General features: G+C 40.4%; 2 protein-coding genes across 2 annotated transcripts in view; one reads left to right on the plus strand and one right to left on the minus strand.

The window, feature by feature from the left end:
* Positions 1-42,443: 42,443 nt before the first annotated feature.
* LOC122565053 (uncharacterized) lies at positions 42,444-90,369 on the minus strand. The gene is made up of 11 exons (XM_043720683.2): positions 90,230-90,369; positions 84,008-84,051; positions 83,089-83,115; positions 81,386-81,452; positions 75,019-75,133; positions 71,771-71,793; positions 69,546-69,586; positions 67,363-67,429; positions 61,094-61,220; positions 46,965-47,151; positions 42,444-45,466 (listed from the first exon to the last, which is right to left on the minus strand). The coding sequence occupies exons 1-11, from the start codon at positions 90,274-90,276 to the stop codon at positions 45,219-45,221; spliced, it is 993 nt and encodes a 330-aa protein (XP_043576618.2). The 5' UTR covers positions 90,277-90,369; the 3' UTR covers positions 42,444-45,218.
* A 10,804-nt stretch (positions 90,370-101,173) lies between these two features.
* Positions 101,174-144,179, plus strand: part of LOC122565375 (insulin gene enhancer protein ISL-1-like) — a 59,028-nt gene continuing 16,022 nt past the window's right edge. The window contains exon 1 of the mRNA XM_087975841.1: positions 101,174-101,288. Within this exon, the coding sequence (XP_087831967.1) occupies positions 101,174-101,288 (115 nt within the window). The remainder of the gene's footprint in view (positions 101,289-144,179) is intronic.

Consider the following 144,179-nt stretch of genomic DNA (forward strand, 5'->3'; position numbering starts at 1 on the left):
CTGAAGCTCCTCGGATGCTGCCTGAACTGCTGTGCTCTTCCAGCTCCATTGATCCAGAATCTGGTTTCCAGCATCTGCAGTCATTGTTTTTACCATGTTAAGGTGTAAGTCTATGGCCTTGGGGTATTATTGCTGGACTGTTAATCCAGAGACCCTGGTAATGTTCTGGGGACCTGGGTTTGAATCCTGCTATAGCACATGGTGGAATTTGAATTCAATAAAAATCTATAATTAAAAGTCTAATGATGACCAATGAGTCCATTGTCAATTGTCAGAAAAACTTACCTGGTTCACTCACATCTTTGGAAAGTACACTGCCATCTTTGCCTGGTCAGGCCACATGCGACTCCAGACTCACAATGTGATTGACTCTTAACTATCCTGTAGGCAATTAGAGGTGGGTAATAAATGCTGACCTAGTCAGCGATGCCATCACCCTGTGAATGAATACAAAAAAAAAGTTCATGTGGAATATGCCATTGTCTAATTTTAAGATCTTTATGAATAAAAATTACTTCCAAAGGATTGGAATTTTCTTTTCTGATAAACAGGTTCTGAACAGTTTGGGTAAAACAGTAAAGTTGCTATAGTTTCACTCCCTCATTAGAGAGCGATGACTGATAGTGAATTAACCTGAGGGTCACCATACCTCATGCAAGGGATGAGGTTGAACAGGTCGAGAAAAGGACCTGCATTTTGGTGTTAGTCTGTACTATATTGCAAACCTGCTAACCATCCAGCTAAACTAAACAGCCCCCAAACAGCGCCCAGAATCATAGAACCCCTACACTGTGAAAACAGGCCCTTCAGCCCAACAAGTCCTCACTGACCCTCTAAAGACTAACCCACCCAAACCCATTTCCCGTATTTGTCCCTGACTAATTCGCTTAACCTATACATTCCTGAATACTATGAGCAATTTAGCATAGCCAATTCACCTAACCGACACAACTTTGGATTGTGGGAAGAAACCCACACACATATATAGGGAGAATGTGCATACTCCACACAGGCAATCACCCAAGGCTAGAATTGAACCCAGGTCCCTGGTGCTCTGAGTCAGCAGTGCTAGCCACTGAGCCATTATGCTGCCCCCTTTAGGAATAGTTTGTAGTCATTAGCAGCAAACCTATGGAGCTTTGCTTTTCAATTCCCAGAATTTTCTTTCCTTTTAAATGGTATTTGTAAATTACAATTGTGAAATATAGTGAAGCAGACAGCATATAATAATAATTAAGTTGTGTAAAAAAAATAATAATTAAGTTAAATAGAAATAACTAACTTAGATACAATAAAACTGATGGCAAATGTGACAAGTAAATTTAGGTTAAGAGTTTTATTTGGTATTTTAAGTTATTCTCTTGAAGTACATATTTCTATTGTCATTATTTTTGGTAGTATAGTGAAGTGTCACTCCCACCATAATTTGCATGAAATCCAAGAATGTGTTCATAGTACCAAGCATCGATGATAATAAAACAGATGTCACTTCACGGAATGGCTCCCTGAGGAAAGCGCTCAACTATGATTATAAAAATCATTATGTCATAATTATTTACTTGTGTGTGGTTCCTGTTACTAGGCTTTTGTAAACATTATGATAACATTGCCATTCTAAAGAGAAACTCTTCTTCTCAGAGAGCTGCAGGTATTACCGAGATTGGGTTTATACCACAAGGTATCAAATAGGTCTCAGACTACATTGGGTCCAAACTGTGAACCAGCTCAGTTAAGGCAGGATAATTGAAAGTCTCACTTTAAAAATAACAAAGAACTGCAGATGCTGGAAATCAGAAGCAAATTCAGAAATTCTCAAAAAACTTAACAGGTCTGGCAGCATCTGTGGAGAGAAAGCAGAGTTAATATTTTGGGTCCCGTAACCCTTCAGCAGAACTGATTTTGATTCTGAATATTTCATTTAGCTGTCTTACATTTAACATTTGCATATATAAATTCAATTAACTGATATCTTCACTTACCACAAATTTCTAATAAGATAAAACGTGGTAGACAAACACCTTAATTTACAGCCACTCATTCATTGTACTACAAAAGCTTCTTATAATTCTTCTCCTGATTATATAAAAAGGAAGACTTGGCTTTGTATATAGGTTTTGTCACCACTGGACCAGTGAAACACATTAGAAGTATGTATGATCTAGAAGTTGCAGTGCAGCAACTCACCAAGACTCCTATGACAGCACCTTCCAAACCTAAGATCTCTACAATTCTGTTCACCCTGCGAGAAGAAGGAAATTATTAAATTGGAAAGAGTGCAGAAAAGATTTACAAGGATGGTATGGGGACTAGAGAGTTAGTTATAAGGAGACAATGGATAGGCTGGAACTTTTTTTCCCTGGAGAGTAACAGGTTGAGGGGTGACCTTTTAAAGGTTTATAAAATCATGATAGACAAGGTGAATAACAAAGGTCTTTTCCCTAGAGCATGAGAGTCCAAAACTAGAGGGCATACTTTTAAGGTGAGAGGGGAACCTTTTAAAAGGAACCTGAGGAGCAATGTTTTCATACAAAAGTTGGTTTGTAAATGGAATGAACTGTCCGAAGGAGTGGTAGATGCAAGTACAGTGGCACTATTTAAAACATATTTGGACAGGTACAAGAATATGAAAGATATGGGCCAAGTTCAGCCAAATGGCACTAATTTAGTTTGGGATACCTGATCCGCATGGATAGGTTGGACCGAAGGATCTGTTTCTGTGCTGTTTAACTTTATGACTCTATGACAAGGGCAACAGATACATAAGGAGACCACCACCTGAAAGTTCTCCTCCAAGCCACACGTCATCCTGACTTGTAAAATATCGGCTATTTCTTCAGTGCGTCTACATCTTCTAAACAGCACTGTGGTGCACCTGACAATCCCTTCCCCAAATATACAGCAATTCAGGATGGCAACTTTCAGCGTCACCTTCTCAAGAGCATAGAGTCATAGAGTCATCCAACATGGAAGCAGACCTTCAGTCTAACCAGTCCATACCAAACATAATTCCAAACTAAACTAATCCTACTTGCCTGCTCCTGGCCCATATCTCTCCAAACCCTTTCCTATTCATGTAATTATCTAAATATCCTTTAAACACTTTAATTGTGTCTACATCCACCACTTCCTCAGGAAGTTCATCCTACACTTGAACAACCCTCTGTGAAAAAAAATTACCCCTCATGTCTTTTTAAAATCTCTTTCCTCTCACCTTAAAAATGTGCCCGATAGTTTGAAATCCCCCATCCTTGGGAGAAAACATTTACCATTAACCTGATCTATACTGCTGAAGATTTTATAAAGTTCTATAAGGTCGTTCAAAGTTTGTGAGAAGATTTGTAGCTCGGGTGGTCGTTGTTGTGGTTCTGTTCGCCAAGCTGGGAATTTGTGTTGCAGACGTTTCGTCCCCTGTCTAGGTGACATCCTCAGTGCTTGGGAGCCTCCTGTGAAGTGCTTCTGTGATCTCTCCTTCGGCATTTGTAGTGGTTTGAATCTGCTGCTTCCGGTTGTCAGTTCCAGCTGTCCGTTGCAGTGGCCGGTATATTGGGTCCAGGTCGATGTGCTTATTGATTGAATCTGTGGATGAGTGCCATGCCTCTAGGAATTCCCTGGCTGTTCTCTGTTTGGCTTGTCCTATAGTAGTAGTGTTGTCCCAGTCGAATTCATGTTGCTTGTCTTCTGCGTGTGTGGCTACTAAAGATAGCTGGTCATGTCGTTTTGTGGCTAGTTGGTGTTCATGGATGTGGATCGTTAGCTATCTTCCTGTTTGTCCTATGTAGTGTTTTGTGCAGTCCTTGCATAGGATTTTGTACACTACATTGGTTTTGCTCATGCTGGGTATCGGGTCCTTCGTTCTGGTGAGTTGTTGTCTGAGAGTGGCTGTTGGTTTGTGTGCGGTTATGAGTCCTAGTGGTCGCAGTAGTCTGGCTGTCAGTTTGGAAATGCTCTTGATGTATGGTAGTGTGGCTAGTCTTTTGGGTTGTGGCATGTCCTTAGTAGCCACACACGCAAATGACAAGCAACATGAATTCGACTGGGACAACACTACTATTATACGACAAGCCAAACAGAGAACAGCCAGGGAATTCCTAGAGGCATGGCACTCATCCACAGATTCAATCAATAAGCACATCGACCTGGACCCAATATACCGACCACTGCAGCGGACAGCTGGAACTGACAACCGGAAGCGGCAGATTCAAACCACTACAAATGCTGGAGGAAAGATCACAGAAGCGCTTCACAGTAGGCTCCCAAGCACTGAGGATGTCACCTAGACAGGGGACGAAACGTCTGCAACACAAATTCCCAGCTTGGCGAACAGATCTATAAGGTCGTTTCTCAACCTCCTACGCTCCAATCAAAAGAATTCCCAGCCTGTTCAATCTTTTTTTATAATTTAAACCTTTCAAACTCGGCAACATGCTGGTAAATCTCCTTTGAACTGGCTCCAGCTTAATAATATCCTTCCCATAACTGGACAACCAGAACTGCACACAGTAATCCAGAAGAGGTCTCACCAATATACTGTACAAACTCAACATAACTTCTCAACTCCTATACTCAAAGGACTGAACAATGAAGGCAGCGTGATAACTGCCTTTTTAACCATTCTGTCTACAAGTTGCAAACTTCAAAGAATTATGTACCTGACCCCCTGGATCCCTCTGTTCTACAACACTACCTAAGGTCCTACCATAAATTATATAAGTCCTACCCCTGTCTGTTGTAACAAAATGTAATACTTTGCATTTATCCAGATTGAACTCCATCTGCCATTTTTTTAGCCGATTGACCCATTTGATCAAAGCCCCTTTGTAATCTTAGTAATTTTCTTCACTGTCTACTATGCCACCAATTTGGGTGTAATCTGCAAACTTACTAACCAAGCCTTCTATATTCTCATCCAAATCACTTACTTAAATGACAAACAAAAGAGAACCCAAAACTCATCCCGGTTGAATACTCCTGGTTACAAGCTTCAGGTCTGAAAAAACAGCCCTCCACCACAATTCTCTGTCTCCTGCCATTAAGCCAATTATGCATCAAATTGGCAAGCTCATCCTGAATCCCATGTGACCTAACTTTATTAATTAGTCTACCATGTAGAACCTTGTTGAAGACATTCAAGGGTGAACATTGCCTTAGACAGTGACACCAACTTTCCACAAGTCAATTTTTAAAATACAGCAGTTACTTTACTATTCAGAAAATTGGCAGCTAGTCTGTTAATTTAGCTGTTAGCCAGTTTTTGCTCATCTGGGAATTAGTGTATGTGGTAATATTATGCATATGTCTAAATCATTTGCCCTATAATTATGAAGAAGTATAGTAGTAGGTAAGGGTTTAATGGATTGATGCAAAGTTCACATGGCACACTACCCCACATGACCTTGTTAAGTGTCAAGGATGCCTTGTAGTCAGTACAGACGCATCTTCTGTTAAATCAGTAATATTAATACCTGTATTGATTTTCCTCAGTGATTGCCTGCAAATCTTTTAGATGAGCAAACATACATGGCTCACAATGCTTTCAAAAGCTTTCATTATTTCCAAAATAACTAACATACTAAGGGGTCTAATCTGCATAACTTTATCCCTTCAGCAGCCATTTTACCATCTCTTTTATTACAGCTTGCAAACTATGCTACAATAACAGTTTAAAATTGTGTAACACACTCAATTTCCATGATATCATTGTTATATAAGCATTGTCTAGTTAGCATTAATGATATCCTAATTATATGGCTAAGATACAGAGGTAAAGGACAATGGGTTAATTAATTAAGCACTGGCCAAGTTACATCCATTCCAAAGGTACTTTTTCTTTTCATTCTTTAACATGGTTGAATCTAAACGGAGCTGAGATATTTGGTAATCACTTTCTTTTCTTCGGAGATGGTGCCTTTGGCCAATTTCCTGGCTACACTGAGCAGAAAGTGCTCTGGATCTCCCTCGCCAAGGTGATCTTGTGCTTGTTGTAGTGAATCAGGCACAAAGTCTTGGAAGCAGTGCACTTAAAAATGTTAACGATGAAAGACTTAATGACATACATGGAACACATTTTGTTAGTGGCTAGGGCCAATCTGAACTTCTCCACAGACAATGCCAGACCTGAGTTTCTCCAACATTCTCTATGTTTGTTTCAATACTCCAACACCTGAAATATTTTGCTTTTATATCATGTCCTACTAGTTGGTATGCATGATATGGGGAGAATTGCTAAATTGACAACATAATGTTACACATGTTTCTTGATATATATATGGAGCCAATGAAGCAAACCCCCAAGGATACCATAAATTAAATGTTTGGTTTCAAATACTTTCTAAGAGGAGATGTAAGAGCAGGATTATTTTATAATTAAACTCTTGAATACATAGTTCCTAAAATATTGGTTATCAAAGAAGCAGTTCTGTGTTTTGACTATTTGACTCGGCATTGCTGTGTGTTCTCTGGGACTTAATGAGCTTATTTTTACTAAAAGGGTGCTTAGTAATAGAACACTTGAGACGGTTGCTCACAACATTGGTTTTTGGCAGCTGTCAGCTGGATCTGTGTTATCATAAATACAGTAAAGTTGGTGAGTTTTATCTTTCACACCACCAAAGACAAAAGAACATAGCCCTCTCCTTATTTTCATTCCTTTTCAGTAATGCTATATTCGTCCTCCAAATTTAATGCTTTCTTTCTAGAGAAACGCTTGACATATGCTATCCTGTACCCAGGAAATCATTCTTGCAGTGAAACAAGGCATCGAAGGGGCAGTTTATCAGTTTCATTCAGTCCCCAAACATTTCAAACGCTTTACCTTCTATCCTCCTTCAAGATACTCCTTAAAATATACCTCATTGGCCAATCTTTTGGTCATCTGTCCTAATACCACTTTATGTGATGAAATAAAGGGAAAATACTGTGGATGCTGGAAATCTGAAACAAAAGCAAAAAGTCCTGCGAAACTCAACAGCATCTTTTCTCTTTTGTGAAAAGAGAAACAAAGTTAACAATTCTAGTCTGGTATGACTCTTTTCCTGAACTAAGTTTCTCGCTCCATAGTTGGTGTCAGATCTGCTGAGTTTCTCCATCATTCTTTGTGCTCATTCCACCACATATGATGTAGTGACAGCTTTTGTTTGTCAATAGTTTGGGGCCATTTTCTACAATAAAGGCACTATATAAATACAAACTGTTACTGATTTTTCATTTCCAACAGATTATCTGTCATTGGAGGAACTCAAAAAAGTTTAATCTGGTCCCCCTCTGATCAGCCAAAGCACTTCCAACAAGGTTACTGAGTCTCCATCCAGAAAAGGAACACTGGACAATTTCCAGGGGTACTGATTAGTACAAACTGAAGATCCAATGAGAATCTTTTTATGGTCCCATTCGCCATCATCTCTGCACTCATGGACCTCTCATTCCAGCCACAATGCAATTTTAAAATTCTCATTATTCTTTTTGAATCTTATCGTAACCTCATTCCTCTCAACATCTTTCACCTTATCAAACCCAACAACTCAAAAGGACCCTGTGCTCCTCCACTTTTGGCATTTTGTGCACCCACAATGTTAATATCACTTCCGCTGATGACAGCTGTTAAGTCCTTAAGGCTTGCAATGCCCACCCTTAGCTCTCACCTCCCCTCCTTTAAGATCCTCCTTAACAGTTTCTTCTTTTAGAAGGCTTTTAATCACCTTTACTAATAAAATTTTAGAATTAGATTTTATTGTCATGAGTTCTCAAGTATGGCAATATGCAAGTCACGTGAAAAGTGTATAACGTCACCATTCTCTTGCATCGTCTTAAATTTAAAAAGTACAAAACAAGAATTTCAAACAAAACAAGAGAAGACATTAAAAAAAAAACAGAATAAGAGAAAACGTAAAAGAAACAGAACCAAAAAAAAATGAAAGAACGTCCAGGTCGGTTCTATTTGCTGATGTTTCTATGCAACTACTTACACGTTTTGCTACGTCAAAGATGCTTAATAAATACAATTTATTATTTTGTTGTGTGGCTATTCAAGATGCTTTGTTCATTCCAAAGAGTATACTGTTCATGTTGAAAGGCTTTGTTGAACATACACAACCATGCATTTTTTTGCTACAAGAATTAACCCAGTTAACTTGAATGCACTAACAACTGGTGTAAGGGAGTACATGGAAAATCTTCGAAGTGGATGAAACATTTTTACAGGAACAATGTTGGTGGTGCCCGTCTACACAGTTTGAAATATTCTTTGGCACCATGACTACTTGAACCCGTTAAAAAGATTAATGTTTATGAGTAATAGCCAAAAATGATAGACTATAACAGAATTGATGTTAAATTAAAACTTTTGTCTGGATTTAATGAAATAAATTTTACTGCGCTAATTAATTATTCCTAAGGCAGTCATATGGTCATGAAATGGACACCCTCCATCCCTCATTTGCTCCTCTGTTGTGCATTGTGCTCATCTATTAAAATTGCTGACTGCTTATGTAGCTTTTAAAATTAAATTTATGGGTTTAAAATTAAGTTTATGTGTTCGCAATTCATTTGGTGTAATAACATCGCAATAAAATCTGTAATTCTTTATGGAAAACAGATGAAATGCATCTGTGAAACCAATCTGATGATGAAAGGTTTACGTTATGTGGAGCATTTTGAAAAAGACATGTTGAACTAATTACCACAATATATGTTAATTTATACCATTCGTATTACAATGTGATAATGGATCTCATTTACGAGAGGTAATATAGAAGATATTTGATTAGTGATTCATAAATCTAATGCTGTGATGCAATTACTCTAATGATCATGCAAAATGTCGTGTTCGCTATCCGCAGGACTTAAAAACAAATGTGTTAGCAGCTAGTAGTCTCTAAAGAAGCAGATCTGGAAAGGCAATTATCCACTGGTAGACCCTAATTGACCCACGACTGCATGCTACCACATGTTATTTGCCAATTTGTTTCATATCTACTGCCCACCTGTGACAGTTCTCACATCACATACATATCTATTTCACAGAAGTGCTCAAGTACAAGATGCACTTTACAATTGAAAGTCTTTTGCCCCACTCAAAATATACCAAAGGCATCATCATTCAAATCATTGTTGCACAATCTAAAGAGAAAAAGAAATATTTGAATTTGTATAGTACCTTTCATGACTTCAGGCTGTCTCAAAGCACTCTGCAGCTCATAAAGGACCTCTAAATTGGAATGAAGTGAGAAAGTTTGCATGAAGCATTGTCACGTATTGTACACAGGTGGTTTCTTCAAATTTCAGGACTGGCCAACTCCATTTCAGTCTTTGCCAGTGTGACACATTTGAAGCTGCATTTTAGTGAATACTTTCGTACATTGGCCCCAGACTGGAAAGTGGCTTTGGAACCTACATTTACTTGTAGCAGGACTAATAAAGTGATGTAAGCCCAGGTGGCCTCCTGAAGGTCCGCCATCCAATTAAAGACACTGAGTGGACCCCTGATGTTGTTGGTCCAATCACAGGACCAGCAGTTCTGAAGCTTCAGCAATCCCAACAGAAGATGGGTACTGCTGGGCACCTTGGACTTCTTGAGCTGGTGGTATCATAACATGGAGACATCTTCATGGAGGTAAGAGCAAACTAAAATTCAGGACGGCCAAAGATGGCCCCACAGATCGCATGGGAAGTTGCAAACCCACCCCCTTGGGAGGGGGGAATTAGAGTTGCTTTTCCTGCTCATGGCTCATTCATTGGGCATCAAGTCTCAGGCTCCTACTGTCTCTCTGGGTCACTATTATGCCACAAGCCTCTCCATAGGCCAAGAGGGTTGCATGATCCACAGCGCTATACCTGCATGCTTGCAAGTGCAAATTCTGTCCCAGAATAAAAAGGCACCAGTTTGAGACTGAGATGAGGAGAAATTTCTTCTCTCAGAGAGTTGTGAGTCTTTGGAACTCCTTCCCACAGAGAGTCATGGGGACAGGGTCCTTTTCTATATTTAAGGCTGAATTAGATAGATTCTTGATCAGTAGGGGAATCAGTAGGGGAACGGGGAAAAGACAGGAAAGTGGACATGAGGAATGTCGAATCAGCCATAGTCATATTGAATGACAGAGCAGGCCTACTTCTCTGAGGGGAGCCTACTCCTGTTTCTATTTCTTATGGACTTAAGGATTTATAATGGACTGACAATAGCTATGAGGTACAAATTCTACATCTGGCTATTTTGGCTTGTTTCCTTTTTAACGTGATATCACAACAATATGAACATGTCTGTGGGTGCATTTTATGACTGCTTGACATCCCAGAGCTCCATGCTGTAATGGGTGCCATACAAAATCAGTATTATTACCTCTCTTTGTTACTGAGCTAGATTGAGAAACAGGATAGTTATCAGACATAATAAGGAGGCCCGTGATTGAATGACTATGTATGCAAAGTTGGCTAATCTCAGCAGGAGTAATGGCAGTGGTGACATTGCAATTAATTTATGGGATAAGGAAGGATGAATAACCAGAACAAAACCAAAATACCATAGATACTAGAAACCTGAAATAAAACCAAATACTCAGCAATTGTGGAGAGAAAAGTTTGAATAACCTTCTCTGTCTCTATCCCATCAGACTCTGATTTTGTCATTTCCAAATCTATTTTATTTTCAAACTCAATCTTTCTAAAGTTGAGCTTGGGAACTTCACTGATTTATCTTCAACTAAAAGCTTAAAAAAATTAAAGAATCATAGAATTTTACAGTACAGAAGGGAGTCATTCAACCCATCTTGTATGTACCAGATAAAATAGGATTTTTATTCAGATAGAACTTTGAATATGTAACACAGCTCCCTCCACAACCTTCCTCCCATCACTTTCCATCTGCAAACCCATCTCATGGGGGCAGGGTTATTAAATTCTGCTCAATGTGGAGGCTTAGACATACAGAATGAGTACTTGACTGAGGTACTGTAGGGTGGCTGATGACTGTCAGAGCTTCTGTCCCTTTAAGAATTCATGCTGAAGGTAAGGAAACTTGACAAAAACAGAAATTAAATGGACAGACATAATTTTTCACATTAAAACTGTCATATTATTTTGTTCATGATCCAAGTTCATGATTGAATTCTGCCAAATAAACTACATGTTTGGTGAGTTGGAATCCCTGTGGTCTTTTGAGTGGGATCATAAATATTTCAAGCCCAATTTGCCCATATGTCAATTTGCCCATATGTCAATTTATCATTTTTAACCATCCTGCATTCAATAAAGGCACAGAGTATATCAGATACTCTTCCACTTGGAGGGAAGAAACCACAGATTAACAGTTAAATGAAACCTCATCATATATGCAATTTCACATATTTAAGAAGGAAAAGGAAGAAATAGTCCCCTGATGATTCAATGAATTGAGTTGTCCACTCAATTATTTTGGAAGTATAATTATTCTAATAATTCTCTTTTTTAACTTTTAAAAAATTATATTATCGTGGAAGGATTGCTATTCTGAATTTTGTTTTGTTACTCTAACTTATTCTTATGATTTTGTACTTTTGAAAGTCTGAAATGCTAGACTTTCCATTTCTTTATTTTAAAATTTTTTTTTCCTAAGAATTTGTACTGATGAATCTGTACCTAGGTGACACCATAGGTAGCAACTCATAAACTTTTCAATGTACTCATATTACCTTTGGGGAGGAAATGGCCGAATGGTATTATCGCTAAACTGTTATTCCAGAGACCCCGGTAATGTTCTGGAACCCAAGTTTGACTCTCTCAACAGCAGATCATATAATTTGGACTCAGCAAAATACTGGAACTAAGAGTCTAATGATGACCATGAATCCATTGTTGATTGTTGAAAAAACTCATCTGGTTCACTAATGTCCTTAGGGAAGGAATTGCCATCCTTACTTGGTTTGACCTACATGTAACTCCAGACCCATATCAATGTGGTTGACTCTTAACTGCCCTGTGGGTAATTAGGGATGGGTAATAAATGCTGGCTTGGCCAGCGATGCCCTCATACATGTATTTTTCTTAAATTCATTCATGGGACATGTGACAATAAAGCTAATTTAAATTAAATACCACAGGAATTAAAACTCCTGCCATTCTTCACAACCATCAAAATCCTATCTGTATAAATCTGCTTATTTCAAATTGACTTGTAGCAGATCTTTTTCAACTGGTATCACCATGGTTACAGTGATATCTATGAGGCCCTTCAAACTCTCACTTTTGCACATATATTAATATCGTAGCCTTTAAAATAGATTGGACCACAGTTGAGCACAATACAAAGCATGATCAAAGGCACAGCTTATCTTGCTGTGGGAAATGAACAATTTCTACCATCTCTGGCTAGTATAATTGAGTCACTAAACCCTCAACAATACTTCACAACCTCTGACCGGTTTTTATACTTTAAATATAAATACTTGATGAAATGTAGCATTTTAATTGCAAGTGGCGTGGCTATAATAAGTTTCATTTATACTCTACATACTTTTAGTGCTGAATTAAAAATGTATAAAGTATTCATGAGTGAATATGTTCTATTTATATTTCCTTTCCTGAAAGCTTACAACAAGATGTTGGGCTGTATTTACAAATTCTTGTGAGTACTTACCAATATCAGTCAACTTGGATTGGTGTTAAATAAATTTTTTTGCAATGATTCCTTTCATATATGATCTACAAACGAAATAGTCATTGAGACATCACAGTGTCTATACTGCAAGGCTCCTTAATTGGGGTCAAACAATAAACTGACCATTTTGTACCTAAAAATGGATAACAGGCCAATTCATATTTGAAACATGACAAAGGCATACAGGTCATTCAGCGCGAATTGGCTATAACATAATTGATGAATTGTGGACGTTGCTTGGATAATGCAAACTTTTTTACTGAATAGGTACAACAATTTTCTATTAGCGATCTTCTACGGTGTGATTTTTTTTAATGGTGGTTTACCATAGAGTGATTTACTATAGCATGAGGTTGCAGAGGAACACAACTGTCGCATTTATTACAGAATGACCTGTACTGAAAGAAAGAAAAGAAACGGAAAGAAAAAGCCAGGAAGGAAGAAAGAAGTAAAGACTGAACTTTGACTAGTGCAATGGAATCTTTTGTTTTCACCTGAAACAGCAGAGAAGGCCTTATCCAAAAGACAAAATCTTGAAAAATTCAGCTCTCCACCAGCACTGTACTGAAGAAGAACTCTAGGTTATTTGTTCATAGCCTTCTGTTTCTGCCACCACTGGACCAATGACAGCACAAGTTATGATGAACCTGCAACAGTTAAGTAGGGGTAGCCTCTCTAGAGGATTTGGAGGAGGCAGTGTTGGACTGGGGTGGACAAAATTAAAAATCATACAACACCAGGTTATAGTCCAACAGGTTTATTTGAAATCATTAGCTTTCGAAGCACTGCTTCTTCATCAGGTGGTTGTAAAACAGGACCATAAGACACAGAATCTATAGCAAAAGATTACAGTGATACAATGATACATTGAACAATCCTAGATTGTTAAGTCTTTCATGTTTTAGAATGGATTTGCTGGTTTCTGTTCTTTAATATGTAAATCCCAATGTAATCTTATAAAAGAGTCAGATACATTCCATTCATGTTTATTTTATAACGTGCTGAAAGTCTTTCCAATGTACATCTAGCTTGGAGGACTGTAGCCCATACAATAGACAAAGTTGGAGTTTTTAGTTGCTGGTTTCAATCAGGTTCTGAGAGAGGATTCTCCAATACTTCCTACAAAAACACAATGAATATCATGCAAGTGGTGATCATTTTCACTATGGTTATTCCATCTGTTAGGACAAGGTATTGGGGTAGAGGAGAATCAACTTATCTCTTTGTTCCTGCTTCAACTTTGTTGGTCGAAGGGCCTGTTCTGTGCTGTACTTTTCTATGTTCTAACTTGTGCTTTAAGCCAGTGCTGTTATCTGCATATTGAGCTATCTGTGTGGAACACCCTGGGTGATAGCTGTTTGTCCCTGAGGTTGCTTGCTCCTTATTTTTATATAAGGCCCTTCAAATGTTATCAAGTAATATAGAGAATAAGACCTCTCTCTTCACATCTTCATTCTGTACTGGGGATGTTTCTCTCTCACTGTTGTAAGTATGATCAGTTGTATTATCAGAAACAGCAAAGAGCAAAGTTTTCTAAACACATGCAATTGATTGCATATGGGGAATCACCCAGGCTCCCTGAAGCTTCAATGGTCATTCATTTGTTTTTAAACTCTGAGACCAAAGTCCTGGATCACTTTAACTGTCTAATCCTAAATGTGTTAGATTCTGTGGTCACTTTACAAGTTAACAAATAGAGTCATAGCGTCATGGAGTTGTACAGCACGGAAACAGACCCTTCAGTCCAACTCATCCATGCCGAACAGATACCCGAACCCAATCTAGTCCCACCTGCCTGCACCTGGCCCATATCCCTCTAAACCCTTCCTATTCATATACCAATCTAGATGCCTTTGAAATGTTGCTATTGTGCAAGCCCCCACCACATCCTCTGGCAGCTCATTCCATATACATACCATCCTCTGCGTGAAAAGGTTGCCCCTTAGGTCTCTTTTATACCTTTCCCCTCCCACCCTAAAGGTATGCCCTCTATTTCTGGACTCCCCCACCCCAGGGAAAAAAACTTTGCCTGTTTACCCTATCCATGCCTCTCATGATTTTATAATCCTCTGTAAGGGATCCCCTCAGCCTCTGACGCTCCAGGGAAAACAGCCCCAGCCTCTTCACCCCCTCTCTATAGCTCAAATCCTCCAACCCTGGCAACATCCTTATAAATCTTTTCTGAACCCTTTCAACTTTCACAACATCTTTCCAGTAGGAAGGAGACCAGAATTGCACACAATATTCCAATAGTGGCCTAACCAATGTCCTGTACAGCCGCAACATGACCTCCCAACTCCTGTACTCAATACTCTGACCAATAAAGGAAAGCATAACAAATCCTATCCTATCTTCAATATCCTATCCACCTGCGACTCCACTTTCAAGGAGCTATGAACCTGCACTCCAAGGTCTCTTTGTTCAGCAACACTCCCCAGGACCTTACCATTAAGTGTATAAGTCCTGCTAAGATTTGCTTTCCCAAAATGCAGCACTTCACATTTATCTAAATTAAACTCCATCTGCCACTTCTCAGCCCATTGGCCCATCTGATTAATTGGCCCATTGTAATCTGAGGCAACCTTCTTCTCTGTCCATTACACCTCCAATTTTGGTGTCATCTGCAAACTTACTAACTCTTATGCTCACATTGAAGCTTCACCTGTTTTCATTAATGATTGGATTAGTACAAATGTTTTCTACTTCCTTTCCAAAAGTGGTCCATCTATCTTCCTCAGGATGAACCTTGTCATCTAACTGGCTGCTGTGGACGTTCCTGTATTTTCTTAGCTTTCTGTGGAATAGGAGGACGGTTTTTCTTTCTCTTTGCTTTCTTCAAGAAAGGACATATTATTTTCAAAAGCTAAATTAGATTTTACAGCACAGTGCCGTTTGATTTCAGAGATGCAAGAAAGTCGAAGTCTCAAATTCTAGCAAATAAATGGTCTGACTAATGGTTTCCTTCTCTGTGACTATATGCTGAAAAAACAAATCAAAGTGTGGAATACCCGTTGGTACCAAGTTAATACCTTTGTTGGCACCTTTTTTCTAGCAATTTTCTACTTCAATTTTTAAGAATGTTGAGAGATATTTTGAAAACCAGGAAGGACTCTCTGGATTTTGTAAAATATTTTTTCAATAACGTGACAGTCAGATTACAGCCAGTATAGCTTTGATTTCTGTATTATTGCATTTGCTTTTAATATTTGATAAACAATGTTATAAAGAAGCCAAGCCTGAAGACAGTTGTCTTTTGCAGAGATCTTATGCATTATTCTTAATCATTCCAATTCTTTACTAAATGGAGCTGTTTTGTATAGTTTTAAACATTCTTCAGTTAGCAGATGCGACACATGATGAGATCAACTCTGTTCACTAGGGATCACCCCCATTATAGACACTCCGCCCTAACATTGTAAAAAGATGGGAAAGACCCTCAATATGTCTAAAGTGTTGTCAGTGGGGGATTCTGCGATGGTAATGCCATTGAATTTACCCCTTTTGCCATGTGGTTTTTATGTAAACATTCAAACATTTGTATTAAAGACAGACTGGTCAAGGAGAAGACAAGATCTTCAGACCTAGGCTTCCTTATAATACTGCTTATTGTATATTAAGACTAACTGCAATAACATATATAAATCGGAGATGTACTTGGTTCTCACTTTTACAAAATTGAAAGATTATTCCATAAAATCCACAAGCTCCAGCCTAAGTCCTGTATCTCTTTAACTCTCCAATCCTAAATGCGTCAGGTTCTGTGGTCACTTTACTGGCTAGCTCTTTTTTCTCAATCTGCGCAACTGAGAATAGAATAGAATGAGAGTAGAAAAGCAGTTTATTGTCATGTGTATTTTTACAAAAAGAATGGTGAAAAGTTTTATAAGTCACCATACACAGTGCCTCATTTCATGACAGAAGTCACAGATAAGAAAAGAAAAGTAAAAATGAAGACAGAGTTCAGCTCAGATCAATTTCAGTTTGGGGCAAGTCAATTAAGACGATGAATGCTGGGATACATGGGAGCTGCTGGTGATAAAGACTTCCACACTGGGACAAAAACCGCCAAAGCAGGAGACCTCCATGCCAGGCTGAAACCAACCCTTTAGCACAAGGCCACCACAATAGGAGAACATTGCTCAAGGCTGGAATACAAGACCTCCACACCAAGATGAGACCTCCACACAGGGACCAGATCTCCACGCCAGGACCAGACCTCCAAGCCGGGACCAGACATCCACACTGGGATCAGACTTCCACACTGGGATCAGACCTCCAAACTGGGATCAGACTTCCACACCAGGACCAGACCTCTCCACTCGAATGAGACCTCCATGATGGGAACAGACCTCCACAACGGGATCAGACCTCCATGCCGGGATTAGACGAGATTGCGCACTGGGTCACTGAAGTACCCAGAAGATACTGCTGAAGAAGACTTCCACTCCAACGAGACCTCCACAGCAGGACAAGACCCTCAAACCTGGAGACTGCCATGCCAAGTCGAGACCAATCCCTTGGGATAATGCCACGGTGCCAAGCTAAGATCACCTCTCCGAAATGAGACCACCGTGCCAAGTCGAGACCATCCTTCCAGGATGACACAACGGTGCCAGGCCAAGACTACCCCTCTGAGATGAGACTGCCATGCCAAGCCGAGACCATCCCTTTGGGCTCAAAGCCTCTTCTTTGCTGGGCACAGGCTGGGAGAACATTCTTTCTGCCGCAGACGTTGAAAAGGATAAGACAATAAAAGGAAACATTAGATTAGATTAGATTAGATTAGATTAGATTAGATTACTTACAGTGTGGAAACAGGCCCTTCGGCCCAACAAGTCCACACCGCCCCGCCGAAGCGCAACCCACCCATACATTTCCCCCTTACCTAACACTACGGGCAATTTAGCATGGCCAATTCACCTAACCTGCACATCTTTGGATTGTGGGAGGAAACCGGAGCACCCGGAGGAAACCCACGCAGACACGGGGAGAACGTGCAAACTCCACACAGTCAGTCGCCTGAGGCAGGAACTGAACCCGGGTCTCTGGTGCTGTGAGGCAGCAGTGCTAACCACTGTGCCACCGTGCCACCCTGTGTGTAAGCAAAAGCAGAGAAAGGAAGAAATAAAAAGCGGATGGAGAAGAGGAGCCCACAAGCTGTGCTGCTACACTGCTACCATCTCGCTTCAAATAGTTCAGTCGCTGCACTGTTATGCTGTTTTCCCACAAAGAGAAGCAGATCTGTGACATCTTTGCAAAGTTGTCCCAGGATTCTAAAGCCTTTATGCAACAATATCCATAAATGACATTTTCACTGACTCAAAATGTTATCTAGGTATTTCATATCCCAGGCCTCCATTGATTCCCAAGCCTCTCCGTCTGCTTTACAATCACATGTCAATCCTTTTAACTGAATTAGCCAGCAGAAAGCTACCTACATTTCATGGGAGTCCATCCTTTATGTGTCATATCCTGCAAGAGAAAAAGAAGTTGCCAGTAAATTGACTAAAGTAAAGCATTATTAATTTTTTTAGACAACTATGGTATATTACTAACGAGATTTACTCGTCAGTGTTTGGTTCAGGTTAAGCCGACTTTGATCATTTGGATATTTATGCAATAATGCATACATTGAGCACAGATCAATGCTTGTTATACATCTCTCCCAATTTTATTTTTTATAACATCTTAAATTCTCAAACCAAAAATTATGAAACTTGTCCCTTTCTCCTTTATCACAAGTCAGGCATGTGATTAATTATTTTCCACTTACCTGGATTGGTGCAGCTCCAACAATCCTCAAAAGATTTGCCACCATCCAGGACAAAATGGATTAACATTGATTATTTGATTAACATTCCATCTACCTCTTTCAACATTCAATCTTGATCTCATGACTGACACACAGTGGGAGCAATGTGTGCCACCTACAAGATGGATTGCAGTAATTCTCCAAGGCTCCTTAGGCAGCATTTTCCAAACCCATGACCTCTAATATGTAAATGACAAAGGGGCATGAGATACGTGAAAAACCATCATCTGCAAGTTCCATTCCAAGCTACAAATCACCTTGACTTGGAACTGTATCAGCATTCTTTCACTGTCACTGGGTTAAAATCCTGGAAGTCCCTCCCAAAAGCACTGTGGGTGTTCCGACATTCCAAAGGCTGCAGTAATTAAATAAGGCAGCTCACAACTGCGTTCTCAAAGTCCAATAGGGATGTGCAATAAATGATGGCCTAGCCAGTGACTTCCATATCCTATGAACAAATAAAAAAACATGAAGTGTGATATCTGCTGTACGTCAATGCTTTGGTACTAACACCCAATGCTGTGGAGATCATAACTTTTGCTGCACTGATTTCTTTGACCTTTTGATATCCTTAATGGGGAACCTCTAAATCTGGAGATTTGTGTTCCTTTAGTCCCATTATGCTATCTCGTACAATATTTCTGTTCACACTATTTGAATGTAAGGTTCTCCCCCTCACTCATAGCTAATCTTTTTTGAACATCTGATGCTATATTTCCTTCTCACTGTTAAAATGACTACAAAACTAATCACTTAGCAATTCTGCTGTGTACAGATCATCTGCTGTTGCTGTACCTAATTCAGTTCTGAAGAGGTCTATCTCTAGTTTTTAACATTATTCTTCTTGGTTTATTTATGGAAACACTTGCTTGATAGAATTACAGAATTTATAGTTGGAAACATCATTCAATGAGAGCTTTATAACGTGATTTAGATATTCACATGAACAGTTCTTAGCCTGTTATCTTCAAATATGTCAATATTTAAATTCCATTCATATACAAAAAGGAAACTTAATGTTGTAAGTAATTCCACAACTGCAGAATCCTGCTGTGATCATTATTAGTGAAAGCTGGGAACTGCACAAAACAAGTTGACAGCATATGTTTCTTTCTCCATTTTATGAATGCATTCCAAATAATTACATGTTTCTTTTTTACAGCCTAGCAGAGCTCCTTTGCCACTGATTTTGTTAAATTAGAAGATACTGTTTTTTAAAGATAGGTACTGGTTTGAGAATGGGGGATCATGGAAGGGATTTCTGATCAGATCTATCCTCTATGTCTGGATTGATTTATCCCTTTTGTCTGTTTTGTGCTGGTTTGGCTAAAAACCCTTGTAGTCTTGACTCTATGAGCAATGTGGACATAGGAACAGTAAGTTAATTCCATCTCCATATTCACACAATCTGCATTATCACAGTCTAGATCAGAACCATGTCACTCCAGGTACAGATTGTTGCTTCTCTCTCAGCCTCCAGCTCAGACATTTATCTTCTGTTTATGACATGCTTTCATAAGCATTTACACCACTGACAGGGTTGGAGGATTTGAGCTATAGGGAGAGGCTGAACAGGCTGGGGCTGTTTTCCTTGGGGCGTCGGAGGCTGAGGGGTAACCTTATAGAGGTTTACAAAATTATGAGGGGCATGGATAGGATAAATAGACGAAGTCTTTTCCCTGGGTGGGAACTAGAGGGCATAGGCTTAGGATGAGAGAGGAAACATATAAAAGAAACCTAAGGGGCAACTTTTTCATGCAGAGTGTGGTACATATATGGAATGAGCTGCCAGAGGAAGTGGTGGAGACTGGTACAATTGCAACATTTAAAAGGCATTTGGATGGGTATATGAATAGGAAGGGTTTGGAGGGATATGGGCCGTGTGCTGGCAGGTGGGACTAGATTGGGTTTGGATATCTGGTCGGCATGGATCGAAGGGTCTGTTTCCATGCTGTCCATCTCTATGACTCTATGACTGAACTACATTAATTCCAAACTGTGCAGGTACCTTACACCAATGCATTATCCTGCTCTTCCAGGTGTAGCTGTGAGTAATGTGTCTCATCTCTTTAAGGTTACCAGATTAGCTATTCACTCCCATTGTTGAAATTAAGAATACTTTGGAGTCAGTTGGCTCAATTGCTGGATTTGCAGTGCAGAATGATGCCAGCAGCATGGGTTCAATTCCTGCACTAATGGAGGTTACTCAACCTCAGATTACTGGTTCCTTTTCAACTTCTCCTCTCCCCTGAGGTGTGGTGATCCTCTGGCTAAGCTACATCAATTGTCTCTCTCTAATGAGAGAGTGGAACTATGGCAACTTACCTTTATTAGCTGTGATAGGAAATGGAAATGTGTTTAAAGAATGGCAGTATGTGTAACCTCCTAAAACAGGTGGGTATGAGGATATGGTGGAAATACATGAAGTTAAAAATCAGAAACAGGGGAGCAGTCAGCCTCAAACAAATCTGCTTCCACACTTTAACAGAGGCAGTAAGAGAGGTGGGTGACCAATCAGGTTTTTAGGAGGCAGGTCAATATTAAAACCTTTAAAGAGAGATGTGTTTTTGTATTTTTACTTTTAACTCATGCTTCTCAGACTTAGGGTCATCTGAAAAGTGATCAGAGAGTAGGGCTGCAGCATTATGCAAATATTACATGTGTGCCAGGACAAGCAACAATGTCTCCTCCACACCCAACAAACTTACCTGGAAGTCTAACCCTCCCGTCTTCAGGATGCCCCGTAGACAGCCCCACCTGCCCCTGGATCCCAACACCCTTGAGCCTTCGATTCACTCCCCTTTAATGTCTGATTAATCACATTGTTCAGTTTGTAAATGTCTTTATTTAAAGCTAGGAAGAGACTGTAGTGATTGGAATGAGGTCAGCCAGGTGGACCTCATAGAATATGAGTTCCCTAATTGGGGCTGTTAACCTGGTCTAATCAGGGAGCATTGGCTGACAGTTATAAACAGGAGATTCAGAGCCCTCTCAGTTTAGGGGATTGACTCTGTGCTGGCTGGTGCTACAGTCAGTATGTTACTGTTGCAGTTGGTTTATGATCCTTTTTTCTGGGGTGGAACCTGATTCCTGAACTGGCTGAATTATTTAGCCAGTTTGTTAAGTGGCATTCCTTTTATGAGGACTGACTGTTAAACTCCTGATGCACATAATGTGTTTCAGGTGTAACTCAGTTCTCATTAGGAGATTGTTGTTTCACAGGCTGGTTACAGCTTGTGTGTTACTTTTTTCTCTCCATTTTACTTTTGAGAAAAGACAATGTTAATTTTGTGGTAGAGTTTCGCCCTTGAACTCTAGTTTCCTTTGTTTTTTGTATGTGTCTTCACTTTTTTTGGTGTTTGGACTGAGCCCTTGTGGAAGACATACAGTTTACCAGAGGAGCTGTTCCTGTGGGGAGGCCTAGCCCTGGGACCGGGCCTCTGAAGATTGAACACCTGTGTGCGTGCTGGGAGGTGAGCACTTGCTGTATCCTGGAGTTTGGGAGAAGACCTTGCCTTCAGGAGTGGACCAAACCCCTGTGGGTTAACTGCACCTGTACAATGTAATATGTTCCTGTGAGTGGGCCTGGTTTTCCAAGGCTGGGCCAGGACTCCATGGAGACTGAACACCTGTGTGCTGCGGGGTGTGCATTTGTTGCCTTCAGGAGTGGACTCAGCCCTTGGTTGTGGACCCTGTTTTTAGCAACGGACTCTGCAGTTGGAGTGGACTCCACATCTGACAACGCACATCGTAAACTGGAGTGGACTCTATATTTTTTAAAGACTCTATTTGGACTCTGTGTGTCCCAGAAAGGACTCTGTTTGTTCACAATTAACTCTACCATGTTTCTTGTTGGGTTATCACCTGCATTGTCTTGTGTGTCCCTGGGTCTGGCAGGACTTACTGTGAGCTGGGAGGCTCCTGGGTCATCCTGAAAGCTGTCACCCAAGAGCCAGAGGGTGGGTAGGCCATCCTGTGAACCTGAAGGTTGGTAGGCTGTCCCGAAAGCTGGAGGGTGGGTAGGCCACCCTGATATCAGTTGCCCTGAGAGCCAGATGGTGGGTAGGCCGCTCTGAGCGCTGTCGTCCGGAGAAGGGTAATCGGGACGGGCTGTCAGAGGTGGTCAGAGGATGTGTCAGAGCAGCCGAGAGCCAGAAGGTGCATAGGGGAAGGCTTGTGGGCTATCCTGCACGCTGTCATCCCAGGGAAGGGGACGAGCTGTCCTAGGGGTGGCCGGAAGGTGTGTCAGCGTAGCCCACTAGCCGAACAGCGCATCGGGGTGGGTGAGAACCCAATGGTACATAGGGGCAGACCGAGAGCCAGAAGGTGGGAGGCCATCCTCAGCGCTGTCACCCCGGGCAGGTATCGGAGCGAGCCGCCCCAGAGGTGGTTGAAAGGTGCTGAGGGTGGTTAATGAAGCCGGAAGGTGGGTAGGCCATCCTGACCGCTGTCACCCCGGGCAGGTACCGGGGCGGGCTGTCCTAGAGATGGTCAAAAGGTGTGTCAGGGCGGACTGAGAACTGGAAGGGGCATGGGGTGGATCGAGAGCCGGAAGGTGCGTTGGGGCGGGCTGCCTTAGAGTGACCGGAGGGTGGGATGGACGGGGGCTTGCTGGGTCTGTATTGCCTGCACTTTTGTATGCAACAGTATTGTCTCATGTACAAATGTCATTGCCGCTGTCTTTTCATATTTGAAATTGGGATTTGAGGTTTGTCCTCATCTCCCTGTAAACTGGTTGAACGGTAAGGTTTGGGGCCTAGCTTTGCTTCTCCTCTCCCTTGTAAAATTGCTGTTGTATACAGCTGTAAATGTTAACTTTTTTTTTTGTAAACTGTTTTGTAAATTTTTAATAAAATAATAAAAATAAGCAGGAGTGTCCCCCTCTTCTGCAGTTATATTTGTGCCCGGGTGTCCCTAGAGAAGGAGCATATGGTGTGAACCAACACCCTCCAGATTTTCAGGGAGAGGTTGGCACTGCGGGGTGTGCAGTGTTTTATTTCCTCTTCTGACTCTATTTTGATTTAATCCCTGCCCTCCCTTTCACTTTTTTGATCCATCTTCCTGGTGGTGGAGCATGAATAAAGATTTCTGCACTCGTTATTCTTCACTGTGTCCTAAACCTGCACGCACACAACATGGATGCTGGGGAAAAAATAAGCACTACCGCTATTAGGTGGTAGTATGGGGGTCATAAGAAAAAAATGAATAAACAGGAGATTTAGAACCTCAAAAAAGAGAGACGAAGAAAAGAAAATAGGAGTGTCATAGGTTCTGCTAACTCCAGGAGCTGGCTCTGTGCTAGCTGGGTCTGTATCTTGTACAATGCACATGTCAATAAAAGGTGACTCGATGACAGGATTCTGGCCTCTGTGGAGTTATTTCAGAGACATGCAGTGGCTACGAATTGTCTGAACACATAAGGAAACACCAATAACAATTGGGGATTGAATGAATTATAAGACTGGTTAGTTAATAAACTCTATCCACAAAGAACGGTATCTTGTTTCTCTGTCTCACTGACCACCTTAATCCATGTTGACACTCCCTAACACATTCTACTCCTTCGTATCAGCATCAGTTGTGCAAGTAAGGAGAAACTGTCACCATTGTTAGAAGACTTGGTAACCAAGGATTACACAGATTTATGATAAGAAACAGAGGGAACATGAGGAAGAAAAATTTCCATAGCTAGTTGTATGATCTGGAGTATACTGCACAACAGGTTGAAGCAGACTCAAGATAAACTTTCAAAGGTGTATTAGATAAACATTTGAAAAGGAAAATGTTGTAGTGGTCTGAGAAAAGACCAAGCACATGGAATCAATGGGATAGTTAGTCAGCACAAACACAATGGGCCACAGAACTTCTTCCAGTGCTGTATCATTGTATGATTAGATTCCCTACAGTATGGAAACAGGATCTTCGGCCCAACAAGCCCATACTGCCCCTCCAAACAGTAACCCACCCAGACCCATTCCCTTACCCTACACTTACCCCTGACAAATGCACCCTAACACTATGGGCAATTTAGCATGGCCAATTCACCTGACTTGCACATCTTTGGATTGTGGGAGGAAGCCAGAGCAGCCAGAGGAAACCCATGCAGACACGGGGAGAATGTAGAAATTCCACATAGACAGTTGCCCGAGGCGGGAATTGAACCTGCGTCCCTGCTGCTATGAGGCAGCAGTGCTAAGCACTGAGCCACCACCACCCCATGATTCTACATTATTATTAACAAAGCATTCCTATATTTTTGTGGTCTGTATCCTAACCTCCTTTGGGACGAAGAAACACTGCAGCCACTGCAAATATCAAATGAGATATACTAAACTTACAAAGGAGCATTTTTAGTACAACTTGATTTGCTTGGTTGGTCCTCCTTCTAGCTCCCTCAAGTAGGGGGAGGTCTTTGGAAAAACCAATGCAGGAAGGTAAGGCAAGAAAATTTGGCAGAAATGTTCATGAAAATCCTCAGTAGAAAGAATGGCAAAAATATAATTAAAAGTAGTTTAAATAAGCTGAAATAATCTGACTTACCTCCTACTTACTTTTGGAAATTGAAAATGTCAGAAATGATGGGAATAATCTTATTGAAATATGAGGATTCTCACCAGCCAGCTGGAGATCCAATGAGCTGCCTCTGCCAGAGAATAGTCCAACAGGTTTAATTGGAAGCACACTAGCTTTCGGAGCGATGTTCCTTCATCAGGTGATAGTGGAGGGCTCAATCGTAACACAGAATTTATAGCAAAAATTTGCAGTGTGATGTAACTGAAATTATACATAGAAAAATTGATTGTCTGTTAAGCCTTTCATCTGTTAGAATACAGTGATAGTTTCACTTCTTTCATGTGTAAATCACAATACCTTTTTTTAAAAGTTGCATTCTCGGGTTAGCTGTTAACAATGGTGATAGCTAGACAATATGTTGAAGGTGTTAGCCCCCTGTATTCTAACACCTTCAACATATTGTCTAGCTATCATCATTGTTAACAGCTAACCCGAGAATGCAACTTTAAAAAAAAGGTTTTGTGATTTACACATGAAAGAAGTGAAACTATCACTGTATTTTAACAGATGAAAGGCTTAACAGACAATCAATTTTTCAATGTATAATTTCAGTTACATCACACTGCAAATTTTTGCTATATATTCTGTGTTACTATCGAGCCCTCCACTATCACCTGATGAAGGAACATCGCTCCGAAAGCTAGTGTGCTTCCAATTAAACCTGTTGGACTATAACCTGGTGTTGTGTGATTTTTAACTTTGTACACCCCAGTCCAACAACGGCATCTCCAAATCTGCCAGAGAAGGCTGACTGAACCAATCAGAGTGTGGCAATGCCACCAATGGGGTTTCCCCTGCAATCAAGACCCTGCAGTACTGCCCAGCCCAACAGAGACAAGTAGATATTGCACTCAGCAGCACCACAGAAGAAATCACCTCAGAGTCCCAGGATAGTGAAGGACGTATGACTCATGTAAGTGACATGGAGGTGGAGTTTCTTTTTGTTGGGAGTCACAGGGAGAAGGGGTTAGAGTTGGTCACAAGTTGGGATAAGGGATGGGCAACAGCAGATAGTATTTTATTGAGAGCCTCCTTGCACCACCCTCTATGGGATATCTGCTGCAGCACAAGCTGCCCACAGGATAGCCGATATCACGAATGCCACGTGGTGACAGATCCACCTACAACTTGGGTTCACCCCAATGGTGGGTGCACTGAGCGTCATAAAATGGTCTGCGTTTCTAACACTGATAACTACAAATGTGACTGACTTAACAAGGAGTTTTCCCAGATTTCAGGAGAATGTTCATTTAACCTAATACAAGACTGAAGATTAACTACACCAGTGTTTGACAACTCTTTGCAACTGAGATATCAAAAGGTACCACTGATTTCATAGATGTAGAGGAACTAATCAGTTGTCTTCCAAACAAAAGATAAATCTTCAAACTCTAATGATCAGATGTCTGTAACACTTTGACCATCAGGATTTAGTAGTAGACTCTAGATAATCACGTCAGTTGTTTAGAACAGTTTCATAGTCACTTAGTCTGATTTATCAACCAAGATTGAACCTAATCAAATGACATTAACAAAAAGAATACGAGAAGAACAGAAAGAACATACCAGTTTAACTTGTTGCTGCACCAAAAGGCAAAGATTAATTCTTTCAGAAACATAACCATCTTATCTGATACGGTTTTGAGGAAAGTAAAAATCGGCCATGAGAAGTAAATTTTCAACGTGGCGTTGATTCCTGAAGATATTCCCAACAAGGAGTATCCAGGAAATCAAAGGCCCACCAAAGTTCCAATGAGACAATAAATTGTACCTGAATGTTCCATTCTCAGATGGCAGACTTCCAAATCAACCAAATTATCAGTCATTTATAAATCACAAACTTGGTGGGTGGTGAGGATGAATATGATAATGATAATCTGGAAACAATTTTATATAGAACTTAATAATCAGATAAAAACTTGTAGGAATATGTTGTATAAGGAAGTTAGTACTTTCAAGGTTAAATGATATCACAAGATAAGCTCCAACCAACAGGATATGATGGATGTTCCTGGGATGAGCCAACCAGAACCCTGTGGGTTCTTTTTCTTTCATTTGTTCACAGGATGTGGGTGATATTGGCTCGACTAGCAGTTTTGCCATCTCTAAGTGCCCATAACAGATGAATAGCCATCTTGATCTGCTGCAGTCTCGATGTGAGGATACTCACAATGCAGAGAGAGACAAGGAGTTCCAACATTGTGACCCAGTGATAGTGAAAGAATTGGGATATTGTTCCAAGACTTATAGCTTATACATTTCGAAGGTGCTATTGGAGGGGCTGTGGTGTGCTACTGCAATGCATCATGTGGATGGTATGCACTGCTGCCTCAGGCCATTGGTGCTGAGGTGAATAAAGTTTGAAGATAATGGATTTGGTACTAATCAAGTGCACTGCTTTGTCCTGGATGGTGTCAGGCTTTTTGAAAATTATTGGAGCTACACTCATTCCATCACATTCCTGATTTGTGCCTTGTAGATGATTGGCAGAGACTGGGGAGACAGGAGGTGAGTTACTCACTGCAGAATTCCTAGCCTCTGACCTGCTCTCGTAGTCATAATATTTTCATGACTGGTCCTGTTTATTTTCTGGTCAATGGTAACTTCCGGGACATTGCTAATAGGTAATTAAATGTTAATAACGCTACTGATTGTTAAGGGTCGATGGTTATTCACACTTGTTGGAAATGGTCATTGCCTGGAATTTGGGGGTGTGAATATCACTGGTCACTATCACTCTGAGGTTGGATGCTGTACAGGTCTTGCTGCAAATAGGCATTGACTGCTTCAGTATCGGAGGAATCATGGATGGTGTTGAACAATATAATGAACTTATACAGTCATCTGATTATTTCTTTAATTCTTATAATGGAAGAAAGTTCATTGATGAAGCTGCTGAATATAATGTGTCCTAACTAGTATTTCAGTAATTGTTCTTAGTGTTATCAGAATGTAGCTAAAGAGAACCATGTATCAAATAAAATGTAACTAACTATTAAGTAAAATGTAATAAATGTTTAATATTTAACTAATTGTTATGACACAGTGGTGAATCCTTCTGTTAATTAAACCAAGCACCCAGAAAAGCTCACCTCACCTCATAATCTGTTAAAATATGAGTGACAGAAAACTCCCAAATTCCACCATTTAAAGAAAAAAAAATCCATTTATTCTTTAACTCTAAAAGTGAACATTAAGCAACAACTATGTACAATTCTAAGCCTCCTTTCTCTTAAATGCTTGTTATCTGCCTCTAACTCTATAACAATATACTGTTCCCTCAAAAACCCATATTAATGTGTCGAGTCTGGTATGGCCCTTCTTTGGAAGTGTTAGGATGCCCATGCCTTCAAATTAACATTTAAATAAAGTCTCCACCAGTTTGAAACAGCATTTAGACAATGGCTTTCCTGGCCCATGAGAAATTCCTCTGCAGTGCATCCCTGCCCATTTTCCCAAATTGGATATTCTGGTAAGTCTGGTACACCTCACTGGAAAACCTTCAAAGTTCAAAACCACACAGCAGCTGTTGTCATTGGTGTCTATCTTCCTCTGGCTGAAGATTTCCCTGGGTCATCTTCAGTATTTTGCTGCAAATATGTTTCCTATGAAAAAGGTACCTTTGATAGAGAGTGTTTTGAATGGCAGTCTCTCTCTAGATGGTAGTTACTCTCTCAATGGCAGTTGGTCTCTGTAAAACTTTCAACATGCCTGCTTTTTATATACTGGGAGAAAGTAAGGACTGCAAATGCTGGATGCTGCACACTCTCGACTGTGTTTTTTATACCCCAAATATCGAATCGTCTCATTGATTCAAGGTTGGCAAAAACAATAAATTCAAGCTCGACAGGGTTTTGGTATCCTGGGGCATAATTTAAACTGATCGGTTAGATTCGAATTATGGTCAAAACAACTCACGTTTTTAGTTTACAGCCAAAGTTACATATTTTCAATTTTCCAGTACACTCTGAGACTGTTAGTCAGTCACATGACAGTTGCCTGCAACTCTCAGTGCAAAACAACTTTCATTCTCTCTTAAAGATACAGTACATGCTTTCAATTTCATAACAGTAATACAGAACACACATTTTCTAAGCATGAGTATCCTCCCCCACATAGTATCATGACTGATACCAGCAAGGATTGTCAGTGCTGAATCTACCTAAGGTACCCCAGATGGTTCCAGCAGGAACTAACATTTACGAACACCATCCTACTTAAGCAAGCGTCCTTCATGCCTCCAACCTTGCCACCTCCAGGGATAGAAGCTTCCATCTGATGTCTTGCATTCCTCAACATTGATTAATAATGATATGTGGGATGTAACAACAGAAGGTACTGAAGAAACTCAGCAGATCTGGCAGCATCTGTGGAGAGAGAAATAGAGTTAATGTGTCGAGTCTGGTATGGCCCTTCTTTGGAAGTGTTAGGATGCCCATGCCTTCAAATTAACATTTAAATAAAGTCTCCACCAGTTTGAAACAGCATTTAGACAATGGCTTTCCTGGCCCATGAGAAATTCCTCTGCAGTGCATCCCTGCCCATTTTCCCAAATTGGATATTCTGGTAAGTCTGGTACACCTCACTGGAAAACCTTCACCATCAAGACTTGCACCTGAACAATGGACACATGTGGAAGGTATCAGAGGTTTACTGAAATCCATACAAGGGTATTCAAATAGGAATCAAGTCTTTTGGGAGAGTAGACAATGAGAAATGATACTAAGTGAAAGTGAGGACTGCAGATGCTGGAGAGTAGAGTCAAGAGTGTGTTACTGGAAAAGTGCAGCAGGTCAGGCAGCATCTGAGGAGCAGGAAAATCGACATTTCGGGCAAAAGCCTTTCATCAGGAATGAGAAATTATATTTTGTCTCAACTTTTTGTCCTGATTAAAGTGAATGCTGAAAGTAGAATACTTCCCTGATTTTTTTTGTACGTCACTTGCATTACTTTTTAAATCATAGATTACCTTGTTCTTCACTTATACTGAAGTGACGTATATTTTGTTTCATTGCAAAAAAGATTTTCTGAACTTAGTAATATGTTGGTTCTGTTTCATGCTTTGCTGCCTACATAGGTGATAAAGTATTAAACATTTGCTGTTGTTTACCTTTATAATATACCTTAGATTATCTGACTATCGCTGATGTTCATGTTGGTAGCATGAACTATGTAAAATTATTATTTTACCCCAGTGAACAAACTAAGTTTATGTTTTATATTTATTGTGACATTGAAAGATAAAGTTTGTGCAATTGGATGTATATGTTCAGCTTGTTTGTCTTCTGTTATTTTGTCTCTAAATCACTTGAAAAGAGAATACTTCATCTCATTAATGATGGAGAAAAGGGAAATTGAAAACAACCTGCAAAATATCATTTGTAGTTTGAATACAATGTCAAATTTTAATTTTAAGAGAAAATTGAACCATATTTATCAACTTAAATGTATAATGTATGTTAAATTAATTACAAGCCTGTTGGTGAGTTTGAAACCATGACACCTTTTTGTTAGGATTATAGTTTACCAATTACTCAGTCTTACTGCTCCTTCCATGTACCATGCACACTTGTTCCCTGTTTATTACATTTCCCTTAGCCTTTTTTTAAAATCAATCTGCTCAGAGATGCTGTGTAGCAAATGGGACTTGAACCTGGGCCTTCCAGTTCAAAGCTGAAAATGTGTTGCTGGAAAAGCTTATGCCCGAAACGTCGATTCTCCTGCTCCTTGGATGCTGCCTGACCTGCTGTGCTTTTCCAGCCACACATTTTCACCTCTGATCTCCAGCATCTGCAGCCCTCACTTTCTCCTTCCAGTTCAAGAATAGAGACAATACCACTACCCCACAAGAGGACCCTTATTTTCTCTTTATATCTACTCAATTAATGAACTGATTAATTCCTTAACCTTAATCACTTGTTTAACTACTTACTATTTTAACCATTTACACCTGTGTGCAACGTAGAGATCAATATCAAGGTAAAGAAACTCACATGAGGGCCCTCTTGTTATGCCCTATCCCTGGATCACAAGGCCCAGGTTCAAGTCCCAGCTGCTCCATCCCTGAACTAGGGTGGCACAGTGGCTAGTACTGCTGCCTCATAGTACTAGGGACCTGGGTTCAATTCCAGCCTTGGGCAACTCTCTGTGTGGAGTTTCCTCTGCGTGCTCCAGTTTCTACCCACAGCCCTAAGATGTACAGGTTGGGTGGATAGTTCATAGTGACCAGGGACGTGCACATTAGGGTGAGTTAGCTGTGGGAAATGCAGGATTACAGGGATTGGGTGGGAAGCTGTTAAGCGGGTCAGTGTGGGTTCAATGAGTTGAATGGCTTGCTTCTACACTGAAGGGATTCCATAACCAGTTGATTAGTAAAATTAAAGAAACTTACATTGGGAAAAATAGCTACCAGGTCCCAAGAAGGTCATAGCTTTATAAACATGCCATTACATTCTTTCCCTATGGTTTTATCATGACAGTGGTGGCAGGCTCATTTACAGGGTGATAATGTAGCTTCTTGCAGCTCTTTTGTATGAGTTGAAATGAATTGACCACACACGATAATATGTGCTTAACGACAGTGCTTTATCTCCCCTTCCAATTCCATTTTAATTGCTTTGACAAAGGGTCAGTTAGACTCGAAACATCAGCTCTTTTCTCTCTTTACAGATACTGCCAGACCTGCTGAGATTTTCTTAGCATTTTCTCTTTTGGTTCCATTTTAATTTATCCCCTTTCCCCTATTCCCTCACTTTTTATGGTTTGCATTGCCCTGAACGGCCTTTGCATGAAAATATCTAATAAAATCTAATCGGCCCCACGGTGATTCACTGGTAGTGGTCAATAGTTAAAAGCAAAAAAAAAGTCATAGTGATTTGGTGATGGGAAACAAAATCAGTTGTATGTAAGAGCATTACTGGATATATTTTAAAAAGTGTGTGCGTAATGTATTTCAATATTTCAGTGGTACTCTTGCCACCTCGGTTTTTCTATGCGTAAGTATGACAGCACAGGGTTCAGAGACTGAAATGTCAGATACCAGAAGCCCTGTAAAGATTGCTGTTAAAAGCTGTCATTTACTTTTACTAAATGCTAGAGATCACAGTGAGTCAGGCAGTAACCATGGAGAGAGAACAAGCTAACGCTTCGAGTTTAGATGACACTTCAATCAGAGCTGATGTGACGCTACGCCGTGATAATGGATCATCTAGACTCCAAGCTTTAGCTTGCCCACTCTCCACGCATGTTGCCTGATCCGTTCAGACCTCCGGCATTTGTTGTTTTCAATACAGATTCCCGCATCTGCAATAATTTGCTCCTACGTTTATTGAAGCTGGCTGTAAGAAGCCAAGTGAATATTTGGACATTAAGGAAGGGCTACCCTATACCAAAATTGTTTCACTGACACCTGTTTGGAAATGGGCAGTCAGTAATTTGATTCAGGATTAGAGGTGCTGGAAGAGCACAGCAGTTCAGGCAGCATCAGAGGAGCAGTAAAATTGATGTTTCGGGCAAAAGCCCTTCATCAGGAATAAAGGCAGAGAGCCTGAAGGGTGGAGAGATAAGCTAGAGGAGGGTGGGGGTGGGGAGAAAGTAGCACAGAGTACAATAGGTGAGTGGGGGAGGGGATGAAGGTGATAGGTCAGGGAGGAGGGTGGAGTGGATAGGTGGGAAAGAAGATAGGTAGGTAGGACAAGTCATGGGGACAGTGCTGAGCTGGAAGTTTGGAACTGGAGTGAGGTGGGGGAAGGGGAAATGAGGAAACTGTTGAAACTCTGGGGTTGAAGTGTTCTCAGGCGGAAGATGAGGCGTTCTTCCTCCCGCATTTGGTGGTGAGGGAGCAATGGTGAAGGAGGCCCAGGACCTCCACGTCCTCGGCAGAGTGGGAGGGGGAGTAAAAATGTTGGGACACAGGGCGATATGGTTGATTTGTGCGGGTGTCTCGGAGATGTTCCCTAAAGCGCTCTGCTAGGAGGCGTCCAGTCTCCCTAATGTAGAGGAGTCCGCATCGGGAGCAATGGATACAATAAATGATATTGGTGGATGTGCAGGTAAAACTTTGATGGATGTGGAAGGCTCCTTTAGGGCCTTGGATGGAGGTGAGGGAGGAGGTGTGGGCACAGGATGGGAGGGTGGGTTGTAGGGGGGCGTGGACCTGACCAGGTAGTCACAGAGGAAACGGTCTTTGGGGTAGGCGGAAAGGGGTGGGGAGGGAAATATATCCCTGGTGGTGGGATCCGTTTGGAGCTGGCAGAAATGTCGGCAGATGATTTGGTTTATGCGAAGGTTGGTAGGGTGGAAGGTGAGCACCAGGGGCGTTCTGTCCTTGTTACGGTTGGAGGGGTGGGGTCTGAGGGCGGAGGTGCTGGATGTGGACGAGATGCGTTGGAGGGCATCTTTAACCACGTGGGAAGGGAAATTGCGGTCTCTAAAGAAGGAGGCCATCTGGTGTGTTCTGTGGTGGAACTGGTCCTCCTGGGAGCAGATACGGCAGAGGCGGAGGAATTGGGAATATGGGATGGCAGTTTTGCAAGAGGTAGGGTGGGAAGAGGTGTAATCCAGGTAGCTGTGGGAGTCGGTGGGCTTGTAAAAAATGTCAGTGTCAAGTCGGTCATCATTAATGGAGATGGAGAGGTCCAGGAAGGGGAGGGAGGTGTCAGAGATGGTCCAGTAAATTTAAGGTCAGGGTGGAATGTGTTGGTGAGGTTGATGAATTGCTCAACCTCCTCGCGGGAGCACGAGGTGGCGCCAATGCAGTCATCAATGTAGCGGAGGAAGAGGTGGGGAGTGGTGCCGGTGTAATTACGGAAGATCGACTGTTCGACGTAGCCAACAAAGAGACAGGCATAGCTGGGGCCCATATATGTGCCCATGGCTACCCCTTTGGTCTGGAGGAAGTGGGAGGATTCGAAGGAGAAATTGTTAAGGGTGAAGACCAGTTCGGCCAAACGAATGAGCGTGTCGGTGGAAGGGTACTGTTGGGGACGTCGGGAGGGGAAAAAACAGAAGGCTTGGAGGCCCTGGTCATGGCGGATGGAGGTGTAGAGGGTTTGGATATCCATGGTGAAGATAAGGCGTTGGGGGCCGGGAAAACGGAAGTCTTGGAGGAGGTGGAGGGCGAGGGTGGTGTCTCGAACGTATGTGGGGAGTCCCTGGACTAGGGGGGATAGGACAGTGTCGAGGTAGGTAGAAATGAGTTCAGTGGGGCAGGAGCATGCTGAGACAATGGGTCGGCCAGGTGGTCAGGCTTGTGGATCTTGGGAAGGAGGTAGAACCGGGCAGTGCGGGGTTCCCGGACTATGAGGTTGGAAGCTGTGGGTGGGAGATCTCCTGAGGTGATGAGGTTCTGTATGGTCTGGGAGATGATGGTTTGGTGATGGGGGGTGGAGTCATGGTCGAGAAGGAAGAGGTGTCCTCGTGTTGGCGTTTGACTTCAGTGGTGTAGAGGTCAGTGCGCCAGACTACCACTGCGCCCCCCTTTATCTGCTGGCTTGACGGTGAGGTTGGGATTGGAGCAGAGGGATTGGAGGGCTGCACGTTGTGAGGGTGAGAGGTTGGAGTGGGAGAGGGGGGTCGACAGGTTGAGGCGGTTAATGTCCTGGCGACAGTTGGAAATGAAGAGGTCGAGGGCAGGTAATAGGCCAGCGTGGGTGTCCAGGTGGATGTAGTGTGTTGGTGGTAGGCGAAGGGGTCCTCAGAAGGTGGGCGGGAATCCTGATTGTGAAAGTAAGCTCGGAGGCGGAGGCGGCAGAAGAAATGTTCAACGTCACGGCGTGTATTAAATTCATTGATGCGTGGACGGAGGGGGATAAAGGTGAGTCCTTTGCTGAGGACTGATTATTCGTGAGTGGGAGGTCTGGAGGGATGGTGAAAACTCGGCAGGGCTGGGAGCTGGGATCTGGTTTGGGTGTGGAGCTGGGAGTGGGGGCGGAGCCGGTAACTGGAGTGGGTGTGATGGTGGCGGGAATGGGGGTGGAGTCCACCGCAGGAATTGTAAAACCTGTGCCCACACCTCCTCCCTCACCTCCATCCAAGGCCCTAAAGGAGCCTTCCACATCCATCAAAGTTTTACCTGCACATCCACCAATATCATTTATTGTATCCGTTACTCCCGATGCACCACCAAAACATTCCACCCTGACCTTAAATTTACCTTGATCGTCTCTGACACCTTCCTCCCCTTCCTGGACCTCTCCATCTCCATTAATGATGACCGACTTGACACTGACATTTTTTACAAACCCACCAACTCCCACAGCTACCTGGATTACACCTCTTCCCACCCTACCTCTTGCAAAACTGCCATCCCGTATTCCCAATTCCTCCGCCTCCGCCGTATCTGCTCCCAGGAGGACCAGTTCCACCACAGAACACACCAGATGGCCTCCTTCTTAAGAGACCGCAATTTCCTTTCCCACGTGGTTAAAGATGCCCTCCAACGCATCTTGTCCACATCCTGCACCTCCGCCCTCAGACCCCACCCCTCCAACCGTAACAAGGACAGAACGCCCCTGGTGCTCACCTTCCACCCTACCAACCTTCGCATAAACTAAATCATCTGCCGACATTTCCGCCACCTCCAAAAAGACCCCACCACCAGGGATATATTTCCCTCCCCACCCCTTTCTGCCTACCCCAAAGACCGTTCCCTCTGTGACTACCTGGTCAGGTCCACGTCCCCCTACAACCCACCCTCCCATCCTGGCACCTTCCCCTGCCACCGCAGGAATTGTAAAACCTGTGCCCACACCTCCTCCCTCACCTCCATCCAAGGCCCTAAAAGAGCTTTCCACATCCGTCAAAGTTTTACCAACACATCCACCAATATCATTTATTGTATCCGTTGCTCCCGATGCGGTCTCCTCTACATTGGGGAGACTGGATGCCTCCTAGCAGAGCGCTTTAGGGAACATCTCTGGGACACCCGCACCAATCAACCACACCGCCCTGTGGCCCAACATTTCAACTCCCCCTCCCACTCTGCCAAGGACATGGAGGTCCTGGGCCTCCTTCACCGCCGCTCCCTCACCACCAGACGCCTGGAGGAAGAACGCCTCATCTTCCGCCTCGAAACACTTGAACCCCAGGGCATCAATGTGGACTTCAACAGTTTCCTCATTTCCCCATCCCCCACCTCACCCTAGTTCCAAACTTCCAGTTCAGCACTGTCCCCATGACTTGTCCTACCTGCCTATCTTCTTTTCCACCTATCCACTCCACCCTCCTCCCTGACCTATCACCTTCATCCCCTCCTCCACTCACCTATTGTACTCTATGCTACTTTCTCCCCACCCCCCCCCTCCTCTAGCTTATCTCTCCACCCTTCAGGCTCTCTGCCTTTATTCCTGATGAAGACCTTTTGCCCAAAACATCGATTTTCCTGCTCCTTGGATGCTGCCTGAACTGCTGTGCTCTTCCAGCACCACTAATCCAGAATCTGGTTTCCAGCATCTGCAGCCATTGTTTTTACCTAGTCAGTAATTTGAGCACTGTTCAAGGCCATGAAGAAGCCACTCTTCATAACAAATCATGCCAGTGTTTTAATGAACCATGTACAGAGGACCTAGTATGCACTGCCCATGAGGATGTGTATCATCTCCCCCACTTTGGTTACATTTACAGGCCTCAAATCTCTTCCACCTAACAATTTGGAACCCTATATGCTTCTTGCATCCTACACTATATTATTGTCCCTACAGACTCATTTATTCCAAAAGCAGAGAAAACACCTAAGGTTGACTGTCCAGTGACTAGTAAGCTTGTTTCTTTGAATTTCATCATATATTGGAAGAATGCTAAACTGATTATAACAGTAGTTTTTAACTACCTTGATCAAGTATATTTATTGATGACTTGAAAAGATGCTGGTCTAGATATTAGACTAGATGGAATTGAGCTGTAAAAGGAGGAGGTGTTAGCAATTTTGGAAAGTGTAAAAATAGCTAAGTCCCCTGGGCCAGATGGGATCTATCCTTGGATTCTCTGGGAAGTCAGGGAGGAGATTGCCAAGCCTTTGGCTTTGATCTTTATGTCATCATTCTCTACAGGAATAGTGCCAGAAAACTGGAGGATAGCAAATGTTGTTCCCTTGTTCAAGAAGAGGAGTAGAGACAACCCTGGAAATTATACACTTTGGTTGTGTGTAAAGTGCTGGAAAGGATTATAAGAGATAGGATTTATAATCATCTAGACAAGAATAAATTGATTAGGGATCATCAACACAGTTTTGTGAAGTGTAGGTCGTGCCTCATAAACCTTATTGAGTTCTTTTGAGAAGGTGACCAAACAGGTGGAGAGGGTAAAGTGGTTGATGTTGGTGTATACAGATTTCAGTAGGGCACTTGATAAGGTTCCCCACGCTAGGCTATTGCACAAAGTACAGAGGCATGGGATTGAGGGTGGGTTAGCAATTTGGATCAGAAATTGGCTAGCTGAAAGAAGTCAGAGGGTGGTAGTTGATGTGAAATATTCATCCTGGAGTTCAATTACGAGTGGGGTTGTTTGTCATTTATATTAATGACCTGGATGAGGGCATAGAAGGATGGGTTAGTAAATTTGCGAATGATACTAAGATCGGTAGAATTGTGGATAGTGACAAAGGATGTTGTAGGTTACAGAGAGACATAGATAAGCTGCAGAGCTGGGCGGAAAGGTGGCAAATGGAGTTTAATGAGGAAAAGTGTGAGGTCATTCACTTTGAAAGGAGTAACTAGGCTAATGGTAAGATCTTTGGTAGTGTACATGAGCAGAGAGATCTCAGTGTCCAGATACATAGATCCTTGAAAGTTGCCACCCAGGTTGATAGGGTTATTAAGAAGGCATACAGTGTGTCAGTTTTTAATGGTAGAGGGATTGCATTTCAGAACCATAAGATCATGCCGCAGCTGTACAAAACTCTGATGCATACACTTTTGGAGTATTGCATACAGTTCTGGCCATTGCATTATAGGAAGGATTTGGAAGCTTTGGAAAGAGGTCAGTGGAAATTTACTAGGATGTTGCCTGGTATTGAGGGAAGGTCTTACGAGGAAAGGCTGAGAGACTTGAGGCTGTTTTCGTTAGAGTGAAGAAGGTTGAGAGGCATCTTAATTGAGACATATAAGATAATCAAAGGGTTAGATAGGTTGGACAGTGAGAGCCTTTTTCCTCAAATGGTGACAGCTAGCATGAGGGGACATCGCTTTAAATTGAGAGATGATAGATATAGGACAGATGTCAAAGGTTGTTTCTTTACTCAGAGTTTAATAGGGGCATGGAATGCACTGCCTGCAACTGTAGTAGACTCGCCAACTTTAAGGGCACTTAAATGGTCATTGGATAAGCATATGGATGAGAATGGAATAGCGTAAGTTAGATGGTTCCATAGGTCGGCACAACATTGAGGGCCGAAGGGTCTGTATTGCGCTGTAATGTTCTATGTAAAAAGTATCCAAGAAGGCGAAGGTAAATTATACCATTATACATTGTTAACACAGATTGAAAGTAAAATTCAAATCAAGGAAAGGATTAGCTAAGTAATGAAAAGCTTTAGAATTTGCCAGCTACTTAGCATTATTCTGGGTCATTCAGATTTAAGGAGTGCAAATTCTTATTCACTCATTAAATTTCTTGCTTAAAGTGTGACTACTGAGGGAACAGCTTGTTAGGGCACCGTGCACAATCCAATTGTGTGGTAGAATATTGAATTATTTTCTACAGTGATAGTCCAGTGTAGTACCATCAACAAAGTACATTGCAACAACTCACAAGGTTCTTCAACAGTACCTTCCAGGCCTGTGGCCTTCAACCAAGAAGGACAAAGACAGCAGATAATTGGGAGCACTGCCACCTGCAAAGTATCCTCCAAACCATCTTAACTTGGAACAATATTCTCATTCCTTCAATGTTACTGGGTCAAAATCCTGGAGATGCATTCGTAACAGCACTATTGGTGTACATAGTGCCCATGAATTACAGTGATTCAAGAGAGCAGTTTGCTACCATCTTTTTGAGGGTGACTAAAGATGAGCAATAAATACTGGCCTATCAATCCCATAAAGGAGTTAAAAAGGAGTCCTGGCCATGCTGCATTTTGTCCTTTAGATGAGGGATTGAACTAAAGATTCCATCCATTTTCTCTGGTGATTCATTCCAATGTCAAACATCTCATTCAATAACTGAGGAAAATGTGAAGGTCTCCAAGCGCCCTAACCAATATTCCTCCTGAAGTCAACAACATCAAATAACAAGTAATTAATTTTATTGTTGTTTAGGGCATTTTCTTACATGTACATTGTTTGTCTTATTTGCATACATAATAACAGTAATTATAGGTGTTGCATTTCTCTGAATCATTACAAGACACTGCACAAATGTAAGATTTGCATCAGGTTCATGCTAAGGTTCCAATCGGTTAAATTATGTGTGGTTCAGGTGAAATCAGTGGGTAGGTCATCACCAGCTCACTCTTGCATATCAATGAGGAAGATGCAAACCCAGTTCTTTTGCACTTTTAATATTCTTCTCTGAAATTCCTCTAGAGCTGAAGATTAGTGAGTCCTTAAACCCATTTCAGTATCCATCATAGTTTTTTCTATATATACTACTGAGTGTAAGGTTCTCCCCTCACTAATTGTGTCTTTGCTGATTAAAAATCCTGCTCTTCCATTGGGATACCTAAACCAAAACTGTTCATTTAGCAATTCTGCCATGTACTGATCATCTACTATTGCTATATCTCTAGAGATAAATCTCTATTTTTAGCCATAACTTTGCTTGGTCTATTTATAGACATATTTGTTTGATAGCATTATAGAATTTTGATCGGGGAGAGTCATAGATTTTCTTTGGGTTCATGCTTCTAATCCCCTCAGTTGAGTTAAGCATAGGCCAGGCAAAATCGGTGGGAACATAGAAACATGTGAACAGAAGTAGGCCATTCAGCCCCTCAATTTAATGTTCTGCAATTCAATGAGATCCTGTCTGATCTGTGGCTGAACTCAGTATTCCTGACTTTGGCCCATATCCCTCAATATTTTTGCTTAAGTAAAACATATCTATCTCAGATTTAAAACTAGCAACTGTGGAAGAGAGTTCCAAACCACAATAAATTGCTAAATAAAATCACACTTACAATCAGTTCCTACTTTACTAGCCAGACTAATGCTTGTGTGTGTAGAAATGCTTCCTAATATCTCTCCTGAATGTTCTGGCCCTAAGTTTTAGACTAGTACTAGAGTCAATGGCTAGATTAGAGTGGTGCTGGAAAATCACAGCAGTCAGGCAACATCCGAAGAGCAGGAAAATCGACGTTTCGGGCAAAAGCCCTTCATCAGGAATGAAGGTGGGGAGCCTTCGGGGTGGAGAGATAAATCGGAGGTGGGTGGGGCTGGGGAGAAGGTAGCCAAGAGTACAATAGGTGGACGGACGTGGGGATGAAGGTGATAGGTCAAGCTCTTCAACCATGTCCTGAAACAGACTCGCTACTTCACCAGTTTCCTCATTTCCCCTCCCCCCACCTTACCCCAGTTCCAACCTTCCAGCACCATCCTCATGACCTGTCCCACCTGCCAATCTTCCTTCCCACCTATCCGCTCCACCCTTCTCTCTGACCTATCACCTTCATCCCCACCTCCATCCATCTGTTGTACTCTTGGCTCCCTTCTCCTCAGCTCCACCCCCCTCCCATATATCTCTTCACCCCTGCCTTCATTCCTGATGAAAGGCTTTTGCCCGAAACATCGATTTTCCTGCTCCTCGGATGCTGCCTGACCTGCTGTGCTTTTCCAGCACCACTCTAATCTAGACTCTGATTTCCAGCAACTACAGTACCCACTTCTGCCTGGAGTCAATAGCAAATAGTTTACATTTATTTGCCCTGTCTTTTCCAACTGATATCTTCAAGACTTCAGCCAGATCACTCCTTAACCTAAATTCCATAGAAAATAGGTGTAATTGGCTTAATCTCTCCTCATAATATAACCCCTTAAGTCTAGGTATCATTCTTGTAAACCTATGTTGTATACAACTTTTCTTTCCAATCCTCCCACTTTCTCCAAACAAAAGGAGTAGCCATGGGCACCCGCATGGGCCCCAGCTATGCCTGCCTCTTCGTAGGGTATGTGGAACAATCCATCTTCCGCAACTACACTGGCCCCACCCCCCATCTTTTCCTTCGCTACATTGATGACTGTATCGGCGCTACCTCGTGCTCCCACGAGGAGGTTGAACAGTTCATCCACTACACTAACACCTTCCACCCCGACCTCAAATTCACCTGGACAGTCTCGGACTCCTCCCTCCCCTTCCTAGACCTTTCTGTTTCTATCTCAGGCGACCGAATCAACACGGACATCTACTACAAACCAACCGACTCCCACAGCTACCTGGACTACACCTCCTCCCATCCTGCCCCCTGGAAAAAAGCCATCCCATTCTCCCAATTCCTTCGTCTCCGCCGCATCTGCTCCCAGGAGGACCAGTTCAAAATACGTACAACACAGATGGCCTCCTTCTTCAAGGACCGCAATTTCCCCCCCGATGTGGTCGACGGTGCCCTCCACCGCATCTCCTCCACTTCCCGCTCCTCCGCCCTTGAGCCCCGCCCCTCCAACCGCCACCAGGACAGAACCCCACTGGTCCTCACCTACCACCCCACCAATCTCCATGTACAGCGCATCATCCGCCGTCACTTCCGCCACCTCCAAACAGACCCCAGCACCAAGGATATATTTCCCTCCCCTCCCCTATCAGCTTTCCGTAGAGACCACTCCCTCCGCGACTCCCTTGTCAGATCCACACCCCCCACCGACCCAACCTCCACTCCCGGCACCTTCCCTTGCAACCGCAGGAGGTGCAACACTTGCGCCCACACCTCCCCCCTCACTTCTCTCCAAGGCCCCAAAGGAAACTTCCATATCCGCCACAGATTCACCTGCACCTCCACCCACATCATCTACTGCATCCGCTGCAGCCGGTGTGGCCTCCTCTATATTGGGGAAACAGGCCGCCTACTTGCGGAGCGATTCAGAGAGCACCTCTGGGCCACCCGGACGAACCAACCCAACCACCCTGTAGCACAGCATTTCAACTCCCCCTCCCACTCCACCGAGGATATGCAGGTCATTGGACTCATCCACCGCCAAACCACAACAACGCGACGGTCGGAGGAGGAGGAGCGTCTTATCTTCCGACTGGGAACCCTCCAACCACAGGGAATGAACTTGGACTTCACCAGTTTCTTCATCCCCCCTCCCCCCACCTTGTCTCAGCCGAATCCCTCCAGCCCGGCACCGCCTTCCTGACCTGCAGTCTTCTTCTTGACCTCTCCGCCTCCATCCTACTCCGACCTATCACCCTCACCTTGACCTCTTTCCACCTATCACATTTCCAACGCCCCTCCTCCAAGTCCCTCCTCCCTACCTTTTATCTTCTCCTGCTGAACACTCTCTGCTCATTCCTGAAGAAGGGCCTGTGCCCGAAACGTCGAATCTCCTGTTCCCTGGATGCTGCCTGACCTGCTGTGCTGTTCCAGCAATAAAGTTTCAACTTTGATCTCCAGCATCTGCAGACCTCACTTTCTCCTCTATGTTGTATACCCACCAAGGCCAATGTATCCTTCTGAAAGGAGTGTGTGTTAGAACCCGAAGTGTGTTCTAACCAGCTTTTTGTATAGATGCAGCAGAACTTCCGCATCCTTTATTCCAGTCCTCTAGATATAGAAGTCAGAATAACGTTAGCCTCTTAATTATTCTTCAAACCTGTTTCTGTCATTTTAAAAAATCTGTGCGTCTGAACCGCCAAGTCTCTTTGGACATCAATTTTATTTAATTTCTTACCATCTAGAAAATACACACTGATCTATCCTTTTTCAATCCAAAGTGCACACATCGAACTCCACCTGCCACAGTTCATTACCAGCTTTCTTTTGCACATCAACTTTGAAGAAGGGGTTTGGAAGCCGATTCCCTCTGTCACTCCTCACATTTTTTGGAGGTGCTGGTGTTGGACTGGCGTGGACAAAGTTAAAAATCACACAATCACACAAAGCTAGTGCTTCCAAATAAACCTGTTGGACTATAACCTGGCATTGTGTGATTTTTAACTTGTTCCTCACAGTGTAAGACCAGAAAGAAAGGACAAATTAACTGGAAAAAAAGGAGTTAATATCAATATGCAGGAAGATTTCAATTCTTAAAGGGCATTCTTTCAAACTTCCCTTTTAGTGCGAAAGTCAGAAAGCATTGACTGCAACTTGAAATTTTCTACACATGACCTGTAGATCCCTTCAAATTTATTAAATTGAATATCTGATTATACTGTTAGACATGCATTATTATTTTTCCTCTGATGATAGCTAAACCATTAATAAAAATTGGTTAAAATAATCAATTGAAGGAAAATAAAACCCAAAATATACACATTGTCATCTCACTGTAAAAACTATCTCAGTAGTTAACCAGAAATGATGTCAAGCCATTCTGTAGATGGCCTTTAACATTTACATATAATAACACAAAAATACAAGTTCTAATTTTCAAAAGCAAAGTACTGCGGATGCTGGAAATCTAAAATAAAAGCTAAAAATGGAAATTTGCAGCAGTTCAGACAGCATCTCTGGTGGTGAGCCGGGAGGCAGCAAGAGCATTTATTAGGTGGAGTGATGGCAAAACCAATCCCTGAGGTGTTCCTGCCTCCATCAGACTTAAGTTCTGGGCAGGAAGATCCATGGTTCAGCTCCCTCCCCGTGTGCCAATTGCAGCATTTGTGGTCAATTAAAGCCTATAGCATTATAGAATTTTGATCGGGGAGAATCATAGATTTTCTTTGGGTTCATGCTTCTAATCCTCTTAGCTGAGTTAAGCATAGGTCAGCAAAGTCAAAAGGGACATAGGAATTATCTGACTGGTTGACAGCTCGCAATAGGCAAGACATCCCCATCGCAGGGCTCTTGGTTCCATGGAAGGCCTGCTGGTGGCCTTACCACTGCCTGGTTGGCTTCAGGTTGGGTGCCCTGTCCCTGGAATGGGCAGTGTGGGCCTCTTGCTGACTGTTCAGCCAGTGGATGAGATAGACACCTAAACAAGATTTCACTCGGGGTTTCAGGTCGTGATAACCTTTCATCAGAATGGATACTTTTTACTGCTTGAAACAGGAAAATACTGCTTAGGTTTTTGAATATTAAAACTTAAATTGAACTTGATCAAGATACACCTGCAATAATATAAGTTTATCAAATTTTGGTGTAATTCCTAAATTAAAATGAAACTTATAATCAGATTTGCTGTCAAAATAACAATGAGATAAAAGGTTCTTCCATTGCTTATGTGAAAATTGTACAACAGCTTCAAGGGTTCAGTTAATCACAACCAACCAAAATGGACTCTTGAGTCACACCATCAACATCATGAAAACTATATTCCACTTGCTTCATCATCAAAATGTAGCAAATGGCTTGAAATAGCTGTTTCCCTTGTGGCAAATATACCTGGGGATGTTAATGAGGAGCATAAACTTAGAGCCTGGTAAATTTGACAGCTGGAAATTGTCCCAATTTCTGTTTCTCAACCTCAAAGGGAAATTCCTGACCATAATAGATGTGTCTGAGTAATGGGGCTGGAGCAAGAAATGAACCTGTTAGCAAAAATGGAACAAATACACATTGAAAATATTTTTAAGTCTATCTTCAAAAGGTTGACAGAAATTCAATGCTGAATCTCATGATTTTGGCTTCCTTACTGAATTGAATAATGTGTAAGCAACATTATGAACAGCTTCAAACCTGATACAATATGCATTAGGCAAAAAAAGTCTAATAGACAATAGACAATAGGTGCAGGAGTAGGCCATTCTGCCCTTCGAACCACCATTCAATATGATCATAGCTGATCATCCTTAATCAGTATCCTGTTCCTGCCTTATCTCCATAACCCTTGATTCCACTATCCTTGAGAGCTCTATCCAACTGGTCTGAACACTTTGAAGGAGGAAGTAAAGATGTTCAACACTTGATCAGCCTCATGTCTACAAATCAGATCTGCTTGATTTCTCAGCACTTCTACAAATCCTATTTGTAGGAATAAACTTTGAATTTGTGAAACTTCACCTACTCATTAAATAGACTAACCCAAAGATGGCTTGCTAACCCATCCCAACAGTTGTGAGATATTTGAAGGTGAATTAGGTAATACTAAATTAAGAACATATGAGAAACACTTAGACAAGATGACTTTATCAAAGTTTCTTGCGCGTCACTTTTCTAGGGAGTGGAAGAGCGAGTTGTTCAAGTCTGGGAGTTGCAACAGCATTTTTAGCAGATTCTGATATTACAAAGGGATTTTCAGACTTGGTTGCTGCAGCACGGATCTTTGGTTTAGCAAGTTCTTCGACTCTTTCTGTTGCTGTGTAGCTCATTGCAGCATCAGATACAGGTTCATCCACTGGTCTGCTGGGAACATACCCTGCATAGTCTCCTTTAGGCTCTAGAAAATAAGAAGCATTACTTATGTTATGGCATTAGTATTGGAAAATGTAAGTAAAAATTGCATAGCTTAATAGCTCTTTAATCTGTTCAAAATACACATTTGAGTTGCTAAGGTCACTTGATATACATGGTTAAAAATTTAAAAATCACACAACACCAGGTTATAGTCCAACAGGTTTAATTGGAAGCACTAGCTTTCAGAGCGACGCTCCTTCATCAGGTGGTTGTGTAGGACATAATTGTAAGGTACAGAATTTATAGCAAAAATTCGAACAAATGAAAGATTCAACAGACAATCAAGGTATTTTTCAATATATAATTTCAGTTACATCACACTGTAAACTTTTGCTATAAATTCTGTGCCTTACAATTGTGTCCTCCCCAACCACCTGATGAAGGGGTGGTGCTCCGAAAGCTAGTGCTTCCAATTAAACCTGTTGGACTATAACCTGGTGTTGTGTGATTTTTAACGTTGTACACCCCAGTCCAACACCGGCATCTCCAGATCATGGTTAAAATTTCTATCTGGTTTTGTAAGCACAATCCTGTGATCTAGTTTGAGGTTTTCCATTTGTGTAACACATTTTCACTTACAGCCCTGATTTTCGTTCTGAGGTTGGGAATGATTGTCAGGATTGTTTCTGGTTGCCAATCCTGACTTCCATGGCAAAAGCCAGGCTCTTAATTCTGGGTTTTTTTGATGTGTGGGGGGAGGGGAGTTTGATTTATTTGTTGCCTAATCAATCCAGATTTTATTGTGATTAGTCTAAATTCCAAATCTTACACTGTTATATTGGAGTTCATATTCTTTTGGATTCTCAGAGCAATAACATAATCACCATTATGAGCTCCAGGACAGAGAGATTTGAAACAGATGCTGCCACCTCCTCTCCTGTGTGGTCTGTGTTGTTTGATGGGATGACTGTTTTCCCTGAGATTCCAACTCTCTTTCCTTTAATTTGGATTTAATGCAATTGTACAAATATAAGACATTAAATGCTCACATTATCCCTTTTCAAGCACCAGTCTTATCAACTGCATTTCCAAAAGCCTGTTCAGACCTTTGATTACATGTAATACCTTAAATAACCAAACTACACTCTTCCTTTAAACCCTTCCCCATTTTCAACCTCTCTTCCTCACGCAACCCAGAACATCTAGCATCCTGCCAGAGGGACACTTGCTTTGTCCATTAATGTTGTTGGAATAATCTGATTTCTGAAGGTGTCATCAATCCTACACCGCTGCAAGAATAACACAAAAAATGTGCAGATAGCACATCTTCCGTCTCAGCTAAACTAAGTTCTTCTCAGAAATACATTTTGAGCCAGCAGTCTGTTTTCTTCATTTGGGTGGATTTAGAAGTTTGAAAGTGAGCTTTTTTCCCTTCTAACATTTCTCTGGAAAGATGCATTAGAAAGTGCAATTTCTTTTCTTTTAAGTATTACAATTAGCATTGTTTCACTGTTTCATGCTTAAATTCAATGATGGCTTACTTGCTAATTCCACAATCCTTTTAGTTGGTGATATACTCTTAGCTTCTTCACTGATCTGATGATCCCAGAAGGGGTAGTCCCACAAATAGGATTTTAGAGCAGGCGGCTCATGGTAGGTTTTATGCTTAGCAAGATCTTCCATTCGACTTGACATTACATCATACGTCATATCATCATCCGTCTGGATCTAAAATTGCAAAACAAAATAAGGCTATAAAAAAAAATGACCATTTGATGCTGACAACAGTAGACCATGAATAGCTTGTATTTATATAGTAGCTTAGACATACACCACAAAATGCCTGATGCATTGGGACGCCTGCGAGAAAGCTTGTGCATTATGTTGTGGAGCGTGAAAGAGTTGAGCTTTGAGCTAACATATGGTTTTATCCATCCTTTTCAATTATTGAATTGCCAGCCAAGGTACTCCGTACAGATGTGGAACATACTGTGATGGTGTGTTTAATGATGAATCTGACAGTTTCGGTTGCAGCACAGGTACAGTTTTGTCTTGGGTGCTATAGGTGAAAGAACCTTGCAATACGGTGGCTTGGCACCCATCAGAGGCTACCTTCACAACACTGCCATTGACCTGCTAGCCAGCCAGCCTGGACAACTACTATAAGACCATAAGACCATAAGACATAGTAGTGGAAGTAAGGCCATTTGGCCCATCAAGTCCTCTCCACCATTGTAATCGTGGCTTATGGACATTTCAACTCCACTTACTGCACTATCCCAGGAGCACTGAACTCCTTGCGAGATCAAGAATTTATCAATCTCTGCCTTGAAGACATTTGACCTCATGTAGCCTTCATTCCCTGAGGCGCCACCCAGGTTCAAAAGGCCAATCAAGGCCAGTTTGCACAAAAACATATAACCAGATACTCCCTCTAGGGCCAGAGTTGTCTCTAAAGGACATCTGCAATCTCCTCAGTGGAATTCCAGCACCCTGGCACATCCTAGATCCTTGGCAAGTCTCTCTAATTCATATGAATTAATATTCATATGTTAATATATTAATTTATACTAATATATTCATTCATTTTTAATTTTATATTGTTTTTGTCCTTGTAGTTAATGTGGGAGATATCAATGAGTTCTCCTTTACATTTGGGGAAACAAAGCGCAGAGTGGCTGACCACAATGCAGACACCTATGTTCTCTTCACAAAAATGACCCCGAGTTTCCAGTTCCCTGCTAATTCAACAGACTACCATGTTCCCTGGCCAACATCTCTGTCCTGGGTTTGCTACAGTGCTCCAACGAGGCTTGGTGCAAGCTGGAAGAACACCTCATTTTCCACTAGGGAACCCTGCAGCCTTCTGGACTCAATATCAAGTTCAATAATTTTAGGGCTTCAGCACCTTCTTCCATGTCCTTACCTCGACACCCACACTCATATATCATATGGGCTACTACCGCAACCAACCCATTATCATCTACTAACGGTCCCCAACAGCAGCTATTCATTCTCCCAGGCTGACCTCTACCTCCTTTATCTGCCCAACTGTTTCTCTCTCTCTCTGGGCTCCATTTCCATCTATTGTTAAATCCTATCCCCTCCCCTCACCCCCTTCTCACGCATATGTACTAACCTTTTCTCAGCTCCAATCAGTTCTGAGGAAAGGCCACTGGACCAGAAACATTCACTCTGCTTTCTCTTCTTAGATGCTGCCAGACCTGCTGAGTTTTTTCAGCAATTTCTGATCTTGTTGGGAGATATCAATGTTTTGATGAAAATAGGATAATTATTGGAAGTTAAGGGGTGAGGAGTCTGAGAAAGCTGGTGATTTGGAGGTGCTAATGAGATTAGTGGAAGAAACTCTTAATGAATTTAAGGACCTGTTGGTTCTGCACATTTTACATCCAGATATCAGCACACTGTGAATGGAATCAACTGGAAAGAGCATACAAGATGGTAGAATTTAAAACATGCTATTTCCAAAAACAGTCAGTCCTCTTGCTTGATTTTACTTTGATTTAAAAGTCATTTTGCCTGAAGCAATCTTGCCCAATGAAAGTGATCATGTTGTAAGTTAGCATGATGAATTTTCACTAATTGTGCCCATTTGAAGTTGAGTCCCATTAATCCATCATTAATGAGCAGTAACCAGCAATTAATTAAAGCTTCACACAGATCACTTTCTCATACTGATTTTAGAATAACATAAAGTTCAGTTGAAATTAATTATAATTCAATTCAATCCTGAAATTATGATCATGCATGACCAAAGATATTCCCTATGAACTAAAAAACAGATTGTATTATAAATTTGAAGGCAGATTTCAATTTTGGACGTGATGGTGTTAGGAGATGTGGCAAAAGGAACTCCTATGATTTTCTAAAAAAATTGATAGAATTGTGGATGCTGGAAATCAGAAACAAAAATCAAAATAGAAATTGCTGGAAAAACTCAGCAGGTCTGGCAGCATCCATGGAGCGAAATCAGAGTTAACGTTTGGGGTCCTTTCTTCAGAATTTCCTTATTCTAATACTTGGGCTAATTTCTATTTTATTAATGGATTTCCCTATTGATTGCATCAGAATTCGGCCAAATGCCTACCAATGTGTACAATTTCCAAAGTGCTAACCATGGTATATTTAAAGTAGGGAGGTACCCTATCCCTGTAACCCTGCATTTACCATGGCTAACCCACCAAGCCTGCACATCCCCGGACACTACGGGCTATTTAGAATGGCCAATCCACATAATCTGTACATCCTTGGACTGTGGGAGGAAACTGGAGCACCCGAAAGAAACCCATAGAGACATATGGAGTATATGCAACTCCACACATTCACCGGAGGGTGGAATTGAACACTGGTCCCTGGCACTGTGAGGCAGCAATGCTCACCACTGATTCACCGTGTTGTCTATTGTACAATGGGTAAAGCCCTAAAAAAGCTGCTTGAGAATGCCATCATAATATTAAGTTCTGCTGCAAAACTGAGTGCTGGGAAGTAAATAGTACAGGTTTTTGACAACTAAATTGAAAAATAATTATCTTGGAACTGTTTCAGCAAAGGAAGTATTTTCCATGACCTTTCACACCGTTTTGACGCCTGTATCTTCAGTGATCTAGATCTTAATTGTTGAAATTCCCTCTCAAATCCCTTTAAATGGTGAGTGGCAAAAGTGTAATCAAAGAGAATGACCACTATTGTAATCAGTTTCCATGTTCCACTAGGCCGGTGGTTTTAAAATCAGAACTTGAATATTGTGAACAGCAAGTATTGTCATACCACCAGCATACTACCATTAAATTACTGTCATCTTTTCACCACTGATTAATTCCATTCAGATTCATGCAGACTTATATTTTCATGCTGCTGGGATAGTGAATAATGAATATTGACTGATGAATCAGTCAGGCCATTGCTCCAGAATGTTTAATAAAATTATTTTTCTGATTATCTCTGGATGGACTAAGAGACCTGTTCCATCTGTATTTCTTTTGTGATCTTCAAAAACCTCAATCCCTGTTACACTCAGTAGAAATCATTTATATAATCAAACATAAACTGTGCAGTCTCTGGAAAATTATTGCTGAAATTTAGCCTGTTAATCATGTGACTTTATTTGTACAACTTCAAAAGGAAAATAAAAATGTGTATTAATTCTGTGCATTTGATGACTTAATGGCATCTCATAGTGCTTTCCAACCAAACATCTTAATCTGTTGTCACTATTGTAATGTAGGAACTATGGCAGCTAAATTATGCACACCAAAGTGCCCACAAACAGCAATTTAATCATGAACAAATAATCTGTTCTAGGGATGATTGAAGGATACATATTGACCAGGAATAATGTTCCCTTTAAATTTTTCTTGTAGTGCATGATCAAATTGTTGAAATATTTAAGTTTTTAATGTTTTCATGTGGTCTGCATTCACAGTAACTTATAGGGATCAACTTGCATGCGCTTGCACAAGATCTTTCAAATTGCTGTGTGGCTACACAACTGCAGATCTTAGAAGGAATGTTGGTCAGGATGCAAAGTGAGAATAGTCATGGCCTTCAAAACAATGCCAGGGTCAGTCAGATAGGACTTTAACCATAAGACAAGATTTTTAGCAGTGCAGCACTCCCCTGGTGTCTTAATCTAAATTACACAGTCAAATTTCCGGAGCAGGATTTGAACTGACAACTCGCTTACTCAGAAGTGAGAATACTATCATCGAGCTGTGAAGTACACCGAATAATTTACTGAAATACTGAGATAAATAGCCAAGGGCTGTTATATAAATTATCATCAAGGTTGAAATATATAAAAAGGAGAACAAAGCAAATCAAAAAGTAGTGGCTAAGACTGATGGACTAGAGATGTTACGATTTGAATATTGTGTGAAGACAGAAATGCTGAAGAAAGTGTGAAATTCTTCGTTAGAATCCTTGGGAAATGATGAATGAAGGAGGGTGCATCTGCATGCAGTATTTCAATCATGCTGGTTTTAATGTTTTAAACCAACTGAACAGCATATGAATGTCTCAACTGAAATGATAAAATGTGGAAAATGTTTATTTAAAGAATCTTTATAATTGAAGAATAAAAATGAGGTAAGCTCCAAAGAGGGGGAAGTTCAGACTACAATTTAGGATTCTGTGGTCGATGATGGTTATCAACTCCATGAGATCTGCTGGCATGGTCTTCAATGCTACCAAACATTTGCAACTGAATTGCAAACTTAGAACTCCCTAGCCAGCTTTCATTACTCACCAATTCCTCAATTCTGGCCTACCAGTGTTATTGCAATTCACTGCTAGATTCAACACTTTCACCCATGACGCAGAAATAAACTCAACTCCTGAATAGTTAAAAGCCCGGAGAATCATAGCTATCAGATTATGAAATAGTATAGGCATATGAACAGATAGCCATACATTTAATTCACCTGCATAATTCCTCCTTCTCCCCATATACTTAATGGTTTATGTCAGGAAAGTGCATTTCTCATTATCAATCTCAGACCCATGATATGAACAACATTGTTACGTTAGTCTTGTATGTCACAACAATTCTCTGGAGTAAATGAGCTTGGCCTATCAACCAATTTCAATAACATTATTAAGCCCATCAATTGTCATTGCTCCAGACATTCCTGTTTTAAGCTTGGTTATGTCTTTAGAATTATTCTGGTCATGCATCAACGATATTGGAAATGTGGATCAAATATCTGTAAAGTACCAGGTTCTAGAAAGTGCACGGAAAGCAACAGAACTACTATGTGCTGCTACAAGAACAAGGATAAAGACGTGTTATCACAAATGGCTAAATGCTCAATCAGTTATGGTGCTGAGCTATACTAGACCAGGAAGACCTGAAGTTCAATTTCTGGTCATTACTGATGCAGAAGATGTCAATTGAACTAAATTGAAATAAAACTAGAGTCCACATGGTGGAAGAAAACATTAATTTGCCTGGATACCTACTCTTCAGCACAGTGCAATGGCTTCTCCTACGTATGTAGCTTTCTGAGAAGAATATCCAAAAGAATCTAAACAAGATACTCAAAGACCATTGCCCAGCAGGTTCTGTCATGGTGCTGACAGTGTCTATGCCATTGATTGTTCTGGTATTATTGACTAAACTTTCTGCTCTTAAGAAATTCAATATTCTCCCTCTGCTGCTATGGCAACGTTGAACCAGGGACTAAACAAGCATCCCCAGTGTCCAACATATGTCAGAGGATGTCATTTTTGTATTTGAATATGCTCTATCATAAATGGGAGGGCAGATTGCATACTGCTACAGCCTGTCTAAACTCAGGATCGATGGAAAGATGGGAATGTTAGCCAGTAACACATCCTAACCCATTTTCTTCACATTCTTGCCCCAAATCAATCAAAAGGATTTTAGCAAGACGTCAAGATATCCCAGCCCAGGATTTAAATCTTAAATAATGCTTCAGAAATAAAAGATTACTGGTACATTTTCATTTGACAGATTCAAGCTCAGGGCCTTTACTTCATAGGAAAATAAATTCAGCCCCAACCATGGAAAGCCTGTCATCATTCCCTGTGTAAACATACATATAATAAGTGGCCAGATGATAAACCATGAGATTTTCTCACAAGTCCCCAGTATGGATCCATAATACTTTATTACCAACACCGCTCACTTTCTGTGAGAATCTGAAAAATCTCAGTTTTCGAGGGGAGCTAATTACAGGATACTTGCTGACAGAATTATACACAATCAATTTTGGGGAGATGGGAGGAAAGAGGAAGCAGGGAAAGCAATACATGGGGATATAAAGCCACCTTTAGTTTAAACTCTATTTTATTTCAGAAGAAACAGGGCTATAATAAAACTGATTATACAGACTTGAATTTTTTCTGTTGTACAATGAAATTGACTGCTGACTTGGTAGTGTCCAATTCGTATTACTGCCCAAGGTGAGTTTCACCCTACAATCATTGCAGAATGTCTTTCAAGATGAATTTATTCACAATCTCCTGCTAGTGTTAAGGATTATTTGCTTCCATCTTTTTTTTTCATCTCTCTGTGGTCCCAAGGAAAAGCAGTAAGATCTAGGACACTATGGTGGCTCAGTGGTTAGCACCGCTAACTCATAGTGCCAGGGACCCGGAATTTGCACGTTCTCCCTGTGTCTGTGTGGATTTCTTCTGGGTGTTCTGGTTTCCTACCACAATCCAAAGATGTGCAGGTTAGGTGGACTGACCATGCTAAAATTGCCCATAGTGTCAAAGATGTGTAGGTTAGGTGGATTCGCCAGGGAAATGCAGGGTTATGGGGGAGAGGGTGGTGAGTCTGGGTGGGATGCTCTTCAGAGAGTTCATATGGACTTGTTGGGCTGAATGGCCTGTTTCCATATTGTAGGGATTTGATGACCTCTGTGATGCTTTTCCTTTGACTGCATTTGGCTTCATTCTCAGTAATTGCACAGAAAGAATTGAATGATACAGGGTCCAACTACGATGCTCTCAAGATGTAGAAGATCTATCATTCATGTCTAGAAAGTATCGAGCAAAGGTTCGAACTTCTTTCAAAAACTGGTATGATAAACAAGGATGATGCTTCTTTCACACAGCCTGATGGATTAATTTAGTCACATGAATTAATGGAAATGAACTTCACATGAAAATAATGTACAATGTGTTTTCATACCCTCCACTGAATATCAACAATCTATGTATAAAGTTTTAAAAGCAATCTAAAGTTAGCATCATTCAAATATTATGGCCTTGCAATAGAACATCAATCATAATGAGGATTTTGCAAAACTCCCCTGGGAAGCCAAGAGTAGGCATGAGTAGAAACCAAGACTATGCAACCTGCCCCTGGGAAGCCAAGAGTAGGCATGAGTAGAAACCAAGACTATGCAACCTGCCCCTGGGAAGCCAAGAGTGGGCATGAGTAGAAACCAAGACTATGCAACCTGCCCCTGGGAAGCCAAGAGTAGGCATGAGTAGAAACCAAGACTATGCAACCTGCCCCTGGGAAGCCAAGAGTAGGCATGAGTAGAAACCAAGACTATGCAACCTGCCCCTGGGAAGCCAAGAGTAGGCATGAGTAGAAACCAAGAGTATGCAACCTGCCCCTGGAAAGCAAAACATTATTCTTTTGGAAACCTGTAAGCATTTTTCATTTGTAGCTTTTTTTACAGAGATGGGTGGTGGGATGGGGTATTTTGGGCAGGGTGCACTTGTATAGTGGAGAAATAGCTACCTACTTGTCTAGTCTAATTGAACTTCCTGCTCTTACGCCAGGCATAAAAGGATAGAAAAGATCAACAGAACTGCCAATAAGATAAATCTCATGTCTGGATAGAGCTAGAATAGAAGAAATTCAATCTGAATGAATTAAACATTCTTTCTGTTTTAGTTTGTTAATGTTCATGCAACTATAGTAATATTTCCTTTTATATGTTGTGTGGTTGAGGACTTGGCCAAGTTTTATTGTATTATGGGCGTGGTTATCCTTTTCATTTCCTTCACTCTGCAAAATTCCCACTTTTTAATGTTTGCTGATTTGTGGTGTGGGTAGTTTTATAGTGGATCATAGTAGGAGTCACTGCAGCAAATTGTCTCTCCTTTATTTTTTAAGAGTGAGACTCTGTTCTCTCCATTTGACTCAACAGTCATTTAATTGTTTTTGATCTTCTCTCAGTTTATGATAACCTTCTTTATTCTGGTTGTGCTCTGCTGGATTTTATTAACAATGTTCTCCGATTGCTCCAAATAGAAATATCTCGATAACAGATGAAAAAGTGCTTGTGTCTTGTTGCTAATCTTTAAATATTAATTGCTTTCTTGCTCCAAGTTGAAAACTTGCTTACTTGAAATAATTGGCTTTATGCATTTGTGAATTGAGCATTTTATTGTTGCATAATTCTTCAGCAGAAAGAAAATGACTTGCATTTACTCATACCAAATGATGTTAAGTATTAGCATGCTTTATTTTAAACTATTATTCCTTATTAACACCTTCACTGGTTTATCGAACAGTAAGATTGTGTTTCCACTTCCTTTCAACATAATATTCACCACTGGAACTCTTATTTTAGCCCCAGTGACAATGTCTTCAACCGTACTTCCAGTTATGTTGTTCATCCATTTTATGTTCTTAGTAGTTATGCCATTGGTGTTCATAGTTCTTCATATATCCATTTGGGAACTCACAGAAATGCTTCAAGAAGCCATCCTTAATGGACAGGCTGTCAATATTACAAAAGAAAGAGGTTAGAGCAGTAATGATATTCTGCCAATAGAGGTCACTAGAACACTTTGTACAGAATGCTTACTGAGGGTGAAATTACTCTGGGTGATGCGTGTACTAATATGGAGTACTTTGATTGGTTGGCATTGATAACATATTAATACATTTTTTAATCAATTTACCAAAGTTCCTGACTGGATTAACATACATTCAGACATAAGCCTAGTATTAATAGTTTATATAAACTTATTAATCACCGATTTAAGGAAATGATGCAAATTATTTTAGGCTTTCCCTCCATTTACTAAGATGGCTATTTAACAGGCATTGGGCTGGAATTTCACTCTCAAGGTGTGGAGGTTGAGTCAAACTCGGCTTGGCACCCTGCCTGGTGCTAGATTTGGAAAGGGGGAGGTGAAACGAGATTTGGGTCAACTTGTACACTAGTCACTTAAAGTAAGCACGCAGGCACAGCTAGTGGGGAAGAAGGCATAGCTAGGGATTTTGAATACAGAAGCAATTGTCTTGCTGCAAGTGTACAGTCCTTAGTGATACCACGTCCAGAGTATTGTGTGCAGTTTATGTCCCCTTCTCTGAGAAAGGCTATTCTAGCTATAGGGCGAGTGCAGCAAAAACATTTTTTCACATTCGTTCACAGAATATGAGTATTGCTGACTGGGCCAGATTTCCAAGAGCGCAGTCAAGAATCAACTACATGTTGCTTTGGGTCTGGAATTATATGTAGGCCAAACCAGTAAGGATGGCAGTTTCCTTCCTTAAAGGACATTAGTGAATCAGTCATGTTTTTCCAACAATCATCAGTGGTTTCATGGTCATTGTTAGACTCTTAATTCCTGATTATTGTTGAATTCAAATTCAACCAACTGTCATGCCAGGATTTGAACCTGGGTCCCCAAAAGTTAGCAATAATAAACCATTCCCCTCCAGACTGTTTCCTGAGATGGCATGACCGACATATGAAGAGAGACTGCATTGATTAGTACTATATTAATTGTAATTTAGAAGAATTGGGGGGAGATCTTTTAGAAACCCATAATATTCTAGACAAGGTAGACAGGATAAATGCAGGAAAGAGATCCCCTATGAAAGGGGAGTCCAGAATCAGGGATCTAAGGGTTAAGGGATCGAAGGGTATGGGGACAAAGCAGGATCAGGGGACTGAGTTGGAAAATCAGTCAGAATCATATTGAATGGTGGAGCAGGCTGAAAGGTCTACTCATGCTCTTAGTTTTTATGTTTCTGGAAAAAGTTACTCAAATGACATAACTCTGGCTGGGGTGGGGGTTGGCAGGCTGCAGATGGGAATGCAGTAGTGTCGGGTGACGCAATGTGGATTGGATATGGTCGAGGGCTGCAGCGTGACAGGGTGGGCTGGTTAAAATAACCATCTTGTATGGCACTTTGTCCCAGTTGTTTGGTAAAATTAGATCCTTTAAGCCTCAAAACCCACCCACCCCAATCGGCCCTCATATTCTTCATGTGCCCAAACTCACATCCCCTTATATCTCCTATGCTGACCCAGTACCTGTTTGTGATCCTCACGCGTCCCTATCGACTCTCATCGTCCATATGCCAAAGTGCAAACTCATGACACCACCACTCACCCTCCTGGCCCTTTACTGTCTCATGCCAACTTATGAACACCAATTGAGCTTCAAAGCGCCTTATAATCCCTATACCAACTTACTGCCAACTCATGCCCTTACCCACCACTTTTTACCTATACAGCCTGCATGGCAACTCAACCCTGTATCCGTTATGGGTACACCTCAGGAGCCATATTGAGGATGGACTAAAGTAAAATTCTCAATGTCTACTACAGAGTTCACTATATGATGAAAACAAATGCCATTCCGGGAAACCTCTTCAATAAGATTAAATTCCCTTCAAAACTTAATCTCTCATTAAAGCAAATACATTTGTATTTATAACCCTACATCAAAGACAGTTAATCCTTTAATAAATTCTTTGACTGCCAATCAAACTGCAAATTTACAACCCCCCGCAGACATAATGATCGACTGTGAAAAACAGTCAAGTATCAATAATGCTATAATTATAGCACTTAGGGCTATGTCAATGGACAGCTGTTGACATTGCTAGATTTTTTTTAAATTCACAGACACAGGCAGGCATTTTATTTCATAAAAGGGGGATTATTAAATAACTTGACAGCTTGACAGTTCTACACACTGTAGCTGCCTTTCATGAGCTTTTACATCTCCTCCATGAGATCATGGAACACACCCTGTGGGTTGAGAACATTCCTTTTTTGTGCATTGAGCTTAAAAGCACAGCTGGTCCATAATGCACATATGAGCTTCATCACTCACCCCCTTTTCCCAGCAAGCAAAATGGGATTTGCAAGAAATGTGGACTGGACTTCCAGATATAGGTCCCATCCACCACTTTTAAATGTCTGCAGAGTCTTCATGATTCTGCAAATCTGGCCGTTCCTGTTTAGAACAAAGCAGGAGACGCTAATATCTTAAAGGACTTTAAGTTTCAATGTTGTTCTTCCAGTCTGACTCAATCCAAACAGTGTCCCAGACTCTCCAATGTGCAGATTTCATATTCAATGATATGCAATGTGTTTGTCATCCTCCAGGTATTGTTAGGCACATTTATATCAACTATCATGGTCTGCAGATCTTGATCCATAAATCTTGCCATGCACTCCATACATGGAATAGGCCAGTTTGCCGTTCAGATGATTACGTGGTGTGTTTTGAGCTCCTTTGTGATTGTCCCTTTGCTTACATGTCTTTTTTTACCGCGTCCTTATCTATGCTACATATAGCAAAGCTAGGTATCCTGCCAATGCATTAGAGAAAGGCCAACGTTTAAATTCCTATGCACTGGATAATTTCATTTCCATCATAAATTGGATCTGGCAAGCATGCTATCATTATCCATTCAACAAGATTTCTTAAGCTTGACAATTGGATGCAATGCTAAAGGTGCAAAAAAGGGGCTATGGGATTCCAAGTAAACTCCTTAATGTTTATATTGTAGATCCAATAGTGAATTCTGGTGAAACATTCATGTGACGGACAAGTAATACATCATCTTGTCATTAAGCTTTTGTTTTCTAAATATAGATGCTCAAAGAATGTCATCAGTTGTATATTAACAGTCTTGAGTATGGGGGACAAGCAAGTATATCACCAAGAGTTAATAGTCTACACATTTTTGCCAGTAACTTGTGAGATTTCTTGTGAAGTTCAAAGAATATACAAAGAGGAGGATTATTGAAGTTTCTTCTCAGCACCTCCATTCATTAAATGTAAAGTATAAAATGTGGGTGAGTATTACAGCAATTAGATAGGGCTTTGGTGAGACCACACCTGTAATACTGTGTACAGTTTACCATTGTACCTGAGCAATTACTTCTTTGCCTAGACTGATTCCTGGGATGAGGGAATGTCTGATAATGAGAAACTGTGTAGACCATACCTGTACTCCCTAGAATTTGTAAGACTATTACGGGATCTCATTGAAATATATGAAAATTCTTAAAGGCTTTGATGGTAAGGTTGATGATGAGAAGATGTTTCCCCTGGCTGGAGAGACTAAAACTAAAATATATTTTCAGAATAAGAGGTTGGCTAGGCATTTACAGCTTTGATTAAGATAAGTTATTTCCTTCAAAATATGGTAGACCTTTGGTATTACTGACTCTAGAATGCTGTAAGTGCTCAGTGAGTATTTCAAAGACAGATTGATACATTTTTGAGTACTAGTGAGATTAAGGAATTATTGATTGCATATTAATTGTTTTTAAGTGTATGCAGGTGATAGGGCATTCACTGGAGATTCACATCTCCTATAAGTAGGAACAGACTCCAACTGTGGTAATTGAGTTTAGAGACGGATGTTTATAATCTATAACTTTGTAAATAGAAGCTTATAAAAGAATGTAAAGTCTGGCTTCAGTTCTATCCATTGTCTCCTGGCTTTCTGGAACATACCAATTATGGGGATAGCCCAAGATGGTGAAGTTGAGGTGAAAGATCGGCCATGATGCTACTGAATAATGGAGCAAGCTTTTTAAGGATTGAATGGCCAATTATGTTCGCATTTATTTATTTTAGTGTCTACAATTTGGCAAAGTAGAGAATGATTCTCAATCCATTAGAGCAAAACAGTGATTCTGATTAGGAATGCAATTTTCATGTGTAGAGATGTGCATTGAACCAGAAATGTTGAGGTAGATTTTCCCCAGAGGTTCTCCAATGTCCTGCAATATTTATGAAAATCCAGAGAAATAGAATAAATAGCTAGTTGCAGCATTTCTTTGGGATGTCTGACAATTTTTCATCAATATAACCTTAAGGTTGTGAAGAATCATCCCTATTTGTCCAAACTTCCTTGGAACATCCTGCTGGTACAGAACAGATCAGGTGTCAAAATCCAAGCTTATTACAAAGTGGTGACCAGTGTCACCAGCAAGAATATTTTTTCATTCCTGAGAATTCTTAGACCCTGACATTGGATTCAGGCTCTGCACTGATGGTCTAACTGTTATGCAATTACAGCATAAAGCTAATTTGAAAATCGTGGTTCCTAAATTTTCTTCATTGAGGTTATAAAAGCTACAAGCAGTCACTGGGTTCTTAAAAGTGACTTTTAGGTTCAAAGCGCTTTCTGCATCATGATCAATGTTTCATCTATTTGCTCACAAATTCTAATGAATGGTATCAATTTCTGGATGGGTGATCAAACTTTAAAACAATTAACCAGAGATTTTGTTGAAAAAAATTGACTTGGCTGTAAATAAATGGTAAAGTCTGTTTCCTATTTTCTTTCTAAGCATGCTTTTTGCAAAATTATCTAAAGTTCACTTCCGATTAGAATTACAATTAGATGATCTGTCATGTAAATATTCTTTGGGATTTTCAATCTTTTGGATGCTCACACTATGTGTTAGGTGAAGTCGTGTGTGTCAATGGGTAGCACACTGTCTGAGTCAAAAGCCTTAGATTCAAATCTCACCATAGGATTTAATGGCCAAGGGTGAAAATGAAGCCAAACAGTTTGAGTATCATGTACTGGAAATAAAGTTGGAACCTCTACAATCACTATCCATAGCTTTAGATGACAATGCCCACATAAAACAGCATCTGTTATAGCTACTGCTAAATAGACAGTAACATACCACTGTATAGCAAAGCACTATAACAATCAAATGTAATAGATATGCTATGCTATGATTAGGAAGCAACGTTTGGAAAATACTGAGTAATGTTATGAGCTTATAATAAATCCTTCATTATTTTAACAAACAAAACCAGATCAATGCTTTATGTAAAATAATGAAGTATGGAATTTCAGATAAACATATTAACATTTATTGCTTCTTAGTATAATTTTGGGGCTAGTATATAATAAACAGAATTAAGTCAAACTGTGGAAACCTACCGTAGAATAAACTGATTTGCTTGGCCGCCAATCCTTATGAAGCTGCTTTGGTTTGGCAAGTTCACGGATTCTGGAACTGGGCCTGGCTCTCATTGCTTGACCTTTCACAGGCCAGATGGGTGATACTCTGTATCATAAAAGATTCATGTTAGCATTGGATAACTCTTTATCAATATTTGAATAAATTGCATTATCTCATATACTTTGGAGCACAGAACGTCAATCGTCAAGGAAATTTTTGATAGCTAAAATTAATGTGTAGATATGTTCACATTCATATCTATACCTATGACATCGAGCACATAGAAGGACAAGGGCAGCAGATGCAAAGGAACAACACCGCCTTCCAGTTCGCATCCAAACAAGACACCATCCTGACTTAGAGCAATATCATTATTTTTTTCACTGTCATTGAGTCAAAATTCTCGAACTCCCTTCCCAATATCACTGTTGATGTACCCACACCACATGGACTATGGCACTTCAAAGAAGTTACTCACCACTATCTTCTCAAGGGCATTTAGAGTTGGGCTATAAGTGCAGCCAGCAGCGATGCCCTGATCCCCTGAACAAGTAAAACAAAACTGATACATTCACATACAAATTATAGATATTTGTTGCCAGTTTATGTCTTGCATATGGTATCAAGGTTCATTGAAAAATTTATGACCGTTTACCTGTTGCGAGACATAGCCCTCTTTCTCAACCAAACTTCATAGGGGTCTATTATAATTGGATAAGTTTCTGATTTTTATTCAGTCGTTTTGTAAGGATTGATCGTACACTTGAGTTGCTGTGTGCGTAGAATGTTCAGTAGGAGAATTTTATTTTTAAATTTTCATTCATGTGCATCGTATTTAAGACAGATGCTTGGCTCGTTGTCTGCTGATGCTTCACCCTGAGCTGTTTTTATCACTACGCTTTTGACACTGGAGATTTGCCATTAGTGCTCTCTTAACGGGAGGGTAAGGAGGCTTGTCCCAAGTCTATCTCAGCCAGAATGGAAATTGAACCAGCACAATTGATATTCTGAACCACACACTAACCATCTATTCAAACCAGCATCTCCCTCTTTATAAATATAATGTGTGCAAAAAAATTATTGATGATGTTAACAAATGGCTCATGGAATGGTCATAACTTATAAGTATATTGGATTAATTTGTTTTCAGGATATTTTGAATATAATTTAAGACCTTGAATTTGCTTGAGCTGCTAGCATGGAGTCATCACTGCAGGAAAGCATGGCAGATAAGAACAACTTCCATGTGCTCCAGAACAAGGATTTCCATGACAATCAGGACAACTTGACCACAAAGGATGTTCCAAAACTAAAAAAATGCAAATATTTTTCTCATACCTAGGAAAGCTTGCTGTATTACACTACACTTTGCAGATTTTGACATAACGCAAGAGAAAGCATTTTAAATTATAGCTAATCATTAGTCAATTCCAATCAACTCCTTCTCCATTCTATGATTTCAGGACTGAGAGTTTGGGGCAATTCTAACACTCAGGCCCCAATAAATGCTTATATAAGTTGTCCTCTCCAAGGTGTGGTTGCCCTGAGCCTGCATCACCTACTACGATCAAGAGGACGGGTGAGTTAAGAGTCATTGAGGTCTACAGCTCAGAAAAAGACCTTCAGCCCATCCAGTCTGCATCAGTCAAAAACAACCACCTAACTATTCTAATTTCATTTTCCAGCAGTTGGCCCATAGATTTGTACGCTACGGCATCGCAAGTGTACATTGACATTTGAATTTTTATTATTTCTGCCTCTATTACCTTTATAGGCAATGAATTTTGGATTCCCAATATCCACTGGGTGAAAAAAGTTTCCCTCACATTCTCTCAATGTCCTTTCCCTTACCTTGAATCTATGCCTCCTGGTTCCTCCACAAAGGGGTAAAGTTTCTTTGTATCTACTCTATATATGCCCAACAAAAATGTATACATCTCAATCATGTATTCCCTTGGTCTCCTCTGTTCCAAGGAAAACAACACCAGTCTATCCAATTTCTTTTCACAACTAAACTCTCCTGCCAAGGCAAAATCCTGGTAAATCTCTTCTGCATCCTCTCAAAGACATTCACATCCCTCCTTTAACATAGATTCTGGAACTGCACACAATACTCTAACCAACTTTTGACATTGTTCCAGTGTATTTACCTGTCCTGCTATCTTGAGGGACCAGAGAACATGCATACCTAGATTCTTGATGCTTCATCATGTATTGCCTTGCTTTGCTTGTCCTTTCCAAGTGCATCATTTCACAACTTTCCAGATTTCATTCCAATTGCAACTGATCTGCGCATCTGACTAGCCCGTCTAAATCCTTTTGTAATCTAAGGCTATCCTCCTCACTACTTACCACCTTACAAATTTTTGTATCATCTGTGAACATATTGATCAACCCTCCGACATTTAAGTCCAAATAATTTCTAAACACCAAAAACAACGATCTTAGCATTGATCCCTGTGAGACCAAAGTGGACACAGGCCTCCATTCACAAAAACACCTCTCGACCATCACCCTCTGCTTCCTGCCACTCAGCCAATTCTGGATCCAATTAGTCAAATTTCTTTGGATCCCATGGGCTCTTACCTTGACTGTCAGTCTCCCAAATGGGACCTTATCAAAAACCTGGCTGAAATCCAGGTAAAGGTAAAGTTACTATAGTTTTCCTAGACCACAGGCTGCTCTCTCATTAGTAGATGGTCACCATACCTCAAGCAAGGGAAGTGGTTGAGAAGAAGAATCCTTCACTGTAACCTCAGCTACTGCAGGGGATAAACCCATAATATTAGCATCAGCTCCACAGAGAAAAACCAGGTGCCCAGCCAGCTGAGCTAACCAGTCCTCACAAAGTCCATGTAGACCAAGTCAAATGCATTGCCTTTACCAACAAATCTGGTTACCTCTAAAAACTTCAATCAAGTTGGTCAGACATGACCTCACTTTTACAAACTGACAGTTCTTAGTTAATTCCTGTCTCTCCAGGTCCAGATTATTTCTGTCCTTCAGAATTGCTTCCAATAATTTCGCACCACTGAGGTTAGCCTGACTGTCCTGTTTTATCCTGTTTCCTGGTTTATCCTTGTCCCTTTGTGAATAACAGTACCACATCAGCTATCTTTCAGTTCTCTGACACATCTCCTGTAGACAGAGAGAAATTGGATATTTTCATCTATTCCCTTCTTTGCCTCACTCAACAGCCTGGAAAAGATTTCATACCACCCTGGAGATTTATCTACTTTTAAGACTACCAGATGACTCAGAACCTCCTCTCTATCTCTGCTAATTTCTTTAAGTATATCATAGTCCTTCTTCCTGATTTCTATATCCATATTATCACTCTCATTAGTGAACACTGAAACAAAGAAATCATAGATTCTGGAACTGCACACAATATTCTAACCAACTTTTGACATTGTTCCAGTGTATTTACCTGTCCTGCTATCTTGAGGGACCAGAGAACAAGAACCTAGATTCTTGATGCTTCATCATGTCTCAGAACCTCCTCTCTATCTCTGCTAATTTCTTTAACTATATCACAGTCCTTCTTCCTGATTTCTATATCCATATTATCACTCTCATTAGTGAACACTGAAACAAAGAAATCATTTCGAACGCTACCTATGTCCTCTGGCTTCATGCACAAATTACCATTGTAGTTTTAGTTAGCTCTACTCTGTCCTAGTTATGTTTTTACCCTCAATTTACTTGTAAAATAACTAAGGATTTTCCTTTATTTTACCTACCATTATTCTTCTAGGCCCTCTTTTTGTTCTCATAATTTCCTTACGTTTTCCATTCTGTACTCCTCCAAAGCTTTTGCTGTTTTGAATCCACAGTATCTATTTATCCAATCGTGTAAATCCTTTGATATTCTGGGTTCACAGGATTTGTTGGTTCCCATCTTTTCAATTTATTGGAACATCTTATCTGACATTCCACTCTTCCAGCTACTATTTCTATGCCATTGCCTCCGATACCCACCCAACACTGTTTCTGCTACCAGCCTTTATTTCCTGTCTGTCTCATTCTCAGCCCTAACTTATCATCTCCTGATATAGTATCAAAGTTCTTATAATCCCTCTTCCTGGTAACCTGGTCCAAAGCTCCACTCTTTTGGGCAAAACAACATCCCATTTTGTGGTCTTTGACCTGACCCTAGGTCCCGATCCAAAAAATATACCCAGGATGCAAATAGGAACTTTGCATCACAGAGTCACAGCATGGAAACAGATCCTTCGGTCTAACTCGTCCATGCCGACCTGATATCCCAACCCAATCTAGTCCCACCTGCCAGCACCCGGCCCATAACCCTCCAGATCCTTCCTATTCGTATACCCATCCAAATGCCTTTTAAATGTTGCAATTGTACTGGCCTCCACCACTTCTTCTGGCAGCCCATTCCACACATCCACCACCGTCTGCGTGAAAACGTTGCCCCTTAGGTCTCTTTTATGTCTTTCTTCTCTCATCCAAAACCTATGTCCTCTATTTCTGGACTCGCCCACCCCAGAGAAAAGACCTTGTGTATTTACCCTATCCAAGCCCCTTATGATTTTATAAACCTCTGTAAGGTCACCCCTCAGATTCTGACACTCCAGGGAAAACAGCCCTAGCCTATTAAATCTCTCATAATAGCTCAAATCCTCCAACCCCAGCAACATCCTTGTAAATGATTTCTGAACCCTTTCAAGTTTCAAAACATCCGTCCAATAGGAAGGAGACCAGAATTGCAAGCAATATTCCAACAGTGGCCTCACCAATGTCCTGTATAGCCACAACATGACCTCCCAATTCCTGTACTCAATACTCTGAACAACAAAAGAAAGTATACCAAATGCCTCCTTCACAATCCTATCTACCTGCAACTCTACATTCAAAGAGCTATGAACCTGTACTCCAAGGTCTCTTTGTTCAGCAACACTCCCAAGGACCTTACCATTAAGTGTATACCATTAAGATTTGCTTTCCCAAAATGCAGCACCTCGCATTTATCTAAATTAAACTCCATCTGCCACTTCTCAGCCCATTGCCTCATGTGATCAAGATCTCGTTGTAATCAGAGGTAACCCTCTTCGCTGTCCACTACACCTCCAATTTTGGTGTCATCTGCACGGTGGCACAGTGGTTACCACTGCTGCCTCACAGCGCCAGAGACCTGGGTTCAATTCCCGCTCAGGCGACTGACTGTGTGGAGTTTGCACGTTCTCCCCGTGTCTGCATGGGTTTCCTCCGGGTGCTCCGGTTTCCTTCCACAGTCCAAAGATGTGCAGCTCAGGTGAATTGGCCATGCTAAATTGCCCGTAGTGTTAGGTAAGGGGTAAATGTAGGGGTATGGGTGGGTTGCGCTTCGACGGGTCGGTGTGGACTTGTTGGGCCGAAGGGCCTGTTTCCACACTGTAATGTAATCTAATCTAATCTAATCGAACTATATCTCTTGAGCTCACATCCAAATCATTTGTATAAGTGATGAAAAGTAGTGGATCCAGCACCGATCCTTGTGGCACTCCACTGGTTACTGGCCTCCAAACTGAAAAACAACCCTCCACCACCACCCTGTCTTGTACCTTTGAGCTATTTCTGTATCCAAATGGCTAGTTCTCACTGTATTCAATGAGATCTAACCTTGCTAACCAGTCTCCCATGGGGAACCTTGTCAAACGCCTTACTGAAGTCCAAATAGATCACGTCTACTGCTCTGCCCTCATCAATCCTCTTTGTTACTTCTTCAAAAAACTCAATCAAGTTTTTTTTCCCACGCACAAAGCCATGTTGACTATCCCTAATCAGTCCTTGCCTTTCCAAATACATGTACATCCTATCCCTCAGGATTCCCTCCAACAACTTGCCCACCACTGATGCCAAGCTCACAGGTCTATAGTTCACTGGCTTCTCCTTATCACCCTTCTTAAACAGTGGCATCACGTTAGCCAACCTCCAGTCTTCCGGCACCTCACCTGTGACTATCGATGATACAAATATCTCAGCAAGAGGCCCAACTATCACTTCTCTAGCTTCCCACAGAGTTCTAGGGTAACCTGATCAGGTACTGGGGATTTATCCACTTTTATGCATTTCAAGACATCTAGCACTTCCTCCTCGGTAATATGGACATTTTTTAAAGATGCCACATCTATTTCCCCACATTCTATAGCTTGCATGTTCTTCTTCCGTTGGCACTATTAAGATAATGCTATGTGTTTGTGGTAATGGATAGGAGTGCTGCTAAAGAATTTTATTTTGCATTTACCTGTTTGTCAGGTATCCTTCAGGCAGTTTCTTGGGCTCACTGAGATAAATGAATCTTGGTACTTCAGCTATGAACACAAAATTGTTCAAATAAGAAAATACAGCAGATGTTCACTTTGCCCTACTAATATCACCTTATTTTAAAATAGGTTGAAATTGATTTCAGGTAGCATTTTTTTCATAGTCAGAGTTAAACAGGACACAAACAGACCTTCAGGCCAACTTATCCATGCTGATCAGATATCGTCAACTGATCTAGTACCATTACCCAGCATTTGGTCCATCTCCCTCCAAAATCTTCCCTTTCCATGGAAAACAAAATTGAATAGAGGTAAAACCTGTTCTCAATTCCTTATAGCCCATTTAAGCTATTGCCCAAAATCAATTTCAACATCCCATTTTTTTTTCTCACTGCTTATTTCACATGTTTCTTAGAGTTCTGTGCAGGGACCTTTGTTGAAAAATGCTATGATGATCTCAGATGGGAGATCAGGATCAGCTGTAATAGTCTGTACAGTCTGCCAAACTTCATTGACCTGGATTTTGTGATGGTAATGACAGTGAAACAGTCAGCATTTGTCATCATCACTTCATTGAAACTAATAGCAACATGCAGTCATTAATTTCCAGACAGAGTGTTATTGAGGCACCCCTAGAATGTAAACAATATGAATTGATGAGAATTTTTAACTCTTACACTTGTTGAATGAGATATAACTGAATTTCTAACAGTGCATTAACTTCAAAGTTACTGTTCAACAGCCTCATTGACCTTAAAAAGCGGATTTTATATTTGTGACATATCAAGCATATCCATTACAACACAAAACATTCCTATTTTTGAATAATAATTCATTAAAGCTTATGGTATTTTTACTTCTATCTTAATCCAAGCATTGTCATTTATTTCAATATATAAGATATTTAAATTAATAATGAAGGAATTTTGTGTTTCAATGTTCTGGTTCGCTTTCTGAATATGTCAATTACGACCAAGTTAGAAGAGGTGGATTGATTCATTTCCTTGTCCTATCCCTTGCTGGTCACAATAAAGTTTGAAACAAAAAATATATATCAGACTTTGTTTATAGCCCAGTATCAGAAAGTCAGCTTTAATTAATAACTAAAGAACTAGTTTGTTGGAAAGTTTTGTGTCCGCTCTCTGCAAAAGAAACTCAGCTAGTCCCACTGGACCATTTTAAAAAAACTCTATTATATCTTCTCTGATAGCATGCTTATTCCTGCAATTAAAATAGCTCCAATCTCACACCTCATTGTTCATAACTGTAGTTTATTATTATTGGCATCATTGGCCAAATTAATGCTTTATGTTCTCTTATATCACTTTTAAACTGGAATACTTAAAGCAAACAATATTTCAAATGCGGTTTAATTATTGGGCTTTGCACAGAAATATTATTAAAAAGCTACCCTCGCTCCCCCTGCATATAAATCCTGATGTGTTGCTGAAAAGGAATATTTTGGTTTGAGGATTCAAGTAAAAGAACCTGTTAGTAAGTGGTGATTATACAGTGAGAGGGGGCATGTTGTCATTGCACATTGTAGTCTCCCTACAGTTGGGAACTGCCACCATTTTCTTCTTATCAAATGATTGATTTCTGCTTTAAGTTGAAGCAGCATTCTCTGAGGTTAAAGACTAAACAATCAAAAGCATTTGAGCATCATTTCCAAAGCATTAATGCTTGCTAAAATAATGGAACCTAATGGGAAGAAAGTACAATTAATAGCTTAAAAATAGAGAAGTGGAATAGTACCTACTGTACATGATAAATATACGTAATCAGGGAAATGCTATGTCCAATAACAATTTAATTTTACATTTAATTTTATACAATTAATCACCTCAACATGTATTTGCTTCTCTTCTGCTTAGGCACAGTAACATAAGGATGAATTCATCAAATTAGCTCTTAGTGGAGATTGCTGCAAGATGGGAGGGGCCTTTATATACTCCCCTCAAAATTGTTGAAAATTTACCTCTCTGTCTCTATGAGCTTCTTTTAATTATAATCTCACGAGTCATATATTTAATTATACAGTTCAAACATGAGCCTAAGTCTAACATTCATTGTGCCATCCAGCTTTCTTGTGTGCTTTGTACCACCCCTTCAACCCTCACACCTCTCATTACTATCCTCCACCAACTTTATTTTGCTAACATACCGTAAGTGATGGATTCTTTATGTTTTCTTGATCTTTTGCCTCTAGGATATTGATGTTAAAACAGAATAGCGATTTTAGTGAAGAATAACAATGCAAGAAAAAATTATTAAACAGTAATATTCTTTGTCCAATACAGACTATAAATATTGGTAATTTCACAACATTTACCTTTCAAAGTCTATTAACAGTTTCTTTGTAGCGATGCTGGGAACTGATGGCAAGTGAGACAGGGAGAAAGGAAATCTTCCAGGAACCTAAGACTTGTCCCAATTTCTTTTCTATTATTTGCATTTGGTGGGCGAGGAAGGCAGGAACATCCTTGTTGTATGAGTGAACTAATGGTAGACCTCAGATACATTAATTGTCCTCAGTCAGTGTGCTGTGTTGATATAGGAGAAAGTGAGGACTGCAGATGTTGGAGGCCAGAGTTGAAAAATGTGGTGCTGGAAAAACACAGCAGGCCAGGCAGCATCCGAGGAGCAGGAGGATATCTGTACCCTAATTGCACTAAGTTAGACTGTATGAATACAATAGGAACTTTTATTTAATTTTCAGCCTTTTAAATTTGTCAAATATGGCAGGGAATGAGGAAACATTGGGGTAATGAGACCAAGTACCATTGGCCCATGCAGAATTTGCTATATCTTTAAAAAATATTGACAGCTATTGAGAGGATAAGATTCTAAAAACTTGCTCCTACTCCTGCCACTCAACATGGCAGGTAAGAGAACACTCTGGAAAGTAGCAGTAAATATCTTGAAGTCCTCCTATGAGGGCACAGGTCTCATTGCATCCTTACTTCCCTCCAGTTGGCTCCAAACCCCTGATCTGCTACACAGCCTGGTCTCACCAGTCCTAGTCTCAGGCTTGGTCCAATCTTTAATGTTCTCTACTCTTTTAGTGCCTTTTGCTGGCAATATTGTGGTGAAACATTGCTGAACTCATCGTAGCATCATCAGGATATTCCAGCTTTGTACTAGTATGCTTCGTCTTGATGGCCCAAATCTCACTGGGAGCCGTCTGTACAGACCTAGTGTTTTAGGGCTGAGCTGAGCTGAAGGGTGGGTAGGTCATTTGCTATGCTGGAATTAGACTGTGAAGGAGTGGGGAATGGAGTCTAATGGCATATAATTATTTTAATGCAGATTCATTCATTCATTCAATTCATTCATTCATCCATTCATACTTGAACAGAAGACTAGTATTACAAAATATATTATTTTATGCTTCAATACACTTCACTGGATCATGATTTCAAATTTAATGATTTTTACCGAATGGGAAATAAATAGACCTACTGTGCCAAACCTATTTTGTGCAGCTTCATAAAAGATTATATTATTTGAATGTTAGTTTGCCTATAGACTCTCAGCAGTGTCTTTATTATATCAAGCTTATTGGTTGTCTAGTGTGTCTCTTCCTATGCCATTTAACCTTCCAGGAGACTCTGTTTTTTCCTGTTCCTATCCTTCCATGCTCCATTTGGCTCCTTGTAAAGATGTGCATGCTAAGCAGATGGCCAGCCAACTGAAGAGCATTTGTTTCACAATTTGGAGACTGGATTATAAGTTAATATGATCCAATAAGATCATAAGACTATTAGACATAGGAGCAGAAATTAGGCCATTCAGCCCATTGAAGCTGCTCTGCCATTCAATCCTGGTTGACATGTTTCTCAACCTCATTCTCCTGCTTCCCCCTGTAACCTTTGATCTCCTTGATACTCAAGAACCTACCTATCTCAGTCTTAAATATGCTCAATGATCTGACCTCCACAGCCTTCTGAGACAATGAATTCCATAGATTCAACACTCTCTGGCTAAAGAAGTTTCTCCTTATCTCCGTTCTCGAAGGTCTTCCCATTACTCTAAGGCTTTGCCCTCAGATCCTTGTCTCTCCTACCAGTGGAAACATGTTTCCATCATTTACTTGGTCCGGGCCATTTAGTATTCTGTATGTTTCAATTAGATCCCCCCTTCATCCTTCTAAACTCCATCGAATATAACCCCAGAGTGGTCCAAAGTTCCTCATACGTTAAGCTTTTCATTCCTGGGACCATTCTAGTGAACCTCCTCTGAATACGCTTCAGGGCCAATACATCCTTCTAGAGATATACAGCCCAAAACTGCACTCAATACTCCAAATGTAGTCTGGCCAGGTTCACTTGAAATGAATCTACAACCTTTCTGACCTGTATCTGGAGATTATTTTTTTTTAAATCTTACCTTTTAGCAGCCTTTGACTTGCCCTAGGAAGCAACCATGAATTTAGTTAATAATTCAAACAAAACAAATATTATTCCTTAATTATTTGAGTGTACTGATAGCTATGTTCTTCTTCAATGTGACTGATGTAACTTTTTCAGAGCCAGCAGATACCATGTGGAGAGGACATCTAGCAATAAGGAGACACAGAGCAGAGAGCTAACAATCATCCTGTTTGCATAGAAATTTTAAATACATGCCAAAAGAACTGGATGTGCAAGCTTATCATGCCCAACCATACCACAGAATAATGAGAAAATACAGCCCAGTTATATACATTCTAAACCATCAAATCATATAAACAACCTCACTTAATCTTCAAAATTCATTTTCAGTAAAATCATCTTCACAAAAGATAATTTGCAAAACACATTATCAGTGTTAGCAAATACATTACTGTGTTCCAAATCACAGCGAAGAATATGTAATATCAGTTTGACAAAATAACTATGCATTGGAATCATCACATTTACATGTATCAGGATGGGTAGATCAGAAAAGATGCTCAGTTAATTATTGCTAACTAGATTAGATTACTTACAGTGTGGAAACAGGCCCTTTGGCCCAACAGGTCCACACTGAACCTCCGCAGAGCAACCCATCCAGACCCATTCCTCTACATTTACCCCTTCACCTCACACTACGGGCAATTTAGCATGGCCAATTCACCTAACCTGCACATTTTTGGACTGTGGGAGGAAACCAGAGTACCTGGAAGACACCCACGCAGACAATGTGCAAACTCCACACAGACAGTTGCCTGAGGCGGGAATTGAACCCAGGTCTCTGGCCCTGCGAGGCAACTGTGCTCATCACTGTGCCACCCATAGAATCATGAAGTCGCAGTTCCAACCTTACGATCAATGCTTGATTGCAACATGAAGTTTAATTGTGGGTTTATAGCTTTTAGATTAGATTCCCTACAGTGTGGAAATAGGCCCTTCGGCCGAACCAGTCCACACTGACCCTCTGAAGCGCAACCCACCCAGACCCATTTCCCTCAGACTAATACAGCTAACACTACAGGCCAATTCACCTGACCTGCACATCTTTGGACTGTGGGAGGAAACCGGAGCACCCAGAGGAAACCCACGCAGACACAGGGAGAATGTGCAAACTCCACATAGATAGACACCCGAGGCTGGAATTGAACCTGGGACCCTGGTGCTGTGAGGCAGCAGTACTAACCACTGAGCCACTGTGCCGCCCTAGCAAAAATCAATTCCCTAAATTCATTTCCTGTCTTGTGTCATGACAGGCAGAGAGCAGGAGATGAAGATTGGTATGTGCAGTCACACTGTACGTGGTTTCAAAAAGACATTCTCTGGTTGACATTCCTTGTGAAATTGTAAACATTTCTTTTCTGTACTCTTCAGGGGTTTTGACTACAGAGAGAGACAGTTCCTGAGCCGATAAAAATCTGATTGCTTCTCCATACTTTATTCTCAACTCCAAGGTCTTCAGCTACCTGGGAACTAATCTCATGGTTGTTGGCAGGCAACAAGTCTTTGTCCTCAATGACTGGTCATTAATCCACAGAACAATCAACTGCTTGTTGCCAACCAAAACTCCATCTGTGGAAAAAGCCCCTGGATCTGGTTCATTTGCAAACAATGCTGTAACACATCACTATATAAACACTGCTTACAATTTATATCAAATTACTTGCTTTCAAACCATGCAGCAATCTTTAGATTTTCAAACAGTCCATTCTCATTTCAGTCTGTAATTTTAAAAAGCACCAAAGTAAAAAGACATAATTTTTACACGTAGTTTATTTGGTACCAGAGATGTTGAGCTTCAGTTAACTGGAAAAATTTAACAAGTTGAAGTTGTTCACTTTGAAGCAGATAAACTTGAAATGAAGTTTGATAAAGGTGTTTAAAATTATGGGGGGCTTTGATAGAGGACATAAAGAGAAAACCCACCATGCAAGCTGGTAGAATTAAAATGCAATTCAATTCTGGAATATAAAGATGGATTGTTGATTGTTGTAAAAATCTGTCTGGCTAACCCTTGCCTTTAAGGGGAGGAAATCTGTTGCTTTACCAGGTCTGGCTTGCATGTAACTTCAGCAATGTGGTTGCCCCTTAACTGCCCTTTGAAATGGTTCAACAAGTTATTCAGTTTAAAGGCAATTGGGAGAGTGGCACAAAGGCTGGTCAGTGAGCTTCCATCCCATGAAAGATTAAACAAAAGGAAATGAGTTGAATTGCTTCCTCTGAGTTGTTTGATTCCGAATATTATGATCCTTTGAAAGGGAGCATGCTTCATGGATTGGAAGAAAATACATAAATTTAAGATGTGTTACCTGTTACTACACTGAGTGCAGGATTGCTAGATTTATCATAACGTTAAAGGCAGGAGATGTATGGCAGTACCTAATTAGTCTTTCTGATAATATGTTATGACTAACCACCCTATATTTATGCCCTTTAAGTTTTTGTTATTATTGACATAAATTACATGTTTACCCTATTATACTCCATGCTTCCACTGGTCACAAAATTAATTTGTGAGGCCCTAATCTGAGTGTGAATACTTACTAATGCAGAAATATAGGTTTGAAAATTGGGCCATAATATATTAATCTATCACAACTCGCTTAAAAATATCGCAGAACTATTCCCTGTGTCTTTTAGTTAGGTTTCGTTAACTGAACTCCTGGAACAGATTCATTTTTTAAACAAAATTTGTGCACAGAATACTTTTCACAAATCTATCTGTATAATATTTTTTGGTGAGACACAGAGGAATGAATAGCTATTTACATGCTTTAACAAAGGAAATTTGGGAAAATGTTATTTACTTTGTGAAAAATTTCTAGTCATTTGAATAAAAAAATCAGGCATTCAATTTTTGAATAGGGCATAAGACACAAATAGGATTACAATTAAAAACTAAAGGACAACTAAATGAAAATTTAATTTGTAAGCTTTTTTGATCTTTACAACCTGATGCAGGGGATTAAAAAATGAGTATCATTTTCTCAAATTTGGCCGAGGTATTATCTGCTGTAATGGCTAGAGTGTTTATCAATAGGTTTTCTTCTGCATGCTGAGTGGAAAGATTTAAGACAATAAATAAGTTCAGCAATGTTCAATAAGTTCAAAGTTTCCCACTTACATGTTTGGGTTAGTTTGAAGAAAATGATGAGTGTAAACCAATCCTAGCCTTATGATAATTAACGTTAAATTATTTATATTTACCTCAGTGTAAGTTGGATTGCTGTCTTGATTAATTGACTTTGGTTTAGCTAGTTCTTTAGTTCTGTATGAAGCCTTAGCTCGCAATGTAGCAGGTTTCACAGGCCAAATGACTGGTCTACATAATAAGCAAATATGTTACTATTAACTGTTGATTTAACAGTTTACAACAGTTTACAACACAATTTACAAATGTATAAACAGTACAGAATACAGACAAATAAAAGCTGGTCTCTGCTTTTCACCATTAATCTCACGAAACCATAGAATCCCTATCTTTGTATCATTAATATCATAAACAAATACTTCAGTCAACTAGTAAAATAAATACAAAATGACATTAATAACCTTGTGGAATGGGTGGATAATGACAATTTGACTAAATATCAGTTAATTTGAGAAGGTGCATTTTGGCAGAAAAATAAAGTGTCCACACACTCCTTGGCGAATAAGATTCTAAATGGGATGGAGCAACAAAGGAATCTATACATACAGATATAAAAGCCATAGAAAAGGAGTGACATGTTACCATGAAAAACATTTTTTTTACATTACTGATTTACACTCTTGTCTTTTGAAAGACAATTTGATTCTTAAGCTAACTCAATTTATAAATGTGTCTGACACAATAAAGTGGCTGTTCAACATGGTGCCCTCTGGTTAATGCTTGTTTAAGAAATGTAAAATAGAAATCTTAACAGCCAAATTGCTGTCATTTGAACAAGTGCAGTTTCATAGGAATAAGTTCCATCTGCTGTATCACAAAATTTACCATTGGGATCATCACTGTATTAACATACAGACTACTTGACAAATGAAGTCTATTAGCACAACATCACCCCAAGAGATCATTAACACTGGGATCATAAACTAGTTAAATTATAGATCAATGTGGGGGACAGTTAATTCATGCCTATCTCTTCCTGTCCAAGATCATGGTCAACATTAACACAGAATCCCTACAGTGTGGAAACAGGCCATTAGGCCCAATAAGTCCACACCAACCCTCTGAAGAGTAACTCACCCAGACTCATTCCCCATTACTCTACATTTACCCCTGACTAATACACCTAACCTACACATCCCTGAACACTATAGTCAATTTAGCATGGCCAATTCACTTAACCTGCACATTTTTAGATTCTGGGAGGAAACCGGAGCACCCTAAGGAAACCCACACAGATATGGGGAGTATATGTAAACTCCACAGAGACAGTTCTCTGAGGCTGGAATCGAACCCAGGTCCCAGGCGCTGTGAGGCAGCAGTGCTAACGACCAGGCCACTGTGTAGAAATTCTACAGTAACACTGTAGAAAGAAAGAGGCTATAAGAAAGAAACCATCTCAAAGTATCAGTTGGAGGTAGAATTAGACAAATGTACACTAAGCTAAAGAAGGAATAATTAAGAGGAGTTTTCAATTTCTGTCTTAAATTGGAAAAAGCAGTTGGAGAGGTTGTTTTATTTAGAAAGGGAATTAGTAGATAACTGAAGCTGTGGTCATTCACCTCTGTCTATTGGGAGGAGAACTTGTACAAGAATCCAGAGTCATGGCATTCGCTTTCAGGGAGGGGTATTATAGATTTGGATAATCTCATGAAGATGAAGAAATGCAAGGTCATGGGAGTTCTTCAATTTTAATTTAATATGGCAAATGTAGGCTTGCACAGAAGCTGGTATAAAACAACGTACAGATTTCAAAGCTATAGATGAGCTAAAGTGTACACAGAGCAGTTGATGGATATCCTGAAGCAAGAGATCATTGAAATAATAAAATCAAAGCAAAATAATGTGGATGCTGAAGTTCTGAAATAAAAATAGAAAGTGTTGGAGAAACTCAGCAGCTCTGATGGCATCTGTGGTGAGAGAAACAGAGTTAAAATTTTGACTCCAATATGACTCTTCTTTAGAACACTCAGGGTGTTCTGGTTCTGAAGGAAGATTTGGATGCTAGTGTAAATAGTGTGTGAAAACCCAAGTATTCCACTCATCTGCAACATCAAACATCAGCTCCACCACCTGTGGCAGAGTATGAGGCTCCAGGAAATGGGTCACCTCAGAACCCATAACTTTTGAGTGGAAGAAAATCATCTTTGACCCCGAAGGATTGCCTAAGAAGATTAACAAAAGAATTAATACAGAGCAGTAAACTCCATTTAACAAAGCAGATTGCACCAGGTAAATTGCTTCAACGTCCTGCTGTTATAAACAACCATTTTCATTAGATTGAATTCCAGATTTATCGGGTGTCACAGGATGCAGTGTATGGTGAGAAAGATGCACTTTGGACATAGATGGTGCAATTTAATATTGGTGACTAGGAATCTCATCCAGGAGAGGACAAATCTACTCCTCTCACGAAGGTTCACCACATTTTGAGTTTTAATGACATATTAACTGGACAGCAATAGGAAGAACCTTTTGGACAGAGGTCCAGCTAACTTAGAAGCCAGCACTCGTAGTAGCATGGGGAAGATCATGGCCACTGTCTTTAATGTGTCCATGTAAAGTCCAGGATGACCAAAGTATCCAAACCACAGTTGAGTGATTGCTTTGGTGGAGCGTGGAGTGGAAGTCAAGGGGATGGGTTGGGGGGTGAGGGTTGGGGGGTGAAGGGCAGGGAGTGGATCTGCAGGAAGGGCAGGGCAGTGTCTCTACCCCTTTGATGAAGGGTCCCTTGATTAGGCACTTTTAATGTAACTTCTCTGGAAGTTTGCAAGGTACTCATTCACTTGAATGTTCCATTTGCCTCTGGATTAATACTGTGGTGGGATGCAATCCTTAAATTGGCATTCATAATCTAAACTTATGTAAGTTCTGCAGAGATACAAAGGAAGTACACAGGTAGGTGGTGAGGGTTCCTTTGAATGTCCCCTTGTAACAAAATGTTATGTTATACGATTTACGAACAGTCCTCCTTAATTTTCTCTATCTTTTTAATATGATTTTGTGATTTTCAATCTGTTTTATGAATCTGATGTTCTCTGTCTACAGAGGTCAGCAAGGTATTGTGGTGAATTCTTACTTGGAAGCATTTGATGACAAGTAAAATAAGGGTTTTGTTATAAGAATGCTAATTAGTATTTTAATGGCTGCTTAGTTGGATATCCCTTCCTGACCACTTCCAAACAAGATTTTTTTCTGAGAGATTTTAGTATCTAGAACCCATATTAATTCCAATAAACCGGAATTCTATTGATAATTTTTTAACGGCTGATATTGGCGGTGCTTCGAACTTTTTAACTGGTAAAACCGTAATAAAGATAAATATTTATTTCTGAGATGAAGGGATCCAAGGTGGAAAACTTAGCCTAAAACAAACTGTCCGATAATGAGATTTACTAAAAGATATTAATGTTTAAAAATTTGTGATGGGACTCAAACTGTACAATTTAGAATTTCACTGCAACTACTGATCAGTTTTTCTTTAAATACAACATTCTAAAATGTTAAAGTATCTTTTAATAATTGTAATCACATTAAATTGCTAAGGCTCAGGGAACCAAGGCTTCTAGGCCAGGGAAGGCATAGATAGATATATGCAAATTCGCAGGAGTTCTTGATTAGCTGCAGTTTTGAAGAGCAGAGGCAGAAAGGCCACTGAGGAAAGTTTTCAAGTCCATTGTTTTGATGATCAAGGGCTGGATTCTTTACGGTTCAGTGGATACTATTACAGGCATTAGGAATATATAATTATATGCATGTGGAAACTGCTAATTCACTAGGTGTCAAAGTACTAATCACCATACTAATTATATGGCATCAAAACAGATATTTCTACATTGAGACCATTTAAATATTGATAAAAAGATGATTTTGTTTCAAGTGAGTATATTTAATTGTAATCGAGAAACGTACATCAGCGCAATTACACTGATGAATATTTCTGCGAAATATAACAGCTATAAGCTGCTGTCGTGCCAGTTATTGAGATCACACCACATGTTGAGATCACACAGACATATGAATGTTACCAACCAATGCATACACAAAAAGAACAAGTCAGCTTATGGATGTTGTTTGGCACAGAATGTTGGAAAACTGTGCTTTTAATGCAGGCATGTATCCAGAATTCAAAATTAATTAATTGATCTGTCTGTGGAAAGTGACAACAAATGGAGACTGTACTGCCTAAAATCATTATTAGAGAAATAATTGTGATGTTCTATGATGATCTCGGGTCTATGGCTGCTTAAAAATTACAAAGGAAACATTTATCATAAAAGGGTGTTGTAGTAATGCTTGTGAAAGATATTAAAATGCTGAAACACTGGAAAATATTGGAATAAAATAATTCAATGACAGCATCAGAAATTCTTTAAAAATGTGTTAAATTTCCAGATGAAATTAACAACAAACTACTAACATCATTTCGTTGGCTAAGGTTGAGATACTGACCATTAGTGAATCTTCAATTAATCAACATTTTCCAAATAGCAATCAGAAATTGTTCTTTAAGTAATTTGAGTTCCAGACACACTGTACCAATTTCTGATACTATGCACAAACAGATTCTTGTTATTTATTCTGGTTATCTGTTCTGAAATTCTGTACTACGTAATGGATGGAAAACTCATGATATATTAACCTGCGATACGATACTCTGCTAGAATGCTAACATCTAAAATTTATCTCACTACTGATTTTCATAAGTAAAATTCCAATTGTATGTAATACTGAATAATTTTTAAATAAAGTTGCAAATGTTAATGTCACTGACAAATTGCTTTTCAGTTTATCTAATAGCACCAAATAGATTGCCTGGAAAACTTCAAATCTAATTCATAAATAGGTAGAGCTTTGTGAATATAACATTATACCTTTGATAGCAAAAGAATTTGTTTTCCATACTAACTTGGATGGGACCTCGAGGTAGAAATTCTGGGATGTTCTTCTGCACTCCCACCATAACGTTGGTAGAATATCCAGGAAACCCCAGAGAAATAGTGTAAATAGTAACTATATTGCAAGTTCTGCTTAAACTACAGCAGGAATTTGAGAGAAACAACAATGGAAATCCTACTTAACAAAAATCAAAAATTGCACGACAAATGTTCTTGATCACATTTCTCAAATCAAAAACAAAGAGAAAAGAAATTATGCAAGCAACAGGCTGAGGCTTCAATTTAGGCATATGTCCAATTTACCAGTTTTAAGGTTCTCATCCTTTGTATGGTATAAGGATCCGGGTAGTACTGGCATAACATTTTTGCTTGTGTTCAGGACAAAATTGTACCCATTCTGAGCCAATGAGCCAGAGAAGTTGCATTCGGTCATACTTCTAATATATATTTGAAATGGAAACATAACAAAGTTATTTCTGCAATACATTACTTATTGTCATGTCTATATACATGTTTGTGATCTTCGCAGTACATCTATCTGTAATTGTTAAAGCATTTCCTTGGATATTCTGAAAGGTCATGGACCTGTTTCTCCAAACACCATAAGACCATAATAGGAGCAGAATTAGGCCATTGAGCCCATTCCATCTGCTCACCATTTGATCATGGGTGATACATTTCTCAACTGCATTCTCCTGCTTTCACCCTGTAACCCTTGATCCCTTTATTAATCAATAATCTATCTCTTGTCTTAAATACACTCAATAACTTGGCTGCCACAGCCTTTGCGGCATTGAGTTCCAGATTAACCATCCTCTGACTGAAAAGATTCCTTCTCAACTCAGTTCTAAAGGATTGTTTCTTCACACGGAGGTTGTGCGTTTGGACCCTGGTCTCTGCTACTAGTGGAAATATCTTCTCCATGGCCACTCTATCTAGGCTTCTCAGTATTCTGGAACCTTTAATGAGATCTCCCCTCATCTTTTTAAACTTCATCGATTGCCAACCCAGAGTCTTCAAACAGTCCTCATACGACAAGCCCTTTATCCCCAGGATCATTCCTGTAAACCTCTGGAACCCCTCCAATGTCAGCACATTCTTCCCTAGATACAGACCCAAAACTGCTCACAATATTCCAAACACAGTGTGGCCAGTGCTTTGTAAGCTGCAGCAGTTCATTTCTGCTCTTGTATTCAAGCTCTCTTGAAATGAATGTTAACATTGCATTTGCCTTCCTAACTGTCAACTGAACCTGCATGTTAACTTAAGAGAATCCTGAACTAGTACTCCCTAGTTCCATTATGCTTCAGAATTCTGAAGCCTTTCCCCATTTAGAAAATAGTCTATACTTCTATTCTTCTTACCAAAGTGCATAACCTCATTCTTTCTCACATTGTATTCCATCTGCTGCTTCTTTGCCCACTCACCTAATCTATCTAGTCCTTTTGCAGCTTCCCCACATGCCCTTCCACCAAAACCTAACCTGCAGGTTATCCCCAGCATTTTCTGTTTATACTTAAGTATTTACCTGTCTGGTTGAAATCGTTTATCAAGACGTTTATGTTCGCTGAGTTGAACGTATCGTGGAACATTGCCTGAAGGAAATGAAATAGTTGAAATGAATAAAATTCTGACATGCATAATTTAAATGCTGCCAGTTATTTAATTATTTAATGGGGCTCATACAATAACAAATAGATTCTAGCATGACCCCATCAAATTTTTCTCCAGTATCTATTTTGCAGGGAGAATTAGGAAACTAGCTTAAACGTGGTACTCTTCAAATGAATTAACTGAAGCTTTGTTAATAAAAGTTACACTGTAAGTCATGTTTTAATATATTTAACTATTCTGATGGCTGTCTAGACTCTGACAGCATCATTACATGCAGAACTCAGGCGTGACTCAGGTAGATCTGAATTGGTTGACCTGAGCTGGCATATCAAAGGGCTTCCTATGACTGACCATTAACTGCCAGCAAATTGCCTCCTCCTCCAACTCTGCAGAATGGACCATCGGTCAGTATTCTTACCTGTGGGTGGTGAATTTCCTTGGAGGTGCTCCCACCCCTGTGCTGAAATTGATTTAGGACAGAATTAAAGTTTTCAATATTGTCTTTGGAAAGTAACAAATGCCTGTGAAATTTGAAATCAACAAACTAAGTTTGGGATCACCTCAAAGTTCTCAAAACTCTCCACTCTAACTAACTAATTTGACTAGGGGAAGCAGCCGCACCCATTTTTATATAGGCCTATCTTTCCTAATGTACAGCAGTGGCATAAAAGTAATAAGTGTCTAGGCACAGTGCCAGCAAAAGATACTTCAATGCAAATAAACTCAGTTGAATCTGCCTGAACAGAACATCAAAGCTGAGGAAACCAAAACAGAAGAACTCATGATAACATTCTGATGTCCTAAGCATACATTTGCTCATCTATTCCTGTGTACAAATAAGGGCCATGATCATGTTGTTGTTCCATTAAGTGGCAAGACTCAATCTTCTCCAAATGAAGTTGGAACAGAAATTGACCATCAATGAATGCATGTGAAACACCATAAAAACAGCAACTGAAATGATTGGTAATTATTTTCAATTCTGTTTGTAGTAACTTGAAGGATCTTATTTGAAGTTCCTTGAAGAATATGCAACTATATACTGGAGCACATGATTTTCTCACTTCAGGCATTCCAGTTGAGCTCATGTAGGGTGGTATCAAGGACAGGACAAGACACCTCCTCCCAAGGATGTCAGAAGAATTGAGTAAATTCTTTGTGGACTGCCAGGTTTTTTCAGACTGTAAAAGTGATAGCGATCTGGGTTCAAGCTACTCAGAAATCAAAATTATAACAGGATATGTATGAGTTAGTAGAAGCTGATCTGTGGGATAAAAAGAGTTATCATATACACGGAGATAATTATAAAGCTCTGGTCCAAGCACAGAAGATTACCATTTATGAAATGCAATATGCATTTAGCATTTAAAACCAATAATAAAACGAGAAAGTGCTAAAGAAACTGAGCAGGTCCAGCAGCATCTGTGGAAAATGCAATACAGTTAACACTTTGAGTCCGGTATGATTCAGTCCAATATAACTTGCTCCAAAGAAGAGTCACCTTGGACTCAAAACAATGCAACCAGCCCTACTGCATTTCTCCAACACTTTTTTAAAATTTCTGATCTCCACCATCCACAACACTTCGCATTTTTTCAGATTTCCTACCTTGTCCACTTTGTGATTCACATGACACTTCAGACTCTGTAATAGAAATTATAAAATAGTTAGTTTCCTCATGATCTTCAAACATTCTACATGTCATGAACAGAACATGGGTGGGAATTGCAGCCCCAGTCATGGCTGAAGAATGCCGGGAAGTGAATTTAATCAGACAAGCAGCAGACAGATTCTTACCCTCAAGATGAACTTCAGGGTTTTAGCCAGTTCAGAGACATATTTTGCTCCCACATGTCTGGGGATCATTGACCTTCAGGGTCTGGGAATGTTATCAAAGTATATGCCACAATATAATTCATTCCAAGGACAACATATGCATGGGTTCGTTTGGAGGGGGAGTGGTGAATGGTGCTGATGAAATGGATGGAATGGCTGGGATGGGACAATTGGGTGTCATGGTTTGGTTGGAAGCAGAGCTACGAGAATCATGCAGCCTTGTGGGAAGTCTCAAGGGATGTCAGGATGCAGATAGCTTTGATCAGGAGAGGGGTAAAGTTTATCTGGACAATAGGGTCTTGATCTTGAGAGGCTCCCAGAGAAGGTTGGGGACCTCAATGGATATCGTGACTGCCAGCGTAGCAAGTCAGGGATGGATGGTCATAGGGGCAAAAGAATGATACACGAGGATCCAAAACGAGCAAGCTGAATCTCACCATGCTGAAAGTCCCTCAAAATAACAGCACAAATACAAACAGAGTAGAAATGGCTACTGTATAAGTGGAAGGATGTTTCATTTGAGGGGAATGGCAGTTATATCTTGCATGTTTTGATCAACTGAAGGGCCATCTATCAATCAGGAATCCAATGGATGGACAATCAGGTATAGCTATCCAATTGTTGCAGTGCTGGATCTCTCAGGCATGAAATAACCTTTCTTTATCTTTGGATAGAGTTTATATCTCTTTACAACACATACCAGCATTTCTGGACAGCCCTCTCCTGCCTTTGCGCTTTGATTGTCTGCCAAAAGACAATACTGATGTTACACACTTTACAGTAATGTTGTCAAGTAATATCAATCATCCCAAACATAATATTGATATTACATTCTTTATGTGCCTGCATACCACACCCACTATATTAAAATGGGTGCTAGCCTACATGTTCTTCTGCTGAATCAGCAAGAAGTGAAATGCCATCCTATACATGCATGAGTTTTCATCTGCTATTACCATCATTGGCATTTACCAAGTTCACCTGTTCCAGGAAATAATTGTTCCTTGGTATCATGTGTGCTGTTAATTGAAATTTACATTGCTGGGTTGACATTGTAAGTGAAAGCTATTTAAAAAGTTGACCCTGTCATTCACTAAACTCAAATCAAAATTCTTCATTAGCGTGAGTATAAGATAAATTAATATCTTCAATGGAAATTTTAGGTATATATGTTAGGATTTAGAATTCCAGCTGATGATGTTATTGGACAAGTAAGATCCCAGACTGAAACCTGGCTTGATTGATTATATTTTGTTTTGTTTTGGTTTTAATGAAGTGGTCTCTTGCTGAAATAAAGCATGCAATGCGGACGATTTAGTTTTAACAATAAAAGAGAAAATTATTAACAATTGAAATAATGATAAAATAGAGTAAACTAAAGAGTCTAGTTACAATGGGTCTAAAAAAGATTTCGCAATTTGTGACAGTTCCAGATGGGATACCCTAAATTGGTAAGGGGGAATTAAATGGTTCCCTCTTCATAATTCACCCACTCTCTTCGATAATCGCAACAAAGCTAATTTGAAAACATATACTTTTCCTTGTATCTCCCAGACTGAAATGAACCTATGTTTTAAAAGAAGATAATTTAACAAGACTTTGTTAACAAACAGTAAGTCTATTAATTACTAAATATGAGAAGGAATACACATAAATACAGCTTTTAAATATACTGTAATATAAATATTATAAATATAGACAGATTATATATTATATAATTATTATTATATACAACAATATAAATATATTATAAATATATACAGATAATATATAGTCGACAGGTGACATGATGGAGCAGCGCTCCGAAAGCTTGTGATTTCAAATAAATCTGTTGGACATAACCTGGTGCGTGACTTCTGACCTTCTGTCAGACAAAGATAAATGATATCATCAACCAGCATCAGTAACTCCAATGTCTTTCAATATCTTTATTGGTTTGCCTCTTGATTTAAAACATGACACAATACCTGCCTTTTTGATATACAAAATTTAGAACCTCCATTGGTCTGATTCACATCATCTATAGTCAAAGAAGAATTTTCATGACTGTCAAGAGTCATCTCTCCCTTCTTCAAAAAGGTAAAGTCGCCATAGTCCTGCTGGACCATAAGGCTGCACTCTTAGCAGACCACAGGTGGCGGTTTCAACTGAGGATCACCATGCCTCAGGTGAGGGTAGAAGTTGAAAAACAGCCCTTTGTGGTCGCGGTTGCATTAATCTGCATTGCCAACTGGCCAATTGAGTTAACTGACCAACTACTTAACACATACTAAAGAAACATGTTCTTTTTGTACTAGTGTTCCAGGTTTAATAACTATTCACTTTTTTGATGCCCCCTTTTTTGAGGATTTCTTAGACATGCCTACTACTGCAATCAGTCTCCCATTCAGCTTTGATATGTTCGGACTTATTACAATGAAGAACATCATATTTTTTAATATTACTTTTTTGTTCTCGGCTTTTTGCTGTGTAATCTTGATGTCCTTGTTTGTTCTTTAAAAAACATACACCTTCTGGCAACACGTTTTCTATTTCTCCAGTTCTCTTGTGAATTCCCACATCTCCCCAACTGCAAGAGTCTGTGTGAGAAATCACACCTACTGCCAGATCTGCTGTTTCTCTGATCATTGATACATGCCCTCATCTAAATAAGAGCTTAGCTTTATATGAATGCTGTTTTTGAATTCCTCCATAATCATCATTTTGCACAATTTTCTCTAACTTCAGTGATTAAAGCCACTGATGCCGCAACTTTTAATTTTCTGTTGAAAATTCTACATATGTCTGATTAGATTTATTTCTTGTGTTTCTTTCTGTATTCTGAAGGGTCATTGGACCCAAAATGTTAACTCTGATTTCTCTCCACAGCTGCCACCAGACCTTCTGAGTTTTTCCAGCAATTTCTGCTTTTAGTTCTGATTTCCAACATTCGCAGTTCTTTAGATTTTTTTAGATTTATTCCTTGTTATTTTTAATTGATTATCTTCAGGGACAAGCTTTATACACTGAGTATTTCTTTGTTAACTGTTTTGTAATCTGCAGATTATTCTGGCAAGTTTAAAACAGATCTTTATTACAAAGAAAAACTACTTAAATATAGAAAATGGTTGGAAAAATTTTGAAACACACAGTGAAATAAAATTTTCCTCTATTCGTCGATTCCATTACTTCATAGAACCAAATTCAGAGATTTCATCTCAATCTCAGATCTTTAAATTAAACCCAACTGATTCTTCCAAGATCTTCCCTGTGAATTATGAAGTCCTTTTACATGAAAACCCATAAAACTGAAAGCTTTTACTTTCTCAGTCTTGTAACAAACTGCAAGTAACCACTCTTTGTCTGGATGTTACTCAAACTAACAGTCTACTAAGGTAACTTATTCTCTGAATTGTTCTACACTCTCTTCCAGCAAAGAAATTAAACCATGCTTCTGACCCCAGTGAGATCTTCTCTAAAACTACTCAACCAGGGCCATCTCTTTGGAGTTCATCTCAGCCTCGCCCAGAAATCTCCACCATAACAGATACTAGTCTGGGTGGCACAGTGGCTAGCACTGCTGCCTCACAGCACCAAAGACCCAGGTTCAATTCCCACCTCAGGCGACTCTCTGTGTGGAGTTAGCACATTCTCCCCGTGTCTGCGTGGGTCTCCTCCAGGTGCTCCGGTTTCCTCCCACAAACCCAAAAATGTGCAGGTTAGGTGAATTGGCCATGCTAAATTGCCTATAGTGTTAGGTGAAGGGGTAAATGTAAGGGAATGGGTCTGGCTGGGTTACGCTTCGGCGGGTCGGTGTGGACTTGTTGGGCCGAAGGGCCTGTTTCCACACTGTACATAATCTAACTTAATCTAATCTAATTCAATTCATTCCATGATATAAAAGAAACAGATAGAAGTATTGAATAAGTACTGAACAGCTAGAAGGCTATGGGGTCTGAGAACTTTTCAGCAATTAGTACTGAAAACCTGTGCTCCAGAGCTTGCCACACTTCTAACCAAGCTGTTCCAGTACAGTTACAACATTAGCATCTACCCAACAATGTCGAAAATTGCCCAGGCATGTCCTTTACACAAAATGTAGGACAAACCCACCCGGCCAATTACCACCCCATCAGTAAAGTAATACCATTACTAATTCTTGCAGCACTTGCTCAGCAATAACCTGCTCAGTGATGCCCAGTTTGGGTTGCATCAGCTTTTAACCTCATCACAGCCTTGGTTCAAACATGGGAAAAAGCTGAATTCCAGAGGTAAGGTGAGAGTGACTGCCCTTAACATCAAGGTTGCATTTGACTGAGTGTAGAATCAAGGAGCCCTATCAAAATTGGCATCAAGGGGGAAAACTCTCTGCTGGTAGATTAGATTAGATTACAGTGTGGAAACAGGCCCTTCGGCCCAACAAGTCTATACCGACCCGCCGAAGCGCAACCCACCCATACCCCTACATTTACCCCATACCTAACACTACCGGCAATTTAGCATGGCCAATTCACCTGACCTGCACATCTTTGGACTGTGGGAGGAAACCGGAGCACCCGGAGGAAACCCACGCAGACACTGGGAGAACGTGCAAACTCCACACAGTCAGTCGCCTGAGGCGGGAATTGAACCCGGGTCTCTGGCGCTGTGAGGCAGCAGTGCTAACCACTGTGCCGCCCACAAAAGCAGAAGTCATACCTGGCATATTGGATTGAATTAGATTAATGGGGGTTTTGCCCTAACTAGTTGGAGAATCAGCAAGGAACCTCCATCCATTCCATACAAGAGATCTGATAGTATTAAGCATAACTGAGGGACTTGATTTGGGCACTGTAATGCCTTCTCTGGTATTCAGGGTCTTGGTGGTAGAGATCCTGCCTGGCAAGAACTGTCAACCTCACCACTAATAAATTGTGTGGGGCTCATTGGCCGTGGATGTCAAGTTGCTGATTAACAAGCCTATCAGTATCATGCCAGCTGAGACTAGGAATCTTGCGTTAGTTCTCTGACTTAATGGAGGAGGTTTTGCTGCCATTGAGAAACTGACCTGGCCATTGTCCAACGATTAAATGAGCTAGGCTGCCATGACTCCTGCCATCATGAACTCCATTAAATTCGGTCCCAGCTCAAACCACAAACACAATTTTAAACTTGGGACCTTGCTTTTATGGGCACCTCTATTCTATTTTGAACTTTGAATTAGTGGCATGTTGGGTTTTTTGTGTGTCCTGTAACCATGATAATTTCTTCTGTTAAAACAACCTGCAAGAGATAGCTCAGGGAGGTTGATGAAGATTTGTTTACATTGGGAATTTTTTAGGAGTTAGCAAAGTAAACAGTAGTGCATTAAAGTTTTCACTTTAGAAGATTTTGCTCTTTTGAATGCTATAAACACCTATACCTTGAAGGAACCAACATGTTCCTATCTCAGTTTGGGCAGTTTGCAGAAGTCTTGGTTGAAGCTGAATGTGAAAAGCATTTACGTCTGAGACAGGGAAGCAGTTCAGGCCTGTTAAGGAAGAATTTACCTCAGGAATTTAGTTTAAAAACTCCAGACCAGAAGTATTTGGTTAAAACCCTGAAGAGGTTATGTGAAGCTGAGAAAGTCCAACTTTGGTCACATGATAATCAAGGATGAGGCTATCAGATCAAGAATTGTTACCATAGCTAAGTCAAACACTGTGTGTAGAGAAGGGAATTTTCTCTGGTGTTTGAGCACTATAATGGGATGTTGTTGAGATTAATGGATTGTATTTTACTGCATGTTTGAAATTTTTAAATGTGTGTTACTTGGCTTGTTCTATTTTATCTTCATTTCTTTTCCATAACAAACTTTTGTTTTGTTGTTGAAAACAAATGTGTAGCTTTACAAGTTGTGTTTCAATCAAAGACTACCTTGTTAAAATCAAAAATGAGCAAACTATGATCTATCAAGCCAGTTAAGACGCAGTTTCATTTTGGATAATGTGGATCAATTCTTATCACTTGTTGGAGACCAGCCAGGAATGCATTCCAATAGTCAATTCTAAAAGTATCAAAGGCAAGGTGAGGGTTTGAACAGCAGATTAACTGAGCTGTCAAAGTTGAATGATATCAAAGTGGAAGAAGACAGTCTTAGAAATAGTGTCTGAAGCTCACTTCAGGATGGCTTAATTGTAAACTGTTGCCAGGGAGTTGCATTTAGTCCATAAGGACGGAATGGAATGAGGATTGAAAACAATGGCTTGCTTAAATCTTATCAATATTTAATTGGAGGAAATTTCTAGTCATGGATTAGTGAATGGGCGCACCAGTGTTACTATTCAAAATTCACTTATACGATTCTGCACATACCATTTTAACACTTCAAATTATAGTCGTGCCAATGTTATATAGCACATGTCTGTTCTTGTGCCTGAATTGCAGTGTTAATTAAAGATATAATTTACAGGCATCTGATGCAGTGGAACACAAAACAAAGTGGTTTACAGTTACATTATTGTTCGTTCCCTTATCTCTACTTTTATATGATTGTAAAAAAACGTACGCTTTAAACCTTATCTTGCACCGTATCAGTAGAAAAATGTACAGACGGTCAACACCCGGCAATAAAGTAAGCAGATAACACCGGTTAATTGCTATTGGAGGTCCAACGGGCAAATTCAAGAACAATTCTTCTCATGTGACATTGTAATAGATTGTGGCATTGTGGGTGTAGCGCTAAAAATTATCCATTGCCCTAATTCGTTTTTCTTTCAAGGTTGGGACTACAGCTGCAGTGTCATACATCGTATTAAAACGGCGATGAGATGAAGCTTCGAATGCCAAAGCACTTTGGTTCGTCAGTGCTAACATTACAATTAGCCCGATCTGCAGGTGGGCGCTAACGTTCATCTTAAACACATGCATTCACTTCTCTGAGGATAGGGAAACATCAACGGCTGTTAAATTTTACTTATCTCACCCATTGCCAGCCTGTGGGCAAACAGAGGGATCTTTACGACGAGCCATTGGCTGCTGGAGTGAGCGTAAGAAACAACCACCGTCAACGCGGTTATTTCACTGGTGGTAGTCAGTCTAGTCTTTTTTTAAATGCTTTCTTCATTCCTGTCCGCCGCCACTCAGTGACTCAGTAAAATCGGCGCAGACACGATAGATGAAACAGAGATGTGTTGCCCAGCAACAAGCAGACGCACCGGGGGTTGCTAGGTAATGGACGTTGGAAAAGATGTCATGCCAAATGTAATCAACCGAAGTTTTGTAAATGTACCCCTTGCAAGTCTCTCATTTGCAGCAGATAGGGATAAGGATAAGTTGCACGTTTACGCTATTTAAAATGATTAGGTCAGGTCACGAAATAATCCAACGCCTGAGCTTGACCTCCAATAACACATTGTACTTAGAAAGCAGGTGCTGTTGTCCAAGACTGATTAGCCATATTTTGTGTGTGTGCGCCTCTCACAAGCCTCAAACCTTTGACAGTCAATGATGAACATTTAAAATGCAGTTATCGTGGCAGCTAAACTGCCCACCTCACTATTGGTTAGTGATGTTACGAGAATAAGTATTGACCAGGACACTGAGAACCCTGCCTTTTGTCCTTGGATCATGCGGAGGATCATTTACCTCAGCCTGATTAGGTAGACAGGATTGATGTGTCAAACAAAAGATTACTTTTTATGATACATTCACAAGATGCCAGTGTTGCTGGCATGGCCAGAAATTATGTTGCATTGGTAATTGTCCTTAGACAGAGGTGGTGAGACACATTCTTGAACATAACTAAATGGTCTGTGTGGCCATTTCAGCTGACCGTCTGCAACATTACAGAGGGTTTGGAATCTCGTAGGAACTCTAACTCTAAGAGTGATTAAGGAGGACAGGTACTGAGCTTTTTCTTGAAATACATTAATATTCAAGTTTTGTTGCAATCTACTAATTTCAGCCAGATTCCACTGCTTTGTTTAAGCAAAACTTGGATAAATATTTGACAGAGCAGAATGCAGCCCTGCAGTGAGGGAGCCAGACAATTAATAGTAAGGAACATTAAGACCATATGATGTAACAATAGACATACAGCTTCTAGGTTTTCTTTACCATTCACTGAAATCAAGGCTGATCTGATCATCTTCACTTTTCTCCCTCCCCCCCTACTTGTTGCTGCAGCTTTCTACCATTTAAATAATATTCAGATTTCATTATTCCTGCAAAGGTGCATTGCTTCATATCTACTTACATCATATTTCATCTGTAAAGCTTTTGTCTACTCACTTAACTTGTCTATATTCCTCTATGGACTTTGTGTTTCATGCTCACCATAAAACCATTTATGCTGAATTGTTCTGGTAAAGAGATGTTATTGGGTAAATAGCTTGTTTCTCAATATGAATTTTTATGGGTCCAGGTATGATTGCATGTCAACTTTAATAACATAGTTACATTATCAGCAGTTTGATCTTGCTATTCTTAACCAAAGAGTTACAGCTTAAGATAATGTCATCACATGCATTCACATAAACATCCTTTTCCACTTACAAGTGTATAAGTTGACTTTAAAAGCAAACCATCTGAAATTACTTTTTTTATGCTAAGAGGGGAGTGACACCAGATACTTTGCATTATTTGGATGCAGTAATGTTACCACACTCACTTTGACATACAAATTAATTTGCTGCACAACCTAGGTGTCAGCCATGACTCAATAGTAGCGCTTCTGCCTCTTTGCCAGAAGGCTGCAGTTAAAGTCCCAGCACATAATTTAGGTTGACACTTCAGTGTAGTCTTGAACAGAGTGATTATGTTGTAGGGTTAATAGTCCAGAGGCCTGGATTAATGATCCAGGGGTATGAGTTCAAATTTCACCTCCACATCTGAATTTCAATTCAGTTAATTAAATAAATCTGGAAGAAAAAGGTAATATCAGCACAAAGCACGCTGTGTTCCGGTCATGGTTGGATTATACCCTAACCTTTCTTAAGTACAGATCTATCAGCATTTATTTCAATCTCATACTCAATGCCTTTATTTATAAACTGATTATCTTAATAGGCATTTCTAATGGCTCTGTTTACTTGCATTCCCATTTTCAATGAATGATATATTTGAAGTTCTCAAATTCTTTGTTCATCCACACCCTCCAGCACCTTTCCATCGAATGCATATTGATGGCCTTGTTTATCCACATACTTAATGACATTCAGTTGCATCTTTTAACCATTTCCCATTTTTGTTAATCTATCCCATATCTTTCGTCTACTGGCCTCCCTATTGTCTCAGCATGCTCCTGCCCCACTGAACTCATTTCTACCTACCTCGACACTGTCCTATTCCCCCCTAGTCCAGGAACTCCCCACATACGTTCGAGACACCACCCACACTCTCCACCTCCTCCAAGACTTCCGTTTCCCCGGCCCCCAAAGCCTCATCTTCACCATGGATATCCAATCCCTCTACACCTCCATCCACCATGACCAGGGACTCTAAGCCCTCCATTTTTTCCCCTCCTGACGGCCCCAACAGTACCCTTCCACCGACACGCTCATTCGTTTGGCTGAACTGGTCCTCACCCTTAACAATTTCTCCTTCAAATCCTCCCACTTCCTCCAGACCAAAGGGGTAGCCATGGGCACATATATGGGCCCCAGCTATGCCTGTCTCTTTGTTGGCTACGTAGAACAGTCGATCTTCTGTAATTACACCGGCACTACTCCCCACCTCTTCCTCCGCTACATTGATGACTGTATTGGCGCCACCTCGTGCTCCCGCGAGGAGGTTGAGCAATTCATCAACTTCACCAACACATTCCACCCTGACCTTAAATTTACCTGGACCATCTCTGACACCTCCCTCCCCTTCCTGGACCTCTCCATCTCCATTAATGACGACCGACTTGACACCGACTTTTTTTACAAACCCACCGACTCCCACAGCTACCTGGATTACACCTCTTCCCACCCTACCTCTTGCAAAAATGCCATCCCATATTCCCAATTCCTTCGCCTCTGCTGTATCTGCTCCCAGGAGGACCAGTTCCACCACAGAACACACCAGATGGCCTCCTTCTTTAGAGACCGCAATTTCCCTTCCCATGTGGTTAAAGATGCCCTCCAACGCATCTAGTCCACATCCCACACCTCCGCCCTCAGATCCCACCCCTCCAACCGTACAAGGACAGAACGCCCCTGGTGCTCACCTTCCACCCTACCAACCTTTGCATACACCAAATCATCCGCCGACATTTCCACCACCTCCAAAAAGACCCCACCACCAGGGATATGTTTCCCTCCCCACCCTTTTCCACCTTCTGCAAAGACCGTTTCCTCTGTGACTACCTGGTCAGGTCCACTCCCCCCCTACGACCCACCCTCCCATCCTGGCACCTTTCCCTGCCACCGCAGGAATTGTAAAACCTGCGCCCACACCTCCTCCCTCACCGCCATCCAAGGCCCTAAAGGAGCCTTCCACATCCATCAAAGTTTTACCTGCACATCCACCAATATCATTTATTGTATCCGTTGCTCCCGATGCGGTCTCCTCTACATTGGGGAGACTGGACGCCTCCTAGCAGAGCGCTTTAGGGAACATCTCCGGGACACCCGCACCAATCAACCACACCATCCTGTGGCCCAAAATTTCAACTCCCCCTCTCACTCTGCCGAGGACGTGGAGGTCCTGGGCCTCCTTCACCACTGCTCCCTCACACCAGACGCCTGGAGGAAGAATGCCTCATCTTCCGCCTCGGAACACTTCAACCCCAGGGCATCAATGTTTCCTCATTTCCCCTTCCCTCACCTCACCCTAGTTCCAAACTTCCAGCTCCGCACTGTCCCCATGACTTGTCCTACCTTACTATCTTCTTTTCCACCTATCCACTCCACCCTCCTCCCTGACCTATCACCTTCATCCCCTCCCCCACTCACCTATTGTACTCTATGCTACTTTCTCCCCACCCCACCCTCCTCTAGCTTATCTCTCCATCCTTCAGGCTCTCTGCCTTTATTCCTGATGAAGGCTTTTGCACGAAACGTCAATTTTCCTGCTCCTTGGATGCTGCCTGAACCGCTGTGCTCTTCCAGCACCACTAATCCAGAATCTGGTTTCCAGCATCTGCAGTCATTGTTTTTACCTAGTTTTTCCCTATTGTTGGTCAAACTCAGCAACTCCTCTCCCTCCTACCCCCCACCCCTGGGTTTCCTATTCCCACCCTTTAGTGAGGACTTGTTATCAATAATCTGCTCTCTTTTCCTAAGTCCAAAATATTTATATATGTATATGAAATAAATATGCTGAAATCAAAAATGAACACAACAATTACTCCACCAATTTTAATGTTTCTCCAGTCAGTAACTTAAGTTACCTTAAGTTTTTGTTTCTCCTGTTAACCAATTCTCTATCCTGAATTTGTGTAAAAAACTTACTTCAATGCATTCATCAGTTGTCTCTTGAAAACCCAGATGTATTACATCTGCTATATTCCTACTATGCACTTAAACAATTGCTTCTTCAAGAAGGAATATAAATGCTATTAAGTTTGTCAACCATCATTCATCATCTTTGACGAATCTATATTAGTTGTCATTAAATAATTCATGAAATTCGAAAAGAACATTAATTTTATCTGGTGTTAAACTAATTGTTCTGCATAACCCAGTTTATCTTTCACTTCCTTCTTGAGTAAATGTGCTGCATTGACTACTTGCCACCCCAATGATACAATTATACATGGTTAAAAAGTATAAAAATCTTCTGGCCACAGCACCAGCTGTCAGCCATCTCATTCATTAGGTTAGAATGCACATCTTTACAACTCAGTGATCCAAAGTTCTAACTTTTTATCAATTACATCTTGATATAATGTGCAGTAAAATGCAAGTAGTCTTGGTAGTCAACTTGCTAGAATCACAACTAAGTTTATTTTTCAATCATTTTTTTCTGAACCAGATTCCACCCATAAACCTTCCAAATTAGCAACACTAACCCTCTAAAAGATGTTGTGTGGTTATAAATTCTGAATGAGAAAATGAGGAATAAACAAATATCCTGGAAATAGGCTGGACTATGAATCCTTCAATAAAGTACGCACAGATACTTTCAACAGATTAAAATGAACTTTATGTTTAGATCTCAGAATGCATCCATTTAAATTGGTACGACCTAAAAAAGGAACAAACTGGAATACCAACAGAAATTACTACAGTATTATTGAAAGAAACTTCTGATCAAATACTTCCAATCAGATAAATTTTAATTGGAAGGTAACTGTTAAAAAGATATAGATATTGGCTCAAAGATTGATTATATTTAATGTCAGAGCAAGTTCAAAAGGATATACAGCCTAATCCTGTTCCTAGTTTCTATGTTTCCATAATCCTTCATTTAGAATCTGCACAAACAACTTGACTTCTCCCCAAGGTGCAACATCAAGCTTTGTATTTTCTGCTGAAATTGATATCTGGATATTTTCCTCTGTACAGTCATAGTTTCATTACACTAGGTGGCAGTATATTGCATAAATTAACACTTTAATTGTACAGTATGTGTTCCTTCAGAAATACGTGTTGTTTCTTCACAGGTTTTATCCTAGCTATCCTGTTTAAAGCAATATCTCTTACGATTAAGATATAAAAAATGAACTTTCAATCTCTGCTAATCCAAAGTGGCTGCATTGATTTTAAAGAATGAGGATTTCTAGTTGGTAGGGAGATAATTTCAAGACAGTAAAATATTCCTTCAGCTTGTAACTTCTAATTTCCAGGAAAAAAAATACTTAAAATTACTTTATAATGTATTTTTGACCAGTATAATTGAGTAGATTTCAGCAGTTTTATTTGTGACATATTGTATTATACTAGCCTAAGAAAGGGGATAGGAAAGTCTGTTGTTGCTATATGTAGAAATAGCTTAAATTGTTTTGTGAAGGTGTTCGCTGTTCATTGCTTCTTGGGAAATGGTTAATCACAGTTTTTTCAGTACTTTTGCCATTGCTATGTGCAAAAGGAATCTTTTCCTAGGAGTTTTAAACCCAACTTCAAATTTCTCGACTGTTAGACATATGACTTTGTAAAATTGTAAAAGGGATTATTTTAGTCAAGTGCTCTCTAGCTAACATACATCTCTCAACTAACAAAACGTTCTACTCAATACATTTGAGTGCTAAGATTGGGTTCAAAATTAATTAATTGGGTTTGCAGCCTTTTAGGAGGCCCTGAAGATACTACCTAAATGTCAGTTCTTTAACTGAAGTTTAATTAATTGTCTGGTTTTTTTGTAAATATTTTTATTGCGAAAAAAGATTTTAATTTTGTTTACAAACTTACAAAGTCACTACAAAATAGTATAACAACCTTATAATATAACGACAAGAACAGTAAACAAACTACTATTCTACTCCACAAACCACTCAGAAGAGAGGAAAAAAAACCCAAAAAAAACTACAATTCAATAAATAACCAGAAGAAAAACTAAATTAAACCAAGTTAAACCAAGGTAAATTACATTACATTCAGTTAAGTTACTGCACTCAGCGCAATCCCACCAAAGCTCCCCACCACCGGGAGCATCAGTAGGTAAACCTGTATTTGTTCAGGATCCTACATCCCAGGAGCCCCCGGATCGCCAGATGTAGCCCTCATGACTACACAAAGGCCCTGACCAGTATAGCTGACAAGTCTGCGACTATATATTTCAGAAAGAGCCGCCATGTTCTATAAAACAGTTCAGTTTTCTAGTGCACCATTCTCATAAGGAAGTCCAGGGGGATGTGCTCCATAACTAATCTACACTGCCCCGAGTGACCTGGGAGATTCTCCAACACCCAGCTTATTAGAATGTTCTTCCTCGCACAGAATGAAAGAATATCAAACAATTTCTTCCCATGCATGTCCAAAGAAGGGGGAGATTTGGTAAACCCAAGAGGAGGGACACTGGATCCACCTTAACCTCAGTTCCTAAGACTCCTTCCAGAACACTCGCTATGGCACCCCAATACCTATGAAGCTTATGATATGACCACAAACAATGGGTAAGAATGCCAACATATGTTTTACATTTGCGACATATTGGGGATGCTCCTGTCTTACATTTTGCAAGCCACTCCTGTGCAAAATGAACCCTGTGGAGTACCTTCAGTTGCAGAGCCTGCATCCTATTACAAATCAAAATCTTCCTTACTTTCTCCCAAATATCCTCCCACGCCTCTGACGAGATTTCCACCCCAATTCATGAGTCCAGATTCGGCATAGCTGCTCAATGTCCTTTGAAACATTACCTCCTAACAAGTGATAGAGGGTGCTGACTGAGAGAGCGCCCATAGACCGAAGCACTCTCCTCTCCACATCCGACTTATAGGGACAAACCATCAATGTAGTCTTTTTCTGTGTGAAGTCCCTAACCTGAAAATAATGAAAGAGGTCCCTCTTAGATAGCTCATATTTCTGATTCAGCTGCTCAAAAGACATCATGACTTCCCCATCAAATAAATCTCCCAAACAGGAGACTCGTCTGGCTCCCAGCGCTTAAAGCCAGAGTCCATCGACCGGAGCAGGAATCCTAACTTTCCTAAATGCGAGTGAAAGGGGAAATTTTTGTGAGTTGTCCTCATCTTGCTGCATCATTCTCCATGCTTTTACCATATTAAGGACAATCAGGCAATGGTCCATAACAGTCCGCATCCACAACAGTTGATGAGGGGGCATTTTGCCTGGGAGGCCTCAATGTCTAACCAGATTGACCGCGGGTCCTGGCAAGCCTAGTCAGCCACATAGGACTATACGGAAGTCAATTGATATTTCTTAAAATCTGGGAAATCTAAACCTCCCATCCCCTGTGGAAGTTACAATTTGGCACAGTTAATAAGAGGAAGAACATTCATGTTGACCAGATCTATTCTACCCAGCCAAGATATTGGAAAATCATCCCAGTGCCGAAGGTCCTGCCTTATCTTCTCCAGTAACAGCACAAAATTAGCTTTATATAATTGATCGAAGGCAGGGTGATAAAAATGCCTAAATACAAGAAGCCTCCCTGTGACCACCTGAAAGGGAAACCGGTTCCATCCCCAAGATCAGATATTCTAGTAAGGCCCCCCCACTGGCATGGCCTCTGACTTCATAAGGTTAATATTATACCCCAAAAACAAACCAAATAGATTAATCATTTTATTAAACGGGGCGCAGATGTCATCAGATCAGTTAAAAAGAGAAGAACGTCATCTATGTAAAGGATGATCTTATGCCTACCTGATCCTACCTCTGGAGCAATTATGTTGCAGTCTCTCCAGATGGCCTCTGCCAGCAGCTCAATCACCAATGTAAATAATAGCAGCGGCTTGTCGGCTGCCTCTGCCGATGCTAAAGTTGTGCGACCTTATATCATTAGTGAGAACCGCTGCTTTCAGGTCACTATATTACACTGCCATCCACCTGGAAAAAACCCCTCCAAGACCAAACTGCTTCAGTACGTAAAAGCGGTCTGGCCACTCCACCCGGTCAAATGCTTTCTCCACATCCAGGGAGACTACCAAGCTCGGAATCGACCTTTGCTGGCATACCTAGACTAATATTATTAGTAGACCTACGACCCTTAATAAAACCTGTCTGGTCCTCCCTTACAATGAAGGGCAAAACCCTCCCCAACATTAACGCCAGTGTTTTCCACAGAATTTTAAAATTCACGTTCAGTAACGATGTGGGTCTGTACGAAGTGCAATCCTCTGGGGCTTTCCCTTTCTTGAAAATAAGAGAAATATTTGCTTCTCTCAGAGAGGATGGGAAGCAATCCCGACTTTATGAGTAGATGTACATACCCAACAGTCACCTGGCCAGCATATCTATTAACTCCTTATAAAACTCACTTTGAAATCCGTCCGGGCCGGGTGCTTTACCATTCTGGAGCTGCTAATTAATTGTCTGTTAATGTGGTATCACTGTGACAATTAACCAGAAAAGAAATATAGCAAGACGTGAGATTAATAGTGTCAAATAATAATCCTGGTATAAATGCCAATTATTTGCAACATCACATTATCAATGGAGAGGATATTTCTGCTTCATTTGTTTACTCATCAGCTGAGGTGTACTGTTGCTTTGGTTGCTGGATTGTTACATTTTTACAGATTGTCTCATTATAATTAGAAGGCAGATTGGTACTACTGTTACTATTATTGCTAATGACTTTTTTATGCATGAAAACCATCAGACATCTGTCTTATGCTCATTTCTACTGTATTGCAAGTTGGGGCACTCATTAACTTTATTATTTCACCTGTTACAACGTACCACAGTGGATTATTTTCTGGCATTGGGGAGACAACATGACAAATTTTTTCACACACCACACCTCCACTGGTCTGGGAAAATTCAGTCTAATAATTGAATGTGGAACAGTAACTTATATTTTTCTTTTAGATACGTGCCGATGTCTGATGATTTCTACCTAAAACAGCAATTCATTTGTAACTGTACTGCGGAGCTGTTTTATGTGAGGGAAGGATGCTTTAAGAATTAGTTGTATCTTAAAGAACAAAGTGCATGCAACAGTGAAAATAGTAGTTTGAACAAAACGTCTTTATTATTGCAGAACATTCCACCCAATAAATTAACATACTGAAAAAAAACAAAAAAAGCAGAGGATGTTAAGCAGATAATTCCACCCAAAGCAAGCTTAAAAGATAGCAAATTTGTAATATGTTTTAATCAAAATTACTGTAATAAATGGTTTGAGAGTGGCTGGATTTCATGCAGTTTTTATGGCAGCAGAGCCCACTTTATCTTGGTTTAGGCCCTACACCAGTTTTCCAGAGGAAAAGAAATCTTCCCCAATAATTCCCTGGAGTGTCGGAGGCTGAGAGGTGACCTTAGAGGTTTACAAAATTATGAGGGGCATGGATAGGATAAATAGACAAAGTCTTTTCCCTGGGGTGGGCGAGTCCAGAACTAGAGGGCATAGGTTTAGGGTGAGAGGGGAAAGATCTAAAAGAGACCAGAGGGACAACTTTTTCACGCAGAGTGTGGTATGTATGGAATGAGCTGCCAGAGGAAGTGGTGGAGGTTGGTACAATTACAGCATTTAAAAGGCATTTGCATGGGTTTATGAATAGGAAGGGTTTGGAGGGATATGGGCCGGATGCTGGCAGGTGGGACTAGATTGGGTTGGGATATCTGGTCGGCATGGGTGGGTTGGACCGAAGGGTCTGTTTCCATGCTGTACATCTCTATGACTCTATAACATACAGCAGCAACTGACAGGATTTCCAGCTGCCAGAAGTGGGTGTTAATTAGACTCATTAATGAGCCAGATGACACTCATTATCCCTGAACCCACTACAATTTAGTAGTGGCTCAGTGACTAAATAGACATCATACAGCTTTTCCATGATTTTGGAAGGCCACCCAGATTGGCCCTTAGTCTTCTGGGAGATGTTGGGGTGGGGAAAAACATCCTTTGTTACAGTCCTACTCAGGCAAACTCCCTCATCTCTTTGCAATTACACTGCTCTGCTCTCACTCTGAACTGGAGAAGATCATCAACTTTGCTTCTATTTCCCACCATTTTCTCACATGGTCCATCTCTGATTCTACTCCTTACTTCCTTGACTTCTTCGTTTCCAGTCCGATGGAGATATTGTCAACCTGTATTCACTATAACCCCACTGACTTCCACCACTATCTTAATTACACTTCCTTATACAGGTAGTTCTGGAATAATGCACATTTCAACAGCGCAATTTGGCTATAACATTGCTTAAGAATTAGGGAATGGTATTTTCGAAAACACTTACCTCCATTCACAATGGCATGATTCCAGAAGGGTTCGGTTCGCACACTTCATTCTGCGCATGCGCCAATGTCCGTGCTGTTTTGTGCATATATGATGTCAGTGCTGGTCTTCATGCCATTCTGTGCATGCGCAAATGTCTGCGCTGAAGTCTCCGTGCTTTCTGCGCATACAAGATGTCAGCGCTGGTCTTCGTGCTGTATGGCACATGCATCGATGTCAGCTGCTGACTAAACAGCTTTTTGTGACAGGTACTGTACAGAGAGCAGGTTTCTTACATTTTTAAAAATGTACTGTGTTAAATTTACTTTTGTTTCATTAATAATGATGATTTCAACCTTTATTCAGGCTGTGCTATACTTTTTGTTTGACTTTTGAGCGATCATAAGTGACATTTTTTGCTGGTCTGTCCCAACCCCACTTTTCCCATAGGCCCCATTATTGCTATTCAGCAAATTTCTATGAAGTGAGATTTTGTTGGAACATAACTATGGTATTATAGGAGAACTACCAACATTTAGTTTCCAGCAAGTACTTTATTCCATTCTCAGAGTTTCTTGAGCTTTGTTGTACATGTTCAGTATTTGCAACCCTCTATAACATTTCTTCGGCTTTTCCTCAGCCTAGGATTTCCTACCACCTGGATTGATAAGGCCCTCAACCCTCTCCGTTCTTTTTCCCACATAACACTTATCCATTCCCCTCTCTCTGCGAGTCATGATAAAGCTCTTCTAGTTCTCAACATTTACCTCACCAACCCCTGTGTTCAATGGATATGGTTGACAGTCGGAAACTTTATCCCAGAGTTAAAATATCTAAAACTAGGGGGCAGGCATTTAAGGTGAGAGGGGCAAGTTCAAAGCAGACATGAGCTGCAGGTATTTTACACAGAGAGTGGTAGGAATCTGGAATATGCTGCCAGTGGTAGTGGTGGAGGCAGATATAATAGGGGATGTTTAAGAGACTTTTATATAAGCACATGAATATGCAAGGAATGGAGGGATATGGATCAAGAGCAGGCAAGAGCGATTAGTTTAATTTGGCGTCATGTTTGACACAACACCGTGGCTGAAGAGTCTGTTCCTGTGCTGTACTGTTCTATATTCTACACCTGTTAGATTATCTGGGCCAACATGGCACCTATTGTTAAAGCTCATTTGAGAATGTAACTTTAAGGAAGTTCTGGGATTTACATATGAAAAAACTGAAACCAACATGCCCATTCTAAAAGATGAGAGACTTAACAAACAATCCAGGTCTTTTTCAATATATAATTTCAGTTACATCACACTATAAACCTTTGCTATAAATTCCGTGTCCTCTGATCTTATACTCCACAACCATCTGATGAAGGAGCAGTGCTTTGAAGACTAGAGCTTCCAAATAAACTTGTTGGACCATAACCTGCTGTTGTGTGATTTTTAACTTTTAACTGGTTTTGTACAACTAAACCAATCAAGATAAGGTTTGAAAAATTTGCTTAAAATAAACAGTGAGCACAAATACGATTGACATTTTTGATTAGTTTTAAAGTTCAGTTAAAACATAGCAACTGTGGTGACATTGGCAAAACTCTTGTCAAGATAATTGCCATGGCAGTGTGGGAAATTTGCAAAGAACCATTTCTAGGGGCCAGTGAGGGGTGACTGATACCTGTGGCTGAGTTTTGAGTGATACACACCAACAGACTGATAACTGCATCTTGACCGAGTCAAAGGCAACAGCAGTAGGTCACAAGGTTAGATAACTCTGCAGGCCCGTCACTGAGCAGTGAAGAGATTTCATTCCTCACACAAGGAATTCCTAACCCATCAGTTTACTTAGATAAGAGGGAATCGAGAGAGAAAGAGCAGGAAGAGAAATGCTGCTAATTAGTGATTAAAAATAAAATACTGATTAGAAGATGTAAAGAAATTATGGTACAGGTAAAAAATATTTATGACTTTCAAACCTGTTTCTTAGTTGAGGACTCCCATTGAGAATGTTTCCAAATTTGCAGCTTCAACTCCCCAAGTTTAACCTAAAATATATAATTTATTGATTGTTTCCAGCAGCAGCATTTTTTAATTCACTCAAATGATGTGCAAGACATTGGTACAGCCAATATTTATTGGCTATCCCTAATTGGTTTAGAGGAGATTTTTTTTTGTTGGTGCAAACATGATGTGTCAAAGGGTCTCTTGTGGACAGTATGATTCTATTATTCTATGAACTGCTCCAAGACAGTGTAGTGAGCCAATTTCTTGAACACAGCTGACTAACTTACTATACCTCTTCAGAAGGCACTTAAAAAAATCACTCACATGGCAGTGAATCTGGAGTCACATGAAGGCCAGGCACGGTAAGAGCATCAGATTTCCTTCCCTAAAGAGTATTAATATCTCAGCTACATTTTATTTTTACAGCAAATGACCACCATTGGCATTGCAAGCTTATGCTCCAGATTTTGCCACTACAGTGAGATTCAAACTCATGCATCTGGATAGTTAACCAGTCCAGGAACATGACCATAATATTACCAGATTCTGGATCAGTGGTGCTGGAAGAGCACAGCAGTTCAGGCAGCATCCAACGAGCAGCGAAATCGACGTTTCGGGCAAAAGCCCTTCATCAGGAATAAAGGCAGTGAGCCTGAAGCGTGGATAGATAAGCTAGAGGAGGGTGGGGGAGGGGAGAGAGTAGCATAGAGTACAATGGGTGAGTGGAGGAGGAGATGAAGGTGGTAGGTCAGGGAGGAAAGGGTGGAGTGGATAGGTGGAAAAGAAGATAGGCAGGTAGGACAAGTCCGGACAAGTCATGGGGACAGTGCTGAGCTGGAAGTTTGAAACTAGGATGAGGTGGGGGAAGGGGAAATGAGGAAGCTGTTGAAGTCCACATTGATGCCCTGGGGTTGAAGTGTTCTGAGGCGGAAGATGAGGTGTTCTTCCTCCAGGCGTCTGGTGGTGAGGGAGCGGCGGTGAAGGAGGCCCAGGACTTCCATGTCATCGGCAGAGTGGGAGGGGGAGTTGAAATGTTGGGCCACAGGGCGGTGTGGTTGATTGGTGCGGGTGTCTCGGAGATGTTCCCTAAAGCGCTCTGCTAGGAGGCGCCCAGTCTCCCCAATGTAGAGGAGACTGCATTGGGAACAACGGATACAATAAATGATATTAGTGGATGTGCAGGTAAAACTTTGATGGATGTGGAAGGCTCCTTTAGGGCCTTGGATAGAGGTGAGGGAGGAGGTGTGGGCACAGGTTTTACAATTCCTGTGGTGGCAGGGGAAAGTGCCAGGATGGGAGGGTGGGTCGTAGGGGGGCGTGGACCTGACCAGGTAGTCACGGAGGGAACGGTCTTTGCGGAAGGCGGAAAGGGGTGGGGAAGGAAATATATCCCTGGTGGTGGGGTCTTTTTGGAGGTGGCGGAAATATTGGCGGATGATTTGGTTTATGCGAAGGTTTATAGGGTGGAAGGTGAGCACCAGGGGCGTTCTGTCCTTGTTACGGTTGGAGGGGTGGGGTCTGAGGGCGGAGGTGCGGGATGTGGACGAGATGCGTTGGAGGGCATCTTTAACCACGTGGGAAGGGAAATTGCGGTCTCTAAAGAAGGAGGCCATCTGGTGTGTTCTATGGTGGAACTGGTCCTCCTGGGAGCAGATATGGCGGAGGTGCAGGAATTGGGAATACGGGATGGCATTTTTGCAAGAGATAGGGTGGGAAGAGGTGTAATCCAGCTAGCTGTGGGAGTCGGTGGGTTTGTAAAAAATGTCAGTGTCAAGTCGGTCGTCACTAATGGAGATGGAGAGGTCCAGGAAGGGGAGGGAAGTGTCAGAGATGGTCCAGGTAAATTTAAGGTCAGGGTGGAATGTGTTGGTGAAGTTGATGAATTGCTCAATCTCCTCGCGGGAGCACGAGGTGGCACCAATGCAGTCATCAATGTAGCGGAGGAAGAGGTGGGGAATAGTGCCGGTGTAACTACGGAAGATCAACTGTTCTACGTAGCCAACAAAGAGACAGGCATAACTGGGGCCCATACCTGTGCCCATGGCTACCCCTTTGGTCTGGAGGAAGTGGGAGGATTCAAAGGAGAAATTGTTAAGGGTGAGGACCAGTTCGGCCAAACGAATGAGAGTGTCGGTGGATGGGTACTGTTGGGGACGTCTGAATTACCATACTCAATATGCAATTAAAGTGATAATTCATTAACTCCAAAAGTAAATCTCATACTCTAGATGTAAAAATGTCATATGAATTCATCAAATTGATCAAAAAACCACTTTTTCCCAAATTTATCATGGTATGTTATGCCCTTATTATCATGAAAGCAGCTTATACAAAATCAGCAATGGCACAGTGGTAGTGTTCCTACCTCAAGGCTCACTTGTTCCAGAGATGTGTGATAATATGTCTGAGCAGATTGATTGGAAAATATCTACAGATGCATTCAAATAAATGCTGAATGTAGGCAAAAAGGATTTCATTCTTATTTTGAAACAGATGTTTGATGATTTGATTGAATAAGAATTATTCTGGAAGCTAAAACTATTCTGTACTCATATCAACTGGGTGCAATTTTTGAGCATACCAGCAAGGGTCAGGAGGAGGCCATTCAGCTTCTCATACCTGCTCTCCCATTTAATCACATCATGGCTAATCTCATTGTAACTTCAAATTCACATTCCTGCCTAGCCTTAATAAGATTTTAAATCCTTGCTTAACAAGAATCTATCTACTGCTGTCTTAAAAATATTCAAGGGCTCTGTTTCCATGACCTTTCTGAGAGACAGTTCTAAATAACAATACTGTTTTAAATGGACAACACTGAGTTTTTTAAAATAGGGACTCCTAGTTCTAGTGTATCCCAGAAGAGGAAACATCCTCCCACTGCACCCTCCCCCACCATTCCGGTGAAGATCCCATAGGAATCTTTTTGCTTTAATCAAGTTGTTTCTTATTGTCTAGAAAAGTGGTGGACGTAAGTTCAATTGAGGCATTCAAGAGAGTATTAAATGATTATTTGGATACAAATGGTGCTCAGGGATATGTCACACAGGGACATGTGGGGAAAAGGCAGGAGATTGAATGTAGGTAATAGAACTGGTCAGGCAGGATGTGCCAAATGGCCTCCACTGTAACAATTCCGTGATTCAGTGATACTCTTCAGAATTCCAGCAGATACAAGTCTTGTCTGATCATTGCTTTTATGATAAACTCGAGAGTGTAGTGCTAGAAAAGCATAGCAGTCAGGCAGCAGGAGAGAAGCAGGAGAATTAATGTTTCGAACATAAGCCTTTCATCAGGAAGTCCTCCAGCAACTGCAGTCCTCACTTTCTCCTTTTAAGACAAACTGCTCTTTGCAAATGTTAGTCTCGTAAACCTTCTTTGAACTGTTTTAACACATCTGCATTCTTCCTCAAATAAGGTGACAAATACTTTGAACCGTATTCTAGATGTGGTCTCACTGATACCGTGTATAACTGAAGCATAGCTCCCCCATCTTTGTAATCAGTTCCCTTCGTAATATTTGATAACATTCTGTGAGCTTTTCTAATTGCTTACTAAACCTGCATTCTAATCTTTTGCAATTGATGCAAGAGGATACCCAGATCATTCCGAATCACAGAATTCTGCAGTCTCTCACTATTTGTATCATTGCCTTCATTTTTATTCTTCCTTTCAAGATGGATAACTTCACATTTTCCCACATTATGTTCTATTTACCATACCTTTGTCCATTCAGTTAACTTATCAAAATCCTTTTGTAACCTCCCTGTGACGTCTTCACAACTTACTTTCCCATCTTTGTACCATCAGCAAATTTGGCAGCAATGCCTTCTGTTCCTTCATCCAAGTTATTCATGTAAATCATAATCAGTTGAGGTCCCAGTACCCTATGGCACACCACTTGTTACATCTTACCAACCCAAAGAAGACATATTTAGCCAATGTCTGATAACTGTTAGCCAATCAATTCTCTATCCATGTCAATATCCTACCTCCTACACCAAATGCTTTCATTTTCTGCAATAATCTTTGATTTGGCACCTTATCAAATGCCTTCTTGAAATCTAAGTACAGTATATACACCAGTTCCCCTTTGTGCACAATATGTATTACTGAGGAAGTTAGAAAGCCACAAAGGGATCACTTCCATGTTTTACTTCTCTTTCAAGGCATACTGGGGACTCAAGGGTTAAACATTCCACTGCCAAAGAGACTCACTGCAAGATCAGTTGGAAGCCAGTCCTCTTACAATATAGACAGAACATCTCAGTAGTGGGGGAGTCTGACTGTATCCCAGAAAAAGAGCCCAGTGGAGACACACGTGTGGATTCCTCTGCAGCCTCAGACAGATGTATTTGTCCTTCCCAGGCAAGACTGAGAGCTTTGGCCACAACCCTGTTAAACTGCCTCCTGCTCCCATTGTCTTACTTCCCCTCCATATTAGCATAGGTATGTGAATCCCCCATTGAGAACAGGCAAAACCCTTCTGCTTTAATCCCTTCCCTTCAACACATGATCATGAAGAATACAACAATCAGTCCCTGTAATCCATTCACAAGTTATCACAGGACATCAACATTCATTGGGTTTTCTAAATTCATAATTACCTATCTTAAACTATGTAATGACAAATGACCATTTGACTGATAAACCTTTTGTTTAATCCCTATAAAAAAACTGTCTTTGTGTGTAGAGCAGAGATTTATGGAGAAGTGTCACCACAAGTAGACACATGACTACTTTTGGGGACATTGAGAATCTCTCGCCGGCTGTCCGATAATAAAGCATTTACTATTGTACAGAAACTTGTGTTGTTTGGATTTGTGGAACAAAGTATATATCAACCTCATCAAAATATTTCAGTAGATTGGTCAAACATAACCTCCTCATCACAAAGCCATATTGACTCTATCTGATTATCTTTAACTTCATTAATAGTAGCTTCCAACATTTTCCCAATGATAGATGTTAAGCTTAGTGAACTTAGTTTCCTGCTTTCCATCTTCTTCCCTTTTTGAATAAAGGAGGTACATTTGCTACCTTACAACTGTATGGGACAGAATCAAGGGAGTTTCAGAAAATTAAAACCATTGCAAGCACTATCTCATTAGCCACTTCTTTTACAACCCTAAGATGAACTTCATCAGGATGTGGACACTTGTCAGACTGCAGCTCCAGCAATTTACTGACTACCACTTATTTCTCTGGTGACTGTGTTTTTCCTGAATTCCTCCCTCCTTTCCATTTCCTAGTTGTCTCTGCTTCTGGGATGTTACTTACATCCTCTACAGTGAAGTTAGATGTAGAATACCTACTTAATTCATTTGACATTTGCGTATTTTCTATGATTAATTCTCCAGAGTCATTTTCTATAGTGTGTGTTAACTCTTTCCTTCTTTCAATTTCTATAGAAACTCTAATTATCTGCTTTTATATTTCTGGCTCAGTTTTTTTTAATACTCTAATTTATCACTTTTTATTAATTTTTTGTTCCCTCTATTGTTGTTTATATTCAGTACAATCTTCTGTTCTGCCACCTATCTTTCCACAGTTAAATGCTTTTTCTTTTAGGTTGATACAATACATAATGTTTCTCATTATCCACAGATCATGGGTCTATCCTTTGAAATTATTCCTACTCAATGAAATGTATTCATTTTGTATATCGTGAAATGTCTCTTTAAATGTGTGCCAGTGCATCTCTGTTAACTTAACCTTTAACCTAATTTGCAAGTTCACCTCAGTCTCAGACCCATTCCTCTCTCCCTCAAAATGAATGTAAAATTCAATTATATTATGGTCACTATTACATAGAGGCATCTTACTATGAGATCATTAATGAATTCTATCTCATTGCACAATTACCAGGTTTAGTTTAGCATTTTCTCTGGTAGGGTCCAGAACATAGTGTTTTAAAAAACTGAGGAGAAAGTGAGGTCTGCAGATGCTGGAGATCAGAGCTGAAAATGTGTTGCTGGAAAAGCGCAGCAGATCAGGCAGCATCCAGGGAACAGGAGAATCGACGTTTCGGGCATAAGCCCTTCTTCAGGAATCTTTTTAAAGCCCTTCCTGAAGAAGGGCTTATGCCCGAAACGTCGATTCTCCTGTTCCCTGGATGCTGCCTGACCTGCTGCGCTTTTCCAGCAACACATTTTCAGCTGTTTTAAAAAACTGACATGAAAACATATTGGGCCTGAACACCACTTCCACAAATAACTTCTTGCCGTTATCGTTTCACATTACAATCCAAACTGTTCCCACATCTTGGTTTTTTAAATGTAATAATAGGATTTTAAATAATTATATCTTCAAACCAGATCATTACAGGTTGATTAATTGGACATGACAACAAATAATTAAAATAAAGTGGAAAAGTACTGGAAGGCAGGGGTAGTGTGAAAACAACTTGTTTTGACTGAAAGTAATTATATGGCACGGACTTATCTATGGCAACTGTTGGGATGGTCTACCCCACAGGGCCACCGGACATGTTGTTTTCTGTATGATGGAATATCTGGGAAGGTAGACAAGTGCAAAACTTTGCCCCATTTGGGGATCTTGGTTTTTGCATTGGCTTTCGTGACTGTAAGAAAGTAGCGGGACTTGTTGCTCCACGCGTCTGCGTTTTGTGCTGACCGACTTCATCTCAGACCGGGATCTACACACTCTCCAGATGTCATCATGAAGCATAGCCCCTGATGAGTGGAATGGTGTGAAACTTGTTGAGTCACACACCACTAAAAATCTACATAAAAGCTGTTTTTACATACATACACTTATTTACCACTTAAAATATATTTGCTGTTGTCTTTATTATATTTATCAATTAATATTATCAATTAATATACTTACATATACCATTGTTAATAAATGTATTATTATCATTTAATTAGTAGAGAATGTTTTGTTACATCCCACTGAATCCACTATCGAATCATGACATCTGAACATAAATCATCCATCCATTTTTTCCAACTTTTCTGACATTTCTAAGTGTCCTGTTCCCTTTGAGATTGGAGTCCTAAACCATGTCATTCTGCAGCTCTGTAATTGCTATCAAATCATACTTATTCATTCCATTTCTACTGTCATTTCATCTGTTTTGCTTCAAATGCTACATGCATTCAAATACACAGCCTTTAGCTTTACTCTTTTACTTCTTTTTAACCTGTTGATTCACTCTTATTTACTCTGTAGCCCTTCCTCTCACATTCTGTTTATCATTCCCCATTTTAACACTTTTGCTCTTTGGCTTTGACTTTATTCTTTATTCCATTTTATCGCATTTTCCCAAATTTATTTCCTTGCTGTAAATATTCAGTTTAAAATCCTCTCTATTCCTCTAATTATACTGTTGGCAAGCCCAAGGATAAGTTCAGGTGAAGATCACTCCGTCTGTACATATCCCACTTTCCTCAATGCTAATACCAATGCCCTATGAACCAGAACCTATCTCCCATAACAGTCTTTAAGCCATGCATTCATCTCTCTAATCTGATTTTCCCTGTGCCAATTTGTGCATGGCTCAGGAAATAATGCAGAGATTATGATTTTTGAGGTTCTTCTTATTAATTTGATGCCTAGGTCCTCATACTGACTATGCAGAGCCTTCTTCCCTGTTCTGCCTACAATACTGATACCTTAATGGACCATGACGACAGGATCCTCACCCTCCTACTTTGATGGTCACTTGAATAAGCAGGTGGGGTTTTGGTCAAAGGATAACACTTCAAAAAAGCAGTGTTCACATTGTAAAATATTGAAGTATTAAATGAGATTATGTATTCAAAACCTGGAAAGCAGCTTGAGCCTATATTTTTCTGGCTCACTTCTGAGCCAAGTTGACATTATGTGGGACATTCAACTCTATACATTCATAATAAAACAAAGAACCGCGGCTTCTAGAGATCTTAAACAAAAACAGAAATTGCTGGCAAAGCTTAGCAGGTCTGGGAGCACTGTGGGAAGGAAGCAGAGTTAATGTTTTGAGTCTACTGACTATTCATCAGAATCCTATGTATCTATACAGTTGAATGAATGCTAGACCCCACTGTATACTCCCAAATGCTTTGGAAAGTGGAAAACAAAAATCCTTCACTGGAAAATCCTATTGTCCAGGTTGAAACTGCTCATTTCCATTTATTGTATGGTGTAATATTTTTCAGAAAGGAAAATAATTCTACAAATAAAAATACCAGTAGCCTTCTCATTACCTAATGCCTAGTTTGAAATAAAAGAAAACCTCCCTTCTCAATTTTGTAACATCCATTGTGATAACTTTTTGTGAAACAGCTGAGCATTCCATTTTGTCATAGTGCTGTCAACCTAGCAAATTAAAGGAATGGCTCCTTCATTTTCAGCCTGGCAGAGATCTGTCAGTCAAGCTACATTTTGAAGACATATGAGTGGCCTCTCATATGTCTGATTTGAAGTAATTTCCTGCACCTTAAGGACAAAGTAAATCTGCCATAATAGATAAGAACATTGCAACTGGGACAACATCTGGTAAGTTAGCCGTACCACACAGCACCTTTTTAACAGCATTGTTTGAAGAAATAGCCCAAACTGGTATTGAACTGAAGAGATACTGTTTGCAGAATATCAATCTCAATTCCAGACGAGTCCTTAAACTAAGACTAATGCTTAATTGAGGTAGAAATATTCACAGAGCTTGTTTGTAGCTACACATTTCTATAAAAATAAACCATGTAGACGCAGTTATATCTTGAACAAATCTAACTTCATTCTGCAATCTTAGTGTATTTCTTTGATATTACTCTATCTAACATAGATCTAACATTTTATCTCTCCACCCTTCAGGCACTCTGCCTGTATTCCTGATGAAGGGCTTTTGCCCAAAACGTCAATTTCCATGCTCCTCGGATGCTGCCTGAACTGCTGTGCTTTTCCAGCACCACTCTACACCAGAATCTGGTTTCCAGCATCTGCAGTCATTGTTTTTAACATAGATATAAACCGATTTAGTCTAAATAGTCTCCACTAAAATAGTGTGCATGATTACAGTAAGCACTTTTCTACAGATATTGTTGGCAGTCGTTACTAAGTTCAGACATTTACAGTATACGGGTATGGAAATTTATCAAGCAGCTGGAGGCACATGTTCCATTGATTAGATGACGATCTGATTTGTTACAATCTAGCAAATGACAACAGGAATTTTATTTTACCGCTTACAATGTTGTTAGTAGAAATACATCCAAATTTAAATACTACCTAAGGAAGCTTTTATCAGAAACTAATGTCATTGTCACATATTCAGACTGTATGTATAGGATCATGTCTTGGGCTTGTCAACAAAGTGTAATTAAGAGATACAACAGTGTTAATCAATGAGTGACTAACACGATACTTGCAAAACAATGGCAAGTGTGAAGTGATAGCACAAGCAGCTTCTTGAGAGATGAGGATTGCTTGCATCAAATAATATCTTAAGAGCTTCCCTAGTGAGCACAATATCATTTTAACTTCAATGATTTAAAGTATTTTAAGTTTCATTTAAAAGAATGATATCCATTTACTTTGGTGTTTTAATCATTGTTATGATTTGGAGATGTCGGTGTTGGACTGATTACTGATTGTAATCTAAAATCTGTTAACTCATTTTTTAGATTAGAATTATTCTAAACATTATGGCCCAGACAACAGCACACAGGGGGCTAACACCTTCAACATGTTATCTGGCTGACACCAATTGTTACAGTTAATCTGAGATTGTACCATTTAAAAAAAGTTTTGTGATTTACATATGAAAGAAGTGAAACTATCATGTTCATTCTAACAGATGAGAGACTTAACAAACAATCAAGGTATTTTTCAATGTATAATTTCAGTTACATCACTCCATAAACTTTTGGTATAAATTCTGTGTCTTACAATTGTGTACTCCACAACCACCTGATGAAGGAGCAGCGCTCCGAAAGCTAATGCTTCCAATTAAACCTGTTGGACTATAACCTGGTGTTGTGTGATTTTTAACTTAATCATTGGTGTATTCTTTCAGGTAGCATTATTTGTAGAGAGGAGATTTATGGTGCTTCAACCCTTTGAACTGTTTTTTGTTAATCATTCATGGGATGTAGGCATTACTAACTTGGTCAACATTTATTATCCTAGTTACCCTTGAGATAGGGGTGGTGGGCTGCCTTCTTGAACTGCTGCAGTACATGTGGTGTAGGTATACCCACAGTGTTGTTAGAGAGGAAGTTCCAGGATTATGACCCACTAACAATGAAGGAATGTGAAGTTAGAAAATGTTTTTATAAATCACATGAAATAAATATAATAGTAGAACACATTAGGCTTTTAAAATGCAACACATGCGGTTAATATAAATGAATAACCTACAACATATTCAAAGTGTGTCCTCCTTGTCCATACTTATTGTAATAACTGTCTAATTTCTGTAATGCAATTATACTTTTTCCAAAAGGCTGTTGAGATGAGGTCAATTAAAAGTTTTAAACTGAGATAGATAGATCCTGTTAAGTAAGGGCATTAAAAGACATGGAACCAAGATGAGTTAATCAAATTGAGGTGTAGATAAACCATGACCTAACTGAATGATGAAATCCATTTCAGGGGCTAAATGAACTGCTCTTTAAAATGTTGTGCCCTTCAAAACATTGTACTACAATATGCTGAAAACTTCTTCTTATAAGTAATATTCTATAATCATGATTTAATACTATGAGTCAATATTTACAACAATTGTGGTTGAATAGTCTGTAATAAAAATGAATATATAGCCACATTTAAAAGATCTTTCAAAAAAACTAATTAGCTTGGGCCAATTCACATGCATCCACCTAGGTAATGGTTCTGGAATCATAAAAAAGCATAAATTTAATAATTTGAATTTTAAACAAGATATTATTATCTCAACAGTGAAGTATTTGAACATATTGGGAGAGTTTGAACCAAGATGCTGATCGCATTCAAGTGAACAGAGTTTAACATGCAGTTAAGTGAAAATGAATGGCATCAGAATTCATACGGTTAGGGATAGAGGGCTTGACTTTTATAAAGGCACTCTGCCAAGGAACTGACCTTACATGTTATTAGGATTCTTCATTAATAAAGTGGCACCATATTAGTCACGCATGCTACTGATCTGTTCACATTTATAACAGCTGATTTGTCCATGGTAAAGGTCATTTGTGAGAAGAAGCAGAAGAAATGATCACCAGCACATTTCCCTCGGTACTTGTGTCAAGAGTACAGACAGTTTGCCCCTCCCATATGTCTATAGCAGAATTCCATTCAAAATGTACAACTCCCCTGGAGTATCAACTGTTTGTGGTGAGCGATGAAGCAGATATTTACTTTTTGATGATAGGATCACTATATGGCTTGAAGATAAAAGTCATTTTCAGACAATTCTCCTGAAAACACCATTTATCAAAAATAGTTAACAAACATTTGGGTCTCTGTAATCTTCTCCTTTTGTTTCAAATCCATAATAAACCAGATTTATTTCTTTTTCAGTTCCACATCTAAAGGAAGGTCCTTTGCAATTAATTACCGAAACATGGTAAGGTGCTGTGATTATTTATTAAGAATAGGGCAAAGATACTGGCTTGAGTTTATCTCAGCCAGAATGGGGAGAAAACCCTACGTTAACCGTGTTACTCTCCATATACTCCCCACCGCAAGAGACATATTTCCCTCCCCATCCCTATCAGCCCTCATCATCAGAGATATATTTTCCTCCCCATCCTATCAGTCCTCATCACCAGAGATTTATTTCCCTCCCCACCCCTATCAGCGTTCCAAAAAGGCCATTCCCTTTGCAACTCCTTCGTCAGGTCCCCACCCCACTCCTGGCACCTTTCCCTGCCACTGCAGGAAGTGCAAAACCTGTGCCCACACCACCCCCCTCACCTCCGTCATGGCCCCAAGGGATCTTTCCACATCCGTCAGAAATTTACCTGCACCTCTACCAATGCCATCTACTGCATCCGTCGCACCCGGTGTGGTCTCCTCTATATCAGGGCGACGGGATGCTTTCTTGTGTATCGTTTCAGAGAACATCTCTGGGACACCCGCATCCACCAACCCCACCACCCTGTGGCTGAACACTTCTACTCCCCCTCTACTCTGTCAAGGACATGCAAGTCCTGGGCCTCCTCCACCACCAAACTATTACCACCCGACTCCTGGAGGAGGAACACCTCATATTCCGCCTTGGGACCCTGCAACCACACGGGATAAATGTGGATTTCAACAGTTTCCTCATTTCCCCTCCCTCACATTAACCCAGTCCCAAGTGTTCAACATGGCCCCACCCTCCAGTCCCGTCCATCACTGCTCTCTCTGACCTATCACCTTCTCCTTCACCCTTAGGCACCTATCGTTTTCCCAGCTACCTCCCTCCCAACCCCACTCTCCTCCCATTTATCTCTCAGCCTCGACCCACAAGCCTCATTCCTGATGAAGGGCTTATGCCCAAAACGTTGATTCTCCTGCTCCTCGGATGCTGGCTGACCGGCTGCGCTTTTCCAGCGCCACACTCTCGACTCTGATCTCCAGCATCTGCAGTCCTCACTTTCTCCTTGTGCTAACTGCCTAGTCAATTGAGTTACCAGCCCAACTGAAGGACAAGCTGAATTTCCAAGGAACATACTCCTGCGAACCAAAATGCAATGCCATGTACGAGGTAAGCCAAGAGGGGAGACCTGTTCACTGATAATCAAACACTGAAAATAAATAGTGTTTAGTCGTACAGAACATAAACATTGTAACAGGAGACAAGAAGTCAAAGCAATTCATTTGGCACCATTCAGGTCAGTGACAGAATTGAAACAGACTTGAAAAAGGAACACCAATTTTTACAGCAAAAGGTGACATTGCTGAAAGTACACAAGAAGATGAAGTGCTGTATAAACTGATGTCCTTTTTTCAAGTCTGTTTCTTACATCTTGTTCCGATGAGTGGAGGGTGAAAAGCCTAAACTGCATGTCTCCTTTTAACACTGGGGAAATAGTGTCTTACTTCTCTGCAAACTCGTCCAAAAATGCATGGCTTTACAAACGGAAAATGAAGGAGTTAGGATGCCTACTTCTGCCATAACATTTTAAATAAACTGTAAAAAAATTTGTAAGCATGTAGAGTGATAGCTCCTGTTTTGCCATTGCCTTGACCTTGGCCTCTACTAAGTTGCAGTGAAATTTCCTCCCTTCATCTTCCTCTTTTGTAAAACTTTAGTATCATATTCCTCACAAAATTATAATTCAGCATCATGTGCTAATGAAATTGATTTAATAATCCATGACAGGGTTGTGTGCAGTGGAGGACATATACTGTGTTCCTAATGCTGTCAGATGTGGCACTTTGGATTCAAGTAATTAAAAGAAGCTTGGTTCACCTCTCAGAGAGTGATAAATATATATGCTGATCAGATGGAGGGATATGCCCAGCAATTTGTTCCAATCTTTAAAACATGCAATCTTCCCTCCCATTTTGCCTAATACAAATGAGACCAAACTATGAAGGCGTGATTTAATTTGCTTGGCAAATAAAACTCTGTATTATATATGTATATTAATCAGTTTACTGGAATGATTATTTTTATCTGTCACATGTAAAGACATCTAGTTGAGTAGAATTCTTGATTTACATTTTCTGCAGTGGGCAACAACAAAGCATAATTGAAATACTGAAATGAAATGGGAGGAACTCACTTTCTTAACTTTCACCTAGTTGAGAATTGAACTCGAGCATGTCTTATTTGTTTTATTTCACAAAAAAATGTAAAATTAATAAAGCGGATACCTTCAGTTGGCAATTCAAGCAAAATCTTTAGTGTTATTTTGCAATGTATCCACATTTTTGCAGAATATTGAAGGAAGCACTTTCATGATGTTGCCATACACAGAGAATCAGAGATTTTTTTTATTTTCTCAGTCACTAAAAGTCCTGGTGGGGCTTTAAAATGTTTTTCCTTTTTTCCTCAACTGCTTTCTTTCCCTCGCTTGATCAATGGTTTGTGCCATGATGTAGTATCATAAAGATGTGATTGTCCTCAGTTACCTTTTCAAACAACCATTCTTTGCATGTGGAAAACCATTTATTGAATATCAATGTATGAGTCAACTATGGAATAATAGTGCCAAGCTTACTCTTATCCTCATCTGATATCCAGAAAAGTATTCTTTCCAGTAAATGTTACAGAATAACGTCGAGCTTTGTGAAGACTTTTCCTTTCCGATCCTACTGTCACAGGGGCTAATGGAAGCACCCTCGTCGCTTCCTAAGAAAAAAATAGGTAGCAGTTTTTGAGAAGATTTGTAGCTCAGGTTGATTATAAGTATGTGAGTTAGCTCGCTGAAGGTGAAGGTTTGTTTTCAGATGTTTTGTCACCATACTAGGTAACATCATCAATGAGAGTCTCTGGTGAAGTGCTAGTGGTATGTCCCACCTCTTTATTTATAGGTCTTGCTTTCTTAACGTGAGTGATGCCATTTCTGGTTCTTTTTTCAAGGGAAAGTAGATAGGATCTAAATCGATGTGTTTATTGATAGAATTCTCCACCAAAACCTAAGTCACCTCATTGAAGATTCACGCCACTCCATTCACTCCACCAAAGAATTCCTGAACACCTTAGTTAGTTTTGAGAAGATTTGTAGCTCAGGTTGAGGCTCTGGATGTAGGTTTGCTCGCTGAGCTGGAAGGTTCATTTCCAAATGTTTCGTCACCATACTAGGTAACATCTTCAGTGGGCCTCCGGGCGAAGACTGCTGATAATTCCTGCTTTCTATTTATATGTTTGGGTTTCTTTGAGTTGGTGATGTCATTTCCTGTGTTGATGTCATTTCCTGTTCTTTTTCTTAGGGGGTGGTAGATGGGGTAGATGTGTTTGTTGATTGAGTTCTGGTTGGAATGCCATGCTTCTATGAATAGTCGTGCATGTCTCTGTTTGGCTTGTCTTGGGATGGGTGTATTGTCCCAGTCAAAGTGGTGTCCTTCCTTATCTGTATGTAAGAAATACTAGTGAGAGAGGGTCATGTCTTTTTGTGGCGAGTTGATGTTCATGTATCCTGGTGGCTAGTATTCTGCCTGTTTGTCCAATGTAGTGTTTTTTACAGTTCTTGCACGGTATTTTGTAAATGACATTAGTTTTGCTTGTCTGTATAGGGTCTTTCAAGTTCATTAGCTGCTGTTTTAGTGTGTTGGTGCGTTTGCGGGCTACCATGATGCCAAGGGATCTGAGTAGTCTGGCAGTCATTTCCAAGATGTCTTTGATGTAGGGGAGAGTGACTAGGGTTTCTGGATATGTTTTGTCTGCTTGTTTGGGTTTGTTGCTGAGAAATTGGTGAACTGTGTTCATTGGGCACCCATTCTTTTTGAATACATGGTATAGGTGATTTTCTTCTGCCCATCTTAAGAAACCAAGCTGACCCAAAGTTTGGGTTGGATGGTTGGCAGAATTGTTTGTTTGAGTCTCTGCATTACTGCTAAGGACCTTGATATCGGAGATCCGATGGGTGTTCCTTTGGTTTGTCTGTAGGTTTTGTTGTTGAAGGTGAAGTGTGTGGTAAGGCATATGTCCACTAGCTTAACAATACTGTCCATGCTGATGAAGTTAATGGTGTTTGGTGTATGTGTCTTTGTGTCTTCGAATAGTGTAGTCAGTGTTTCCTTGGCCAGGTTAATGCTGATGGATGTAAACAGGACTGTTACATCAAAGGAGACCATTATTTCATCCTCTTCTATCTTAGTGTCTTCAGGGATTCTTGGGTGGAGTGGATGGAGTGGCGTGAGTCTTCTACTAAGTGTTTTAGTCTTTGGTGTCGCTCCTTGGCCAATCTGTAAGTTGGTGTTCCAGGTAGCGGGACTATGGGTCTGAGAGGGGCTCCTGGTTTGTGAATTTTGGGTAATCCGTAGAAGCATATTGTGTTGGATCTGTCTGGTTTCATTTTTTGGAAGTCAGTCTTATTTATTTCTCCAGACTGCTGACCCATAGTCCCTCAGACCCATAGTCAATACATTATTTCAATGAGCTACATCATACTGCAGCACCCAAGAAGTACAAAGAGCAGAAGAAGAATATCTGTACAAAGATTACAGATGTACAAAGGTTACAGATGTTTCAGTAGGATTAGGGAGGGTGGTAAAAAAGGACGGGGGGGGTGGTGTTGCTAATTAGAAATGGTATAACAGCTGCAGAAAGGCAGTTCGAGGGGGATCTGCCTTTAGAGGTAGTATGGGCTGAAGTCAGAAATAGGAAAGGTGCAGTCACCTTGTTGGGTGTTTACTATAGGCCCCCCAATAGCAGCAGAGATGTGGAGAAACAGATTGGGAAACAGATTTTGGAAAGGTGCAGAAGCCACAGGGTAGTAGTCATGGGCGATTTCAACTTCCCAAATATTGACTGGAAGCTCTTTAGATCAAGTAGATTGGATGGGGCGGTGTTTGTGCAGTGTGTCCAGGAAGCTTTTCTAACACAGTATGTAGATTGTCCGACCAGAGGGGAGGCCATTTTGGATTTGGTACTCGGTAATGAACCGGGACAAGTGATGGGCTTGTTAGTGGGTGAACATTTTGGTGATGCTGACCACAATTCTGTGACTTTCACCTTGGTTATGGAGAGAGATAGGTGTGTGCAACAGGGTAGGTTTTACAATTGGGGGAAGGGTAATTACGATGCTGTAAGACAGGATCTGAGGAGCATAAGTTGGGAGCATAGGCTGTCGGGGAAGGATGTCGTGGAAATGTGGAACTTTTTCAAGGAACAGATACGACGTGTCCTTGATATGTATGTACCGGTCAGGCAGGAAAGAAATGGTCGTGTGAGGGAACCTTGGTTGATGAGGGAGGTTGAATGTCTTGTAAAGAGGAAGAAGGAGGCTTACATAAGGTTGAGGAAACAGGGTTCAGACAGAGCAGTGGAGGGATACAGGATAGCCAGAAGGGACCTGAAGAAAGGGATTAGGAGAGCCAAGAGAGGGCATGAAAAATCTCTGGCGGATAGGATCAAGGATAACCCAAAGGCATTTTATGCGTATGTGAGAAACATGAGAATGACGAGAATGAGGGTAGGTCCAATCAAGGACAGTAGTGGGAGACTGTGTATTGAGTTGGAAGAGATAGGAGAGGTCTTGAATGAGTACTTTTCTTCAGTATTTACGAATGAGAGGAACCGTATTGTTGAAGAGGAGAGTGTGAAACAGACTGGTAAGCTAGAGGAGATACATGTTAGGAAGGAAGATGTGTTGGACATTTTGAACAACTTGAGGATAGACAAGTCCCCTGGGCCTGATGGGATATATCCTAGGATTATGTGGGAAGCAAGAGAGGAAATTGCAGTACCGTTGGCAATGATCTTTTCATCTTCACTGTCAACAGGGGTGGTACCAGGGGACTGGAGAGTGGCGAATGTTGTGCCCCTGTTCAAAAAAGGGAATAGGGATAACCCCGGAAATTACAGGCCAGTTAGTCTTACTTCGGTGGTAGGTAAGGTAATGGAAAGGGTACTGAGGGATAGGATTTATGAGTATCTGGAAAGGCACTGCTTGATTAGGGACAGCCAGCACGGATTTGTGAAGGGTAGGTCTTGCCTTACAAGCCTGATTGAATTCTTTGAGGAGGTGACCAAGCATGTGGATGAGGGTAGAGCAGTGGATGTAGTATACATGGATTTTAGTAAGGCATTTGATAAGGTTCCCCATGGTAGGCTTATGCGGAAAGTCAGGAGGCATGGGATAGAGGGAAATTTGGCCAATTGGATAGAAAACTGGCTAACCCGTCGAAGTCAGAGAGTGGTGGTAGATGGTAAATATTCAGCCTGGAGCCCAGTTACAAGTGGAGTTCCGCAGGGATCAGTTCTGGGTCCTCTGCTGTTTGTAATTTTTATTAATGACTTGGATGAGGGAGTCAAAGGGTGGGTCAGTAAATTTGCAGATGATATGATGATTGGTGGAGTTGTGGATAGTGAGGAGGGCTCTTGTCGGCTGCAAAGGGACTTGGATATGATGCAGAGCTGGGCTAAGGAGTGGCAGATGGAGTTCAACCCTGCCAAGTGTGAGGTTGTCCATTTTGGAAAGACAAATAAGAATGCGGAATACAGGGTTAACGGTAGGGTTCTTAGTGAGGTGGAGGAACAGAGGGATCTTGGGGTCTATGTTCATAGGTCTTTGAAAGTTGCCACTCAGGTGGATAGAGCTTGTAAGAAGGCCTATGGTGTATTAGCGTTCATTAGCAGAGGGATTGAATTCAAGAGTCGTGAAGTGATGTTGCAACTGTACAGGACTTTGGTTAGGCCACATTTGGAGTACTGTGTGCAGTTCTGGTCGCCTCACTTTAGGAAAGATGTGGAAGCTTTGGAAAGGGTGCAGAGAAGATTTACCAGGATGTTGCCTGGAATGGAGAATAGGTCATACGAGGATAGGTTGAGAATGCTAGGCCTTTTTTCATTGGAACAGCGAAGGATGAGGGGTGACTTGATAGAGGTTTATAAGATGATCAGAGGAATAGATAGAGTAGACAGTCAGAAACTTTTTCCCTGGGTACAACAGAGTGTTACAAGGGGACATAAATTTAAGGTGAAGGGTGGAAGGTATAGGGGAGATATCAGGGGTGGGTTCTTTACCCAGAGAGTGGTGGGGGCATGGAATGCGCTGCCTGTGGGAGTGGTAGAGTCAGAATCTTTGGTGACCTTTAAGCGGCAATTGGATAGGTACATGGATGGGTGCTTAAGCTAGGACAAATGTTCGGCACAACATCGTGGGCCGAAGGGCCTGTTCTGTGCTGTATTGTTCTATGTTCTATGTTTAGATTAGATTAGATTAGATTACTTACAGTGTGGAAACAGGCCCTTCGGCCCAACAAGTCCACACCGCCCCGCCGAAGCGCAACCCACCCATACCCCTACCTTTACCCCTTACCTAACACTACGGGCAATTTAGCATGGCCAATTCACCTGGCCTGCACATCTTTTGGACTGTGGGAGGAAACCGGAGCACCCGGAGGAAACCCACGCAGACACGGGGAGAACGTGCAAACTCCACACAGTCAGTCGCCTGAGGCGGGAATTGAACCCGGGTCTCTGGCGCTGTGAGGCAGCAGTGCTAACCACCGTGCCACCGTGCCGCCCACTGTTCTAAAGTTTTCAAGAAAACGATTACCCTAATAAACACAAACGCCGATTCCTCAGAAACAAACCTAAACAATCGGACACAATGCAACCAAAACGATAGACACATTACCTTACATCAAAGACATATCAGAAATGACTTCCAGCCTACTCAGACCCCTTGGCATCATGGTAGCTCACAAACCTACCAACACACTTAAACAGCGACTAATTAACCTAAAGGATCCATTAGATATCACCAGCAAAACCAACATCATTTACGAGATACCATGCGAGAACTGTAAAAAAAATTATATCAGACAAACTAGCAGGAAGTTTGCCACCAGGATACGTGAACACCAACTGGCCACCAAAAGACATGACCCATTATCACTAGTTTCTATTCATACTGACAAAGAAGGATACCACTTTGACTGGGACAACACACACATCCTAGGACAGACGAAACAAAGACACGCACGAGAATTCTTAGAGGCATGGCATTCTCACCAGAATTCCATCAATAGGCACATCAATTTAGATCCTATCTACTTTCCCTTGAAAAAAAAGAACGAGAAATGACATCACCCACCTTAAGAAACCAAGACCTATAAATAGAGAGGCGGGGCATACCACCAGCGCTTCATCAGAGACTCTCACTGATGATATTACTTAGCATAATGACAAAATGTCTGAAAATAAATTTAAAGCTCAGCTAGCTAACTTACATACTTCAGAAATTATGTGGTTAAATGCTGAATTTAAAATGTTTTATGCTGTTCCTCTAGACTCCTACAGAAATCAATTCTAACTTCAATGTTTACAATTTCAATGCATTGGCTTATTTGTGAAATCACTCTTTTGTTTAACTTATTGTTTCTTCTCACACTCGCATGCTTGAATTGAAATGACAAACTGATGTTATGTTTTCTTGTTGTGCTTACTCATGGTATTATTGACTATTTCATGGCACTATTCAAAGAAAAACACAAATCCACTGGTGTTATTGCCAACTTTATCTATTCAACTAAATAAGGTTTTTACAAAGTTGTGTTCGAAGAAACTCCAAAGATTGAACACACAATCTATGACTAACACTTCAATGTAGTACAGTTGTGCATAGTTGAAAGTGCAGCTTTTCAGATGAAATATCAAACCAGTTTTTCTTGCTATTCAGATGAAAATAAAAGATCCCCCATTATCAGATAGTTCTTGTGTCCTAACAAACATTTATCTCACAGTTAATGCCATCATAAACAGATCAATTGATTATATGTGAGAACTTGTAGAATGAAAATTAACTGTTTCTGTCTGCATAACAATGTTTCAAAGTAATTAATTGGCTTTGAATGATTTTAGAATGCCACGAAGGTGCAAAATAATAAAATAAGTACTGTTTATTTCCTTAATCTGTTGAGGAGCACAGAAGTATACAATAGTTGTAGAGAAGGGCTATCTTGCCATTTCATAACAATGGATGAGAAAGCTGAGCATGTAAAATGGGTGGAAAAGTAGTATTTGCCCATTTTATATTGTCAAATTGTTAAAACCTGACGTTGTGTTTTTTTGTTCAGTCTAAGACTGGGGTTAAATTGCACTGACTGCAAACTCAAACTGGTGTAAGCTGGCCACCAGCAGGCACTCTGCCAATTCATGCTTTAGTGATTACAGAAAAATTAATAATGAATAATATCAGACAGATTACCCCTTATCAACCTGAGCATTGGAAATGACAAAAGAAAATGACACACCACTCAGTGACTGTTGTAAAATTCTCTTCATTGGCATCAGGTGACTTATGCCTGACAGAGGTGTTCAACAGCTGAAAGATGTGTTGCTGGAAAAGCGCAGCAGGTCAGGCAGCTTATTCCCGAAATGTCGATTCTCCTGCTCCTTGGATGCTGCCTGACCTGCTGCGCTTTTCCAGCAACACATTTTTCAGCTCTGATCTCCAGCATCTGCAGTCCTCACTTTCTCCCAGAGGTGTTCAACAGACTAATCAAACAACAGACTGCTATGATCATATTACTGAATATTATTTTATAACCAAGCTCTGGCATCACTTTTGCTAGGTATGTCCCGTGTTAGTGCTAGGGCTCATGAAGTTTCATGGCATCAAGTGAAACATGGACATGGAAGCCACTTGTTAATTCCCATAGCTGATGAATCAGTCCTTCTTATAGAACACTACTTGGAAGAGGAACTGTGAGTAACAAGGGCAAGAATATACTCTTGCTGGGAGACTTCAATTTCCATCAAAAAGTATAGCTTCCAAGCACCACTACCATTTAAGGTGGTCAAGTCCTGAAGGATATATCTGTCAAATTGTTCATGTAATAGGCAGTGAGAGAATTAACAAGAGGGAAAAGAGCCTTCTACCTGTCAGATATATCTATCCATGACAGTATTGGTAGAAGTGACCATCTCATAGTCATTGTGAAGGTTCACATTGTGGATAATCACCATTCTGTTGTGTATGTGGCACTTCCATGATGAAAATTGGACAGATCTAACAGCTCGAAAACGTGGGCATCCAAGTGGTATATGGGTCATCAGCAGCAGTAGAACTATGTTCAATAACAATCTGTATTTTTATAGCCTGGCATATCCCTTAGTTGATCATTACCATCAAGTGAAAAGATCAACCCTAGTTCACTGAAGAATTCAAAACTGGCACACCAGAAGAAGTATCAAAAATATCAAAATATAAAGTGCCAACCAAAGTTATTACAACACATGTCTACATGTATTCTAAGCAGCAAATGGAACACGCTATAGATTAAGCGAGGAGAAAGTGAGGACTGCAGATGCTGGAGATCAGAGCTTAAAAATGTGTTGCTGGAAAAGCGCAGCAGGTTAGCCAGCATCAAAGGAACAGGAGAATCGATGTTTCGGGCATAAGCCCTTCTTCAGGAAAGATTAAGCGAAGCAATACCACAACCAACAAAGGTTGTGATCTGCTGTCCTCCCCTATTCAGTATTGAATGATAATCAATAACTAAACAACAAACCTGAGAATAGTGCTGGAAAAAGCACAGCAGGTCAGGCAACATCCGAGGTGCAGGAAAATCGACATTTCTGGCAAAAGCCCTTCCTCAGGAAGGGCTGATGAAGGGCTTTTGCCCAAAATGTCGATTTCCCTGCTCCTCGGATGCTGCCTGACCTGCTGTGCTTTTTCCAGCACCACTCTAATCTTGACTCTAATCTTCAGCATCTGCAATACCCACTTCCGCCTAAACACCAAACCTTGTCAATTATACTTAAATCCCATGAAAATGTATAAAAAGTACAACTTCTTGAATACATGTGTGTCTTATAGCAAATAATAGATTAAAGAATCATTAGGCACATTATCAATGTTAATATCAGACAGGAAATTCCACATGATGCTTTACATTTTTGGGATCTAAGGTATTTCATAGATATCACCATAACTAGGTAACTGTACACAGAGTTTATTTTGTGCTATGCTTTCATTTTATCTTCTCTTGTCAGAGGCCTGACATAATTTCAAGTTATACAATCTAATGTGTCCCTCTCCAAATGACAAACTGCATAGGGCAGAGTGTTTCCACTTATTAAATACTGCATGTCTGTAAATTGCTGCAACCTACTGACCGGCCAATAGTCCGTGGCCAACGAAGGTTCATTCATTCACAATTTGTGCTGGAATCGATGGACAGGAGCAGCTGACAGTCTAATTTATGATACATGCTGATGTGACTTTGCAGAGTCCTTAAACAGATGGATTGGATTGCATGCTATTCGAATAGCAGTTTTCAGTAAACTGGCAAAATTAAATTTTTCTGATTAAGTAAAGCCATACAACAGCCTATAGTAAAACAATACAATGGATGACCTTAAAGCAGTCAAGCTTATATACTTAGGCAGTACTTAAGAAGGAAAAATGCGTTCCTATAATCATTACATTCTAAAGTTAATACAGTGAAAATAAATTAACTCTCCAACAGCTAAAAAAATACAGCCATTATCAAATTACATAGATTTACAGAACAGAAATAAGCTGAGGGTCGATGCTGGTGATTATGCTCCACAGAAATCTCGTGCTACTTCCTAGAGTCATGGAGTTGTAGAATAATACAGCATAGAAATAGACCCTTTGGTCCATACTGACCTAGTTTCCCAAATTAAACTGGTCCCATTTGCCAATGTTTGGCCCATATCCCTTTAAACCTTTCTGATTCATGTACCTGTCTCCCAATGTCCTTTAAATGTTAGAACTATACCTGCATCTACTGCTTCTGCTGGCAATTCAATCAACATGTGTGAGAAGTTGCCCCCCCCAGGTCACTATTGAATTTTTATACTCTCACCTTAAAATTATGCCCCCTCATTTTGAACTCCCCCTATCCTAGAAAAAAACCTTTGCTATTCACCTCATTGATGCCCCTCATGATTTTATGAACTTCCAAAAGGTCACTCCTCAACCTCCTATGTTCAAGTGAATGAAGTCCTAGCCTATCCAGCCTCTCCTTATAATTCAAACCCTCCTTTTCCAGGAACATCCTTGTAAATCTTCTCTGCACCCCCTCTAATTTAATAATATCCTTCCTATAACAGGGTAGTCAGAATTGTACACAGTACTCCAAAAGTGGCCTCACCAATGTCCTGTACAAACACCACATAACTCCTATACTCAGTGGTCTGACCAATGAAGGCAAGCATGCCAAATTTCTTCTTTACCACCCTGTCTACCTGTGACACAACTTTCGAGGAACTATGCGCCTGGGCCCCTTGGTCTCTCAGTAGAACAACATTCCACAGGGCACTACCATTAACTAACTACGGAAGTCCTGCTCTTGTTCATCTTATGAAAATGTAACAGTTCACATTTATTTAAATTAAACTCCATCTGCCACTGCTCAGCCCATTGGCCCAATTTGTAATCTTAGATAACCTTCTTCACTATCTGCTGTGCCACCAATTTTGATATTATAAGAAAACTTATTAACCATGGTTCATAAATTCTCATCCAAATAATTTATACAAATGACAAACAACAGTGGACCCAGCACCAAGCCCTGTGGAACACTGCTGGTCACAGTCTTCCAGTCTGAGAAACAACCCTCCAAAACCACCACCCCCGGTCTCCTCCCATCAAGTCAATATAGTATCCAACTGGCTAGCTCTATCTGAAGCCTATGTCATCTATCTTTACTAAACAGTCTACCATGCAGAACCTTGTGAAAGGCCTTGCTAAAGTCCATTCAGACAACATCTACTGCTCTGCCCTCATCTATCTTCATGTTTACATCCTCAAAAAACTCAAACATGTTTGTGAGACATGATTCCTCACGCACGAAGCCATGCTGACTATCACTAATCACTCCTTGCCTCTCCAAATGCATGTAAATATTGTTTCTCAGAATCCCCTCCAAAAACTTACCTAGCTCTGAGGTCAGACTCACTGGTTTATAGTTTCCAGACATCTCCTTGCAGCCTTTCTTAAATAAATGCACATTAGTCACCCTCCAGTCTTCCAGCACCTCATCTGTGGCTGTAGATGACATAACTATCTCTGCTAGGTGCCTGTAATTTCTTCCTTTGCTACCCACAATGTCCTGGGATACACTTGATCAGATCCCTTCATTTGACCCTATTTACACCTCTGTATTTAAAGTCATACAGCACGGAAACAGACCCTTTGGTCCAACTCGTCCACGTCAACCAGACATCCCAATTTGATCTAGTCCTACTTGCCAGCCTGCCTTTTAAATGTTGTAATTGTACCTGTCTCCACCACCTCCTCTGGCAGCTCATCCCATATTTGCACCACCCTCTGTGTGAAAAAAAATCCCTCAGGTCCTTTTTAAATCTTTCCCCTCTTACCTTAAACCTAGGACCTCTAGTTTTAAATTCCCCCAGCCTAGGAAAAAGACCTTAGAGGTAAAAACAATGACTGCAGATGCGAGAAACCAGATTCTGGATTGGTGGTGCTGGAAGAGCACAGCAGTTCAGGCAGCATCCAAGGAGCTTCGAAATCGACGTTTCAGGCAAAAGCCCTTCATCAGGATTAAAGGCAGTGAGACTGGAGCGTGGATAGATAAGCTAGAGGAGGGTGGGGGTGGGGAGAAAGTAGCATAGAGTACAATGGGTGAGTGGGGGAGGGGATGAAGGTGATAGGTCAGGGAGGAGAGGGTGGAGTGGATAGGTGGAAAAGGAGATAGGCAGGTAGGACAAGTCCGGACAAGTCATGGGGACAGTGCTGAGCTGGAAGTTTGAAATTAGGATGAGGTGGGGGAAGGGGAAATGAGGAAGCTGTTGAAGTCCACATTGACGCCCTGGGGTTGAAGTGTTCCGAGGCGGAAGATGAGACGTTTTTCCTCCAGGCGTCTGGTGGTGAGGGAGCGGTGGTGAAGGAGGCCCAGGACCTCCATGTCCTCGGCAGAGTGGGAGGGGGAGTTGAAATGTTGGGCCACGGGGCGGGGTGGTTGATTGGTGCGGGTGTCCCGGAGATGTTCCCTAAAATGCTCTGCTCGGAGGCGCCCAGTCTCCCCATGTAGAGGAGACCACATCGGGAGCAAGAGATACAATAAATGATATTAGTGGATGTGCAAATAAAACTTTGATGGATGTGGAAGGCTCCTTTAGTGCCTGGATAGAGGTGAGGGAGGAGGTGTGGGCGCAGATTTTAGTTCCTGCGGTGGCAGGGGAAAGTGCCAGGATGGGAGGGTGGGTTGTACGGGGGCGTGGACCTGACCAGGTAGTCACGGAGGGAACGGTCTTTGCGGAAGGCGGAAAGGGGTGGGGAGGGAAATATATCCCTGGTGGTGGAGTCTGTTTGGAGGTGGCGGAAATGTCGGCGGATGATTTGGTTTATGCGAAGGTTGGTAGGGTGGAAGGTGAGCACCAGGGGCGTTCTGTCCTTGTTACAGTTGGAGGGGTGGGGTCTGAGGGCGGAGGTGCGGGATGTAGACGAGATGCGTTGGAGGACATCTTTAACCACGTGGGAAGGGAAATTGCGGTCTCTAAAGAAGGAGGCCATCTGGTGAGTTCTGTGGTGGAACTGGTCCTCCTGGGAGCAGATAAGGCGGAGGCGAAGGAATTGGGAATACGGGATGGCATTTTTGCAAGAGGTAGGGTGGGAAGAGGTGTAATCCAGGTAGCTGTGGGAGTCGGTGGGTTTGTAAAAAATGTCAGTGTCAAGTCGGTCATCATTAATGGAGATGGAGAGGTCCAGGAAGGGGAGGGAGGTGTCAGAGATGGTCCAGGTAAATTTAAGGTCAGGGAGGAATGTGTTGGTGAAGTTGATGAATTGCTCCACCTCCTCGCGGGAGCACGAGGTGGCACCAATGCAGTCATCAATGTAGCGGAGGAAGAGGTGGGGAGTGGTGCCGGTGTAATTACGGAAGATCAACTGCTCTACGTAGCCAACAAAGAGACAGGCATAGCTGGGGTCCATACGTGTGCCCATGGCTACCCCTTTGGTCTGGAGGAAGTGGGAGGATTCAAAGGAGAAATTGTTAAGGGTGAGGACCTGTTCGGCCAAACGAATGAGAGTGTCGGTGGAAGGGTATTGTTGGGGACGTCTGGAGAGGAAAAAATGGAGGCCTTGGAAGCCCTGGCCATGGCGGATGGAGGTGTAGAGGGATTGTATATCCATGGTGAAGATGAGGCGTTGGGGGCCGGGGAAACGGAAGTCTTGGAGGAGGTGGAGGGGGTGAGTGGTGTCTCGAATGTATTTGGGGAGTTCCTGGACTAGGGGGGATAGGACAGTGTCGAGGTAGGTAGAGATGAGTTCAGTGGGGCAGGAGCATGCTGAGACAATGGGTCGGCCAGGGTGGTCAGGCTTGTGAATCTTGGGAAGGAGGTAGAACCGGGCAGTGCGGGGTTCCCGGACTATGAGGTTGGAAGCTGTGGGTGGGAGATCTCCTGAGGTGATGAGGTTCTGTATGGTCTGGGAAATGATGGTTTGGTGATGGGGGATGGGGTCATGGTCGAGTGAGCAGTAGGAAGAGATGTCCTCGAGTTGGCGTTTGGCTTCAGCGGTGTAGAGGTCAGTGCGCCAGACTACCACTGCGTCCCCTTTATCCGCTGGCTTGATGGTGAGGTTGGGATTGGAGCAGAGGGATTGGAGGGCTGCACGTTGTGAGGGTGAGAGGTTGGAGTGGGGGAGGGAGGTAGACAGGTTGAGGCGGTTAATGTCCCGGCGGCAGTTGGAAATGAAGAGGTCGAGGGCAGGTAATAGGCCAGCGCGGGGTGTCCAGGTGAATGCAGTGTGTTTGAGGTGGGCAAAGGGGTCCTCGGAAGGTGGGAGGGAATCCTGATTGTGAAAGTAAGCTCTGAGGTGGAGGCGACGGAAGAATTGTTCGACGTCACGGCATGTATTAAATTCATTGATGCGTGGACGGAGAGGGATGAATGTGAGTCCTTTGCTGAGGACTGATCGTTCGTCCTCAGCGAGGGGGAGGTCTGGAGGGATGGTGAAAACTCGGCAGGGCTGGGAGCTGGGATCTGGTGTGGGTGTAGAGCTGGGAGTGGGGGTGGAACCTGTAACTGGAGTGGGTGTGATGGTGGGGGAAATGGGGGTGGAGTCATGAGCAGGGGTAGTGTTCCCCTTGGGGTTCTGGGGGGGTGGGGATAGTGACAGTGGGGTCTATTGGGGGCATGTCAGCAGAATGCAGGTGAGTGGCGCTGGTGGGGGCGGAAGTGGTGATGACAACAGCAGTCGGGGTGGCGGAAGTCACTGAGCATGTGGCATCAGCGATGATATGACGGGCGGAAGTGATGTTACGTGTGATGCATGAGGAATTGTGAGGGGTGGAAGTGGTTGTGGGAGTGGCCATGATGGGGGCGGAAGTGACATCATCAATCAGTATGGGGGTGGCAGCTGCATCAGCCGCATGGCTAATGGCAGAATAGGTTCCGAGGCCAGGGGGATCTTCTGGAATGTTTGAGGAGCGCTGGTTATGGAGGTGTGTAGATAAAAGTTTGTTGTACTTACAGTTTTTGATGTTTGCGATGGAATTGAAATACTGTTTGTTGAGAGTATGAAGTCTCCTGAGGATGTAGTACAGAGTGGGTCCTTTGCAATTCTGAGAGAGTGTGGCCCTCAGCTGAGGTAGGGCTGACTGTAGAGAGGTTAGGTGCTGGCACATTGCTGCAAGTGTGGAGCGGAGGATCTTGAAGGAGAACTGTTGCTGGTGTTTTTGAATCTGTAGTCTGTACTGTTTGTCCTATTCGGGTCCGAACTCTGCTGGTTTAAAGGTGGTCCGGAGTCCGTGTGGGATGAGTTGGTTACGGAGGCAGGCACTGAGGAAGCAAATGTGGCTGTGGTAGCGAGTTTGTTTCAGGACATGGTTGAAGAGCTTCACGGCAGAGGAAATGACCTGGGAGTTGCAGTGGGAGAGGGACTCTCTGAGATTCTTATAGAGAGAGGAGGAAAACTTCTTCAAGGCAGGCATCCTTGGCTATTCATGCATTCCATGCCCCTTATCATTTTGTAAACCTCTATAGGGTCACCCCTCAGTCTCTGATGCTCCAGGAAAAAATGCCCCAGCCTATTCAGCCTCTCCATTTAACTCAAATCCGCCAGTCCCAGCAACATCCTTGTAAATCTTTTCTGCACCCTCCAGGTTTAACAATATCTTTCCTATAGACGGGCAAACAGAATTGTACACAATACACTAAAAGTGGTCTTACCAATGTTCTGTATAGCTGCAACATGATATCCCAATTCATATACACAATGTTTTGACCAATGAAGTATTTACATATTATGACAGCATTGCAAATTATGAAGGGATGATCACCAGGAAATTGGAAATGAATGCAGAAATAGAAAAAAGAATGCCTTGATCAGGTACTTCACAATATATAGGAGAAGCTCCTTTGTAATGACTGAAACAGAAGCAAGGATATATAAAAGACCAAGGGTTATAAATTCCGGAAACTAATTGACATACATGACAATATACAGATCTCAGGTATAAAAAGTAAATCAAACAATGGATATATTCTACCTTTTAGGAGTGTAATGCCAAAACTCCATCTACCAGATGAGTGTAATAAAACAAGAACTGTGGATGCTGGAAATCTGAAATAAAACAGAAATTGCTTGAGACCTCAGCAGGTCTGGGAACATCAATGGGGAGAATACGGCATTAATATTTTTAATTCTGATGAGAACAATCACTGGACTCGAAATGCTAATTCTGCATTCTTCCCATATTCGCTGCCAGACCTGCTCAGATTCTCCAGCAATTTCTTTGTACCAGATAACTGCAAATATGCTTTCACTTGCTTTGCTGTGCAGTATTAAAAGAACACAAACTACAGGTTGTTCACTGCTTGTCTCTTCTGTTACTCTACTGAAGTACTATTTTGGATTTTAGAAGCTTTGTATGGGCAGAAGACAGATATTTTTCACTGAAGGTGAACATGATAACATACAGATTAACATGAGAAATTGGAAAAACAATTACCATCTGCTGGAAATATGAAGCATACAGAAAAGAGGTAAGACAGAAAGTTTAAATAGCAGAAACAACGTGAATTGAAATCTAATGTCCAGGCAAAGTATCCACCAGAAAACTACCTGGTCATAACCATATTCTATTTTAATGGATATATCTGGATAGGAAACTAAGCTGTCTGATCAATGCTTCTGCAGTTTTTTTTGTCTCTGATCAAGGTTGGCAGAGTTTATATTCTCATTTGCTAATTAGGCTCCCAGAACTTCATCTGGCCATAACAGTGAAGTTAATTCAGTTTACCTGTGAAATAGATCATGGCTTTTCCAACAAGTAAAGTCCATTGTGAGCAGTATCAGAAATTACGGTGAGAGAGCCTGCCAGTTAGTGCTTTCATTTCCTGTGTGGGGCCATGATGAACAAACCAGAACCTCCAGGCTCTCTAAGGAATTGTTATAGCCTTTCACTGCCACAGACCACCCTCCAACCCCCTTTGCAAAATTCTTCTGAACTCTTGCATAACAAACCTTTGTAGTAAATTTTTTCTGTGCTATTGTTAAAACCAAATCTTTAGCAGTATATGCTTGTATTTCAATGCGTGACTGAAAAAATATGATCTTTCAAGCCAACTTCAGTTTGAGATCTAAATTGTCCTTTAATAACATCAATTGGGATAACACTCCTTATCATCATACCTAACTATATTAAAAAAAAGAGTAGTTTTCTGCAAGGAGATCATGCCATATGTTGGCTACTCAAGTATTTGCCTTAGCAGAACACTTGTGTCTCGTACAGAAAATCATAGATTCAAACATCCCTCTGCAGACCTGACTGTGTAATCTAGTTGATACTTAATGGCTGTAGTGAGAGAGTGTCATTTTCCATGGTCTTTTGAATGAGTTTTTAAACCAAGTATCCTATCAACTCTCTTGGGTGGATAAAGCAGATTCCAAGTACCATTTTGAAGAAGAGCAGCAAATTATCCTTGGTGCCTTGGCCAATATTAAACCCTGAATTAACATTACAAAACAAATTATTATGCCATCATCATACATGGTTTGTAGGAGCTTGCTGCAGTCAAATTGACTGCCTCACCCCTTATGACACAACAGTGTCTATATTTTAAAAACCAAGGAACAATTCATTCTCTTTAAAGTAGCCATGAAAGGCATGTTATGAATGCAGGTCTTTCTTCGTTTTAGGCTTAGGAATTTTGAAACTAATTAACCAATATCATCAAATCTTGATAATTTCTTGCACTGCCATTTCTGGAGCCTTGAAAATTAGCTTCCATATTTTACTACAGTGCCACTATTCTGAAGTACTAAATTGCTGACTGTAAAGTGGTTTGTAGCTTGCTGAAATTGTGAAGGGTGAAATATGAAATTGTGAAGGTTGAAATATGAAAGTACAAAGTACAAAATACCAAAGTACAGAGGGATCTGGGAGTGCTAGTTGAGGATTCTCTAAAGGTAAACATGCAGGTTGAGTCTGTGATTAAGAAAGCGAATGCAATGTTGTCAATTATCTCAAGAGGGTTGGAATATAAAAGCACTGTTGTGCTCCTGAGACTTTATAAAGCTCTGGTTAGGTGCCATTTGGAGTAATGTGTCCAGTTTTGGTCCCCACACCTCAGGAAGGACATACTGGCACTGGAGCGTGTCCAGCGGAGATTCACACGGATGATCCCTGGAATGGTAGGTCTAACATATGAGGAACGGCTGAGGATCCTGGGATTGTATTCATTGGAGTTTAGAAGATTAAGGGGAGATCTAATAGAAACTTACAAGATAATACATGGCTTGGAGAGGGTGGATACTAGAAAATTGTTTCCGTTAGGCGAGGAGACTAGGACCCGTGGACACAGCCTTAGAATTAGAGGGGGTAAATTCAGAACAGAAATGCGGAGACATTTCTTCAGCCAGAGAGTGGTGGGCCTGTGGAATTCATTGCCACAGAGTGCAGTGGAGGCTGGGACGCTAAATGTCTTCAAGGCAGAAATTGATAAATTCTTGATGTCACAAGGAATTAAGGGCCAAGGGGAGAATGAGGGGAAGTGGAGTTGAAATGCCCATCAGCCATGATTGAATGGCGGAGTGGACTCAATGGGCCAAATGGCCTTACTTCCGCTCCTATGTCTTATGGTCTTATGAATGCCAGTCCTTTTTCTCTCTTAGAATAAATATCACTTTTGGCTACATGTACATGCTTCTCAGCACCCCCAGTTACACTGGCAGAGATCAGAGCATAGGTTGCTTACCCATCTGGTAAGCCGAGCTTAGAAAACAGAGAGAAAGCATTTTTAAAATTTAGTATGGTATTTGCAACTTTAAGGGCTTCATGCCAGTACTTTACAAATACACAACTTCTGAAATTATTGTGATTACTACTAGGCCAATGCTTAACAATCTATTTTCTGTAGTTTAAATTGGTCACAGATTTACCCTTTTTTAAACATACTGTTAAAAATTAAACCACAATACATGCAGTGGTGTGAAATTATTACTCTGTCCCAATGAGATCATTGCTTGAACTTTGCTTGCAAATTATATGTTATCTTGTGAGACATTGTTAAAAATAACATTTGCTCCATGTTCTGAGAGAGGGTGTCTGGCTAAAATATTAACTTGTCTACACTTTTTGGATCCTGACAGAACTGTTAACACCTTCTGTTTTTGTTTCAGATGTCTTGGGTACTTTTCTTCTTATGTCTCACCTCTTTAAGTAGTTATGATCCATTGAACTATTTCCCTATATTAAGGGCAATATAAAATGGTAGAATGGAAAGCTTACATTATTGCATGAGAAACAGCAGTCCTTTGGGCTGGCAACAATAAGTTAGCAGTTTATTATGAAGCTGTAAAAATCATCCAACATATTTCCTATTGTTGAACCGAATGAGATTAAGTAGTCTGTCCCCTTGTCAACTGGTCATAAGTACCAATATAATTGATAACTTTCTCTCAGTTGCTATCCACAATACCTCTTTATAAACTTAATTATTGCAATTTGTTACAGAAACATTTATACTTTCTTTAATTAAGATTCAAATTACAATGGGGAGCAAAGGAGAAAGATATGATGGATTGTGGCCTGTCAACCACCTTTCATCACTGTATGAATAACTATGGCATGGCGGTTGTGCAGTTAACAGCTTAGATTGAAGTGTTTGTGCTACTGACTTACAATCAGAAAATTAGTAATACAGAATAATAACATAAAATGGCTCCTTATGCAGGGTGCCAATTTAGCATTATTATGTGGAGCAATATTTCACCAAATTTAATTTTACTTCCAAGAAGACTAAAGAACTAATATGTTTAATCAGAATAGCACATGAAAACACTGTAGGCCATAAATTACACTGTGCAAGACTTAATGTGGGTCTTTAAAATTAGTCTCTCTGATATCTGAGCAGAAACATTAAACTATTTAAAATACTTATGAACTAAACACCTTTTTATGTCTACAATAAAACACAGAATTGCGGATGCTGGAAATCTGAAACAAAAATAAAAATTGCTGGAAAAACTCAGCTGGTTTAGCACTGTTCGTGGAGAGAAAGCAGAGTTAACTTTGCAGGTCCAGTTGTGAAGATAGGTCACTGGACACAAATGTTAACTCTGGCAGTTGGTATGAAATCCATGTAATAAAGTGTTTACACCTCAAAATGGTTTTGCAGCTGTTGACTAGATGCCATTTAAATGACTTTGCACCACAATCAGTGCACAGCTTTCATCAACACAAAGCCAAAACTAATCCACATTTACTTGTTTAAAAATTGCCTTAAAAATATAAGAACATAAGAAAAGGAATCTACCATTCAAATTCCTAAGTATACACAACTCCTGAGCAGCCTAATTCAATTATCAGTTAACAAAAAATACCCTATTAAGTACTGTTGGAAAGAATAGTACAGCCGTGATTTAAATAATGCAGCAATCATTTTGCCCACAAGAAACATAAAAATTATGACCAGATAAAACCTCTTTCAATTATGTTGATTAGGCAATATATATTAGTCAAGATGAATCTTCCCACTTTTCTTCAAAATAGTGCATGGTATCTTTTAATACACACCTGGGAAGGAAGATATCTCAGCCAAAAGATGATGCTTACAACATGGTCACACACCCTTTGAACTGCATTGAAGTAGAGGGGGAAACATTCATAGCATTTAGGGAGCACTTAGATGTTCATAGCATGCCAAGGCATACAAGGCTCTGGGTAAATTTCTGGAAAATGGGATTAGAAAAGTTAGGTGCTTGTTTTTGACTGGTGTGGATGTGATGGGCCAAAGTGTCTTTTTCTGTGACTTAAGTTTGAAAAAACACAGAGAAATACTAAATCTATATCCAATATGTCATGAAGGTTAGCTTAATATCAAATAATGACGCTAATCCACTTTCTAGAAACCCAAACTGACTAAAAATGCAGACTAAAAGTGAACTAACTATGCAGCTACAAGGCTACCCAATTTGCATTACTGTACATTCCACATTCTAACAATATTAAGATGGAGACAGCATGTTTACAAAAATCTATCAAAGACAATGACATTGATTGAGCATAAATGAATCCTAATTCCTGTTCCAATAGCACAACATACAAATACTCAACTGGGTGAGCCAAATCCTTAAACTTCTTGAATAATGGGACCCCGGCTAAAAGGGAAATTTCCAGGAACTGGTCTAATTAAATAATAATAAATAACCATGTTTGACTTATTAGCCAGCTGGAGGGGGCAGTCACATCAGAAGCAAACATTTTATATACTTTAAGCCATAGAGTCATGGAGACTTACAACACAGAAAAGGACTCTTTGACCCATCACATCCACACTGGTCTAAAGAACAGGGAGTGAATTCCAGATTCCTATTCCCTCTGGATGGAAAAGACTTTCCTCAGATCCCCTCTAAACCTTCTGCTCCCTATTTTAAATCTATGCCTCCTGGTCATTGATCCCTCTATCATGGGCAAATGTTTCTTTCCTTTCTACCCTATCTATGTCCCTCATAATTTTGTACATCTCAATTACATCCCCTCTCAATTCCCCCTGTTCTAAGGAAAACTACCCCAGTCTGTCCAATCTATCTTCATAATTGAAACTCAACTGTGCTGGTAAATCTCTTCTGTGACTTCTTCAATGCTATCAGATCCCTTCTATAATGTGGGTTCCAGAACTTGCACACAACATGCTGTGGCCTAACTAATATTTTATATAGTTCCAAGATACATTTTTCTTAGAAGAAAGAGGACAGCAAGTTGAGAGAGATCTTTCCGGTCTTTCTCTCCCCATCGAGATTGCAAGCTTATGAGCCTATCTACTATTGTTTGACAATCTATTTATCTATATAGAGCTCAAGGTTTAAAACCAGAATTCAATCTCATTCGTACATCTCCAGAACAACAGATAAATCACCCATCTGCAGTTTTTAACTGCATTGATACAGAAAGCAGAAAACTACTGAAAGAACACGGCAAGCCCACTGATCTGCTGAAAGCGAGCTAAGTCACTAAATTACAGACTGGGTATTCCTTTTAATGTTCACAGACTCTAATTTAACCAAATTATTCATGCCACTTTGTAATCTTTTATTTTACTTAGATCAGTTAAAGTATCATAAATTTAACCACTTTCTTTGTTAAACTCAAGAAAATCTATCCAATTGGCTCCTTAAGATCACAGTGCATAAACAGTCACTCAGTAAGTTGGCAAATTTGTCCTTTTCCAAAATCAAAAATAACTGATGCAGACAAATGAGGAGAAGGAAAAGGGGGAGCCATTCAACCCCCTTATCACCTGACCATATCAATTATGTGCAATGACGATCAGTTCTACAACATTACAATTTATACAATGAAAGTAAACATATAACTTTACTATATGAACAGATGAAAGAATTATTGAGAAATATTTCAAGTGGGACAATGCTGCTCCTTTAACAAGGCTATACTGTCCTTGGCTTTTTTCTCAGAGAGGTCATAAAAGCAGTGATTCCTAAAGGTCTGGCTTGAATGGGTTTTAGGGTCAATTTGATTATAGCCAACAGATACTGCCTGAAGCAAAAGGCTTTCAAGTTAAAAAAAAACACGTACAATGAAAGGGGAATGGCCAGTTCTCCCAGCTCAGCTTTTCTCTCGTTTGATTTGGTTTTAGTAAGCAGAGTTGTGAAGCTGCTGGACCCAAAGAAGCAGGTCCTTGCTGATCCTCCCTCTCTCTGATATCTCTCCTGTAAGACCCTGTGTTTGAGCTTACCTTTTGTGCAAAGGGGTTTTTAAGGGGATTGTTGCAAGCATTTGGAACAGCATCGTTAAGTTGTGATAATCTGTTGGGTTTTTGGATAGGCTAAGTTATTCTTTTTTCTTTTTTTTGTCTTTCATTTGGTAATCTTGTAAATAAACTTTGTTTTGCTTAAAACTAAGTGGTCTGACCAGCTGCATCACTCCTGGAATATCCATGTTACACCTGTTTAAAACAACGAGCAAAGTTAGTGTCTGGGCTACTTTCTTAAAATGTTTTGACGGGTCTGGCCTGGTCCATAACACAAGCTCGTGCTGAAGACATGAATATCAACTTTGTACTTGTCAGTTTAAGAGGAACACTTTCAGATCAACACAAAGCTCTACATTTTAATATGGATCTATTAATTTCACTTTTGAAAAGTATTCCCGCCGAATGACAATAGACTTCAGGATCACCAAGGATCATATGTGAAATTGAAAGTAATACAAAACACATCCTTGCAAACTAGGTAACTATAAAACTTGATATCCAATCATTGTTGCTCATTTTCTATCACTGACCAAGCCAGTTTTCATCTCCGTTGTTGATCAATGCTGTTTAGGGAGTGGGACTTTTTATAATGAAAATATTATCTGTCTGAATTAATGAGTCAAACAAATGTTAGTTATAGATTTCATAAGATTTGTTTTTTTTCAGAATTGCTAAAAGTTGGAATCACAGGAACTAAGTTATTGAGTCACTTGGCTCAGTTCTCAACTCTTAGTCAGGCATTCAACTCTCATTCCAATTCTTCAACACATAACTTAGATTGCATTTCAGTAGAATATGCAAGATCTATAGAATAATGGAAAACAATTAAACTTTCATATTAATACTTTCATATTAATACGTAGCTACTATACCCAGCATCCAGGGACCAGGATGTATCAGTGCATAGGTTAAAGGTGAGAGGAGAAAAATTTAAAAGGGACCTAAGGGCAACATTTTCACACAAAGGGTGGTGCGTGTATGGAATGAGCTGCCAGAGGAAGTAGTGGAGGCTGGTACAATTACAACATTTAAAAGGAATTTAGATGGGTACATGAACAGGAACGGTTTAGAGGGATGGGGGCCAAGTGCTGGCAAATGGGACTAGATTAATTTAGGATATCTGTTTGGCATGGACGATTTGGACCGAAGGGTCTGTTTCCGTGCTGTACATCTCTATGATTCTACTACTGCATTGACAACACTGTTGTCCATTGGATGAGAAATTAATTCAAAATTTCACCTATTTGTTCAGGTTGTGGTTGATGACCCCATTGTATTATCCTTCCGTATGTTCTTTGCTGAACCATAAAGTAAAAAAATGAACAATTTATTAGATGACTCATTTAATTAATGTTTACATTAATTGAACAATTTCAAGTTATCATTATGTGCGAAGTGCTTTAAGAGGTTTAAGTTTGTTAAGGAGCAATCAAATGCAAATTATATTCTAACTTTTTCTGTAAGGAAAGATTTGTTATAATATATTGTAATGGATGGGGATGGTTGATTCAGTACTGTTTTAGATCAATCAAATACATAGAATAATCTTGATCTAGCCCTATGATCATTGATGCACCAGAATTTCCATATTTTATTAATTCCTCTTCTGTTTCTTATCACTGAAATTAAAGTTTCCTTTATTTAGTGAACATTACACAATTTTTGAAATAGGAACTTTGGAAGTCCTTACACAGTTTAAATAATAGGGATGAAGTTAATCTTTACTGGTAGCATAGCACAGAAAATTATTAAGCTGTTTTAATCTTCCACCACTTTCCCTTTAATTTCCAACTAAAGATCCACTAGAGTGTAAAAGAAAATGTTAAGTCATTATCACTCATGTTTTGTTACCACTGACCAATGTATTCTAAAGTCTTCACAATGTAAAGAACAATCTAAGCTGGAAACATAGGTGTTCAAAGATAAATTACAAGATAGAGGAAAGCTAATGACTTAAATGACTGTATTCACATAACTGTATCAGGAAAATTATACGTTACTTTGCCACTAGAGTAACCCACACCATGATCTAGACTCTGGCCCAAATTGTGGAGTGTATGGTTGAAGTTAGAGTATCACAACACTCAATTTGACAATACATAGAGTTCTCTAAGTATCTGTGACTTAAATATATTGATGAGAGAGGTATGTTTGTTATTACTGTCTAAATGCTTAAACCATTAATGCTGGAAAAGTAGAATCTGTACAAGCATGTTAACTGAATTGAAGTTTGAGCCAGGCAGTGCAAACAGGATACTGTTTATATAAAATCTGAACTGCTGCTGCCTGTCTCAGACCAGTAAATACTCAAATATATCTGAATTCAAAGTAGACTTAAAATAAAACTACACCTTTGTTGTATGGTAAATCCAATGCTACAAAGTATAAATACAATCTAGAGCACTCTTTTTTAAAGTGAGAGAACATATGCCAAAAATAATCAATGCATAAAACAAAGTACTACAAACTATTAATTATTAGGCTAATAATTAGAAGCCATGCAAAATATTCTGAATTGGAAACCATTATAGTCTACCAGAATAAGCTTTATGCAATCAATTTAAATTTTGAAATTTTTTAAGATCTTTAGGAAAAAAGGCATCAGAGGTTCTGTAACAAAATATTTTGGCGTTTATTATTAACATTGTTTCTGCAGCATGCTTTGGTAGCAAGACATGCTGTTGTATGATTTTAGTTGGCTGTCATTTTACAACATACATTCCAGAGTAATTTTGTTCTTAAAGGTATATTGTCAATACTGTTAAGTTCCTGTTTGAATTAGAGCATCTACTGAAAAATGCAATCTTATCTCTGAGCTTGCAAGAAATTCCCCACCCTTTACAGTTTCATTAATGAGGAGGCGGGTCTCAACTATGACTTTTCAAAGCCATTGAATAGGACTGAGTTAGGAATACAGACAGAGAAGGAAGTGCAGCAGTTATCTAAAGACACTGGTATTTCCCAGTCTACACCAGTTAAGCAAATATCACCCCTCCGGAAACCTGAGAAACTGCTTCATTGACCACCATACCTGATTTCAGGGTGGAAGAGAAAAAGGAGTTCATCATGGGAGACCTCGAAAGCCCCCCTAAAAGTAAGATTGCCTTGTTTTGCTTTCTAAGCTGAACTTGCTGTGCTCAAAAATGATTTTAATAAATGAATTTATCTAGACGAGCACAGGGAAACATATTATACTTTACATAGTTTGACTGACACAAGTATCTTTACTTCTTCAGCTGTAGTCTTTAAATAAGTTCTTATTATGAGAAAGTGCACAGGTTATTTAATAATGTCTTCACATTGGTAAAATATGACTAACATCAATTTGTTTTAGAAGCATTTTTTTGTATATTAATACATTTCATGATACTGAGAGTTGTTAAATGTCTGTTTACTTTATCACTGGGCTGTGTCATTATATATACATAATATATAGGAACCTTGAGGAATCTACTCAAAAAGGACAATGCAAAAAAGGTATGTTTCACAAATAACATGGCTCTGCGAAAGATATATTGTACTAATTTACTGTTTGGCACCATTCATGCTAGAAGTTTAACTTTGGATTGCATGGAGCAGAGGGCATTAATTATTTACTGTGCAAAGTGGCAAGTATAAATATTTGTTACTTTATATCAGTATACAATGTGTCTTTGTTCTTCTACATGTTTGGTATTTGTTTTGATTTTTACATTTTTATAAACATCTTAAAAATTCTGATGTAGAAATCTATGTTAATATGGTTTTGTGTACAGCCTACACCAACCTTAATTTGTGTGTGTATGGTATACATATAAGATTTAGTGTGTATATTGATCAATGCTTTACTATCCTAACATTTTCACCTTTTCATTCTCCATTTTCTGTCAAATGTTCTGCCAAACCCCGAATGAATGGAAAAAATTCTAACTTAACTTCTCAGATACCTGCTGATATTTAATTCAGTTTTCACCAGTTCAAAATTTCCCAAATAAAGCTTAGGATGTAAACTACACACCACTATATTAAAATTAAAATGTAATTTTATGACTGTTAAGGTAGAGAGTGCACATTTTAGTCAAATGTATATTAACCTTACATGCTATTTGAACATATACTGTTTAAATGATTCCATCTGATGTTGGTTTTGCATTAATTAAACCATCTTTTCTCTTCTTGAATTACTGATAATTTCAGAATTTTGTCGACGTTTCTGTTGTATGGTTTAGAAGTTAAGCTGCTTTAATCGCAGGATATAAACAATAACTTAAGATTCCTTGTGGGCAGAAAATCATCTCAGCATTTTAAAAAGGGATGAAATGTTTATGCTCGGAAGGTGAAATGGGGTGAACACAGATATCAAGTTTGGGACTGAAGCCGAAACTCAAAGTCAATGAGCACATTTTCTTTTCATTTTTTAAGCATAAGTATTGTGTCAAAATTTAGATTAATACTGACTGAGTGCAGCATGCAAGAATCTAAGTGTATGTTAGCAAGAAAGATGGAATTAAAGGAGAATAGGCATATTCCAAACAGTACGAAATATAAATATAGTTCCTGACAACTGAAGTATTTTCCTCACAGGCATCCTCCTATTTGCAATCTAGTTAGGTTCTTACTGAGTGGGAGAAAATGAACCTTTTATTACATTTGGTTTTGGACTCAGTAGATAAGCACTGCACAATAATCTGTTCAAGAGTGGTGACAATCAGGAAACTTGACAGATACTTTTGATGCATAGTGATATTCTTTGTATGTATTTTTTACTCATCTTTGTTGGATAATTGGCGTAGTATGGTTACTTCACATATTGTATCTGAAAGAGTGCCTCAATTTAATTAGATGAAGCACAGTTTGAATTAGAATGTTATGTTTCAAATCCCACTCAAGAGACTTGAGCACATAATAGAGGTTAATATTTTAAAGCAGGAATTAATGAGTACTGTAGGACAGTCAGAGGTGCCATCATTTGGATGAGACATTAAACCAAGATCCCCTCTGTCTCTTCATATGGATGCAACAGAGTCTGTGGCACTAACCTAAAACAAGTGCAGGAGATTTTACCTTGTGTTCTGGCCAATATTTATCCCTTAGTGAAATCAGTATAAAACCAATTACCATTTATAATTGTTTGTTGTTTGTTCAATCCTGCTGAGAGCAATTGATTGTCTACATTTTCCCATTGTGGAAGACAGTTCAAATAATAATTAATTGGCTGTAACCGCATTAAGAGTCGAAAAGCGTGATACTGCAAAAGCAAAGCAGGTCAGGTAGCATCCGAGGAGCAGGTGAATCAACGTTTCAGTCATAATCTCTTCAGCAGGACATTAAGGCATCCTGTGGTCATGTAAGGTGCTTTATAAATGTAAGAGTTTAAAAATGTT

The sequence above is a fragment of the Chiloscyllium plagiosum genome, unplaced genomic scaffold (genome assembly GCF_037043375.1).
Source record: "Chiloscyllium plagiosum isolate Xiang-an unplaced genomic scaffold, Cpla_swu_hap1 HiC_scaffold_28, whole genome shotgun sequence".
NCBI classification, from domain to species: domain Eukaryota; kingdom Metazoa; phylum Chordata; class Chondrichthyes; order Orectolobiformes; family Hemiscylliidae; genus Chiloscyllium; species Chiloscyllium plagiosum.

What these genes read in the sequence shown, in the direction of transcription:
- LOC122565053 (XM_043720683.2), bottom strand. Translation starts at nt 90,276, where the DNA reads ATGGCTCGTCGTAAAGATCCCTCTGTTTGCCCACAGGCTGGCAATGG. An exon ending in AGTGTCATGTGAATCACAAA is followed by an intron (nt 81,453 to 83,088) that starts GTGGACAAGGTA and finishes CATTTCCTTCAG; the next exon opens with GCAATGTTCCACGATACGTT. An exon ending in AAACGATTTCAACCAGACAG is followed by an intron (nt 75,134 to 81,385) that starts GTAAATACTTAA and finishes CTTATTATGTAG; the next exon opens with ACCAGTCATTTGGCCTGTGA.